A 118056-nucleotide genomic window follows, 5' to 3' on the forward strand; every position below is an offset into this window, starting at 1 on the left:
GAATGGATCCAAGATACAATCAGTATTGAATCTCATGACCATGATGGTGCTTGGATAGCAGAGGTGTTTTCCAGAGGTTTGAAGAAAAATCAAAATGTCAAATGTTTCAATCGCAGTAAAAGATCACCTTAAGAGGGATCATAAACAAGGCATTTCTAGAAACAATGTTTTTTCGAAGCATAATCCATTCAGAACACAACTCCCTTCTGGATTATGCAGAAGGTGTGGCAAAGGCAGGCATTGGACTAATGAATGTAGATCAATAAAGGACAGTCAAGATAACCCTTTGCCATCGGAAAATGCCTTGAGGGACCTCTCACTGGCCTCCATGACAAATCTGGTTTAGTAGTTTCCTGACATCATGGAGGAAACTCTTTTCCAGAGCAATTAAAGAACCTAATACCTGTTGTAAGAAACCATACTGCTTTGGATGATAGAACAACTATAGAAGAAAGAACAAAAAAGTTTAAGGGAAACCATAAACTGAACACGTTGACAAACTTCTATAAATAAACAAAGATCAAAATTAAAAATACAAATAAATCATGTTGTCATTGAAGGTCTTGTAGACACAGATGTGGATGTAACAATAATTGCACCAGTATCTTGGCATACAAATTGACCTCTTGAGGAGGTAAATGTTCAGCTTTTAGGGACTGGAACGTTATTTCAGGTAAAACAGTGTAGGCAGAGATTGCATTTTCTGGCTGCCCAGACCCAAATGATCACACAGAAACTATATTAATTACAATACTATTTAGCCAATGGCTCAGGTATATTCCTAGATAGCTCTTGCATCTTAAATTAACACATTTCTATTAATCTATGTTTCGCCCACAAGGCAATGGCCTACTGGTAATGTTTTGTCATCTTTCTCCTTTGGCAGCTACACGGTATCTCCTTAACTCTGCCTACTCCCCTTCTCTCTATATCTCTGTTTGGATTTCCCACCTGACTTTACTCTGCTAAGCCATTGGTCAAAATAGCTTTATTTGTCAACCAAAAGAAGCAACACATACACAGAAGGACATCCCACAACAAAACAGAGATGGGTCAAATGTATAGGGTCAGAAGGACAGACAGGAAAATTAAAGCCATATGTGGCTAACATAGCAATGAATTTGTGAGAACGTGATTTGCTATGGAATGGAATACTTAAATTAGTATTCCTCCAATCTCAGAAACAAATCAAACACTAACATACATTTCTGGGGAAAATATTAAAAGGTATTATAAAGAACAGTCACTAAGCATTCAGGTTGTATAAGAACAGGGACAACAGTTGCTGATCTTTCAAAGGCACCAACAGCCCTACCTTTAAAATGGTTGATGGTCAAACCTGTATGGGTTGCACAACAGACTTTAATAACAGAGAGACTGCAGGCTTTAGAATAGCTGATACAGGAGCAGCTAAATGATCAGCATATTGAAGATGGTGACAAGGACTTAAATAGTCCAAGAGAATTATCAGCTGAAGCTTAGAGAGAATTGGCTTTGGTAGAAAAGAAATTACAGGATTCACATGTGGATCGTCTGGATCCAAAGCTTGATTGCATTTTTGTTATTTTATACTCTAAGCATTCTCCTACAGAAATATTAAGTCAGAAGGAAGATATTATCTTAGGATGGATCTTTTTTTTACCACATAAACAAATTAAAAAATAAAAATTAACGTGGAAAATTCTGAGTTGATTCTAAAAGGAAAATTGAGACTTTGTCAATGAGCAAGAATAGACCCAGCAGAAATTGTAGTAACTTTTACTAATGATGAAAGTGACAGGCCGGGCAGTGGTGGCACACGTCTTTAATCCCAGCACTCGGGAGACAGAGGCAGGCGGATCTCTGTGAGTTCGAGGCCAGCCTGATCTACAAAGGGAGTTCCAGGACAGGCTCCAAAGCTACAGAGAAACCCTGTCTCGAAAAACAAACAAACAAACAAACCAAAAAAAGTGACAAATTATGGTGGGCAGAAAAGTGAACCCTGGAAAAGATCTTGGAGTTTACTTTCTTTATGGCAAAAGTTAGCCACTGGGCAAGAAAATGCCCTTTCCTTGACTGCTGCCAGTATGCTGTTCAAATTGGACAAATAGTACAGAAAGGAAAATGACTTCAGAATCTTGCCTAGACAAGGTGAGACAGTTTTTAAAATATCCTGCTTCACAGATAAGTCTGTCAGATATGCTAGACCTTTAGGCTGAAGGTTGATGCCCCAGTGCTACATTAGAACCTTGGGTGACTGTCCAGGAAGTCAGATGTTTCTGTCATTTCTTACATTTTTTTGGGAGTCACTTGCTTGCACTTCCTGCTTACTCGGTTAATATTATTTCCTTCTCAGATCTCTGAGGGAATTAAAGACTAGATAGTTATAGTTTTCCTTGTTTACCAGCCTCAGAAAAGAAATTCGCTAAAGAGGTCTAAAGTGTATAAGGTTGAGAGCTATCAAAAGATAGTTTTGGATGGTAATGCAAATTAGGATAGAAAGTGAATTAGGTACAAGACTTTGGACTCACCAACATAGGATAGATAACGGAATATTTTCTCTCAGTTTGTCAAATGCAAGTGGACTCAATATTGTTGATGTTATTATTACCTATATATATTATATAGTCATTGTGTTTATTGTATATAATTTTTCCTATATTAGTTATAAGTTGTTTTTTTTTTTTTTGGATTTTTCGAGACAGGGTTTCTCTGTGGTTTTGGAGCCTGTCCTGGAACTAGCTATTGTAGACCAGGCTGGTCTCGAACTCACAGAGATCTGCCTGCCTCTGCCTCCCAAGTGCTGGGATTAAAGGCATGTGCCACCACCGCCCGGCCTAGTTATAACCTTTTTATTTTAGACAAAATAGGTGAAATGTGATATTTTGTTTGTGATCTAACAAATAAAGTTTGCCTGAAGATCAGAGTGTGAAGCTAGTCACTAGCTAGCCTTAGAGGCCAGGCAGTGATGGCTCACTCCTTTAAACCCAGCACTCAGGAGGCAGAAGCAGACAGATTTCTGTGAGTTCAAGGCCACCCTGGGTAAACAAGGTTGATCTCGGCTAAAAGAGAAACAGATCCAGATGGTGTTGGCTTACATCTTTAACCCCAGTATTTAACACCTTTAATCCTGGGTCTAGGGCACTAGGGAGACAGGAAGGAATGTGATTGGGTGGAGAGAGGAATACAAGGTGGGAGGAGCCTGGAGCTCAGGGCATTCAGTCTGAGAACTTGTAGAGGCAGGATTCCCCATTCAGTCTTAGGGTTTTGTAGATGTGAGAACTAGTGGCTGGGTGCTTTGCTTCTCTGATCTTCTGACTCCAGAGGTTTTCTTATTAAGACCGATTAGAAATCGTGCTACATACAGAAATTACAACATTTATAACACGAAAAGTGAGAGCATACATTAATCCAGCCACCACAGAAATTGGTGTGAATGTTCCTCAAACAATCCATGAAAGGCCTACCATATGATCCAGCTACACTACTCTTCTGTAAGCACACCTAAAAAGAGTGGAAATGTGTTAGTTTAGGACAGAGATGCCCACACACGAGTGTTCATTGGGGTATCATTCTGTAGTATTAGGAGCGGCAGGCTAAGTTCCTAGCACCCGACCGCCCACATGGCTAGCTTATGTCCCCAAATAATTACACGGAAACTGTATTCTTTTAATCACTGCCTGGCCCATTAGTTCCAGCTTCTTATTGGCTAGCTCTTACATATTGATCTAACCCATTTCTAATATTCTGTGTAGTACCACGAGCTGGCTTACCAGGAAAGATCTTAACCTGCGTCTGTCTGGAGTGGGAGAATCATGGCGACTCCTTACTCGGCTTCTTTCTCCCAGCATTCTGTCTATTTACTCCACCCACCTAAGGGATGGCCTATAAATGGGCCAAGGCAGTTTCTTTATTAAATGAAAGTAACTCCTCCATCATCATTCACAGTGGCCAAGCTACATAATCAGCCTCGAATCCCATTCATGGATAAAGAAGTTGTTACACACGGGTAATTAAATATTATAAAAAAAATGAAATCAAGTGGATATAGAAGTGTACTTTTAATTCCAGTACTTGAGAGGCAGAGGCAGCCAGATCTCTGTGAGTTTTGGGGTCAGTAAGTTCTAGGCCAGCCAGGGCTATATAAATGTTCTGATTCAAAAAATAAAGATAAAAATAGGGGATGGAAATATGACACAGTAGTTCAAAGTACTAGCTTCTCTCTCAGAAGTCCTGTGTTCAACCACTCTAAGGAATTTGAAGCCCTCTTCTATACTCTTAGAACAACCACCCACCCCAACACACACACAGGCACAGGCACCCACTCCTTAGACACATTCATGAAAGTTAAAATGAATTAATAAAAATAAAATCATGTCTTTTGGTGGAACATGATTGCAACTAGAGATCATGATGGTAAGCAAAATAGCCAGAATTAGAAAAGACACACATCGTGTGCTTTCTCTCATGTGTGGAATTTAATACATATGTGTGCTTTCTCTTATGTGTGGAATTTAACACATATTGTATGCTTTCTCTCACGTGTGGGGTTTAGATGCTTTAAAAAAAAAGGAAGCAAAAGTAGAAGAGGGACAGTTTGGGAAGAGGAAGGAGGCCAGGGAGAGGAAGGAGGACATACAGGAGAGCATAGCATAGAGTAAATGGGATCCAAGTATAATATACATACATGAATAGGGAAATGTCATAATGAAACCTATTATGTTTTATGGTTAATATATCATAATAAGTTATTTTTAGATTTGGGGAGTGATTGTACATGCTTTTAAATCCCAGCACTCAGGTGGCAGAGGTAGGTGAATCTCTGAATTCAAGGCCAGATAGGATACATAGTGAGACCCTTGTGGCTTGCCCTTGGTTCTCCATCTTTTTAAGGTCTTGAGCCTAGAACATAGAATGGCACATATGATCCACATAAATACTCATCTAATACCTACCCTCTACCAGACACTGTGCTATTGGCAGAGAAACAGCAGCCAAGATCATGAGTCCAGCCTAGTGGCAAAGATTATAAACAATCAGCCGGGCGGTGGTGGCGCACACCTTTAATCCCAGCACTCAGGAGGCAGAGGCATGCGGATCTCTGGGAGTTCGAGGCCAGCCTGGTCTACAAGAGCTAGTTCCGGGATGGGCACCAAAGCTACAGAGAAACCCTGTCTTGAAAAACCAAAAAAAAAAAAAAAAAGATTATAATCAATCAAGTGCAGTCAGTTGATAAATCCATGCTGCTAAGAGAACCTGTGCATGGAGAGATCATATCTGCGAGGAAGCCATGTTTGACCTGGGATGTGAAGTTTCTCTTTGTGGGAGAGAATCTCAGGCAGTGGGATCAGCATGTCCAGGGAACCAGAGGGCAGGAAAGAGGACCCAATATAGGCCTGGTGATGCAATGACCGCACCAGGGAGGAATGACCGCACCAGGGAGGAGGCACATTTGCCCTTCAGCTTAAGAACAGTAATGAGACACTGAATGGGTTTCATTTTTTTTATTACATTAAAAAAATGGTTGCATGGCATTAGAGAGATAATTCGATGGTTTAGTTCCCAGCTCCCACATGGGAGCTTTTACAAACATCTCTAACTGCAGTTCCAAGGGATGTAATGCCCTCTTCTGGAATCCACCAGCAGACTCCAGGTATGCACATGGTACATACACATACATGCAGGCAAAACACTCACATATATAGATAAAATATTATTAAAAATCTAATGTGTGTCTGCATGAACACGTGTGTAGGTATGCACATGCTCAGAGGCCAGAAGACAGCTTGTGGGAGTCATTTCTCTCCTTCCATCATGTTGGTTTTTGAGGGACTCAGTTTGTCAGGCTTGGTAAGCAAGTGCATTTCCCCATTAATCTATCTTGCCTGCCTGGGTTTCTTTTTTCTTTTTTAAATATTTATTTATTATGTATACAATATTCTTTCTGTGTGTATGCCTGAAGGCCAGAAGAGGGCACTAGACCTCATTACAGATGGTTGTGAGCCACCATGTGGTTGCTGGGAATTGAACTCAGAACCTTTGGAAGAGTAGGCAATGCTCTTAACCGCTGAGCCATCTCTCCAGCCCCTGCCTGGGTTTCTTAATAAAAAATTATTTTAGGGACTACAGAGGTGAGTTACAAACACTTACTACTCTCCCAGAGACCCGGGAATTCCCAGAACCCACACAGGGCTCACAACTGCCTGGAACTCCAGTTCCAGGAGATCTGACACCTGTTCTGACCTTCACAGGCACCAGGCACACGTGTGTGGTACACACATATACATATGTGGTGAACATACATATGTGCTAGGTACACATAGGCAAAACATTCACACACAGAAAAATAAAAAAAAATTTAATTATTAATAGGTTTCATTATGAGATTTCCATACATTCATATCACATTTTTGGAGGGTTTTTTTGTTTGTTTGTTTGTTTTTCGAGACAGGGTTTCTAGGTTTCATTATGAGATTTCCATACATTCATATCACATTTTTGGAGGTTTTATTGTTTGTTTGTTTGTTTTTCGAGACAGGGTTTCTCTGTGAAACAGTCTTAGCTGTTCTGGAACTCACTTTGTAGAGAGCATACTGGCCTCGAACTCAGAGATTCGTTTGCCTCTGCCTCCCGAGTGCTTGGATTAAAGGCGTGGGCCACCGCCACCTGGCCGCATATCACGTTTATATTCATCCCACATGACTTTCATTCCCCTATTCCTTTTCTTCCTTCAAATAGTTCTCACCCTGTTGCTTCTCTCTCTCTCTCTCTCTCTCTCTCTCTCTCTCTCTCTCTCTCTGTCACACACACACATCTAGATTCTGTGAATCATTTTTTAGTAAGAATGGCACACTCAGATTTCTGACTGAGAAATATTACTAGCAATAACAATAATCGGGGGGCACGCTGGCGGTGGCTCCCGGACACAGTATGTACTCAATAAATATCTGCGGAAAGAAAGGGTTCCAGACTCCCACTCTTAGATGAGACAATACAACTGAGATGTAAAAAATCCACCTGCCCCAACCGTCCCTTACAGGGGAAGAAGCTAAGATACAGAGAGGTAAAGAAAATCATGAAGCTAAGGGATGAAAGCTGATTTAAGTGTCTGAAGGCTCAGCTCCGCGCTAAGACAGCTTCCCTTCTTTGGGAAGCGAGGAAGCCAGAGGCCCGCCTACACTTGTTCACTCAACAATTCTATTTTGTGAGCACCTACTGAGTTTGCTAGGGCGGCGGGACGAAGTAGAGAAATACTGATAGGCTGATAAAGGTTATCTTTATCGCCACTGTTATTAGACACTATGCTAATAATGGCATTATTAGATGGCTATGTCAAGCGCTTTCCAAGCCTTTCCCTCATTTCCTCTTCGCAAGAAAATGCTGTTATCCCCATAGTTGGGATGAGCAAACTGAGGCGTGGAGCCATCCGCTGGGACAGCGCTGGACAGCTAACCAGACCGAGACCGGAGCCAGCACCGCAGCTCGCGCGCTCCACCTTGCGCGCCAGGGGACGCCTGGTCACGTGGACAGAGCCCCGCCCCTCGGGCCCGCCCCGCCCCCGCCGCGCTCCCTCCCTCTCTCCTTCCCTCCCCCTCCCTCCCCGGCCCGGTCCGGCCCATCCCCCCCCCCCTCCCCACCGGCTCCCTGAGGCCCTGCCGGGTCGGGCTGCGGGCGGCCGGGCGCCGACGGCCGGACGGACGGGCGCACGCGAGGACGGGCGGACGGACGCGCCGAGGGCGCCGGGCACGCACGGCCCGGGCCGGCGCTGCGAGGCCCGCCCGGGAGGGCCGGGGCCGCGCTCAGGTGAGGCGACGGCGACGCTGGCCCCGTAAGGGGTGGGCCTGCTGAGCGTCCCGGGCCCGGCCCGGCTGGCTCCGTGGGGAGGAGGCGCCGCCCGGGCCTGGCGCGCGAAGATGGCGCCGGGCGGTCGTGCAGCTCGGCCCGAGTGCGGCCCGGGCCCGCAGCCGCCCCACCCGCCGCCGCGCTCGTGTCCCCGTCGCCATGTTGGGGAGCGGGCCCGGGGCCTGCGGGCGGGGCGCGGGCGGGAGCGGCGGGGCGGCGGTGGGGAGGGTGCGGGGTCCGGCCTCTGCGGGAGTGCAGGGCGGCAGGGGGTTGCGCGGGGTGGCGCTGCGGCCGGTGAGCCGGCTACCGCGGGGCGTGAGGTCGGGGCTGGGGGCGCGGAGAAAAGACCCCAGAAGCGAACGGGACGGGCGCTGGGGTTGGTGGGTTGAGGGGGTGGCGGGCCGTGGAGTTGGGTTAGGCCGTGCGCAGTGTTCGGAACCCCAGAGTAGCACCCAGGGGTAGGGGAGGCGGCTTGGGGACCAAGTCCTGACTGTCAGGGCTGGAGTAGTTTTTTGCGTGCATGCACAAGAGGTGGTTGCTTAGAAATGGGGGTTGCGAACGCGAGTATCAGAGTGGGGGACTGACGCGGGAATCAATCTGGAAAGGTCCTGGCGCTGAATGGCCAGTCTTTATGACTCCCGAGGGTCTCAGAACCTATGAGCCCCGAGGAGCCTCTTAGCCCCGTTGGAGGCAGCAACAGGAAAAGGGAAGAGCTTGACGAGGAAAGAAAAGGTGGCCGGTGTTGAATGTAGGAGCTGGACGGCAAAAGGTACAGAGAGTGGAACTGGTTAGGAACGGAGAGCACCTCCATCAACTCAAGGAGTTGTCTTTAAAAGGAGGGACCCGGCTGTTTGGGGGCGGTGACCCAAAGTGTGTTTCCTGGAAGGGGACAGCCGCCACTTAAAGAGCAGGGTCACCTGGGGAGGTCATCCGAAAGGTCTTGTTGGAGCTAGTTAAATAGTGAAGAACGAATATGTATTGACTGTGGTGGCTTTAGAGATCATGTCATGGTTTCATATCAAGTAGTGATTTTACCCTGAGACCTAGAAAGGTAGTTGATTTCCCAAGATAGAACGTTGATGAAAGGGGCTCCTGAATATGGCCTACTGCTTCCTCATTCGACACTTTGCCTTACAGGCGCTTGCTAAGTCAAATAGCTCCATATATTAGGGAGCCATTGATTTTTGTTTGAACGAGTTGGTCAGTACAAAGGCTGCATGGGATACAAAAATGTACAGATAATCAGTTATTGGATATTTCCTAGCTCGCCATTGGTACAAAAAAAAAAAGCATCAAGAAAGAACCGTTTTCTAGAGTTTAAAAAGATGATCCCCTTCTTCTAGATGTTTAGTGCACAGCGAAAGTATACAAAACGATGAATAGAGACCTAGGGTCCCTATCCTTTTCACTTTAATTGAAGTTTTGTTATAATAGGGTATTCAGAGTTTAAATGGATACGAGATAAATCAGCCATTGATATATAGTTGATTTATGTCCCGGAGTTTTGCATCTACAATTTCAAGCAATCTCTGATTAGAAACATTCATTTAAAAACATTGGATCTGTGCTAAACATACAGGTTTTTCTTGTTGCTATTATTTTTTCTTGTTATTCCCTAAACTAATCAGCTTAAAAACTGTTTACATGACATTTACATTTTATTGGGTATTATAGGTATAGGGGATATGCAAATACCATATCACTTTATGTAATGATTTTAATATCCTAGGAGGTCCTAGAATCCATTGACAATATAAGACCCCACATAATTAAAAACAAAACAAACCTTAGAAGCTAGGCCTGGTGACTCACATCTATAATCTCCTTGCATAGGAGGCTGAGGCTTTAAGTTTGAAGCTGGACTGGGCTATAGAGTAAAGGCCCAGTCTCAGGAGAAGAAAAAAGACTTTCAGGGGTTGACATTGTACTTCAATGGTAGAGTGTCTGCCTAGCATACAACATAAGGTCCTTAGCTTTATCCCCACCTCAAAAGGGGTAGGGAGGGACTTTTAATCAAAAGAATTTGTAAGGATTTTCAACACCACGTGTATATTCGGTAAGAATTCTTCTGAGTCTTTCTAATGCAGAGAGGTAGGATCTTATGTGTGTCATGGTCCTTGTAGCATGGATCTCTCAAAGTAATATTTTTAATTGTATAAAATAAACTACATTGATTACAAATAAGAACAGTTACATTAAAATGGTATAAAAATTATTTATGGGGGCTGGAGAGATGGCTCAGTGGTTAAGAGCATTGCCTGCTCTTCCAAAGGTCCTGAGTTCCATTCCTGGCAACCACATGGTGGCTCACAACCATATGTAATGAGGTCTGGTGCCCTCTTCTGGCCTGCAGACATACACACAGATAGAATATTGTATACATATTTATTTATTATTTATGCTGTTGTATCTTGTGCACATACCCTTTTGGGAATGTGGTAGGGATCAAACTCAGGGCCTTCTCAATCTAGGTAAGCACTGTAATACTGAACTATCTCCCTTGTACCCTGTGTGTGTGTGGTATGTGTGTATGTAGTGTGTGGTGTGTGTGTGGAGTATGTGTATATGCATGTGGAGACCAGAGGCTGACTTTGGGTGTCTTCCTTGAATGCTTTTCTATCTTATGATTTTTTTACCTTGACGTTTTATTTTCTGTTCTTTAGTTATTTGTATATGTGTGTAGAAATCTGAGGACAACTTGGGATCACTTCTCTTTTTCCACTTATGTGGGTCTACCAGATTGAACTCAGGTCATCAGGCTTGACAGCTAGTACCTTTACCTGCTGAGCCATTTTACAGTCCCAGCCATTTTATTTTTTGAGACAGGGCCTCTTGCTAAACCTGGAACTTAGTGATTCAGCTAGGCTGACTAGCCAAGGGGCTTCAGAGATCTGCTATTCTTTACCCTCCAGCGGTGGAGTTACAGATATGCACTATAGGATTAGGGTTGCAGACTTAGGTCCTTATGCCCTTGTGGGATAAGCACTTTACCAACTGAGCCTTCTTCCAAGCCCTATATATACTCTGATACCAGCACGTTAAAAAATAAGATCTAGTGATGGATCTGATAACTTTAATGTCAAAGACATGTAACTTGAATAAGGTGGTGCATGGTATTTGCAAGTATGGTCAGAGACAAGATGAGAAAGGGTGTTAAAGACTTAATTGAGGAGTTTAGCCTGAATCCTCCTCAGGTAAGGAGGAGACAAGACTTTCGAGAGGAGTAGTATATGATAAGATTTAATTTTTTTTTTTTTTGATTTTTCGAGACAAGGTTTCTCCGTAGTTTTTGGTTCCTGTCCTGGAACTAGCTCTTGTAGACCAGGCTAGCCTCGAACTCACGGAGATCCGCCTGCCTCTGCCTCCCGAGTGCTGGGATTAAAGGCGTGTGCCACCACCGCCCGGCTAAGATTTAATTTTTAAAAGATGAATGGATGTTCTTTGTGTGTATGGGTGTGCGCATGTGTGCTCATACATGTAGAACCCAGAGTTCAATCTCCATTGTCATTTCCTAGGCACTGTTTAACTTGACATTACATTCATGTCTGTCTATTAGTCAATCTATCATCCATCTGTCTGTCCATCTATCCGTCTATTCCTCTATCAGCTGGGCCTCTTGATGGCCTGGAATTTGCCAAGTAGGGTTGGCTAGTTGCCTAGCAAACCCCAGGATTCTGCCTGGCTGCCTTTTCTGCACTGGGATTGCAAGCATGTGCCACTGTACCTGTTATGTTGTTGTTATTGTTTGTTTGTTTTAATTGGTTCCTGGGGTAGAACTTAGGTCCTCATGCCTGGAAGACAAGAACTTTAAGGACTGAGGTAGCTTACCAGCACAATGGGAATGTTCTTTTGAGATATAGGCGATAGACTGAAGAGAAAGGAAAGAAATAATAAGGTCCTAAATTAAGGTCTGGAGAGTGGACATTGAGCAGAGTTAGACATTCCAGGTGTTGATAACTGATACTGTGAATGATAAGGGAGCATTTTAAAACTCTGGCTTAGATGATGATTATCAAAAACTTTTTTTTCAGTGAAATAAAGATAAATGGGAAATTGTCACAGATAATAAGTTAGAGGGTGTTGTTGTTGTTGTTTTTACCATTCCAAAACTGTTAAGTGTAGTATGGTTGTGTACTATGTACTATATACTATGTGTGTGTGTGTGTGTGTAAGTTATATGTGTGTGTGTAGTATAGCTTAGAAAAATTAGAGGTGTCAGCTGACATAAAAAGTAGAATAGATGCAGAAAGTATTCCTAGAGTATAGGAATTACAGCTTTCTACATTAAGATTCACCAAACAAGCTCATAGGTCAACCACTTGTTTTTGTAAAGAATGTTTCATTGGAGTACAACCATACTTGTTTACATAACATCTATGGCTGTAGTGCTTCCAGTGACAGAATTGAGCCGTGGTGACAGAGACTATATCCGTTCACATAGCTGAAAATATCCTTTTACAAATGTTTGCAAACACTTGATCTACTTTTGATGTGTTAGATGTTCAACCTTTACTTTGCTATCCCAAGTTTGTTATATATTTTAAAACTCTGAAAGTTGAGAATTCATAGCTGAATGACAGAATTTGCCTGACATGCTCAGTGCCCTGGGCTTGATCCTTAGCATTGGTTTAAAAAAAAAAAAGTGGGAGGTTTCTCAGTGGTTTAGAGCACTCATCCATTGCCCTCTTCTGGTCTCCATGGGCACTGGATACATGTGGTACATATACATTTATTTATTTACACATAAAATAAAAGTAAATAAATAAAATGAATCCGTTTAAGGTTGCTAAAAGCTTGGAATATTACTATCAACATTATCAATCTTTTCTTCCCCCAAGGTTTTTTAAGATATTGTGTATATTATCTTCTGGAATCTCAACTGTTTTGCCCTTAATGTTTAGATCTCTGATCCACTTTTTGTGTGGGATGAGGCAAGGTACAGTTTCATTATTTTATCTGTATAATCAGTGATCTCAATAGCAAATATTGAATAGCACTTGCTTTCAAATTGTAAACTTTTCAGTGGAATCTGAGGTCCCAATTTCAGCTTTTCTGTTTACTAATTGTATGACCTGGAACAGATTTATGAGTTTTGTGCCTTAGCTTCCTCCTCTTTAAAATAGAGATAATAGTACTTTATTAGTAGAGTTGTTTAAAGGATAAAATAATTCCTGTAACATATAACAGTGCCTCTCATCTACAAAATGTTCAATAAATGTTAGCTGCTATTTATTTTTACTGTTCATTCTATTTATTTTACCTGACACAGAGTAGGGACTCACCATAGTTAAGCAAATTGTCACATATATTTGTCTCTCAGATTAATTCAATATGATTGAGAGCTAGGCAGAGATGATTGAAAGGAATTTCTTGGTAAAGTCTTTAAAATTTTACACAAACTTCTGAATTTCTGACTTGTCTTGAAAACTTGGAAGAGCTCCAAGCTCATATTCTTTCATAGAAAAGCTCAGTAAAACTTGTAGGCAGATGTATTTTCCAGTTCTTCATGCTCTGCAGTACTTTCGCTTATTTTATGTTCTATAAACATTTGATTTTCTGATTAATTTTGGATATTGTCTCTCTTAACCAAGAAAAAGCAAATGGGATGTGGTTGGAATGACTGAAGATAAGCGTGGGTTTATGGGCAGGTTAAATATTAAAATATATTTAAAAGGCTGAGCTATACTTCAACACAGTGTATAAAACGAGATTTTAATTTATAAGATGAGGTGACTGACTTTCATTCAGTTCAGCTCTCTGGATTTTTAGGCATCTACTGTGCTTTGTGTACCGTGCTGCTTTTAGGGGTTACCACATTGGTGCTAGCCAGCTTTACGAAATATCAAAAGAGGTCTTTATACTTGTGATATAGAGCTGCTATCTTTACAGTTCCACAAGAGAGAGGAAGCAGGAATTCATTTTTCGAACATTTTATTAAGAACTACCATGTATGCTGCAAACTACACTGCAGAGTCTATGGGATACCAAGATGAATATAGCAGAATTTGTGTGATGAGTATCTGTAATGTATTGTGGAACTGAGCCTCAAGAATTGTGAGAATCTTAATATGTGGAGATGATACACTGTTTTACAGACTGATGAATTATGAGTATAGTTGTGTATGCTTAAGGGATGGCAAGAATCTAGTTTGGGGCTTGTGAGACAACTCAGCAGATAAAGACACTTACCCAAGTTTGATTGCCAGAACCCACCTTAAAGTAGGGGAGAACTGACTTAACAAAGTTGTCCTCTAACTTACACACAAACCAAATAAAAATAAAGAGTTCAGTTTATCTGAAAAACAGGGTGTTATACTGGGTTTTTGGAGATAAGACCCAAATTGAAGATTGAATGGCAGCAACAGTGATAGGTAAAACTTAGGTAGGGCTCATATTTTGCATGCTTACTATTCGCTAAGTAGGTGATGAGCATTTTGCAAGTTATATTTTATTTATTCTCATAATAACTTAGTAAAGAAGCCTCCTGTTTTTAAAATTCCTTTTTATAGATTAAGCAAGAAATGTGGGTAACGATTGATAATAAATTTGCATTCGGACAGTCTAGTTGCAAAGCCTGTGTTCCTAGTTTGTGCATTTGCTAACAGACCATGGAAGGCTTTTTTGGTTGTGTTTGTTGTTGTTTTGTTCTAAGACAGCTTCTCTCTACGGAGCCCAGGTTAGTGTTGAATTTGAGATACTCCCTTCTTTCCAGAATGCTGGGATTACAGGTTTATGCCACACACCTGGTTTGTGGAAGACTTTGTTCTATTTCTTCTTGTTCCAGGCGGAAGAGTTTGACTTGATTGACTAAACAGTAGGACTCCATCAAAAATTTTAGTGTTGTAATGAAAGCTGTCAGGAAAAAGAAGCCCTTTTGTGAAGTCCTGGATCAATATGGGAAGAAAGGGAAGTGATGGAGCTGGTTTATGTCTTCCCTGCTCATTAGATTGATTGCTTCTTGAGGGCTGGGCCGGGGGTTGCTCCTACATTATCCCCTTCCTTGCCATTGGCTCCAATGTCTACCTACTGTATAATCTAGCATATTTTATCTACTTTTAAATAGTGGATCTTTTCTACTTTAGTTTATTCTAAAAAATACATATGACGGGTGCGTAGGAGTTCAACAAATATTTGCTGAGTTAGTTAATAAACTTCTAGGCCCAGAGCCATGGCTCAGCAAGGAAGAGTGTATATTGTTCTAAGTTTGATTTCCAGCACCCACATCAGGCAGCTCATAACTACTTGTAACTCCATTTCCAGGAGATCTGAACAGCCCTTTGAGCTACAGAAAGGGAGGGAGAGAGGGAGGTAAGGAGGGAGAGAGGGAGGGAGGGAGAAAGAGGGAGAGAGAGAGAAAATAACTAGTAAAATATTTAATAAATGTCTACAGCCATAAATGGATAAGTACATAAAGGGAATAAACTCTATTGGTAGAAGGAGTAATGGCAGCCATATAGTTTGATATGCTATATTTATATATAAACCAGAACACGTAATTGTGAGGGATTTTCTGTTCTGTATCATTAAGAATAATAGTGAACAGCTAATAATATTAACTTGTGTCTGTTAATAATACTAATGATCACCAACTTTGAAGGGCGCTTACACTATAAATAGGTATTTATGTTCTATATACATCAGTGTACAACTTTGGCATTCCCAGTATGCACGCAAAGAGGCAACAAAGTTCTCATTAGCCATCTCTTTTACTAATACTAAACCTGTCGAATATTTATTTTACACTGCCCATTTATTTACATTTTTTAAAGATCAAACAAAGGGGGCTGGAGAGATGGCTCAGAGGTTAAGAGCACTGCCTGCTCTTCCAAAGGTCCTGAGTTCAATTCTCAGCAACCACATGGTGGCTCACAACCATCTGTAATGGGGTCTGGTGCCCTCTTCTGGCCTGCAGGCATACACACAGACAGAATATTGTATACATAAGAAGGAAAGAAAGGAAGGAAGGAAGGAAGGAAGGAAGGAAGGAAGGAAGGAAGGAAGGAAGGAAGATTAAAAAAGTTCAGACAAAGATCTCACAGGAGGACATGGTGAGTTTGTGAATTAGATTACTATTTGGGAAATTGTTCATTAGGTTAAGTCCCTACCTATATTACTAATTTTTAAAATTACATTTATTTATTAATTTTGTTGTGTGTGTGTTTGTGCACATGTGATCATGTTTTCTTGTACCATGTGGGTCTCAGGTATTGGACTTAAGTTGTTGGGCTTGGCAACAGTTGCCCTTGCCTGCTGAGCATCTCACCATCTCCTTTTCCATATTTATTTAATGTTATATGAAAGTAACTCTGGATTTTCTATAAAATATAGACTTAAAGTATTTAAACAGTTGAAGAAATTTAAAAGTATCGTTGTTACCCACCAAATGTCAGCAAAGCTGAGAAGATTTTTTAGGTAGACTGCATTTTATTAAACTAAGAAAAAAATCAAACCTAGATGCCTTGACTCATGCCTGTAATCCTAATACTCAGAAGCCTGAGGCAGGAGGATTTCTATTTCCTACCAAACGTGACCTAGATAGCGAGAAGAGAGTAAGGAAAATCAAGTAGTTTCCAAATAATGTAATTTTAAACATCTTTTTCCATTGTGGACATTATCTAAGAGCAATATGTGTACATATCAATATTCTATGTATTGACATGGTAAGCAGCTGTAAATCTAGAAATGTCCCTAAGAAATGGTGTCTTTGCCTGGAATGTGGCTCAATGGAGAGTGACTGTTGTGAGTGTTCAGGGGTCTGGTTTGGGTACCCAGCACCAAGTAAACAAAAAATAAGACTTTTCACTAGAAAAATTTTGTGTTGTGTTTAACTTGTCAGCATGTGTGGAGATGATGCATTCAGAACCATTCAGATGAAAATAAGTGTGTTGGGGATTGGGAATGTGACTTCTAGTCGGTACATATTAAATGCATGCCAGGTATTGAGAACTGTCCACAGGTATGAGTATATTTGGGCTCCAGTATCCGTGGAGGATTTATTTCAGACTCTCTTGGATACCAAAACTCATAGATTCTCAAATTCCCTATAGAAAATGCTGTCCAGACAAATGGTGGTGGCTCATGCATTAATCCCAGCATGCAGGAGGCAGAGGCAGGCGGGTTTTTGTGAGTTTGAGGCCAGTCTGGTCTACAGAATGAGTTCCAGGACAGGCTCCAAGACTACAGAGAAACCTTGTCTCGAAACAAAACAAAACAAAACACATCAAAAAAAAAAAAAAATGAAGAAAAAAAGAAAATGCTATCCTATTTGCATATAACCTCTGTATCCTGTATTTTTGGAATTACCTTATCTCTAAATTATTTATACTACCTAATACAGTATGAAATTGAAAAGCACGAAATTTATGCTCTGGCAATGCTGAAGCTTACATGGGAAGCCCATATATGGCGGTTCTGTTGAACTTGTTCATATTGGGTTTCATGGTCAAAGTTGATGACGATGACTGACCAAGTTTCTTCCTTTCATACAGTGAGAATACTATATAATTAGTTATATTGTATCGTTTAGAGAGTTAGAAAAAATCATTACAAATGTAATTTTCTATTATTTAATGCAGTATCCTTAGGTACAGAGGGCCATCAATAGTTTCTGCTTTCCAGGAAAAGTTCTCTAGAAAGGTCCTGTGAACATAAAAGGAGAGAAAGAGAGTCACAGCACTTGGTAGACTAAGGAAGTACCACAAGCTTGGAGATATTCTAGGCCATATAGTGAGTTCCAGTTCAGCTGTACTACATCATAAGACTGTCTCTGGATACAAAGCAACACAGTGCTGTGGGAATTTGGAAAACAGATCACTTCTTGGAAAGTTAAGGGAAGGCTCTATGAAAAAGGTGGCATATTGATTTTCCTGGGCTTCAATTACAGAGATGCTAACTCAGTGACTTAAAACAGCTAAAGTTGATTCTGAACTTAGGGTGCCAACAAAGTCGTGATTCCTCAGACTCTGGTAAACTTTTACCTTTCTACTTTAGCCTCAGAATGCCAGGATTAGAGACTTGTGCTATTCTGCACAGCTAACGTCAGTTTTTGATGCTTCTTGTTTGCCACCACATCATGCTAGTCTCTTCCTTTGTAGTCACATGGAGCTATCCCAGTGTCTCTGTATTCAGATGTCCTTCTTAGAAAGACAAGAATCATTGGATTAAGAGCCTCCTCTGATACCACCTCATCTTAACAAGTTTCCTATTTCAGATAAAGTCCCTTTCTGAAAATAAAGACTTAAACAGATCGGAGGACACAATTCATCTCTTAATACGTAGCACTTGAGATAACACAGAGCTAGTAAATTAAATTTTACTAAATAGACCAGCAATACAGCTCAGTAGATAAAGGTACTTTCTGCTTTCCGCAGAGTTGTCCTCTGACCTCCACGTTTACACCATGGTACATATGTCTCACATACATCATGAACACATATACACAATCAAAACCTTTACAAAACAAATAGATACAGATAAGATTGTAACAAGAGGGGAGATGAGTCAAGGGATGCCGGGTATAAAAAGGATATGGGTAATTAAATGGTGAGCTGTCTGCTTGCTGGTGTGTGGAGTTGTGGAGAAAGGAAGCCAGAGCAGCTTGTTGGTGGCATGGGTACCATGTCTAGGACATTTTCATGTTGGTGGCTTTGATGGCTGGACAGTATTTGGGAGCAGGGTGTCACTGCAGAATTTTTTAAATAGTGGGCGGTGATTCAAATTTTGGGTAACTGATTCAAATTTTAGGGACAGTTATAGGAAACACCCTGAATTAAAACAGAGGATCAGTGATTTAACACATCCATCATTTGTTTATGCCATTAATTCTTCATTAGGACAGTCCAGAAGTAGCCTTTCTTATAAAGAATAATAGCCCAGAAAACCTTGAGGATTTTATGAAGCCTCTTCTCTTGGTCAGTCATCTATGGGCACTAGGAAGTAGCTTTTCAGGGTCTCTAATCAAAAGCTTGTCTATGAGTTTAGGCATTGATAACCATATTGGTTTCATTTTTTTTTTAAATTTATTTATTATGTATACAATATCCTGTCTGTGTGTATGCCTGCAGGCCAGAAGAGGGCACCAGACCCCATTACAGATGGTTGTGAGCCACCATGTGGTTGCCAGGAATTGAACTCAGGACCTTTGGAAGAGCAGGCAATGCTCTTAACCTCTGAGCCATCTCTCCAGCCCCTGGTTTCATTTTCTTGCAGATTTTTCTTCAGACTTCTCTTTGCTCTCCTTTACTTCTTGTTTTTTCTCTAAACCTGTTCGGCCTTTCCATATTCTTTAAAAGCTCTGACTGATGTGGGTTAGAGCAATGGCTTGGTGATTTAAGAGTTCTCTTGCTGCTCTTCCAGAGGACATAGATTCAGTTCCCAGCACCCATATAGCAGCTCACAACTGTTCATAACCTAGTTTCAGTTCCTCTTTTGCTTCCGTGGGCATCAGGCACACATGTTCTGCACATAAATAACATTTAACCTAAAACACTCAAACACAAAAATTTAAAGAATATATCTGTCTAATGGAAACATGTAAAAAAAAAAAAACACTGTACTATTCGAAGTAATGATAAGATCCCCCTGTGTTGTGTGTGCCGTGCACATGCATGTATGCATACTTGTGTGTACTATGTGTGTGCTCATGGGTGTGAGTGTACATATAATACATGCAGGTGTATGTGCCCATGTGAAAGCCAGAGGTCAAATTGGGTATCTTCTTTGATTGCTCTCCACTTTACAACCACTACTACTATTTTGAGACAGGGTCTCTAACCTAATGTGAAACTCACAGATTGGTTAGACCAACTGGCCAGTGAACCCCAGGGAATCCTCTTCTTTCTGCCTCCTAGCACTGGGATTATAGGTGTATTACTTTTCTGTTGTTATAATTTCACCATGACCAAGGCAGTTTATAAAAGGAAGCATTTAATTGAGCTTAGGGTTTCAGTGGGTTAGAGTCCATGTTATCAGAGCAAAGGCATCACAGCAGGAAGAGCTGAGAGCTCACATCTTGAACCTGAAATAGGAGGCAAGAAAACAAGCTCTAATTGGTGTCATTTGAAACCTCAAAGCCTGCCCCCAGTGACATACTTCTTTCATCAAAGCCCTACCTCCTAATCCTAAAACAGCTCCCAGCTAAGACTTACAAGAGACGATATTGTTCAAACCACAATAGGTGTGTGCTCATTTTTTCATTTTCTTTTTTTATTTATTGAGCTCTACATTTTTCTCTGCTCCCCTCCCTGCCTCTCCCCTCCTTCCTTCAATCATCCCCAACGTCTCCATGCTCCCAAGTTACTCAGGAGATTTTGTCTTTTTATACTTTCTACTTCCCATGTAGATTATATCTATGTAAGTCTCTCTTAGTGTCCGCATTGTTGTCTAAGTTCTCTGGGATTGTGGTTTGTAGGCTGGCTTTCTTTGCTTTATGTTTAAAAACCACCTATGAGTGAGTACATGTGATAATTGTCTTTCTGTATCTGGGTTACCTCACTCAAAATAATGTTTTCTAGCTCCATCCATTTTCCTGCAAAATTCAAGCTGTCGTTTTTTTTTTTCTGCTATGTAGTACTACATTGTGTAAATGTACCACATTTTTCTTATTCATTCTTTGATCGAGGGGCATTTATGTTGTTTCCAGTTCTGCCTATGACAAACAAAGCTGCTATGAACATAGTTGAGCACATGTCCTTGTGGCACGATTGAACATCCTTTGGATATATACCCCAAAGTGATATTATTGGGTCTTGAGGAAGGTTGTTTCCTAATTTTCTGAGGAATCGCCATACTGACATCCAAAGGGGTTGTACCAGCTTGCATTCCCACCAGTAATGCAGAAGTGTTCCCTTTTCCCCACAACCTCTCCAGCGTAAGTTGTCATCAGTGTTTTTGATCTTGGCCATTCTTACCAGTGTAAGATGGAATCTCAGCATTGTTTTGATTTGCATTTCTCTGATGACTAAGGATGGTGAACATTTCCTTAAGTGTCTTTCAGCCATTTTAGACTCCTCTGTTGAGAGTTCTCTGTTTAGGTCTGTACTCCATTTTTTAATGTGGATTATGTGATCTTTTGGTGTCCAGTTTCTTGAGTTCTTTGTATATTTTGAAGATCAGACCTCTGTCTGATGTGGGATTAGTGAAGATCTTTTCCCATTCTTTAGGCTGTCGTTTTGTCTTGTTGACCATGTCCTTTGCTTTACAGAAGCTTCTCAGTTTCAGGAGGTCCCATTTACTAATTGTTTCTCTCAGTGTCTGTGCTGCTGGGGTTATATTTAGGAAGTGGTTCCCTGTGCCAATGTGTTCAAGTGTACTTTCCACTTTCTCTTCTATAAGGTTCCGTGTGGCTGGCTTTATGTTGAGGTCTTTAATCCATTTAACTTGAGTTTTGTGCATGGTGATAGATATGGGTCTATTTCATTGTTCTACATGTTGATATCCAGTTATGCCAGCATGACTTGTTAATATGCTTTCTTTTTTCCATTTGATATTTTTTTGCTTCTTTATCAAATATCAGATGTTCGAAGATGTGTGGATTGATACGTGGGTCTTCTATTCGGTTCCAGTGGTCCTCCTGTCCTTATGCCAATACCAGGCTGTTTTCAGTACTGTAGCTCTGTTGTAGAGTTTGAAGTCAGGGATTTTGATACCTCCAGATCATTTTTTTTTCTTTTAAGTTCATGATTATTTTGTCTGCCTGGTGCCAGTGCAGGTCGGAAGAAGGCTTTAATTAGATCACCTGGAACTGGAGTTACAGATGGTTGTGAGCCACCATGTGGGTGTTGGAAACTTAATCTGGATCTTCTGCAAGAGCAATAAGTGTTCTTTAACCAATAAGCTATCTCTCCATCCCGCTTGCCTAACTTTTTTTTTGTTTTGTTTTGTTTGGTTTTTGGTTTTTCAAGACAGGGTTTCTCTGTAGCTTTGGTAGCCTGTCCTGGAACTAGCTCTTGTAGACCAGGCTGGCCTCGAACTCCCAGAGATCCGCCTGCCTCTGCCTCCCGAGTGCTGGGATTAAAGGTGTGCGCCATCACTGCCCGGCTCCTCTTGCCTAACTTTTTACAAGGGTCCTAGAGATCCAAATTCAGTCCTTAAACTGGAGCAAAAAGCAGAAAGATGACTGAGTCATCTACCAGTTTTTTTCTCTTTCGTGAAAGCTTGTTGTATTTGTCCACGATAGGATTGTATTCAAATTGTGAATACTCATTCAAATTATGACCAATAATGGTTCTCAAGTGCTTTTCCTTTGTTGTGTCAAGGCAATTCTTGATTTTGTGTTTAAGAACAATTATCCCCATGAAATTTTAAAATTGTGTTTATTGTAAACACAGAATTGTTATCTTATTTGTACAGGCTTTCTAAGCTTAATTCATACAGTTTCTTACAGTCTTTACGTTTTGGGGATCTAACACAGAGCTTTCTGTATCATATTTTTATTATTTGGTAACAGTGTTGATGCACTTTCAGTCATGTCTATGTATCTGCCATTCTTAGTGAATACAAAATAGTAAAACTTGATTATTTGGTGTTTAAATGTTTTTCAGGTTTTTTTAATATCTGTTTTTGCAATTCTCAATTGTACCTTTGTAACTGTTTTTAAGCCTTTTCCTATTTTTCTGCTAGACTATATTTCCTAAAGTGATGTAAAATTAGAACAAAAGATTATTTTTGGCTATATTGTCATATTATTTTTTTAGAATGGCTACTAATTCTGTTGCCACTAGCTACCAGTTAATACTGGATTTTAATATTATTTTGTTGTTTGTTTGTTTGTTGAGACAGGGTTTGTCTGTGTAGCTTTGGTGCCTGTTCTGGAACTAGCTCTTGTAGACCAGGCTGGCCTTAAACTCACAGAGATCTGCTGCCTCTGCCTCCCAAGTGATGGGACTAAAGATGTGTGTCAGCACCACCCAGCTATATATTATTTTCTTGTAGCATTGTTGCAATGTATCACAGTTTAGTTGGGAGCTGGGTGATACTTTAAATACTTTACCATACAAATTTTCATACACATAATCCTCCTTCTGTCATAGTGCCTGTCATCTCTGTTTAACATGTTGCTATATTCTTAATGGGTTAAACTATATAAAAATAGAAACATCTTTCTGAACAGTGGTGGTGTACACCTTTAATCCAGCAGAAGCAAGCAGATCTGTGAGTTTGAGGCCAGCCTTGTCTACAGAATGAGCACCAGGACAGCCAAGGCTACACAGAGAAAACCGTATCTTAACAAACCAAAAATAAATAAAGACATCTTGATACCATACGGCAGCATGCATCTATTACAAATACAGCATAATCAGCGTAGGTGGACTTTTCTGTCCCATCAGCCAGTTCCCAAATAACCACATGGAGACTTAATTATAAATGCTTGACTGTTAGCTCAGGCTTGTTACTAGCTAACTCTTACATTTTAAATTCAGAGTAGACTCAATAATCTACTCTTTTATCCTATTATATCGATAATACCCACAATCCATTGAATGATTAAAAACCACCCACCCACCTCTTGGGAATGTGGGCATTGTGTTTTTAAATTTACTTCCTGCTGTCTGGGGGTGACGGTATCTTTAGGGGATCCTGAAAGAAAAATTTAAGTTAATTGTCAAGTCCTGGTAGAGGTAGCTATACCATTTTTTTTTTCCAGTCTATGTATAGTGGGAAAGTGCAGGACTTGTCTCAAGTACTGGCTAGGATATCTGTGAGGCTGGGTTATCTCAGCTAGCTACCTTGAAATTGTTCTGAGCAGTTTGTAAACCAATGCTGATCTTTAAGTAGTGCTATCACCTGAATGGCATCATATGAATCAGGTGGAGTCGTTGTGGGGCCCCATCTTCTTTCTGGAGACGTCAGAGGTTACTGTAGGAAAATTTATTGTTTATTGTGGAAAACTTAAACATTATTCATATCAAAACAAAAAGTTTGAATTTCAATAGCATATATTCAAAGAAAGGTACCATAGAGACACAAATAGGTATGGGGAGAAGTAGAATTTTTGATAACCTTAGTCCCTAGGTTTTTATTTTCCTTCTGTCCCACACCTGTTGGCTCCTAATATGAGACAGAAACTCTGAATTTTTCTTTGAACACATGCTGGATTTAGGGAAGTATAGCCACCATCCAACTCCAAAGCCAGCTTTTATTTTTAAGTGAGTCGTGACTTTATGCTGAAAGTAGGGAAATATATATGTTTAGGTAGTGAGATTTTACCCTGCAGAGGATATTGGTACCATAAGTCAGATTTCTCTACCCAAGCCTCAGTGTTATAAAAGATTCAATATTGGCTGTGTGTAGGACCCATTCATTGTTGGTGCTGATCTGACTTTTTAAGAGCTCAAGTATCTTTTACATTCTAAGTTAGCATTTTAAAAGCAAGAGACTCAATGAGTACTTACTTGTCTAGCTTCTGGATCTGCTACTTCTATTTAAATTAATCTTTGCAAAAGGTCACTAAAGGGTTCTCTTGGGCCTTATATAACCTTAGTATATGATTCAATTCTTTTTCCTGATTCTTGTCCCAAGCATTCAAGGCTGCTGTATGACATAGCATTCAAAGCTGCTGTATGAATATGTATTCATTGTACGTAGCTTGACTATCTGAATCAGCATAAGGGCCCTCACCAAGAATTTGATCTTGGGAGGCCTCAAAACCTCTGACTCTACCTTGATGTTCAAGGGCCTTAGCCTCTTCTCTAAAACTTCTTCCACTGTAACTGTGGACCATGGTCTAGTACAGCTGAGACTAATTGAAGCCAATCATGTGGAGTAACTTTATTTCTTGAAGCCCATGTCTTTACCAACTCCCTCACATGCGGTGAATGCATGCCATAAGATACAACTGCTTGCTTATATCTTTTAGATCTCTCATATGTATAGGTTCGCATTTACATTCTGTATATCCTTTTGGGTATTGAGTATTTGCTGGCTTTCTAGCCGTAATAACAGGATAAGTAGCTAAAACTCTTGGTAAGTCATCTCTGACTCTGAAATCTTTACTGTTGTCTTTTACCTGTACCTCTTTTCCTTGCTTATCAGTTCTGACAAGTTCCTTGATCGATTCAAATCTTTTTATCACTGTCTTTTATAAAGTCTGAATCTCTTGATCTGTGAATATTTCTAATGATTTCATCAAATAATTTCTGGTTCTTATTCTGCACAAGTTTTTATATTTTTCCATTAATGATATCTTTTCACCCTTAGAGATTATTTGGTTGGAATGTAGATTGCCAGGAAGGATGTTCTATCTGCTAGCTTGTCAAAACTTTATAACAGATTTGTATTGTCAATTTCAACAGTATGAATCCTTTCAGATAATCTCTCAGTGCCATTTTGTAAGGTTTCATAATCCATTGACATGGTTTGAATTTTATCTGGGATATGAAGGTCATCATTTTCAATGGTATGAATCCTTTCGGTCAACTTCTCATTACTAGTCAGTAAAGTTGGTATCATTTCTAAAAGTTTCTCATTCTTGACTCTTATCAAACCATTTCTTTAAAGATAATAATATGAATTATCAAACTGATATCAGCTATGACTAAGGGTGTGTAAGTCCCAGGTAAGACATATACCTCTCCTAGAATTCCATCCACAATAGAAAACAGAAAGATTATTAAATTCTTGGATGGGGATATTACCTGCAATTATCTTAGGAATGGTTTACAAATTGCTAAAAAAAAATCATAGTTAGCAGATGATCTACCTTTGTTAAAATCCTGGGTTAGTTGAGACTTTTTAAAGTGTAATAACAGTGTGGGCCAGAAAAGCCTGTGGATTTTCTAAGCAAAACTCAAAACCAAACTGAATGGAATTTTATTTGAGAGGCAGGTCAGGGCAGCTGTACAGCAATTGCACACAGGTTGCAGGAGTCAGGGGAAACTGTGGTAGCCATGTAGGAGCCACACACACACACAAGGCTAGGGACAAGTAACTGGACTGCTGGAGCCACAGGAAACTGCAGGGAGCTGGAAAAAGCTGTATGTGTGCCCCATGGGGGTGGGAACAAGGATGGGCAAGGCAGGAGAGAAAGCTAAGCTGGGGCAGATGGGAGCTCTGAGCACTACTGCTTTTCCTTAACCTAGGTGGCTAGGTTTGGATTTCAATTCCTAGAAGTGGAATTCCAATCCCAGCTCTGGCCTGGGCTGGTGACTTTAAAAGGCCTCAGGCATACTGCTTTTTCATAAATTCATGCCACAAAAGTTGGGCACCAAAATGAAGCATGATTAGTAAAAACTTAGAGGGAGAAATTGGGGTTCAACCTGAAGGTCAGAAAAGTAAAACAGCCATCCACTGACTCTTCTACCTACTTTTGCCTCCAGGAATCTCAGAATGAGACTGAGACTGAGAGCTGTCTCCTCCTGTTTTACAATCCTCTCTAGGGCTGGGATCAAAGGCATGAACTTCTCGGTTTCTATGGCAACTAGTGTGGTTACTGGGATTAAAGGTGTGTGTTACTACTACCTGGTCTGTAAAGCTGACCATTAGGGCTATTTTAACTCTGATCTTCAGGCAGGCTTTACTTATTAGAAAAATGAAATGTCACTACAGGCTCATAGAAATTGTGTCTTGCCTCAACTCATACAACTTTATGGGAAGACCACAAGGAGAACTCAAGGCAAAGCCACCCTGGCATGATCAGCCTCTCTCTTTCTATATCACATTGTATGTTAGTGTAGCTAGTGCTAGTCAAAGTCAGATGTGGTGGCACACACCTGTAACCCTATTACTTGGAAGGCTGAGGTGGGAAGAGTAAGAGCTTTAAGCTAGCCTGTGCTACACAACTAGGTTCTGTCTAAATAAATAAAGCTATGTTATTCTGAATATGGACACCAGCTGATCTTAGTATTTGAAAAATGCATACTAAGGTTAGGAAATGTTTACATGGAATCTAAGCTTTATTTCATTTCCATGTATGGGTGGCAAAGTAGCTGTACTAGGGCACAGTTGTGGGCTTGGAACATCTATATTTCTATTTATATTTTTCTTTGTTAGTTTTTGCAGTTGTCATAAAATAATTATTTCAGAATCTAAAGTAAAGCTGGGCGGTGGTGGTGCACGCCTTTAATCCCAGCACTCGGGAGGCAGAGGCAGGCGGATCTCTGTGAGTTTGAGGCCAGCCTGCTAGTTCCAGGACAGGCTCAAAGAAACCCTGTCTCGAAAAACCAAAAAAACCAACCAAACAAACAAAAATATATATATAGTAAATGCTAAATTAAGATGTATGATGTTATCAACGTATTTATAATTTAAAACAGAAGAGCACTGATATGGACTGTATGGGCAAGTTGGGACAAATCAGCTAACCAGTGAGACTCCAATGCATGATAGAAATCTTTTAGGATTTCTACATTTTACAAATACATACAGCGCTTTCTCTCTCTCCCTCTTCTTTCCTCTCCCCTTCTCTCCCTTTACCTTCTCCTGTGACCTTTCTCCTTTTCTCTCTTTTGAGATAGTCTCAAAGCAGTTCTCAGGCTAGCCTAAAATACATTGTATAACCCAGGCTGTCCTCAATGTGTCTGTATTTTAAGGATGTTGATTGAAATATAATATTCATTAGGAAAAATGCACAAACCATAAAGAGCATGACTTATAAAATGAACTTACCTCTATAAGTAACTGTTATACAGCTGTTTTGAAAAGACCTTGAGCATTCTTTCTGATAATAAAGTTTATTTGCTAAAAAGATCACTGTACTAAGGGACTATTCACCATTTCTTTTACACCTCTTTCTAGAATAAATTAACAAAAATAGTAATATATGGAATTAGGCTGGTCATCAACATTTACTTAAGATCTGTTTACTGGGTTTATTTAGTCTTTTCTGATGTTTCTCTTCTTCTTCTTTGTTCTTTTCCCCTTTTGTCTAGGTCCTGGGAGGAATGGAGAGGGGTCCTATTGACTACCTTCTCTGAAAGTGGTCAGAGAGTTCTTAAACAGGTCTGTCAAATCTGGAATACAAATAAAAGTTGGATTTTTTTGAAAGACTTAGTTTCAACTAAAAGGATTGAATTAGGAATAAACTTTTAGGGTTTTTTTTTGTTTTGTTTTGTTTTGTTTTGTTTTGTTTTTTTGTCACTACAGTTAGGCAAGCTTTAAACCACTGACCTATCTCTGGGTCCATATACTTTACTCAAAAATTTTAATTTATGATACGTGTATGTATGTGGTAGTGTGTGAATGTCATGGTGTATGCATGGAGGCTGGAGGTAGGAGGTTGCTCTCCTACCATCTGAGTTTCGGGGAGACTGAACTCAGATCATCAGGGTTGGCAGCAAGTGCAGCTGTTTTCTTTACCTGCTATGCCATCTCACTGGCTAAACTTTACCATTTTAAACAAAGTTATTTTGACCTCAGTTTACAACAAAATATTTTACTTTGGTAAGCTGCATTTGGCATGTAGGTTTACTAGTTATCTGTTTGATAGAAAAGCATTTGGCCATGTGGGGGTCAGCCTATAATCCCAGCACTTGGCTGAGGCAGGAGGATTATGAGCCTGGGTACATACTGAGTTCCGGGCCAGTCTGTACTACATAGGAAGACCATGTCTCAAAAAAAGTCACCACCAACAGAGCATGTTGAGTCATGTCTTTATCAATTGTGTCAAGTATATGAAATACAGATGAATTTTTTATTGGTTTTATAGGAGGAATCAATAATAGATAAAGAGGTAAACTTACCAGCTGTGTATGATTTTGGAAGGAAATACAAGCATAGATAAAATCTCCAAAGTCAGTTATTTATTTGCCCCTTTCTGATGTTCTTAGAATTCTCAACAAGCTGCCTTACAGGTCTCAGAAGGTCTAGTGTCTTTGTCATCACCAATCAGCTTTATCATTATGCAGATACAAACTTGTCTTTACATTGGAATCCCCTGGTATTCTTGAATTTTTGATCATCGCCTGTGCCCATTTTTAGACACAGTAATCGGTTCAAATTGTTGATCTTTTTATTTTATTTATAAACACATGCACATATTACTTACATGCCTACACATACCTCCCACCCCCATCATTTGCCTTTTCTTTCGTTGTGGTGCTGGGATTTGAAGGCAAGGCCTTGCTTGTGCTAGGTGAGAGAACTCCCTCAGTCCTGAAATTTGCTTTTCTGTTGGTGATAATGATAGCAGGTGTGTTTTCCCTCTTATATTGTCATTTGTTTTAATTTCCTGCCTTTTTTCTTGCAGAATTTTGTTTTGTTTTGAGACAAGATCTTACTGTGTAGCCTTATCTGGCCTGGAACTTGTTTTGTAGACCAGGCTGGCCTTGAACTCTAGCCTCCTGAGTGCTAGAATTAAAGGTGTCTGCCACCATGACCAGCCATTCATTTGTATTTGTCAGTCTTAGAGGGTTTTAGATTTTGAGTCATTAAATAAACCTTTCCCACTTGAAGTTACAAATATTTGTTCTGTGCTTCTGTACTATTAAAATGTAGAGTTTCATCTATTATATTTGAACTTTTTGGTCTGTTTGGGGTTATCTTATTGTGTAGCAGGAGAAATTCAATTAGTCTCCCGTCCACTTACATAAGTTTTCATAGTAGTTTAACTATTGAGAATATGACATGTGTCAATGTTCATTAATGCACATATATTGCATGTATGTTGTCTATGCATGTGGAAGATAGAGCATAGCAATCTTCTCTCCTAGAAGCCAGAGAGGACTTTGGATGACACTCTCCACCTTATTCCTTTGAAAAAAAAAGCCTCTCAGAACCTGGAGCTAGACTGGTAGCCAGCAAGCCACAGTGATTCCCCCATGTCCACCCCACCGTGCTGTTAGAGTTCCTGTGCACACATGGCCGTGCCCAGCTTTTCATATTGTGCAAGGGATTTGGATTCCAATTCTTGGCCTACACAGCAATGACTCTCTGTACATGGAGGCTGCTTGTTCATTTCCCGGCCACCCAGACCCAAAATAATCACACAGAAACTATATTAATTACAACACTGCTTGGCCAATAGCTTACTCTTTTTATGAACTAACCCTTATTTTTTTTTTTCCTGCTTTTTCGAGACAGGGTTTCTCTGTGGTTTTTGGAGCCTGTCCTGTGTATTCTGTGTATCTCCACTAGGCTGTACCAGTGCCAGCATGTTACTCCTTCAACAGCTACATGGCCTCTCCCATCTCCCTGATTCCACCTTCTTTTCTCCTCTATCTCTGCTTGGAATTCCTGCCTTGCTCTATTCTGCACTGCCATAGGCCCAAAGCAGCTTCTTTATTAACCAATGGCAATAAAACATATTCACAGCATACAGAGGGGAATCCCATATCACCTCTCACTCACTGAGCCTTTCCCCAGCCCATAATAACGTGTTTTAATCTGATAGGACTTAATCCCTTTCTCTATTCTGATTTTTCAGTTTTCCTACAAACCTTAGAATTAGGTTGTTTTATATTATAAATTATTAAATTATAAATTAAATTATAAATTCACACATGTGAATCCTCACCTATGAGGGTACTATTTTATCCATGTCTTTAAAAAATTTTGTCCTTCATGAGTATTTTTAAAAATTTTTTTATGTATACAAATATTTTGCCTTCCTGCTTGTATGTATTTATGTGCACCGTGTATATGTGCCAGGTGCCCAAAGAAGTCAGAAGAGGGCTTCAGATCCCCTGGAACTACAGTTGTGGATGACTGCAAGCCACCATGTGAGTGCTTGGAATCAAACCTGATTCCCCTGCAAGAGCAACAATGAGCTACCTCTTCAACCTCCTTCATAAATATTTTTAGGTTTTCTTTTTATATCTTGACCTTTCTTTTTAGTTATCTTAAAAATTTTAACTTTCTTGTCACTACTAAAAATGAGATCTTACCCCACATGTTGATAATTACATAGGTAATAAATGCTGTTTTTTCTATATATTAATTTTGCACCACACTGCTTTGCTAAATTTTATTATCTTTCCTTTGCTTGACTTTCAAGTATACAAGTCTGTCGTTTTCATTAGTTTTATATTCTTTCCAATTTTTTTTTTTTTTTAGATTTTATTTATTTATTATGTATACAACAGTCTGCCTCCATGTATGACTGCAGGCCAGACGAGGGCACCAGATCTCATTACAGATGGTTGTGAGCCACCATGTGGTTGCTGGGAATTGAACTCAGATCCTCTGGAAGAACAGTCAGTGCTCTTACCGCTGAGCCATCTCTCCAGCCCCTCTTTCCAATTTTTTAACCTTTATTTCTCATTTCATTTTACTGATTTTATACATCTGTGCTCCTGACTTCACTGATATACTCCTCTCCTCCATGAAGCTGCTGCTGACTCATGCTTGTTTTCTGTGTGTGGTGCTTCTTCCTTGAATTACACACTAGCCCTCACTTTTGTGCTGAGAAAATAAATTTTTATCATGTTAAGAAGACTTTTTTTTTTTTTTTTTTTTTTTTTTTTTTTTTTTTGAGACAAGGTTTTTCTGTGTAGCCCTGACTGTCCTGGAACTAGCTCTTGTAAACCAGGCTGGCCTTGAACTCACAGAGAAAAAAGTGGGGATGGGCACTAGGGAAATTAAATTTAGTGGCAAAATAAAATGTGTGTATAAAATCCTAGATTTAGAACCCAGTACTGGGGACATGGGTAAGTTACATCAGTGGAGATGACCACATAACATCTTCCCTCAGTTTCCTGATACCAAGTTTGCTTTGAATTCTAATAACAGACTTCACTTGGCCATGGTGCATTATTATTCTTTTAAAGAACTACCAGATTCTGTTTAGAATTTGACTTAAAGTCTTACACACCAAACAGTGTAATTAAGATTGATCTGTAGCTTTCTGCCTCCGAATCGTGTTGACTTTGAGTGTTTATATTTACTTCATAAAGTGAATTGAGGGGTTGGGAAGATTGCTTATTCAGTAAAGGTGCTTGCTACCAAGCCTGATTAACTGCATTCAGTCACTGGGACCCACAGAGAAGTGGAAGGAGAGAACCGACTCTGAAGTTGTCCTCTGATCTCCATGTGAGCACAGTGACATGAGTATGCCCACATACATGTAAAATAAAATAAATGTAATTTTACAAAGAATTGAAAGTTTTCCTGTATACTGTGTGCTCTGGAACAACTTCAGGTCATTAGATTTCTGTGATCTGTAAAGTATTGTTTTTCATTCCATTTATGTATGGTGCTTAGGGGTCACTGGGATCCTGCAGGTGGTCATGGTGGAAGCTTGAACTATGAAGAGGTGAGAATGAAAAATCTGATTCATATTGACTTGGTTCATCTGGATCAAGACATCAGGGAGTCTGATACCAGGTGGTTTATTCCCAACAAATTGAAACACATTATAATTTGGGGGAAAGTTTCATGGTGTGATACAATCCCTGGAAGGAAAATAATTACATTGAAACTTAACTCAGCTTAAAGGCCTAAGGGTCTGGCCTGGTTTTAGTCATACAAATAGTGTAGAGATCATTTAGGCAGCTCTGGTCCTGGTTGTGGGAACTTGGGGGAGTCCCTGGCTGTACAGAAAATATAAGGGCCATTTAGACTATTGGGTATCTCTGGTCCTGGTTGTAGGATTGGGGGAGCCCCTGGCTGTGAAAGTCATTTAGATTACTAGCCAACTCCAACCCTAGTTGTAGGAGCTTGTTATGACCTGGCCCAGCAGATAATGCAGATTACCAGGTTTAAGCACTTCCAATTCCCAGCTTTCTGGATGGAAAATATAAGTTTTTCTTCTTTCCCATTGGGAAGATAATCCTGTGTACTTAACATTCCTGGTCTCCCTGGAGATCTGTGGGCTCAAGGACCTTTGTGCTGTGCTCTTAGCAAAGGAAGTATTAAAATATTTACCTTGTAGCTGGGCGTGTTGGTGAATGCCTCTACAGGTGGATCTCTGAGTTCAAGACCAGTCTGGTCCACATAGTATGTTCCAGGATAACCAGAGCTATACAGAGAAACCGTGTCTCAAAAAAAAAAAGTAATAATATTATGATGAACAAAACCTTGACCAAAGTAGTCATCAATTCTTTTCAATTTCTTTGTCTTTTTTGTTTCTTTCCTATTTCAGTTTTTCAGGACAGGGTTTCTCTTTGTAGCTCTGGTTGTTCTGGAACTCACTCTGTAGACCAGGCTGGGCTCAAACTCACAGAGATCTTCCTGCCTCAGCCTCCCAAGTACACCACCACCACCAGTTTGTTGTTTTCTTTCTTTTCCTTTTTTAAATATTTATTTATTTATTATGTATACAATATTCTGTCTGTGTGTATGCCTGAAGGCCGGAAGAGGGCGCCAGACCTCTTTACAGATGGTTGTGAGCCACCATGTGGTTGCTGGGAATTGAACTCAGGACCTTTGGAACAGTAGGCAATGCTCTTAACCACTGAGCCATCTCTCCAGCCCCCCTTTCTTTTCTTTCTTAAATCAACTAGTCATATAACTATTTTAAAAAACATTCTTCCAATATGAAAATATTTGAGCTGAGCATGATAGCCCCTACTTGTAATCACAGCACATGAGGAGGTGAGACCAGAGGATTGCCAGGAATTCAGAGTCAGACTTGGCTGTAGAGTACTACGACTTACATTTTTAAAAACATTATCAATTTTCCTATTTATTTTTATTTACTTGAGATAGAGTCTTGTGCAGTGCAGGCCTCAGACTCTTCCTTGTAAGACTGGCCTTGAACTCTTGATACTCCTGCCCTACTCTCCCTCTCCTCCCTAGTGCTGAGATCACTAGCTTGAACAGCTAGACCTGTCCATTTCTGAGGCTGGTTAGTTTGTTTGGTTTTGTTTTTCAAGACAGGGTTTCTTTTGTAGCCTTGGCTGTCCTAGAGCTTGCTTTGTAGACCAGGCTGGCCTAGAACTCATAGAGATCTGCCTGCCTCTGCCTCACAAGCGCTGGGATTAAAGGTGTGCGCCACCACCTCTGCTTGACTTCCTTTTAGAGTTTAGTGAAGAAAGGGTCTTGATATGTAGTTCAGAACAACCTTTAATTTGTGCCACCCTTGTCTCGACCTCCTTCAGGCTGATTGCAGGTGTGTCCTATCAATGTATGTTCTTTCTCTATTTTCTAATTGAATTCTGTTTTATTAATGTCTCATTTTGTTCCCTATTAGCTCATTTTAATGTTTTTTTCTAACTTTGAGTCAGCTATTTAAGTCATTTATTTACTTCCCCTTATCCCTCTTGTAGATATTTTATGACTATGAATTTCTTTTTTTCAAGTTTAATTTTCTACTTTTATTAGCAATCAAAGGAAAAAATACATCAAAGTGTCTCTTTTTCAGCCATTTACTCAAACAAACAGGAAATCTTTTCAGCTTTGTGATACTCTAATTTTCCAATTCAAACAATTATCAACAGGAGCTAGACAGATGATTCAGCAGTTAAGAGTAGGTACTGCTTCTGCAGTAGACAGTCTCAGCATTCATGTCAGGAATCACAATGCTTGTTTCCTAGTTCTAGGGTATATAATGCCTCTTCTGGCCTCCAGAGGTACCGCACTCACATACATTAAAGATAAATACATAAAGTAAGAAATTAGAGGCAGCCGGGCGGTGTTGGCGCACACCTTTAATCCCAGCACTCGGGAGGCAGAGGCAGGCGGATCTATGTGAGTTCGAGACCAGCCTGGTCTACAAGAGCTAGTTCCGGGACAGGCTCCAAAACCACAGAGAAACCCTGTCTCGAAAAACCAAAAAAAAAAAAAAAAAAGAAAAGAAAAAGAAATTAGAGGCAGCAGTATCTCAAAATTGCTAGACGGCAAGACTTTGCTCACTCATAAGTATACATAATTTAATGCAAAATGCCTAAAAGATCATAGTTGATATGAGTAAGTCTAGTTCTTACCTTTCAGTCCTGGAAAGCATAAGGCACACTGATCAGTTAAGAAAGTAATCAGTTTGGGGATGAGAGATGGCTCAGCAGTTAAGAGCTCTTGATTTAACTGCTTTTAGCCAGAGTCCAGTTCCTAGCATCCATGTCAGTTTTAGGGACTGGATACCCTTCTTTGACTTTATGACCACTGGAACACACATGTGCATACAAACAGAAACATAAGAACATAAAGAATAAAATACATCTTTCAAAATTAATCAGATTGGTCAAAGAGGGTATGAGAGATGATTCTAGCAGAAATGTTTGAAAAGCAATATGGGGTATTGCTCAGTTGCTTAGCATACATGAAATCCTAGATTTCATCTCCAGCACTACATAAATCAGACATTGTGGTTCATCCTATAATCCCATTAGGGAAGACCAAAAGTTCAGGGTCAGCCATTTGTGGTGGTAGCACATGCCTTTAATCCCAGCAATCAACAGGAAGGTGGACCTCTGTCAGTTCAAGACCAACCTGGTCTTCAGTGAAACCATGTGACCAAAGAAAGGAAGGAAGGAAAGAAAGAGAGAAAAGTTCAAGGTCACCTTGGCCAATATATCTTATATCTCAGAGACAGAAATATGTTTAAAAAAACAACAAGAAAAATCTTTGGTTTGGGTCAATAATGGGAATCTGTAGCCTGAGAACAGAACCATGCAAGTGAGGCATGATGGTACGAATCTGAAATGGCAGCGTTTCTGAGGTAGACGCAGGAGGGTCAGAAATCCAAGAACAAACTCAGCTACATAGAAGGTTTGATTGAAGTCAACCTTCCAGATTCAAGTGATGGCCATTACTTTAAAAATAAACAAGGCAAGCTGGTGGTGGTGGCATGTGCCTTTAATCCCAGTACTTGGGAAACAGAGGCTGGGGGATCTCGGAGTTCAAGGCCAGCTTGTTCTACAAAGCAAGTTCCAGGATAGCCATGACTACACAGAGAAACCCTTTGTGAGTCTTGACAATCTTTGCCATTTTGTCCACTCGAATACACAGATGAAACTTGCGCACCCGAGGACTTCTGCTCACTGCCACCACCCACAGAGGCATGGCTGTGAATTTCTTCCTCTCAACTTGCCTGTATTCTTTGCTTCCTTTATGAAGTATTGATTTACAGTTTTCTAGAAATTTTGAATTTTTGCTTGACATTTTTTTCTTAACCTGAATCCATAGGTTTTGCTGTTCCTTTAAGATGGAAAGACTTGTTTGTTGATTCTATCTTGAGTCAATCATTTTAGTGCACTGTTTATTAGAGTATTTGAGCACTGTTATTTCTTTAGATGTATTGAGATTTTTCCTTATGTTCTAACTTTAAAAGTACTTTTTTCTTGAATTAAAAAAGCAATTAAAAATAGTTTTTTCTTACTAACTACTACCAGTGCATATCCATATAAAATGTCAAGATTATAAAAATATTGAGCTGGCAAGATAGTTTCTGAGGGTAGGGACACTTGGCCACCAAGCCTGATGACCTAAGTTCAGTCCCCAGGATGGCAGAAGAACTGATTCTCACAGGTTGTCCTCTGGCCTCTGCACACTGTGACACATGTGTACATATGTGCACACATACTACATAGATATTTTAAAGATTTTAATCAGTATGTGGCAATAACAAAGTTATAACACCCCAGTTAAATATGTTAAAGTCTAATACTATCTTGTTAAGATAGGTAATTTTTTTCTGAAGCATGCCAAAATAATAAAATTTCCATGCTTAATTTATATGTTTGCCATAAAGAATGCTTTACAATTTAAATTAAAATTTCTAATTAAAACATGATATTATGAACAAAATAGGAAAAGGCAATTATACTTTATGGAGTTTAAAAATCGAGTTAGATGATGTGAGTCTAATATTCAGTGTGAATAGAAAATAATTCTGTGGGGCTGGGCAGATGCTCAGCAGTTAAGAACTCTGCTGCTCTTCTAGGGCACCTGGGTTGGGTCTAGCACCCATGTGGTGGCTCACAACCATCTGTAACTCTTCTGGCCTCCAGAGGCACTAGACACACATATGTTGTACATATATAAATGCACGTAAAACATCCATACACACAAAATAAACAAATCTTTAAAAACTTATACAGAGGACAATATTTGGCTCCAAATATCTATAGGCGGTTTCCCTGTTTAATTAGGCAGGTTTAGGAATGAAAGTCTGGAGAGTGATGGAAGCCAGAGTTCCCAGTTCTGTGATTCTTATATGAAGCTGGTTTGGGTTCCTGAGTTTTGCTTCTACATTCTATGTGAGTGGTAGGGCATGTTTTAAGATTTCTAATGAGAATTCTGATTTAACAATTTCTAGAATTCCCATATTGACTTTATAACTTACAGTGTTTGTATTTTTTACCCTGATATCTTTATAATACTGTGGTTTTTCTTTTCTCTCTTTTTTATTTCTCTCTCTTTTTTCTCCTTTTTATTTCCTTTCCTAAAGAATTCTAATTTGGCTGCTACTTTGAAATACAAGCCCAAAAGATGCCACCTTGTTTGGACTTAGAGGATGACCTGGATAAGTGATAAACATTAAGACATTTTGGTAAGTGAAACTTTATGTAAGACAATTTGTTAAAAAGTCCATTTTATATGTATTGTGTGTGTTTTCCTTCATGTATGTGCACTACATTCATGCAGTTCCCATGGAGGCAAGAAGAGGTTGACAGATGCCCTGGAACTGAAGTTACAGACAGTTGAGATCCTCCATGAGATTCTAGGAATTGAACCTGGATTCGAGCCAGTGCTCTTAACTGCTGAGCCATCTCTCTGATTTCTTTCACAACATGTTATCAGTATATAGAGAATCTGCTGATTTATTTTTATTTGCATGTGTGTTTATGAGTAGCCATGGAATCCAGAAGAGGATGTTAGGCTCCACTAGAACTGGAGTTATAGGCAAGGTTGTGAGACACCTGACATGGGAAGCAAGCTCCAGTCTTCTGCAAGAACACTAAGCTGCTGAGCCATCTCACTAGTCCTGCTATTGGTTTTTCTGTAAATTTTGTATATCTAATTTCTTATGGAAAGTATTTTCTAGCCCTACAAACTTTCTGGTGAGGTCCTTAGGGTCTTTTAAGTATATAATCATATCTGTATACAGAAGTGATTTGACCTCTTCTTCCTTATTTCTATGCTTTTTATTCACCTCCTGTTAAAGAATTCAAGTACTATCTAGGAGTGATATCATACACTTTTATTTTATATTTTGTTTAAACCTTTAATTTCAGAACTCTAGAGGCAGAGGCAGATGGATCTCTGTGAGTTCCAGTACAGCCAGAGCTACATAGAGAGACCCTGCCCCCCAAAAATGCAAACATACAACAGAGAGTTCAAGCACTATATTCAATAAGAGTATTGGGAGGTATAGTAGGGCTGGAGAGTTAGCCTAGGGGTTAAGAATACTTGCTATCCTTGCAGAGAAACCAGGTTCAGGTCCCAATACCCACATGGCAGCTCAAAATCTTTGGGTCCTCTATAAGAGCAGTATGCCCTCTTTAACTGCTGAGTTATCTCTCCAGCCTCTATGTCTTATTTCTGTTTGTATATGTTTGTGCCACCAAGAGACATAGAAGGCAGCAAACATGCAAGAGGCAGTTCTCTCCTTCCTCCATATAGTTTCTGGGCATTAAACTTAAGCTTGGCTGCAAGCGCTTTTACACCTTGAGCCATCACACTAGCCCTCAATGTGTGTTAACCATTTTTTTGATTAGATCTTCTTGGTTCAATTTGGGTAGTTCATATATTGAGCAAAGTACCCATTCCTTCAAGATTTTGCAACTTACTGTAAGTTTTCAAAATATTCCTAAATGATCTTCTGAATTTCACTGCTTTCATAACTCCTTTTTAGTCTAAGTATGTACATATATATGTATGTATGTATGTATGTATGTATGTATGCATACTTACTTCTATTTATTTTTTTTTTGAGAAGAAGCCTTTTGTATCCCAAGCTGGCCTTGAACTCTTTTCATGGCTGGATCCTCCTGCTTCTACCTTCCATGTGCTGGAATCATAGGTGTGTATCACTGTGCCTTGTTTATGTGATGCTGGGGACAAAATCCAAGGCTTTGTGCATGTTAAGCGAGCACTCGTCAACTGATCTACATCTCCAGCCCCTTAATTTTCTTCATTAATCTCTATTTTGGCTAGTTTGGTTATATTATCAAAGAACTAACTCTTTGTTTCTTTAATGTCATATTTTTGTTTTATTCATTTCATTAACACCTGTCCTAGCATTTATTTTTTCTTTTATGAAAAAAAGTTGAAACATTTTTATTTACTACTTGTTTCTGTAGATGGCTTTGGTGTGTGTGTGTGTGTGTGTGTGTGTGTGTGTGTGTGTGTGTGTGTATAGGTCAGAGGACATTTGTAGTTCGATTCCCTCTATGTGGCTTCCAGAGATCAAACTCATCATCAGGCTTGGCAGCAGTCACAGTTAACCTGCTAAGTCATCTCACTAGCCCACTAATTTTTTTGAGACAGTCTCAGGTTTGCAGGCTTAGAAGCAATGTATTTACTTGTTTAGCTGTCTCACCAGCCTGTGTTATGGCTTTCCATCTACTAATTTTGGTTTGACTTGTTCTTGTTTTATTAAGACCTTGACATACATCATTAGGTTATTTTTCTTGCAATTCTTACTTTGAAATGCCTGCTAAATTAAATAGTTAAAGGTTTTAGGCAGTTTCAAGACTCAGTCTTTTCTCTGGCTAAGCAGCAGCTTTTAAGCCTTAGAAACCTTTATTGGTTTTATTTATTTACTTCTAATATTTATTAGAATTTTTGGTTTTTGTTTGTTTGTTTTGGACAGGGTTTCTCTGTGTAGCCCTGACTGTTCTGGAACTCGCTTTGTAGACCTGGCTGGTCTCCAACTCGGAAATCTGTCTGCCTCTGTCTCCCAAGTGCTGGGATTAAAGACATGCACCTCCGCTGACCAGTTGTTTATTAGAATTTTTAAAATGTAGCTGGAAAGTAAATAAAGTTGTTTTACAATGGATTATAATGCTGTTGTTTTGTTTGTTTGAGACAAGACTCTGCAGCCTAGGGTGGGCTCAGACTCATGTTTTCCCTGCTGAGATTACAGGTGTGCACTGTCATACTCCCCTTCTTTATTTCCCTGTGTCCCTCTGTATGTTCCTCCCAATATCCTAGTCCTACCAAACAGTAGCATATAGTATTATGAAAGGAAATTTTACTTAGTGAATAAATTACATCTTTTAGAGAAGTCTGGATGATATGTTAAATAATAATGATATGTTGAGTATATGATGATATGTTATAATACTCTGCATTCCACCCTTGTTTTTCAAGGTTTTCTTATTCACTTTGCATATACTTCTGGAATAATACACCATGGTTTTGGATGACCTTCCAAACTTCGAAGACATCTATACTTCCCTGTGTTCATCAACAATGGAAGATTCAGAGGTGGATTTTGACTCTGGACTAGAAGATGATGACACAAAAAGTGATAATATTTTGGAGGATTCCACAATTTTTGTAGCCTTCAAAGGAAATATAGATGATAAAGACTTCAAATGGAAACTGGATGCAATATTAAAGAATGTGCCCAACTTGTTACACATGGGTAATTGCTTTAATTTTGCTTCCTTCTGATTACTCTTTTGAATGTTTGCCCTTTCATGGTTACTATTAGTTCTACAGAGTAAATTGGAAGGCTGGTTTTAGGTGCAAAGGTAGAACCTTCCCCTGCTGTTAGCATGTCTTATTACTATCATTTTTTATTTATTTTTTAGTTTGTGTTTTAGAAAAAAGTCAGGTTTTATTACTGAAGACTGAGGTTATAGTCTTGATTACATTATACCTATTTATTTTGTATATGTAAGGTGGATATGTGCCATAGTACATGTGTCCTTTCTCCATGCAGGAAGCCAGGATCAGATTCAGGTCATCAGCTTTACTGGTGGGTAGCTACCCACTGAGCCACCTCACTGGCCCAGATTGTATTTTTGACTCAAAAACATTTTGTCAGATAGTCTCTGGTATGATGGAAATTTTAAAGGCTTTTATTTTCTCCCTAAAACAGGAATGTAGCCTAGGCTACCTTTAGTATAGTGATCTTCCTGAAACTCTGATTCTAGGATTACACATGTAGGTTATCTTGCCTAATTTTAAAAGTTGCTAGTACAGTTTAACTGATTGTAATTAAACATTTTCAACTATATTAACATTAAGACTAGTATAAAGAACATGGATAAGTTTCCAGTAATTATCAGATTGGAAAGAAACTGTCTCTATTCTGTGGAACTGGGATCCACAGTTTTTCGGTGTTTGGAGACATGTCTCCAGATGTCATGGGAAGACAATAGTCAAACTTCAGGGCTGGATTTTAATGCCATGTCTGATTTCCTTAGGTAACTACAGCTTTCTGAATCACTTAGCCTTTCTCTGGGCTCCAATTTCCTTACCTGCAAGAGAACTTTGACTAAACATTGTCTAACCATTTTTAAATTTTGTGAGTATATTAATCCCATTGCCCTTAGCAAGTGATTTGTTTTATTGTTGTTTTACATTAGAGCAAGTGGATTCTGTATTAGTATTTAGTATCTAATGGTTTAAGAGCTGGAAGAGGGGTAAGTGACATGTAGGAACTCTCACAGGTATCTGGATTTTGAGAAAGTATATTCCTGTATGGCTATTTTATTAAATTAAAAAATGTAATTGAAAAAAGCATATAAACCATTTAGTTGATCTGAGTTAATAACAAAAGGGAAATTATTTAGTCTGAAGCTACCAAATAGCTTTTATTTGCTGCCTTGTCTAAAATGTAATTGTAAACAATATTACTCAGTTAATCTCTCAAACTTTGATTGTAAATTACATGTAACCATTTTTATATGTGGTTTAATGGTACTTAAATACAGTTATATTTTATAATAATCACTAGCAGCCATTTTTATAACTCCTGTCTTATAAAATTAAAATCTATACCTCTCATTTAATAACTTCCCCATTCCTTCCCTATTTTAGCCCTTAATAAGCACCATTATACTTTCTATGATTTTTTTATTAAAAAATTAGATGTTTTTATGTGTATGGGTATTTTGCCTACATGTCTGTAAATACCCCACAACCATGCATCATCCATGGAAGACAGAAGAGGGTATCAGATCTGTTGGAACTAGAGAATATATTATAGCTAGTTGTGAGTTGTTATGTATGCTAGGGATTGAACCTCAATTCTCTGGAAGAGCACCCGGTTCTCTAAACCACTGAGCCATTTCTCCCCACACCATGATTTTGACTATTATACAAGCAGTATTGTGTAGTACTTGGCTCTTTATGACTGCTTTATTTCATTTAGCATAGTATTCTCATTGTTTGTCCACGCTGTAGCTTGTGATGGGCTTTCCTTCCCATTTCAGGCTGAATATTCCACAGAATGTATGTCTATACCACATTTTACTTACCAATATTTATCTGTTGCTGGGCACTTGCATTACTTCCATGATTTAGCTGTTGTAAATAATCCTACCATAAACATGGATATAATTTTCCATATCCTGCTGTCAATTCTTTGGCTGGATACGTAGAATTTAAAATGCTGTATTATATAGTTTTTTTAAAAAAAAAAAACTTTGCCGGGCGATGGTGGCGCACGCCTTTAATCCCAGCACTTGGGAGGCAGAGGCAGGCGGATCTCTGTGAGTTCGAGACCAGCCTGGTCTACAGAGCTAGTTCCAGGACAGGCTCCAAAGCCACAGAGAAACCCTGTCTCGAAAAAACCAAAAAAAAAAAAAAAAAAAACTTTGTACCATATAATTCTCTTAGCAGATTGTATGATTTATATATTCCCATCATTAGTACACAGGAGTCCCCAGTTTTTCCATATTATTGCCAATATTTTCTATAGTCTATTTTTATAATAGCCATCCTTATATGATATGGTATCTAGCTACTTGATAGTGGTTTTTAATACACAAAATCCTTAAGAAGTCTCATGTTTCTATTGTTTTCTTTTGTTGCTTGCCCTTTTACTGTTGTATCCAAGAAATCACTGCCAGATCCAAGGTGGTGAAGGTTTGTCACTAAATATTTTCTTCTTAGACTTTTAGGTCTATATAAATGTTCCATTTTCAGTTAAATTTTGTATATATTAGGTTAACTTCACTCCTTAGCATGTGTACACATACTTCCCTCAGAAACTAGTTAGGTTTTTTTGTATTCTTAAAAATCTGTCCAGAAGTGTCAGTTTCAGAATTGTAGAATGTCAGATGTTTTTCTGTCCTAAAGGAAGCTTACCTGTTGTACTGCGAGCTTTTACTGTTTTGGCTTTTTGGGGAGCCTGACACCCAGCTCCCAAATCACACACGGAGGCTTCTTATTTATGAATGCCCGGCCTTAGCTTGCCTTGTTTCCCACCGGTTTTTCGTAACTTAAATTATCCTGACTACCTTTTGCCTCTGGACTTTTTTCTTTTCTTACTTCTGTGTATCTTTCTTTTACTCCTACACTGTGGCTGGCTGGCCCCTGACATCCTCTCTCCTTGTTCTCTTGCTCCTCCTCCTTCCTCATTTCTCCTTTGGCTCATCCCCACCACTTCCTGTCAGCTAGTTGCTGATGCAAACTCCTGACTGCAGATGAATTTTACTTAATCAGACACATCTTTGCATCATTAAACAAATACTCCAGAGCATAAACAAAAGTAACACACCTTGAAATAGTATTCTCCAACAACTTGTTGAATGTATGTTTTCCTTCCTCAGTTTGTTGTGCTTCAGTGGGATCTGTACTCTTATCTAAAGTAGGAATTTTTGTTTTGTTTTTTTAGTTGCACATTCTCTAGTGTCTACAAAATTGATGATGTTATTCTCTTTTCTTTATGACCAAGAATCCAGCAAGCTAAAGGTACAAAAAGTGGAGCCTTGGAACAGCGTACGTGTCACATTCAACATCCCCCGGGAAGCAGCGGAACGGTTACGGATCCTGGCTCAGAGCAACAACCAGCAGCTTCGGGATCTGGGGATTCTCTCCGTTCAGATTGAAGGTCCTTTACTTTGCCATGTGCCCATCTGAATCAAAATACAGTAACAGTGGTTTTCAGCATAGTTTCTGATGCTGCTTTGTCTGTTCTTCTGCTCTTTATTTTTGAGACTATCAAGCAACTGTGTATCCTGTGCTTCATGTTGCAGTACCTTAGAATAAAGAAGCATTAAAGTATTACTGCAGCCTGGAGCATCATTCCTTTGGCTCTTTGGCATTCAGTCTCAGACTTTAGTTTTACTTGTACCCTGCAAGGAACTGACTTGTCTATTTGAAGAATATCTAATTTTAATTGCTTTCTTTTACTGAATAACTTTATTATTTCCTTTGTTTGTCTAGCAGATTAGGGAGTCCTGAACAATTCTTTGTGTTTATCACTAGAATGACCCTCTTGAATATAAAAACATGCCCAGCCTAATACATAATATCCAGCTTAAAGTTCTTTTGTTGCTTGCTGCTTTTCACAGAAATTCAGGCCAATTCTCTACCATGACCTCAGGGCTTGCACAGTCTGACATCAACCTTCCTCATACAGACTTATGCTAGTTAAATTCCACCCCCACCCCCGTCAGCTCTGTTTTCCACTCTCTCCAGTTTTCATTTGGTTCTTTGAACACACAGTTCTCCCTTCTGCCACAGATCTTTTGCACTGTTGTCTTCTGTAAATGGAGTACTCTCTCATACAATTCCTGTTCATCAAGTGAATATTTGGTGTTTAGTTTCTTGAGTTCTTTGTAATATTTTGGAGGTCTCTTGTCTGATGTGGGGTTGGTGAAGATCTTTTCACATTCTGTAGGCTGCCGTTTTGTCTTAGTGACTGTGTCCTTTGCCTTACAGAAGCTTCTCAGTTTTAGAAGGTCCCATTTATTAATCGTTGTTCTCAGTATCTGTGCTACTGATATTATATTTAGGAAGCAGTCTCCTGTGGCCATGTGTTCAAGGCTATTTCCCACTTTCTTTTCAATGAAGTTTAATGTGACTGGATTTATGTTGAGGTCTTTAATCCATTTGGACTTAAGTTTTGTGCATGGTGATAGATTTGGACCTATTTGCATTCTTTTACCTGTTGACATCCAGTTATGCCAGTACCATTTGTTGAAGATGCTTTCTTTATTCCATTGTATAATTTTAGCTTCTTTGTCAAAAATCAGGTGTCCATAGGTGTGTGGATAAATATCAGGGTCCTTAATTCAATTCCACTGGTCAGCCTGTTTGTTTTTATACCAATAGCAAGCTGTTTTCCTTACTGTAACTCTATAGTAGAGCTTGATGTCAGGGATGGTGATGCCTCTGGAAGTTCCTTTATTGTACAGGATTATTTTGGCTTTTCTAGGTTTTTGTTTTTCCATATGAAGTTGAGTGTTGTTCTTTCAGAGTCTGTGAAGATTTCAAGGTCTGAGATTTGATGGGGATTGCATTGAATCTATAGCTTGTTTTTGGTAGGATTGCCATTTTTACTATGTTGATCATACCTATCTAGGAGCATGGGAGATCTTTTCATTTTCTTATATCTTCCATAATTTCTTTCTTCAAAGACTTAAAGTTCTTGTCATATAAGTCTTTCATTTCTTTGGTTAGTGTTACCCCCAAGATATTTTGTGTTATTTGTGGCAATTGTAAATGGTGATGTTTCTCTGATTTCTTTCTCAGCACCTTTATCATTTGTATATAGGAAGGATACTGATTTTTTTGAGTTGATCTTGTATCCTGCCACATTTTATTAGTTGTAGGAGTTCCCTCATCTAATTTTTTGGGGTCACTTATGTAAACTATCATATCATTAGCAAATACTGAGAGTTTGACTTCTTTTCTGATTTGTATGCCCTTGCTCTCCTTTTGTTGTCTTATTGCTCTAGCTAGGACCTCAAGAACTATATTGAATAGATATGGAGAGGGTGGACAACCTTGTCTTGTTCCTCATTTCAGTGGGATCACTGTGAGTTTCTCTCCATTTAGTTTGATGTTGGCTGTTGGCTTGCTGTATATTGCCTTTACTATGTTTAGATATGTTCCTTTTATCCCTGCTCTCTCCAAATCTTTATCATGAAGGGATGTTGTATTTTGTCTAAAGCTTTTTCAGCATCTAATGAGGTGATCATGTGGTTTTTATTTTTCAATTTGTTTATATGGTGGATTACGTTGTATGTTGAACCATCTGCATCTGTGGGATGAAGCCGACTTGATCATGGTGGATGATGGTTCTGATGTGTTCTTGGATTTGATTTGCCAGTATTTTATTGAGTATTTTGCAACTTTGTTCATGAGTGAGATTGGTCTGTAATTCTCTTTCTTAGTAATGTCTTTATGTGGTGGTATCAGGATAATTGTAGCCTTATAAAAAGAGTTTGGTAATGTTCCTTCTATTTCTATTGTGTGGAACAATTTGAAAATCTTGTAGAATTCTGAGCTGAAACCATCTGATCCTGTACTTTTTTTTGATTTGGAGACTTTCGATGACTGTTTTTATTTCTTTAGCAGTTATAGGTCTATTTAATTTGCTCATCTGGTCTTGATTTAATTTTGGTAAGTGATACTTATCCAGAAAGTTGTCCGTTTCCTTTAAGTTTTCCAATTTTGTGGAGTACAGGTTTTCTAAATATGACCTGATGACTCTCTATTTCCTCCGTGTCTATTGTTATGTCCCCCTTTTCATTTCTGATTTTGTTAATTTAGAATTCTCTCTCTGCCTTTTGGTTAGTTTGAATAAAGGTTTGTCTGTTTTGTTGATTTTCTAGACGAACCAACTCTTTGTCTCATTGATTCTTTGTATTGTTTTCTTTGTTTCTATTTTGTTGATTTCAGCTCTCAATTTGATTATTTCCTGCCATCTAGTTCTCTTGGGTGAGTTTGCTTCTTTTTCTTCTCAAGTTTTCAAATGTTCTGTTAATTCACTAGTGTGGAATTTTTTCCAGCTTCTTTATGTAGGCATTTAGTGTTCTGAACTTTTCCTCTTAATACTGCTTTCATTGTTGAATCCCATAAATTTGAGTATGTTGTGTGGTCATTTTCATTGAATTTTAGGAAGTCTTTAATTTTTCCCTATATTTCTTCCTTGACCCGTTGATGATTCAGGTGAGCATTGTTTAATTTCCATGTATTTGTGGGCTTTCTGGAATTAGTGTTGCTGTTGAATTTTACTTTTAAGCCATGGTGATCTGATAAGATACATGGGGTTATTCCAATTTTTCGTATTTGTTGAGGTTTGTTTCATTACCGAGTATGTGGTCAATTTTTGAGAAGGTTCCATGAGGTACTGAAAAGAAGGTATATTCTTTTATGCTTGGATGGAATGTTCTATAGATGTCTGTTAAGTCCATTTGAGTCATAACATTTGTTAGTTCCCTTATTTCTCTGTTAATTTTTTGTCTGGCAGACCTGTCCAGTGGTGAGAGTGGAAGGTTGAAGTCTCCCAATTAGTGTGTGGGGTTTAATGTATGATTTAAGCTTTAGAAGTGTTTCTTTTACATATGAGGGTCCCCTTGTATTCAGGGCATAGATGTTGAGTATTGAGATTTCCTCTTGATGGATTTTTCCTGTGACTAATATGAAATGTCCTTCTTTGTCCCTTTTGATTGATTTTAATTTGAAGTCTATTTTGTTAGGTATTAGGATAGCTACACCAGCTTCTTTCTTAGGTATGCCTGTGTCTTTATGGGTGAGTTGAGTCCATTTATATTAAGGGACATTAATGACCAGTGATTGCTATCTCCTGTTAATTTAGTTTTCATTGTTGGTGATGTTATTCCCTTCTTTGGGATTTGTTGCTATGAGACTAATTGTCTGTGTTTATATTGATGTAGCCAACTTCCTTGGGTTGGAGTTTTCCTTGTAGTACTTTGTGTAGGGTTGGGTTTGTGCCTAGGTATTGATTAAATCTGGTTTTGTCATGGAATATCTTGTTTTGTCCAACTATGGTGATTGAAAGTTTTGCTGGGTATAGTAGTCTGGGCTGACTTCAGTGGTCTGTTAGTGTCTGCATAATGCTTGACCAGGACCTTCTGGCTTTCATTGTCTCCATTGAGAAGTCAGGTGTAATTCTGATAGGTCTGCCTTTATATGTTACTTGGCCTTTTTCCTTTGCAGCTCTTAATATTCTTTCTCTATTCTGTATGTTTAGTGTTTTGATTATTACGTTGTGCCAGACTTTTTAAAATGGGTGCTGGAAACTAAATTCAGGTCCTGAGCAATCACTTTACCATCTGAGCTATTTCCCTGACCTCTTTGCTTTTTGAGATAAGGTTTCTCTGTAGCTTTGGAGCCTATCCTAGAACTAGTTTTTGTAGACCAGGCTGGCATTGAATTCAGAGATCTGCCTCTTTCTCATGAGTGCTGGGATTAAAGATGTGCACCACCATTGCCATGCTGAGAATGTTTAAAGGAGAAATGCTATTACTTGATGTTATTTTAAAACTCTTCTGATTGGGAAGCTGAGTGAAGTAACTCACATCTATAATTTCAGCACTTAGGCTGAGGCAGTAGGATTGCTACAAATATTGAGGCTACAGAATAAGATCCTTCTTTTTTTTAAAGATTTGTTTATTTATCATGTATTAGTGTTCTCCCTGCATGTATGCCTGCAGGCCAGAAGAGGGCACCAGATCTCATAAATGGTTGTGACTCACAATGTGAGTGCTGGGAATTGAACTCAGGACCTCTGGAAGAGCAGCCAGTGCTCTTAACTTCTGAGCCATCTCTCCAGCCCCAAGGTCCTGTTTTTAAATAAAGAAATAAAGACACCTCCCACCCAAAAAAGGAAAAAAAATGCTTCTACTTAAACTATCTTAACAAATTTAGTATATTAATAGTTCCTTTTCAGTGGTGAGACCTCCAAATCCCATGTTTTCTTTGATTTTCACTCCTGATTCCTATAAACAAGTCTGAGTATTTTACAGCCTCTAATGATTGTTCCTTTATTGGTAGGATGTTGTTAGTCCCCTGGTTAAACTTTACACAGAAAGCTCAGTGACAGGACAGAGGAAAGTATCTTCTTATTAGCTTCTTGCTTTATCTTCAGACTGGTATCAAGATCCTAAGCTATAAAAGGAGTTGGGGAATACAATCGTTCAAATCCCCAGTGATAGGCGAGCTTATTTTAACTGTCCACAAGGTGAAAGTGTCTTTTATGGAATATCCTATATTAGTCAAAATTGTGGATTAAGTGCAAGAAGCACTCAGAAACTTGTTTCAGCAGCTCTTTCCCCTTAGGCCTAGTAAGATTTTGGCTTCCTTAGAATCTGTTTAATTGAAACAATCCTATTGATATTATTGCCTACTAGGTGAAACTCAAAGAAAATATTGAGCTGATTTAGCAGATAAGAACACTTGCTGCTCTTGCAGAAGCCCTGGCTTCAGTTCCCAGCACCCACATAGTGGCTCACAACCATCTATATAACTTCAGTTCCGGGGATCCAACAGTCTCTTTTGACTTCTTTTGGTACTTTATAAATATGGTACACATACATGCATGTAGGCAAAAGACTCACAAACTTTTATTTATTTATGTATTTATTTTGTTTTTTTTTTTTTGAAACAGGATTTCTTTTTTTTTTTTTCTTTTTTTTTTTTATTTTCGAGACAGGGTTTCTCCGTAGCTTTTTGGTTCCTATCCTGGAACTAGCTCTTCTAGACCAGGCTGGCCTCGAACTCACAGAGATCCGCCTGCCTCTGCCTCCCGAGGGCTGGGATTAAAGGCATGCGCCACCACCGCCCGGCTTGAAACAGGATTTCTCAGTGTAGCCCTCGCTTTCCTAGAAATCACTCAGTAGACCAGGCTGGCCTTGAACTCATAGAGATCTGCCTAGCCCTGCTTCCCAAGTGCTGGGATCAAAGGCCTGCACCACCACCACCCAGCTCTCTCTCTCTCTCTCACACACACACGCACAGATATACACACACTGACATGCGCGTGCATGCACACCAGTACAAAAGATGTAATGCATAAGTACAACACATGCTTACCATGCAGAAGACCCTGAATTCAATACCCAGCATTGCCCATTGAAAACCTATTCACATGCTGGTCTTACCTTGTGTCACGGAGGTAGAAGAAACTTTGGTCCTTGTCATTAGATGACATCTCTACCACAAGCCTGTAGGGATCATTTTGTTGTTCGATGTTTTGTTTTTGAAATGGGATCTTGTATTACCATAGGCCTCCAACAGTCTTCCTCCCTCCACCTCTGGGGGGCTGGAATAAGAGGCATGTTCTACCACTCTAGGTTTGTGCAGTGCTGGGAACAGAACCCAGGGCTTTATACATGCTAGGCAAGGACTCTGCCAACTGAGTTACAGTCTCAATACCTGGAAACCTTTTTACATTACGGTTATTGAAAGAAAATCTGTGCTGTTTATCACAAGTTCTACTGTCTCTACACCCAAATGTAACAGTGATCCCATACTACCCTGCGTCTTTCCCCATTGAACTTCCTATCTTCATTGAACTCTTTATCTTCTGATTATAAACTCCCAGAAGGAAATGAAGAATTTTAAGTTTCTTACAGTTTCTTCCACTCCCTTTCCTTCCTGTCATCCTTCCCCTGCCTACACACAATTTGTGGTCCAGTTGAAAAATCAATATCCAGTCTTTGAAGTCCTCTGACACTGAGCAACTTCATTAATGATGTGAGAACTGATTATGCTCTCCTTGAGCTTGCTCATATGGAACGATCTGCATAGGCTAGGATTTTAGTTTCCTGTAATTCTAACATTCTGGAGATAGAGGTTGGGAAGTCTTGAATTTAGAGCTGGTATATAATGGACTATATAATGAACAGTTAGGGTCAGGGTTCTAATGCTGAGCTATCCCTTTTTTGTAGTGGTAAACTTAATATCAATTCTTCAAAAACAGAAAAAAGGTAGTTCTTCTGTAACTGTCTTTAAGCAAGATCTGTATTTTACTATGACTACTTACATTTTATAACTTTACTGTCATTTTCAGGGGAAGGTGCTATCAACCTGGCTTTGGGTCAGAACCGAAGCCAGGATGTGAGAATGAATGGACCCATGGCATCCGGAAACTCGGTTAGGATGGAGGCAGGATTTCCCATGGCAAGTGGTCCAGGTGAGGCCTCCTACTCACTTGTGGGACACTTTACCAGTTTCCTTCTTTAGGCTTTGAATTCACAGAGATTCTCCTCGTTCTGCCTCCCAAGTACAGGGATTATAGGTATGTGCATCCACCACCAGGCATCGACTTGATTTCTTTAGGTGTAAGTCTTGCCATCTAAATGGGGTGTATAGCATACCTACTTTTATTTACTCAGTCAGAAAATTAAGACAGGAACTACTCTCAGGAAGGTTACAATAACAAAGCAAGGCTAAGGTCTTTACAGTATTTGGCTTAAAATCTGATGAACACTGAGTCATGGAGTAAACATTTATTAAGTACCTAATGTATGACGGGATCTATGCTAAGTATTCAAAATGGAAACAAGTAAGACATTTTCTACCCTCAAAATGTTTATAGTATAGTAGAGGATGTGACTTTCCACCTTGTATTTTCTCTGAGTCTGAGAATCTGTAAGCAGAGTTCCTTTGTCTCATGTGAAATCTTCATGTCTGTGGGATAATGTGTTTTTATGTATTTAGAATTTGAGGAAGTTGGCTGGAAGTGGTAGACATGCCTGTGCAAGATCACATGTCTCAGAGGGGGAGGGAAGAATTTAAAAAGAGATACAAATGGTTTGTTTCCTTTTCTAGTAATCCTGAAATTTCTCCTTCAGAGATGAAAGTCAACATTCCATGATTCACAAGACATTAGAATTGAGTTGGCTCTTACTTTTAAAAGCTGGGAAATTGTGGGATTTATGGAAAGGAAGCGATTTGTCCCAGGTCAAGTAGCAGTGGGCTAATATTCCAGATATTCTCGCTCTCAGGTCAGTGGTCTTTTTAATGCACTGGTGGCTTTGAAACCTTTGAAGCTTCAGGAGTCTATTCAGATAAAACAAAGTCACAGCTGCGTGGTTGAAGAAACTGTATGCAGTCAGTTGCTCCATCCTTGACGACCATAGTATTGTTTGAAAGAGTTGCAGCAGGACGAGCTGAGGATGGCTCAGTGGTTAAGAGCACTTGTTCTTGCAGAGGTGCTGGGTTTGTTTCTTAGTAACCACACACAGTGCTCACAGTTGTCTGTAACCCCAGTTTCAGGGAATCTGATACCTTCTTCTGACCTCCATAGGCACTAGGCACACACTTGGTGTACAGACATATACACGGACAAAACATTCATACATATAAAGTACATCTTTTTTTAATGCAGGAAGGTAGAGGAACTCCCATTTATATACTGCTGTTCTGAACTATAAGCAAAAATTTGGCATAACCAGGCAAAGTGGTGCCTGCCTTTAATTCTAGCACTTGAGAAGCAAAGATAGGCAGATTTCTGTGAGTTTGAGGCCAGCCTGGTCTACATAGTGGGTTTTAGGACAGCCAGGGCTATCTAGAGAGACTCCACCAAAACTTAAAAAACAAAGAACTTGCATAGAATTAGAATTGGGTTTTTATACTGCCTGTACATTTTATGTTTACCTCAAACTATTTACTGTATTTTACTGAACTATAGTATATGTTTTATTTCCCTGAAATATAGTATGTATATTTCATCTTTATTTTTAAAATAAAATAAGACCTGTAATCATTATGCTTGATGGTGAGCACTCTCATAAAGCGGGTACCTGTTCCTTAACTTCCTCACACATGCATAGACAAGTTCTCTGTTGTTGAACTCCATCACTGTTGTTGAACAGCCCTCACTGTTTTATACGTATGTCAAAGTCTACTGTTGGACTGATGTAAAGTGTCATATCATTCATGTGCATATCTAACCTGGTGACTTATGTAGACCTGGTCCCCCATACAGCTCTGAGCAAGTGTTAAAGCAGCTTGATAATAGGTGACTGGGTGGTGCTGGTGCACACCTTTAATCCCAGTACTCAGGGAAGCAAAGGCAGGCAGACCTCTGTGAGTTTGAGGCCAACCTGGTCTACAGAGTGAGTTCCAGGACAGCTAAGACTACATAGAGAAACCCTATCTCAAAAGACAAAAATTTAAAAAAAAAAAAAAAAAAAAGTCATAAGTGGTACCATTACCAATTCTAAAAGAGCTAAAAGAGTGAAGGTCAAAAGTACAGTAGGAAAAACCTAGCCACTGTACATGTCCTTAGAGTGAAGAAATAAGTAAACTTGACACAAACACCAGGGAATCTGGGTTCTTATCTCAACTTCTGCCTATGGGCACTAATACTTTCAGGTCTTAGGTGACCGTACACATCTTCAGTTATATCCTGGAAACAATGATAGAGACCCCATCAAGTCTTGAATTGTCGAGACACTTGTTAACCTCAGGCCAGCATGATGATTCCAACATCTAGTATCTGGCTAGTGTTACAGTGCTGTGAGTTCATTACCACATAGAAAACCTTGAAGCAAATGGATTTAGGTTAAATTGGTATTTATTTATTTATTTATTTATTTATTTATTTATTTATTTATTTTATTTTTTTTTTTTTTTTGGTTTTTCGAGACAGGGTTTCTCTGTGGTTTTGGAGCCTGTCCTGGAACTAGCTCTTGTAGACCAGGCTGGTCTCGAACTCACAGAGATCCGCCTGCCTCTGCCTCCCAAGTGCTGGGATTAAAGGCGTGCGCCACCACCGCCCGGCTTTAAATTGGTATTTAATGGAAGATACTGGTTGTGATCATTTACAACACAAAGTACCAGGCTTATTAGTTACTGATGATGACCTATAGTTACCATGATATTTTAACCTCCACGTATTTCTTTATTCCAGCTATATTTTAAAATTTCTTTTCTCACCTGTCTATTGGACCTCAATGTTGCAAGTGAAGTTTTATAGTAAGTTAAATTAAGTAGAGAAAATCTGGGCAGTGGTGGCACACACCTTTAATCCCAGCACGTAGGAGGCAAAGGCAGATGGATCTCTGTGAGTTCAAGGCCAGCCTGGTCTACAAGAGCTAGTTCCAGGACAGGCCCCAAAGCTACAGAGAAACCCTGTCTTTTTTTTTTTTTTTTTTTTTTTTTTTTTTTTTTTTTTAAAGGTAGAGAAATCATGCTAGAGAAAGAAACCTTACATTTCCTCTGAAACAATATTAATGTATCTAGAATGTCTTATCAATAAATCTTGGAACTACTTCTCTTAGCAACTAAACCTAAATTTAAAGCCCTTTTTTTTCATGCTCTTAGCGAATCTCAAAATTTTGGGGTATACCATAGTAATCATTTAATCAAAGGTTTCATTCGTGACTGGTAGGTATTTAGGGCCAATGATTGTTTTCTGTGAGTAGCTGTGTAGTACATTGAGGTATATCTATTACCATCCTGGACTTTTACCCAGGATGCTAGTAGCACCACTGTGCATTTCTTTCTTCTAATTGTGTCAACTGAAGACATCTTTGTATATGACTCAATATCCCCTGGATATTACCTCCAATGAATATCACTAGTTCAAATTCCCACCACGTACCAGAAATGCATGTTAACATGTTACTACTGAAAATATAGTCAGTATATACTGGAAGTTTCCAGAAGCTCATTGTGGGCCAAGAAGATCTGTTCTTCATGTCATGAGAGCATTCTCTTTTTTTTGTTGCTGTTTGTTTGTTTGTTTGTTTTGGTTTTGGTCAGATTCTCACTTTGTGGCCCTCACTAACCTGGAACTTGCTGTGCAGACCAGACTAGCCTTGAACTTGTAACTATCCTTCTGCCTTTGTCTTCTGAGTATTGGCCTTTCAAGTGTGCACCACCATACCTGTTTCATGTAAGTTCCAGGACAGCAAGAGATCCATAGTAAGACCCTGTCTCAAAAAGAAGGAAAACAAAAAAGGATGTAATCTGTGCATGATGGTATTTGCCTGTAATTCTGCCTACTTAGTACCTACTTAAGAGGACCTTAAGCTCAAGACCTAGGTGGAGTACATACCAAATTGAAAGCCTGTTGGAGCAATTTATACTATGTCTCAAATGTAAAAAGAGTCTCGCAGTACTGTTGGTACTAGAGTGCTTGTTTAGCATATGCAAAGATTTGAGTTCTGTCCCTAGTACCACACATAACAACAATAAAAGGTGAAAATCATATAAATGAAAAAGACCACTCTATATAACAAAAACTTCATCAAGAAAAAATTTTTACATACCAAATAACCTAGCATCTGAATGGTATAAAAATAACACCAAGATGCCAGGTCTTAGAGATTTTAATATCTGTTAGTAATTGATTAATCAAATTTATAAAAATCAGTAAGAATGAAGAAAGTTTGAATGACATGATGCAAAGTTATGTATAATGAGCCAGGCCTGGTAGTATACATCTTTAATTTCAGTGCTTGGGAACTTGGGAAGTAGGTGGCTCTCTGTTAATTCAAGGCCAGTCAGTCAGAGCTACATAGATTATCTCAAAAAAAAAAAAAAAAAAAGCTTTAATATGAATGAATATATAATGCTAATTTCAAAATTCTTAATCTTTTCAAGCATAAATGGAGTATTTCTATGAGTTAACTATAAATGTTTTAAAAGCAAATTTTAATAAATATAGTGTACTTAAGTGATTGCAAAATAAATAAATAATACATAACAAAATACCCTATAGTTTTGAAAATTTAAAACTATATTCTAGAAGAAAAAAAGAAAAAAAACTATATTCTAAATGCCTTATGTCTTGAAAGGGTAATCAGATGGAAATTGAAAAGTGTTTAGATTTTAGAGTGGGGATATTATATACCTATCAAATTTTGTGAAATATGTCCATTATAAATGTTGGAAGGAAAGCTCTCAGGTATCAGTGGTAAACATCAGTGAAAATTAATGAGCTAATAGTTTGACTTAAGAATTGAGAAAAAGGCCGGACAGTAGTGGTGCACACCTTTAATCCCAGCACTTAACCTGGTCTACAAGAGCTAGTTCCGGGACAGGCACCAAAACTACAGAGAAACCCTGTCTCGAAAAACCAAAAAAAAAAAAAAGAAAGAAAAGAAAAGAAAAAAAAGAAAAAGGACTAGGTGTGGTGCATGCCTTTAATCCTAGTCCTCAGAAGGCAAGCAGGTGGATCTTTATGAGTTTGAAGCCAGCCTGGTCTATATAGCAAGTTCTAAGCTAGCCAAGGCTATATAAGAGACCCTGTCTCACAAACATCTGTAACCCTACTTCCAGGAGATCCAGCAGGTCTTCTGGTTTCCACAAACACCAGGCATGTGTGTGATGCACGTACATGTACATGCAGGCCAAACATTCATAGACAAAATTTTTCTATCTAAAAATAGTTATTAAAAGAAAGTTTTTGTATCTTTTAGAATTTCTAAACTATGTCATTAAAAATTATAAGATGAGTGAGGTGTCTCACCTGTAATCTCAGCCCTTACAGAAGCAATTACCATGAGTTGCAGACCATTCTGGTTATTAGAGTAAGATCTCATCTCAAAAAACAAACACCACACACACACAAATTTGCCAGCTTCAGTATGTTATTCTAGGTCCTTTTTTTTCTTCTAGGATTAATAAGGATGACAAGCCCTGCCACTGTTATGATGCCCCAGGGTGGGAACATGTCATCTTCCATGATGGCACCAGGCCCCAGTCCAGAACTGCAGCCCAGGACTCCTCGCCCTGCTTCTCATTCAGGTAGTGTGACTTCCACTCATTGAGAATTAAAGAGAGGGTGGAACTACTTACAGATACAATTGAGATTTAGTCATTGATGTTTAATTTCTAACTACTTAGTTCCAGTGTTTACCTTCCTTACAAAATCTACTATGAATTTCACAGCTAAACATTTCTTCTCCAATTTTCTTCTTATTTTCTTACCAGCTATGTCCTAATATTCCCAAGAAGTATGCTGTCTTAGGGTTTCTATTACTCTGAAGAGACACCATGACCACAGCAACTCCTATAAAGGAAAACATTTAATTGGGGCTTGCTTACAGGTTCAAAGGTTTAGTCCTCTGTTATCATAAGAGGTAGACTTGGTGCTAGAGAAGTAGCTGAGAGTTTTTCATCTGAATCAGCAGGCAGCAGGAAGAAAGAGTAACACTGGGCCTGGCTTGAATGCGCTCGAAACCTCAAAATCCACCCCCAGTGACACCCTTCCTCCAACAAGGCCACGCCTCCTGATTGTGCCACTCCCTGTGAGAGCCTTGGGGGCCATTTTCATTCAAACCACCACAAATACCTTGACATGCTTAATTCTATAAGAAATATCATGACAAAAAAAATAAATATCATGACAGAATTTTGAAGGCATATGAATTTGGTAAATGTTTCTTTCATAAGTTAGCATGTTGGCAGCACTAAGCTTCCTCCAGTAAAGAAAAAACTTGTCTGAAATCATTAGGTCTAGCATTTCCCAAACCTAGTTAACTATTTTATTTTGTTTTCCTTTAACAGTAATTGGCCAGAATACAATTTTGAAAATCTTGTTGTCTATATTTTATGTTTAGGGTGCCTCACCACCAATGAGCCATCAGCTGTCTTTAAGACAGGATTCATCTTTATATCTGTTGGTATGCTGTTCTTAGAAGATACTCAAGAGCATGGTGATATCAATAGTACCAGCAGATCTAACCCAGTGTGTTTTGATGGGTTGCAATAGACTAATTATTATTCACTATCTTTAAACAGATGCAATGGATCCACTTCTCTCTGGACTCCATATACAACAGCAGAGTCATCCCTCAGGATCTTTACCTCCAGCACATCACCCAATGCAGCCTGTTCCTGTGAACAGACAAATGAACCCAGCTAATTTTCCCCAGCTGCAGCAACAGCAGCAGCAACAACAACAACAGCAACAGCAGCAGCAGCAGCAACAGCAGCAGCAACAGTTGCAGACAAGACCTCCTCAGCAACATCAGCAGCAACAGCCACAGGGGATTCGTCCACAGTTTACTGCTCCAACTCAGGTGCCTGTTCCTCCAGGCTGGAACCAGCTGCCTTCAGGAGCCCTACAGCCTCCGCCAGCCCAGGGCTCTCTGGGCACAATGACTGCAAACCAAGGGTGGAAGAAGGCTCCCTTGCCTAGCCCAATGCAACAACAGCTTCAGGCAAGACCTTCCTTAGCCACGGTACAGACACCTTCTCACCCTCCCCCTCCTTATCCCTTTGGCAGCCAGCAAGCCTCACAAGCCCATACAAACTTTCCTCAAATGAGCAACCCAGGCCAGTTCACAGCTCCTCAGATGAAGAGCTTGCAGGGAGGGCCCTCCAGGGTCCCAACCCCCCTGCAACAACCCCACCTCACCAACAAGTCTCCTGCCTCCTCACCCTCCTCCTTCCAGCAGGGATCCCCTGCATCCTCCCCAACGGTTAACCAAACTCAGCAGCAGATGGGACCAAGGCCACCTCAAAATAACCCACTTCCCCAGGGATTTCAGCAGCCTGTCAGCTCTCCAGGCCGGAATCCTATGGTTCAACAGGGAAATGTGCCACCTAACTTCATGGTGATGCAGCAGCAGCCACCAAACCAGGGGCCACAGAGTTTACACCCAGGCCTAGGAGGTGAGGAACACTAACGCTACTTGTGTTGGTAAATTTACTGGAAATTTGAGTAGAATGTCAGGTTTTAGTGTTAATGGTGGGAGTAAAATGAGGATATAATCGTTTGGTTTTGTGATATGGTGATGACACTTGATATATAACTTAGTTAACTTAATGTATTTTTGTCTTGATTACTATGTAACATCTTACTGGTTAAATATAAGCTAGCTCTCTGGATAAAAATGAAGGTAAAAGTCAAAATAGAGATGTTTGTTTTGTTTCAAATTATTTTTGATTAATCTTGTACTAGTAAATTAAAATGTCCAGACCAAACATGTATTTTATTAATAATTTAAACTTCTCATTTGTTGAAGGATTAAGATTATACAGTTGAACAAAGATGAAAAGTACAGGGTTTTATTGGGGAAAATGCCCTTCTACTTATCAATTTCGATAATCCTAGTTAGTAAAATAGTAAGCATGGTATTTGTTAAGCTTGATTAAAGTATTAAAGGGGACTAAGTTCAAAAACTTTACTTTTATAGTTTTATAATGCCAATGCCTACTCCTTAGAGAGGGAATTCCACTAGTTATACCTAAAGGAGATTTATTTATTTATTTTGTAAGGTGCCTCTTGTATGAAGAAAAAGCAATGGAACTTAATGTGTGAGAGGTAAAACGATTACAGTAAAACTTATCCATCTCCATGTTTATTATTTATTCTTATTAATCATTGATCTAGTGCACATGACTGTGCTTGGAGCTTTTCAGTAAGGCATAGAGAGTGTCAGTAAAACTCATTTAATAAGAATATCCCCCACCAAAAGACACCCATTGCCTACCCAGAAAAAAACCCTTGCATCTTCAATGCAACATAGCAAAGGCATGCTCCCATGATTTCTGATGAAATTAAGTTGCTCATCAGTCCTTTCACTCTTTTAATTGATTTTGATGAAATACAGGCTCTAATATTTTAATTCTAAGACATTTTTAGAAAATGTAAGAATGTTTCTCCTTCAAACTTCACTATTCCGGGCATCTAGCCCTAGGTCAGTGGAATCTGGGTAGTCCCTTCTACAGATATGATTACTGACTTAATTACAATGAAAGCATGTAAATGGGGGCTTGTTGCTGCTAGTGGAAGGACAAATGCATATTTGTCTACAAAGAGTTTTTCAGGGCATTGAAAATTTGGCCCTAATAAACAAATTTTAAGAGAACTTTAGGTATTGTTGCTTTCTTAGAGCAGTTGCTATGCTCACCTAGGTGGTCTGACCACATCAAGACCTGCGGTATGCACATGAGTGTATCTGAGATTCTCTTTATTGCAAACTTGTTTTCTGAAACTAGGCCTTCCAAAAGGATGTAAACTTGAGTAAGATTACATTAGAGCATAATTTTTGGTACCGTAGCTATCAGAATCACAGCAGATCTTACAAGAGAAAGGCATAAGTTTAATACAGCCTCACTTTGAAGCTCCTGTGAACTCGTCTCTTCCAAAGAGATAAGCACAACACTGGTGGGGGAGGGAGATTTTTCTGCAAAGATTATCATCCATTTTCCTCAAAGAGGGGGAAAAATCACCCATCTATCCTTAATCGGGACACAACTCTTTCTTTTATAGTATTTCATATCAGTTTGTTTGAACATGAGAGAATTTAGCATATTCCTTTGGTGCCTGTGTTATATAAATGTTGGGAGTCCATAGTATTACAGAGAAGTGAGCCCTCAAACCTTGCTATGGTATGGCCTTAGATCACATGTAGAGAGCAGATTGCCATCTTTTCCTTGGCATGTTCTAAGTGTAAATTTTTTAGTATTTCTTTTTCATTTTGACAGTGCTCATGTAAGGGATTGTATTGATTTTTTTAACCATCTTTCCCAACCTTATTATTAAAGATCCTACCAGTGTGACAGAAAGAGCTAAGCCAGTGGAAACTTCATGCAGCTCATCCTTCCTTATTCATTCCATATCTCAACAAGAGTATAAATTTGCTAGGTAACTTGCCTTACTCATTGTTTTCTATTAAGGAATGCCTAAACGCCTCCCACCTGGCTTCTCAGCAGGACAGGCCAATCCGAACTTTATGCAAGGTCAGGTGCCTTCCACCACAGCAACCACCCCTGGGAATTCAGGAGCCCTTCAACTGCAAGCAAATCAAAATGTCCAGCATGCAGGTGTGTGTACTTTGATTTAATTAGTTATGTTTATTGCGCATTGATGATGTGCTAAATACCTTGATAGACCATAGAGATATACAAATGAACAAGTTCTTTAATTTCTCACATATAGATAATCTTTAGGAAATATGGAAAATAAGTTATTTTTTTCAAGAACCAGAAAACACCTTAGGAAAGAAAGTAAAACTTCAGTTAGAGCAGGAGTCATACACATGCATGAATACATATTCACACACGCACACTTTTCCGTAGCACGAGTAATAAAAACCCAGAGACAGATATTAGGGTTCAAGCTAAAGATCAGAAAAGCAAAACAGCCAGCCTCTAGAAAAGTCTTACCTCTACCAAGGCTGGACAACTGCTTCACTTTTCTTTCTATAAAGAGCTAAATAATAAATAGCTTAGGTCATTCAGCCTGTATTACAGTTATTCATATTCAACTCTACTTAGTGAGGACAACAGTGTTTCAAATCCTTGCCTGTTTTCAAAACAACCATAGGCCTGATTTGCTGACCCCTGAATTAGAACTTGCTCAGGTAAAAGGTATTTCTGGGAAAGGAAACCATAAATTCACAGTTATATGGGTATTTGGAATGTTTGAATATCTACAACTTTTGGGGGCTTGTTGTTGTTGTTGTTGTTGTTGGTGGTGGTGGTGGTGGTGGTGGTGGTGGTGGTGGTGGTGGTGGTGGTGGTGGTGGTGGTGGTTTTGTTTTGAGACAGGATTTCTCTGTAGCTTTGGAGACTGTCCTGGAACTAGCTCTTGTAGACCATCCACCTGCCTCTGCTTCCCGAGTGCTGGGATTAAAGGCATCCACCACCACCGCCCAGTGAATATCTACAACTTTTAAAATCTCTGGATAGTACATATTATCTTCATTTATGCTGAATATCTGAATTCTGGTATGCATTATGGTACTTTTCCAATTCAGTTAATACTAAAAGTATAGTGTACATAAGAAAGTTTGGAGAGAGCTGGAGAGATGGCTCAAAGGTTAAAAGCAGTGATTGCTCTTCCAGAGGTTCTGAGTTCAATTCCCAGCAACTACATGGTGGCTCACAACCATCTGTAATGAAAGCTGGTGCCCTCTTCTGGCCTGCAGGCATACACACAGACAGAACACTGTAAACAAAATAAAGATGAGAGGGGGGGGGAGAAAAAAAAAAGAAAAAAAAAGTTTGGGAAGAGGTAACATACAGTGGATTAGCTAATAAGTACTCATTGAAGCAGTTTTGTAAGCCCAAATTTCATGTTTCTGAGTTTTTTATGATTGCTTAGGAACTAAGAAATTTTTTGTCCCTTCTCATTGAAGTAGTTTGGACTAAGTTATCGTCCTGTACACATAAAATAAAAATGATTTTTTTTAACTTATAATTTTCCCTACCCTGGCACAACTGTTTATCTTTTTAAATGAAGACTTCCATACGTAGCTACCATTTTGTTTTCTCCATTTAGTCTTTCTAAAGCAACATCCTCTTGTTTGTCATTCTAGTCTGTTTTACCCTGTTTTATTTTTATGTTAACTTTTATTATTTACTGAAAATTATCTTTTTATATTTTTGTCTCTTGCCAACTATGCTCTAAAGGAGTAAAGATCTTACCTATCCTGTTTCCTGATACTAAATCAGCACTGAAAGTACCCATACTTATTGGATACTCAATAATTGTTGCTTGAATTACATATACAATGGTCGTGGAGTTCAAGTTTGAATTTATGAGGCTAGTTCAGAAAGCCTTCCTGAAATTCAGAAATACTTGTGATAGTGTGAATGGACTACCTTTGTAACTTCCTTAGATTGACACTTCATAGTGCCTATTTAAAGTAAAATAAATAAATAAACATAAATAAATAGAATGACAGAGATAGAAAATGATTTGTTTGGTAAAGAGCTTGCTGTAGAAACTTGAGAACCACAGTTTGGGTCCCAAGAACCCACATAAAAGCTGAGTGAGTATGGCAGCTACCTATAGCTGTTGCGCACATATACAAACATACATCAGAATGACAGGGATGAAATAAACTGCATGAGCTCAACTGATGTATAACTCAGTAGTAGAGTTATTGCCCAGCATGTAAGAGGCCTTTAGGTTCATTGTTTTTATTTTTGATGTTTTGAGATAGGATCTCACTATGTAGCCTAGGCTCACCTTGAATTTATGACAGTTCTCTTGCCTCAGCCCCCCAGGTGCTAGGATTCCAAGCATGAGCCACTATACTCAGCTGAGAATATTTTAAGCCAAACATAATAGTGCGTATAAACATAGGTTGAATCACATTGTTTCAGAGCAGCCTGCTGTATAGTGAGGCCCTGTCTCAGCAGAACAAACAGTAAGCTTGAGGGTGACTCAGGTGAGGTAGAGTGGGAAGGTAGCTCTCATAGAATGCATGCTAGGTATATGGACTGCCTGGGTTCAGTCTCCAGCACCACAGTAAGATGTGGGGATAAAGTAGGTAGCTATAGGAAAATACCAAGGGCCCAACTACAAACAATGTAACAGACCAAGACAGTACCTTTGGTTCAAAGAGAACTTAGAACATGTCCCTTGTGGTCCACTAGGGACTGCCACAGAGTAAGGTCACTAAACTCTTAGCATCCTCCTGTCCACAGCTTTCAGATCAGAAATTTTGTCATTTTTAGGTCACTTCAGTTGAAGAACCCTCTTCTTAGGAAATATTATATATTCTTCAAAGTGCAGCATCCAGATTTCATATGCATAGTATTGAAAAGCATAATTATTTTCCCAAGAAGCGTTTTTAAAATTTCTTTACAGTATTCCATCTTTTTCTAGAGGACACTGGTACATCTTTGTTTCCTCATTTACTCACAATCGAGCTCATTTTTCTAGCTCATGATATGATGGTTTGTTCATTTTATTCACAATAGGTAGTTATAAGCCTTGTTATAACAGTGCTAATACTTGATTTAATCCTGAAATGAGCTTTATTTTCTAATGTTATGTTTGAGTTACTGTATAAGAGTAAAGATAATGTTCCCCCTGCTGTATGATCATGGAAAACATAAACAGTTACCCCATCCTGTATCACACCTCCAGAGTCTAAAATACTCACAGAAAGTGTGTCAAGCACAGTACATTTATGTTGGTTATTAGATACATGGATGATGGGTGTCTTACTAAGTAAGGCAATTTGGGTATCTTAATCATGATAATTTTTCTTCTTTGTTTTTATTTAAGGTGGTCAAGGAACTGGTCCTCCTCAAAACCAGATGCAGGTGTCTCATGGGCCACCAAATATGATGCAACCCAGCCTCATGGGAATTCATGGCAACATAAACAACCAGCCTGCTGGTAGCTCTGGGGTTCCTCAGGTGACCCTGGGCAACATGCAAGGCCAGCCTCAGCAGGGCCCACCATCTCAGCTGATGGGCATGCACCAACAGATTGTACCCTCTCAGGGCCAAATGGTCCAACAACAAGGAACTTTGAACCCTCAAAACCCTATGATCCTTTCAAGGGCCCAGCTTATGCCACAGGGCCAGATGATGGTGAACCCTCAGAACCAGAATCTTGGGCCTTCACCCCAAAGGATGACCCCACCCAAGCAGATGCTTCCCCAGCAGGGCCAACAAATGATGGCACCACATAACCAGATGATGGGGCCTCAGGGGCAAGTTTTGCTCCAGCAGAACCCAATGATAGAACAAATAATGACCAATCAGATGCAGGGGAATAAGCAGCAATTTAACACTCAGAACCAATCCAATGTCATGCCGGGACCAGCACAGATAATGAGGGGACCAACTCCGAACATGCAAGGAAACATGGTGCAATTTACAGGACAGATGTCAGGACAGATGCTGCCTCAGCAAGGGCCTGTAAACAATAGTCCACCTCAAGTTATGGGAATTCAGGGGCAGGTTCTGCGGCCACCAGGGCCCAGCCCACACATGGCCCAGCAGCATGGCGATCCTGCTACTACAGCAAATAATGATGTCAACTTGTCTCAGATGATGCCTGATGTTAGCATGCAACAAACCAACATGGTCCCCCAACATGTGCAGACCATGCAGGGAAACAGTGCTTCGGGAAACCACTTCTCAGGCCATGGAATGTCTTTCAATGCACCATTCAGTGGTGCACCCAATGGAAATCAGATGTCTTGTGGTCAAAATCCAGGCTTCCCAGTCAATAAGGATGTAACATTAACAAGCCCATTGTTGGTCAACTTATTGCAAAGTGACATTTCTGCAGGCCATTTTGGTGTAAACAATAAACAAAATAATACCAATGCAAATAAACCGAAGAAGAAGAAACCGCCTCGGAAGAAGAAAACTTGTCAACAAGATCTAAAGTAGGTTATAATCAGTTAACCTCAAATATTGCTCGTTTGTTTTTGTGTAGACATTTATTGATATTTAAAATTATGACTGGCGATGTGGCTCAGTAGAATGCCTGTCTACCGTGCACAAGGTCTGGACATAAACCAGTTGTGGCAGTAGACTACTGTAACCCTAACAGGGTATGGTGGCAATAGAATCAAGAATTCATCCTCTAAAAATTTAAATTTAAGAAAGTACGGTAGGATGGTCTAGCAATTATCAGCTCATAGTCTATCTTGTATTCATCTGTACTCTTTTCCATTTTCTCTTTGTTTTATAAATATGTAAATTTGCTTTGTAAATATGTCAGTGCCACTCTAAATGATATGGTTCTTTTATATAATCACAAAATAACATTAGTGTGCCTAAAATAATTTTTTTGTTGATTTGGGTTTTTTGTTTGTTTGTTTGTTTTGTTTTATTTTGAGACAGGGTTTCTCTGTTGTAGCTCTGGCTGTCCCGGAACTCAATCTGTAGACCAGACTGGGCTCAAACTCAGAGACCCTACTGCTTCTGCCTCCTGAGTGCTGGGATTAAAGATGTGCGCTACCACCCCTGAAAATTGTTTCTTAATAGTTTCCCAATAGTGTTCACATTTTTTCTGTTTCTTTTTTCTCTTATAGTTTATTTGTTTAAGGATTCAAACAAGAGCAATACCTTCCAATTGTTTCATAGATCTCTTAATTCAGCAATCTCAGTGGGAGTAGTGTCCCTCAGCCTGAAAAGTGATCAGTGCTACTCACTGCCGTTCCACAGAGCTCAGACTTCAGGGTTATCCTGGCTCTTGGGGAATTTGAGAGACAAAATGTGTTTGGTGAAGGACAACTGCTCATGGAGATACTCTGCCACCTCTCAATTGAAGGAAACATTTACTTATTTATATGAGTTTCTTATCTCTAAAAGCTTAAACACATGATTGCCCCTTTTAAATCAGTTTTCCATACAGTAAAAGTTCCCCAGAGGAGCTCTTTCATAAGCCACAATAAGAAAGATAATTAATAGTTACATTTCATATCCTAAAGCTACATATTCAGTTATGTTTCTAACTCTTGACTAAATGTTTCCTGAAAGGATATTGTCTAAGGTGGATTTTCAGCCTTTAATCATAAAACTGGAGTTCAGAGACATTATTAACAGGGACTGATGACTAACGAACATGAAGCAGTTTTAGACAAAGTGCTAGGCCACGTATGATGACTTAAACTTATTATCACTGAGGAAGCAAAGACAGGAGGCTTGTATGGGCTACATAGATCTTAGAGAGAAGGGGAAAGATTGATGACATAAAGACCAGAGACAGAGAGAGAGAAAACTCAAACACAGGAGCTTTGTTTAAATAAGCTTAACTGTTCACCTGAAGCTAGCTCCTTTAGCCAAGCCTATAGCATTCTTTGGTTTTAACCTATTGTAGTAACTTGCTACTTCTTGAATCTTAAAAGTCAATCATTGTGATTAGCAACATATGTTTTCATGAGTTCAGACTTAAATGTTCCACCTCGTTTTCTTATACCTGGTCCTCAGTTAAATTCCTGCTATTATCAACCTGTCTGACTAATTTTTTTTATGGTGATAGTTATTATTTTCTCTCTAATAGGCTGAAAAACAATGCAGTTATTTATTTGCCATAAGTACACATTTTTGCTCTTGTCGCCAGCCTCCTAAGAGATTTTTACTGTTCACTGAACATACTTTTTAAAGGACCTTGTACACCATCAGGGTTCCTAGGAAAAAGAGACAATAGACTTAATCGGAAGATAGCCTGCCTCTAGTTCTACTGTTAATTTACTGTGAAACCTGTCTTATACAATTATGGCTTGTTTTCACATCCATAATAAGAGGGGGACTGAAGCAGATAATTGAATTTGGTGGATTTCGTTTCTTTCTTTGTTTTAGCTGTAATTTTTTTTTAAGTGAGGATACCAGGAACTCCTCATTTGTGATTTGAAGTAAGGAATTATTTATGTAGGGAACAAAGTGACAATGATGTGATTATGTTTAGGGTCTGTTACATGCTCACAGTTTTGGGGGTTTTCTCCTCTCTATTTTTTTTTTATGTGTATGGGTATTTTGGATATGTGTATGTCTGTGCACCAATGTATGTGTGTCTGGTTCCACAAGAGGCCAGAAAAGGGTGTATGGTCTCCTGGATCTGGAGTGATAGTTGGTTGTGAGTCACCATGAATGTACTGGAAATTAAACCTGGATCCTCTGGAAAAACAGCCAGTGCTCGTGATCTCTGAGCCACATCTCTAGTGTTTTTTTTTTTTTTAAGGAATTTATGTGATTTATACAACTATTTAGAGTATAATGGAACAAAATACTATCTAAAAGTGAATGGATGACTGTAATCAGATCAAAGGGAAAGTAAGGTAGGAAAGAAAGGTACAACCGGGAATAAGAAACAAACCAAATGAAGAATGTAATTGATATGATTTCTCAAAAATGTGGATGTTAAACCAGGCAGTGGTGGCACACACCTTTAATCCCAGCACTCAGTGTTGACAGAGGTTTCTGTCCCACCCATTCCTGTAGCTATTTAGTTCCAAAGAAACAGAGGTCTACATTAATTATAAACTGGTTGACCTGTTAGCTCAGGCTTCTTATTAACTCTTACATCTTAAATTAAACCATAATTCTTATCTGTGTTAGCCACATGGCTTGGTACCTTGTCTCAGTGAGGCATTCTCATCTTGCTTCCTCTGCATCTGGGTGACAATTGCAGACTGAGCCTTTCCTCTTCCCAGAATTCTTCTAGTCTGGTCGCCCCACCTATACTTCCTGCCTGGCTACTGGCCAGTCAGCATTTTATTAAACCAATACAAGTGACAAATCTTTACAAGATACAAGACCATTGTCCCACAGCATCTCGGGAGGCAGAGGCAGATGGATCTCTGTAAGTTTGAAGCCAGCCTGGTCTCTATAGAGCAAATACACAGGGAAAACCCTGTCTGGAAAAAAAACAAAACAAAGTAGAGAATGTGGATGTTAGTAAGAGAAAAGAAAGTTTTCATTTTTTTTTCCTTTTCCACTGAAATTCTAAGTTACAAAAAGAATCCTAATGCCAATGGTTATGTCTACAAGTGTTTGTTCTGAAGCAAAGGTAAACAACAAAGTTGTGTGTTTTTTCTGAACACCATCTGTACCAGTTACCTTACAGATGTTGAGTCATTGGCACCTGGTTTTAATTTAGTAGCCACACTGAATACTTGTTTTGCAGGAATAGCACTTCAGAATATTGGTAGCTCAAAATCCCAATCAATCATTAAAATACCTAAGGGGTGTACCATTATATGAAACATTGTATCAGAAATTAGAGGGAAACACTAAATTCAGTGCTAAGATTAAGTGAATTTTAAGACTTAATGAAATGGCCAGTTTACTCATGTCAACATTGAGTGTCCAGACTAGAAAGATATAAATCATAAGAATGACATATAAGCACATTGTAGTTGTAGGTAAGTATTCCTTATACAACTTACTTGATTTGTGCTGCTTATCTTTTAGCACCCCAGATAATCGTCCAGTTGGTCTAGAGGAGGCTGATCAACAGTCATTACCTGGAGAACAAGGAATCAGCTTGGACAACACAGGCCCTAAACTGCCAGAATTTTCAAACCGGCCACCAGGTAATAAAATATTAACTAAAATTGCATACTTTGCATTGCGTATGCACCTTCTTTCTCTTCAAGGAAACGATAATGCTCTGCCTACTAACTAGTCTGCTTCAGAAATGTAATGTGTAAGCTCTGCATTGATATTTAAGTAAATACTTAAAGTATAACTTCTGTAAACATGCATGTCAGTTCACTCTTGCATGCCTGTTTAATTGGCTTCATTTTAAGTCCTCAAATCAGACTGAATAGAAAGTGCCTTTTTTTGATCAGCATTGTAGTTCTAGTTGGCATCAGAATAAAATATTATAATATAGAGAACTTTATACTGTATCTTGCTTGCCTGCAATTCTTTTCCTTAGACTTTCTCAAAGCAGAGAACTACTACTAGAATTTAAAACAAGGTGACTTTTTTAATAAAAATTTTATTGTGATTCTTTAAAACATAAGCAGTGTATGAAAAGTAACAAAATACATGTCAATATAACTACTGTCAACTTAATAGCTTATAATGAATAGTGCCAATAGTAATGAAGCCCCTTCTTTGATTATAGAATGTTTTCTTTTAAATGTTAAAGGACGTAGGTTTATAAAAATCTAAAATCAAGCCGGGCGGTGGTGGCGCCTGCCTTTAATCCCAGCACTTGGGAGGAAGAGGCAGGCGGATCTCTGTGAGTTCGAGACCAGCCTGGTCTACAGAGCTAGTGCCAGGACAGGCTCCAAAACCACAGAGAAACCCTGTCTCGAAAAACCAAAAAAAAAAAAAAAAAAAAAAAAAAAATCTAAAATCATTCTTCCCAACCCAGATACCACAATATCTCTGTCTGTTTTTTCTTGGCATAAACAATGACTTACAACTTTATTCTAGAATGACAAAGGTTCACAAGCCCTCTCCTATGGATATAAAGAGTTAATTCAGCCAGCCTGGTCTACAAAAAAAAGTTCCAGGACAGCCAAGGAGACACAGAGATCTTTCATTTTTATATTTCAAAAGTATATTCATTCTGATGTCAAGACTTGATGTTACTTATTACAGACTGCTTAGCATACTAGAGTTGTCACTCATGAGCCTGATAGGTAGTCTCTAGTCCTTGGTGAATATGTTCAGAAGACATTGTGAGCAGGAAGGTAGGTCCCTCTTACCTCAGGCATCTGAACTCTTGTGTGGATTCCAAAATTCCTTTAAACATTTATTGCCTCCTTTCTGCAGTCTGGGAACCTGCAGCCTGAATTTGGCCTTTAATGGATTTGAATTGCTATTGGTGTCTAAACAAATACCTGAGTTTAATTCACTTTAGAAATAGTCAGTTGCTCTGTAGTTGAGCAGTGGTTTATGCAGCCTAATTTCTTTTCGACTGCCTGGCCCGTAAAGTCATAAGGGCTTTGTATTCCTTGACTAAAATGTAGTTATTGATTATGTTATGGGACATTGTGTGTACCTGGCTTTCCCTCTCAATCCCAATCATCTTCCTATCACTAAGCCCCTTCAGGCTGTGTAGTAGGAGCTGCGGGCTGTGTTCCTGCCGCCCCAGCTCCTGGTCGCCTGGCTAGCTTATGCCCCGAAATAACAACACACAAACTGTATTCTTTTAAACACTGCTTGGCCCATTAGCTCTAGCCCTTACTGGCTAATTCTCATATCCCAATCAACCCATCTCTAATAATCTGTGTAGCACCAGTCTTACCGGGAAAGATTCAGCATGTCTGACCTGGCAGCTTGCTTCATCGTGTTTGCCCCAGAGAAGAGCGGCATCGCATCTGGCTCTGAGAGGAGCTGTCCTGCATCTGAGCTCACTTCCTCTTCCTCCCAGCATTCTGTTCTGTTTTCTCCACCCACCTAAAGGCTGGCCTATCAAATGGGCCAAGGCAGTTTCTTTATTAGCCAATGACCTTCCTCCATCAGGGCTGTTTCCTCCAGCTTCTGAATGGTTCCTTTAAGCCTTTAGCTCTGACCTCTGAGAGGCTGTTGTGTATGCATATTACTGTCTTTGGTGTTTATTGTGCTGTCTGATAAACTCACTTTAAAGATGAAAAGCATCTGTATTATAACCTTGACACAAACAAACTTTTTCAGAAATTACAGTTTTCTTAATGTAGAAGCCCCAGACTGACTATATAAGAACCTGTTGTGTTTTACCCCTTGGAATGCCAGATTTACAAATGTCAAGAAGTTACTTGGGCCTAAAACAAAACAAAAACGAAAACAAAGGATTTTAAAGAAAATATTCAAAAATTGAACCAGGTGTGGTGGCACACGCCTATCTATAGTCCCAGCATTTGCAGGGTGGAGGCAGGAGAGTTAGCAGTTCAAGATCATCCTCAGCTATATGAGTTTAAGGCCAACCTGGGATACTTGAGACCCTGTCACCAAAAACCAAAGACAAACAAATAAAAAACAACTTCAGAACTGGAGTCTGCTCGTTGGTACCATGGAAGTCTTTACCTAGAAGACAATAACTCTGTTGAGCACAGAGTTTGACCAAAGTGTTTGGTAGCCGCTCTAAGAAAATCTTGACCCAGAATTTCTTCCAGCTGCCAGAGCCACTTATTCATATTCTTGCACTTTCTGGAAACCTTCCAAATTATTTTTCATGCCACAGTGGAATAAATGCAATTATGGAATCACATCCCCAGCATATGCCCATTTTCCCACTCTGAACCGCCATGATTCTTGTTTTAATTTGAATCTTTCTTCCCTTTATGCTGATTGTATAAAGTTTTTATTCAGAAACTTCAAGTAAATCATTATAAAAGAGGGAATCATAATAGATGTTGCCTTCTGCAAATCTAGAAGGTATTGTTTTTCAAAATTTTTATCCCCAAACTACTTTTTATTCCTGAGGTTTGTGCTTCTGGCTTTATTATTTTACAATTGTGGATTCATAAAAAATACTTTTCCAAATAAAATTTCTATATACGAAAGTAAATAGAGACGAATATACATAAAAATTTAATACTTCATATTATTTCAACGTAACAATCAGTCTTTATACTCTCTGTTTATTAAACTGATGCCACCTAGGGACAGTACAATACATTCAGTTTTCCCCCAAAGGATGGAACCCAAAGGATACAAAATGGTATATGGAGACCACGGACCAGAATGATTAAAATCCCATTTTAAAGAACTCAAAAAAAAAAATATCAATCCTAGAATTATATCTTTTACTTTGATTGAAGGAATAAAAGGGCTGTTTTCATCAAAACCAAGTCTTGAGAAAAATAAGTCCTCTGCTACGAGAAAAAGTGATTTCTAAATATGTTATTTCATATACACAGTGAGTTACTGATTATTTTGATTATTTCTACATGAAACCTAAATGACTGGGCAGCCAGCCATTTGCTGTTGATAGAATTTTCTCTCTTCATGTTCAGCTCATAGATTTATAGCACATAACACAGTCTTAATACAGTAATGCTTCATTCGCAGCCTAAAGGGGCTTCATATTCTTAATGCTTTGCTTTTTGCTTCCCTAAGCAGCATGCCCCCTTGCTTGTATCAGATAATAAGGGGCTGTCCTGGGAGCAGCATGCCTGAGCTGTTTGTGCACAGTCTGCTACCTCTGAGTACTGCTTAGCTATACTCTATAGGTAGCAAAGTTTTCTTGCTGAAAATCTAACTTCCCTGATTTTGGGGGGCTTATTTTAGGTTATCCTACTCAACCAGTTGAACAGAGGCCAATGCAACAGATGCCTCCTCAACTCATGCAACATGTGGCACCCCCACCACAGCCACCACAGCAGCAGCCACAACCACAACTGCCTCAGCAGCAGCAGCAGCAGCCACCACCACCTAGTCAGCCACAGTCTCAGCAGCAGCAGCAGCAGCAACAACAACAAATGATGATGATGCTCATGATGCAGCAAGATCCTAAATCCATTAGGCTTCCAGTCTCCCAAAATGTCCATCCTCCACGGGGTCCTCTGAACCCAGACTCTCAGAGAATGCCCATGCAGCCAAGTGGCAATGTACCTGTCATGGTTAGTTTGCAAGGACCTGCCTCTGTGCCACCATCACCTGATAAACAAAGAATGCCAATGTCTGTGAATACTCCATTGGGAAATAATTCAAGGAAAATGGTATACCAGGAGAACCCACAGAATTCCTCTAGCTCACCACTAGGAGAGATGTCCTCACTTCCTGAAGCTAGTAGCAGTGAAGTACCGTCTGTTTCAGGAGGCCCAAATAACATGCCCTCACATTTAGTAGTTTCTCAGAATCAGTTAATGATGGCAGGGCCCAAATCGGGACCATCTCCCCTTTCAGCAACTCAAGGTGCAACTCCCCAACAACCTCCTGTAAATTCCTTACCTAGCTCCCATGGCCACCACTTTCCAAATGTTGCTGCTCCAACCCAGACATCTAGGCCTAAAACTCCAAACAGAGCCAGCCCCAGACCCTATTATCCTCAAACACCCAACAACCGCCCTCCTAGTACAGAACCTTCAGAAATTAGTCTGTCACCAGAAAGACTGAATGCCTCCATAGCAGGACTCTTTCCTCCACAGATTAATATTCCTTTACCTCCCAGGCCAAATTTAAATAGGGGCTTTGATCAACAGGGCTTGAATCCAACAACTCTGAAGGCCATCGGGCAAGCACCTTCAAATCTTACTATAAATAATCCTCCTAACTTTGCTGCCCCACAAGCTCATAAATTAGATTCTGTAGTGGTGAATTCTGGAAAACAGTCTAATCCTGGAACAACAAAACGGGCAAGTCCAAGCAACAGTCGCAGGTCTAGTCCTGGATCCAGTAGGAAAACTACCCCAAGTCCCGGGAGGCAAAACTCAAAAGCCCCTAAACTTACTCTGGCTTCTCAACCAAGCACAACCCTGATGCAGAACGTGGAGCTGCCTAGGAATGTGTTGGTCAGTCCAAATCCAATTGCCAATCCCCCTTTATCCGGAAACTTTCCTAACAATAGCGGGCTTAATCCCCAGACTCCCACCGTACCTGTGCCTGCAGTGGGGACTGTTCTTGAGGATAACAAAGAGAGTTTGAACGTTCCTCAGGACAGTGATTGCCAGAATTCCCAGGGTAGGAAGGAGCAGGTAAACGTTGAGGTGAAAGCAGTCTCTACTCAAGAAGCTAAAATGGTTGTCCCTGAAGATCAATCCAAAAAGGATGGGCAACCTTTGGATTCTAACAAACTCCCCAGTGTTGAAGAGAACAAAAATTTGATATCTCCTGCCATGAGAGAAGCACCAACATCATTAAGCCAACTTCTTGACAACTCTGGAGCTCCTAATGTGACCATTAAACCCCCTGGGCTTACAGATCTGGAAGTAGCACCTCCAGTTGTTTCAGGAGAGGACCTCAAAAAAGCATCTGTCATTCCCACACTGCAGGATCCGTCTTCTAAAGAACCCTCTAATTCCTTAAACTTACCTCACAGTAATGAGCCGTGTTCAACCCTTGCGCATCCAGAATTGAGTGAGGTGAGCTCTAATGTTGCACCAAGCATCCCTCCAGTAATGTCAAGACCTGTCAGCTCTTCCTCCATTTCTACTCCTTTGCCCCCAAACCAAATAACTGTATTTGTTACCTCCAATCCCATAACCACTTCATCTAACACATCAGCAGCCCTGCCAACAAACTTACATTCTGCATTGATGTCGACAGTTGTCACAATGCCCAATGTGGGTAACAAAGTTATGGTTTCTGAGGGACAGTCCGCTGCTCAATCTAATGCCCGGCCTCAGTTCATTACACCTGTCTTTATCAATTCATCTTCAATAATTCAGGTTATGAAAGGATCACAGCCAAGCACAATTCCTGCAACCCCATTGACAACCAACAGTGGCCTGATGCCTCCCTCTGTCGCAGTTGTTGGACCTTTACACATACCTCAGAACATAAAATTTTCTTCAGCTCCTGTAGCACCTACTGTTCCCTCCAGTAGTCCTGCTCCAAACATACAGACAGGCCGGCCGTTGGTCCTTAGCTCGCGAGCCGCTCCTGTTCAGCTGCCTTCCCCTCCCTGTACATCTTCTCCAGCTGTCGCTCCTAATCCTCCTGTCCAGCAAGTGAAAGAATTCAATCCAGATGAGGCTAGTCCTCAGATGAACACCTCAGCAGATCAGAGCACTCTGCTCTCTCCACAGCCAACCACAGTAGTTTCTCCCCTTGTGACCAATAGTCCAGGTTCCTCTGCCAATCGGCGAAGCCCAGTCTCATCCAGTAAGGGCAAAGGAAAAGTGGACAAAATTGGCCAGATTTTGCTGACCAAGGCTTGTAAGAAAGTTACAGGCTCTCTGGAAAAAGGGGAAGAACAGTGTGGTGCAGATGGAGACACTGAAGGCCCAGGGCTAGAGACCACAACTCCTGGGCTAATGGGAACAGAACAGTGCTCCACAGAGCTGGACAGTAAAACCCCAACACCTTCAGCACCCACGCTACTAAAAATGACCTCTAGCCCCATGGGCCCAACCTCCACTTCAACAGGACCCATCTTACCTGGCGGTGCTCTCCCCACCAGTGTACGCTCAATAGTAACCACACTGGTACCCTCTGAGCTCATCTCCACAACGCCAACCACAAAAGGCAATCATGGTGGCATAGCATCTGAGCCACTTGCAGGTGGCCTAGTGGAGGAGAAGGTGGGATCTCATCCAGAGCTTCTACCCAGCATAGGTATGTACTTGAGCTTGGCATCCAATCCTCATGTCAGTTGTCTTTTTCTCACCCGCCCCACAAGAGAGAAAGCATGAACCCATTTCTACTTAAAGGAAGAAAAATGGCCATAGTTATAGATTTACTTACTGAAAGTACATTAAAAAATATGCTTTTAAATCCCATGTTCAGTTTATATTCACTAACATGATTCCTTCCTGGCTTCTGAACTGATGACATGTTTCAGATAGATAGATAGATAGATAGATAGATAGATAGATAGATAGATAGATAGATAGTTGTATGTGTCTCACTTTAAAACATTTTGTACACACTGTCTCAGATCATCTTTATACCAACCATGTAATGTAATCTTACTCCTTCCTATGGGTGAAAAGATTGAAGTTCAGAAGTGTTCACTGTGTGAGCCTATACTGTAAGTCTCCAGCCTGGCATGGTCCCTGTGAACAGTGACTTCTCTATACCTTTCCCATCATGAAGACTTGTTCTCTTTGCCTTGTTCTCTTAGTATACTAACTCAGGGACCTTTCTGTTTGGATTGCTCCAGACAAGCTTACCAGAAAACCAGGTTGTATGATAAACCAAAGAAGATCGAAATCGGGAAGAGTCAGATAGACTTGAGTTGGTAACTGTCCCAGCATTTGCCAGCTTGATGGACTGGGGCAAGTTCACTTTCCTCCTATGTAGTGTGGAGACAATAATAGTTACCAAGATTTCAGTGAGGTAATGCATGTGATATGCTTAGCACAGGACCTAAAATATGGTAATTGATCAATACATGGTTTAAGTGTTATTGCCCATTTTTTTAGACATGGTCTCTTTATAAATTCCATTTAATGGACATCTAGTTCAGGTTATTTCCTGTGTACTGCAGAGGGAGATAATACTGAAAGCACGTGTGTCCTAACAGTTTTTTTCTCCTTTGAGGCTCAAATAATGCAGAAGCTCCATGTTCTTAAAGACACGTCAGTCTTAATGGTGCCCATAGCTGAGAGGCCTCTGTTATAGCTAAGGCAGCTAATACTACCTCTTTTATTTATGCAGCTAAAATACTTTGAGTGCCTATTAATTAGAAGGAGGAACAGAAATACGAGCTTCAGGTTATGATCAGAGTTCACGTTTTAGCTCCCCTGGTTGCCAGTTACAGTCTAGTGAGTTCCTTATACTTCACCTGTAAAGTGGAGATTGTAATTCTACCTCCCAGGATATGTAGGATTCAGTGAGAGCTTGAATATCAAGTGCCAGCATATTGCTCAGACAGCTCTGGGAAGGTTCCTTCCTTTCTTTCTCCTGCTTACTTCAGTGCTGGAGATACAGGGAGGAGTGAAGGCCTGCAAAGAATTCATTGTTCGTAGGAGAGATGAACTTTGCCAGGCAGGGTTCTGTGTTGCAAGTTTAAATTTTGTTGTTGTAGGTAACTATAAGAATTTAAAACAAAGCTGGGCATGATGCTGCACACATATAATCATAGCACTTGAGAGGAGGCAGTGGGAAGATCCAGCTACATACTGAGTTTGAGGCCAAGCTAAGCTACATGAGACCTTGTCTAAACCAGAAGAAATTGGTGTGGCTTAAGTATATTCTCTGCTGCTAAATATTTCCATTTCTGTTTTCTCTTAGGGAACCTTTCCCTCTTATACTAAGAGAATAATGATGAAGTAATTTAGAAAATATTTTTACTTGGATCACAAATAAAAATAGAGAAACATATAAGCTTTAGGGATATGAACCAGCAATTAGAAAGGGTTCAGTTTTAGTTAAGGCCACCTACTTTGTTTATAATAGTTGGTTCTATTCTTTTCCAAGGAACTTCTGTGCTTTTAGTTTGAAAATGTAAGAACCCCTCTGAAGCTAAGTAGATGTTAAGGTACAGTTTTAAGCTTCATCAGAGAAGCATCCAAAATAAATTATTTGATTACTAAGCAGAGAGAAAAATCTACAAAATTCATTTTCCACCAGAGGGTAAAATATTTTCTTGTAGTTTGCTATGAATTTTAGGCTGAAGTGTTAAGATGGGATGACATACCCTTGACAGCTCTGGCAAACCTGAGCCTTAAATCTTTACTGAATAACTCAGGAAGGTTCCGTTCTAGAGTATGTCATGTATTCTCATTCTCAGGGATCTTAAGTTCTTTTTGTCTTTCAAAGACACTATTTTTGATGTTTCTTTACATTTTTGGCCTAGAATATTCTTTTGCTTTGAATCCCCATGGAACTTTCTATCTCTCTCTCCATGTGACACAGTGGTCAGTCTATACTAGGCTGAGTGATGTGCAAAAAGATGGAATCTCTGAGGATGCCTGGCACAGTGCCTAGCTCCTAGAAAGTTCTTAAACTATTTGTTAAGAATTGGGCAGTGGTGGCACACGCCTTTAATCCCAGCACTCAGGAGAGAGACAGGTGGATCCCTGTGAGTTTGAGTCCAGCCTGGTCTACAACAGCTAGTTCCAGGTCAGCCGGGGCTGTTAAACAGAGAAACCCTGTCTTGAAAAACTGAAAACAACAACAAAACCCTATTTGTTAGAGAAGTAATAATACTATATTGATTTATTCATTAGATAATAAATTTATTGTCTATTTTTATACCCATCACTCTTGCTAGATGCTATAGAAAAGTATAGAATTGTGTGTTTTAGTAATAAAGGAATGTATTTAGTCTCTAAAGGGCTAAGTCAGAAGCTTTTTAAATATTGAGGTGATTGGTATAGTCATTCTAAAAGTAGCTAGATTACTTACTAAGACAGTTTTTAATGAAAACAGCAGTCAAGCCTAGTATGGTAGCACATGTTTGTAAACCCATCATTGTGGAGGCTGAGGCAGAAGGATCGAGAGTTTAAGACCACTCTGAGGAAACTGAGTAAGTCTGAAAACCAAACAAAAAGAAAAAGGAGTCATGACCTGAAATTGGCCCTAAAATTGTGATTACTGTTGTCCCCATGCTGTCCCTTTCCTGGTTCTTTATATCTGCACAAAGGAGGAAGAGCAAAGCCTCAAGTGATCCTTGCTGCTTAGTGTTAGAACAGTTGCTTTGTTGAGGTTGTATTGACGGTCAGCTTCAAGCACTGCTTTCTGAGAATTTGTGGCTCAATAGGGACGTAGTTGCTTGGTTAGTGCTTTCTGGTTTAGTTAGGAAAAGTAAAAGACCTGTTTGTTTGTTTCTTGCCTCAGCCCCCTCACCGACTTTAGTCCCAAAGGAGCCTCCAGCCACAGCACTGCAAGGGCCTATTGCCAGACCAGGTAAGGCTGAAGACCATCTGGAGTATCTTCTTGGCAAGGGATGGGTTACATGTAAAGGAATCAGTGCTTTTCTCGGTGTCCCATGTTCTCATGCCAGTAAGTACGTGGGCCTGTCTTATCTACTTGTTTCCAAGCCAATCTGAGTTGAGTGGAAGAACGTGTGTAGCACTCTTCCCAACCAATGTGTTCATTTTCACATTTGTGGTGTTGTGTTAGCCAGAGAGCTCAAGAAGGGCATGTCTGTGCTCTTGTCTGCCATCCTAGCCTGAGTTGTTTCCCCTGTTCCCTGATCCTGCTACCCATGGCTGGCAGCCAGCTAGTTGGCATGGTTGCTTACTGGGGTGGCAAGCATGAATGCACCAAAATATATATAGTTGGATTACCATGGCAGTTGTTGAGGTGTATTTCGAGCCCCTCCACTTACAGTGAATCATCCCAGCCATCTCTGAATGACTTTAAGTTCCCCCCTGTGACCAAGATATTGTAAATAGCACTAGGGATGGTATTTCTGGAAGGAGGAGTCAGTTGTCATCTAACAGATAGCTGCTGTGGAAGCTGAGTCAGCTCTGAACTCACGTTCCTTTATGGCAGTAAGAACACTTCTGCCTCTGTGACGTACCGCCAGAACAGGTGAATATCATGGATATGTTTAGTTTCACTTGGATCTTGGTCACAGAAGGTTGTTAAAGGGCACAAAAAAGAAAGTATGACTGGTTCCCAAAGGAAGTTAGAATACCATTGACAGTATAGCCTTAGGCTGATGGCTCAGTAGGGGAGAATACTTAATGCTCTTTCAGAAGACCAGAATTCAGTTCCTAGTACCCACATCTGGTAGTTCATAAGTTCCTATAACTAACTCCAGCTCCAAGGAACCTGAGGTCTCCTTGGCCTCCTATTTGGACACCCTTATGACATCGCACATGTCACATGAACATACACACACACTAAAAAAAAAAAAAAAAGTAAAACCTTTTATTGAAAGTATACACATGACCAAATTTTTAAAAAAACGATTTTGTGAATATAAGCCGATAAAAATAAGATATAACTTATATTTTAAAGCTTGCATCAGGGTTCTATATCCAATATGACTTTCGTGCACACTGTGGAAAGAATGGGTATGCAGAGCACACAGCAGCCGCCACATTGCCCCTGCTTCTAACTGCCTGCATGGTAACTAACATTGTACTGCACATTTTAGAACTGAGAAATTGTTTAAGAAAAGGAGTTCTGCCAGGCAGTGGTGGTGCACGCCTTTAATCCCAGCCCTTGGGAGGCAAAGGCAAGCAGAGTTCAAGGCCAAACTGGTCTGCAAAGCAAGTTCCAGAACAACCAGGACTGTTACATTACACAGAGAAACCCTGTCTCAAAAAAAAAAAAAAAAAAAAAGAAAGAAAAGAAAGATAGAAAGAAAAAGGGTTCATTAGTAATACTCTTTTTTCCCCTAACAAAAAGACCAACTAGAAATGGGAAAGGAATTCCATTTCCTGCCCCAAATATTTTTAAATTTTATTCTTTAACAGTTTCATATATGTTTATGCTGTATTTTGATCATACTTAGACCTTCTGTCCCCTTCCGTTCCCTGTTCTCAACAGGTACTCTTCCTGCTCTGTGCCTTTGCCTTAATGACCCACTGAGTTTACTTTGGGAAGCTCGCTGAGAGCATGGGTGTGTGGCTGTTTACTGACACATGAATAGCTTACCAATGGCTACACCATTGAATTAAATTGATCCCCACACCCCACCAGCAGCCATAATCTTCCAATAGCTCCTTAGAGAGAGGTGGAGCCTCATGAGCCCCTCCCCAATCCATGATGCTGCCCTAGCTGTTTACTCTAGAAAATGGGTTGTTACTGTTTTTTCTTTCTTATTAGAGTAATTGACTAGGGAACCCAGGTCCTTTTTAAAGTTTAATTTATATTAATCACTTTAAAATCACCTCAGAAGCCAAATGTAGTAGCATACACTTCTAATCCCAGCACTTAAGAGACAGAGAAAGGAGGATTAGGAATTCAAAAATCATTCTTAACTACAAAATAAGGTTGATGCCACCTGGACTTCATGGGACCCTGCCTTAAAACATAAAAATATAACACCCTCAGAACTTTTCACTTACATAAATTAGTGAAAAAGTTTTCAAAATCAACTTCTTTGTGGTCTTTCGAAAGAGCACACAAGCTGGGCAGGTCACACATGCCTTTATCCTAGCACAAGACTGGGCAGATCTCTGTGAGTTTGAGATGAATCTCCTCAAATATTAAGTTCCAGAACAGCCTGGAACTACATAGAGAGACTTTGTTCCAGAAAACAAACAAACAGAATTAATTAATTAAACACTAAATTAAAAGGGCAGACTAGCCTGATGTCACACATACAGAGAACCCCAGCACTCAGGAAGCTGGGTCAAGAGCTTTACTAAATGAGGCCCAAGTAGGCTACATACAGAGCTCCAGGCAGTTTGTGCTATAGGATAGGATGCCTGGGGGCAGGGTGAGGGTGGCAGCTCTTCAGGTTAGCATGTCTTTTTGTTTGAACCATTTTTTTTTTTTTTTTTTTTGTCGAGACAGGGTTTCTCTGTGGTTTTGGAGCCAGTCCTGGAACTAGCTCTTGTAGACCAGGCTGGTCTCGAACTCACAGAGATCCGCCTGCCTCTGCCTCCCAAGTGCTGGGATTAAAGGCGTGCGCCACCACCGCCCGGCATGTTTGAACCATTATTATTGAGCATATATTAGGTGAATTTGTGTGCTCCAGCTGACCCAGCAAAGAAATAGAGACCCAAGGAATTAGTGTATGCTTCTTGTGGCAGGATTTCAGGTCTTATAGGAGAGATTCTGGGAGCCAAGCAGAAGATGGGAAGCAAGGATTCCCTCTGCCAGAATTTTGCATTAAAGGCAATGAAGTCCAGCCTCCTTGCAGAAAAAGTACAAAGTGACTATCATAGATAGCAACAAATATTAACAATAAATATTGAGTTATTATTAAGTACCAGGTACTATACTAAAACTCATGTGTATTATTTCAATTTAACCTTAACATTAAAGCCATATAATGTGGTCACCTATACGTCTCATATAAGGCATTGAGCCCTGAGAAGACAAATAATTAGCACATAAACACATGGGTAATTAAAAGTGGCATATGGCAGGGATGGTAGCTCATTCCCTGTAATACCAGTACTTAGGCTAAAGTGGGAGGATTGCCTGGAGTTTTAGGCCAGGCTAGGCTGCATAGTGAGTTCCAGAGTAGCATGGGCTGCAAAATGAGAACCTTACCACAAACTCCCATAACACTAAAAAAGGAGGGAAGGAAGCCGGGCAGTGGTGGCTAATATTCCCAGCACTTGGAAGGCAAAGGCTGGCAGATCTCTGTGAGTTCAAGGCCACCATGGTTTACAGAGCTAGTTCCAGGACAGCTAGAGAAACCCTGTCTTGAAAAACCAAAAAAACGGAGGGAAGAAGGAAAAAAGTTGAGATTTAAAAAATTTAACTTAGGTGCTCTGCCTTCAAAGATATTAATAACATGTGCTCCCTTGGGCAGCTTAGATGCTGAGCATCAGGTACTGGATTCTCTATGAGGGAAAACAGGCACAGAGCTAGGGGGAGGCCAGTGGCAGGAGACACGACTGTCTGGTGTATTAGGGAAAGGCCTTTTTAAGAGATGGAGCTAGATGGAGAGGCACGTAATAGAAGTAGAAGATTTGTTTTTTGTTTTTTGTTTTTTTTTTTTGCTGGTACTGAAAAGAAGTGTTTTATTATCCATGTGTTTATGTGCATTCTCTGATAAACCCAGAGAAAGCTCACTGATGCATCCCCGCCAGGCAAACTGTTTTAGTTGTCTCTAGGGCATTGCTTGGTGACTGATGAAGTCTGTGAAGTCTTAGAAACAGATACAGTCTTTGGGTAGTCTTTCAAAGCACAGCTCTCTGCCCTCTGAAATTGAGTGAGAATGTCATTTGGAGGGGGTAAGGGGTGAATCTTTAATAGACACTGTATTATATTTAAAGGTAATTGGGTTTGAAAAGAAAATGGAGGTGGTGATATTTTTGGAATGAAAACAGTCTCTTCAACATGAAAGGAAGAGGCTTCTCTTACTAAACTAGCTCTAACTAGATGAAATATGAACCAGCAGTGTAAATTTCATCCTGTTGATCCAACAGGATATTTCACAGTTGAACTAGAAATAAAAATAGACCAAGTAGTATCTTATATTCCCAACAAATCAAGTTGGACCAGTGCTAACTTTGTCTCCATACCACGTAGGATCGGTTAGCTTCCTGCAGGACATGGAGACTTGTTAGTCCAAATATAACATTCTGGGTTCTATAGACGCCTAGCTTCTCCCTATGGCCATACATAACAACAGCTTCCATATCTCATTCTCTCCTTTTTATTTTTTACAGAACTTGAGGCAAATGCTGCCATAGTCTCTGGACAAAGGTAAGAAAGATGACCATTAGCTAAGACTGAAGCATGACCATTGCATGAGCTTTTTTGAAAATCATCAGCTGCCTCTGTCTTTAAATGTCTCCTCACCTTGTCCATTATACTCTATCGCCAGACTGTCTCTCCTGCTCACATAGAGAGCTTCTATGAACACTCACTCACCCAGGGTAATATTTCACTAAATAAAACTTGATGACTAAGTTTCTGTCTTTTATGATTGTTGAAAACTGATAACATATTCAGCACTCAACATAAATAAATGTTCTGTGTTTTAAGTGCTACCTTCTTTATTGATGGTCCTTAAATATATCTTCTAAGCATAGCTGTTTGATCTTCAAAGGTAAAAAGAGAAAGCCAGGTAGGTAGAGTGTAACCCCAAACCATGCTTTGTCTGTTAACTGTGCTACCCTATGTAACCTAGCAAAACAGATGAAGTACATCTGTGACTTAACCTCACATTTGCCCTAGAAAGGAGTTTTATCTCCTAAGAACCACACCCCCCTCTTTTACTGAAGGAATGCAGTAACATTTTTTTTAAAAGTCTCATATTTGTATAGAAACTTAGCTTATGAAATATCATTTTCTCATTCAAACTTCATATCAACTAACATTATTTGAATATTACTCCTTGTCATACTCTAGACTACAAGCACTAGATGTATTTATCTTCTTTATTTTTTAGAATATCCATTATGATAATAAATTATATCATATAGGTGAGAAATCTAGGTCAAAGAGCTTTAACTAAATTGCCCAAGGTCACAGATATAGCAAATGGTGAAACTTAAGATTCAGACCCATCTCTTTCTAACTCTAGGACCCTTACGTTTGGTTTAGATTTATAGATAAAAGTCTACACTCTAGAGGATAAGGAGTTAATTATTGTAGCTGATAAATTCACAGTTCCTCCCTGACCCATATAATCGTTGGCAGATTCATTGCTATTCCTAGTCACCACTCTGTCCATCTGTTTTTATTTGAATTGAATTAATACTTGAATTTATTTGAGTTTTCCAAATATATGCCAACTGTCTATAAAAAGGGTCTTTCAAATTCAGATATATCTCATAGATATCTGTTTGCAGAGCTGCCTATATATTGACCACAAAAACACAAGGGTAGTGTTGCTATGACTCTTTCGTTTGGTTTTACCAAGAAAGGGGGTTCCATCATTAAGGGATTTTCTTCAGAATATTAGACTATTTTCTGGGCTCAAACAGAAAACCATCCTTAGAACCTCTAGAAGGAGATGGAAACCTCTTTACTTGTAATTCCAGTTCCAGCCTAGTTCCAGTTTGGCCTCTCTCACTTTGCTTGGTTTTTGGTTTGGTATGAGATAGCTGTTTTATATAAAGCAAAGGGAATGAATGAACAGTTATGGCTCAGTTCCCAACCATAGTGTTACTAGCAAAGAATCCTCTGGCAGGAGTGAACAGTGAGTAATGATAGTTGATGGTCAACCCCTGATTTGTACCTTTAAGGAGCTCACATGAAAGGTACAAGACGTTAAAAATAGAACATCCAGAGCTGGAGAGAATGCTCAGCAGCTAAGGGCACTGATTGCCCTTCCAGAGGACCTAGGTTCAATTCCTAGCACCCATATGGTGACTCACAACTGTATGTAACTCCAGTTCTAGAGGATCCAATATCTGTTCTTATCTCCAAAGTCACTGCACACACATGTGCACAGACATATGTACAGGCAAAATACCCATGCACATAAATAAATAAATCTTTTTTTAAAAAAAAAACCCTATTGTAGCACAAATTCTAGCTGGTCTTAATAAAAACTCAGAGTCAGATATAGGGGTTAATGTTGAAGATCAGAGATCAGCCACTAGAGAGTTCTTTTACCTCTACCAATGTTCAGACTGAAGGGGCAATCCTATCCTCACACTTCATTTTCCGACTGCATCTGTCTCCACCAAACCTCAGACTGCACTGAGCTCGTCTCCTTCTGCCTTATTTATATTCCTCTCTCTACCCAACCATATCACTCCTGTCTCCACCTCCCTACTGCTGGGATTAAAGACATTTGATCCCAAGTGCTGGGATCACCTTTGTGTCAACTCTGATACTTTTTTTTTTTTTTTTTTTTTTTTTTTTTTGATTTTCGAGACAAGGTTTCTCCGTAGCTTTTGGTTCCTGTCCTGGAACTAGCTCTTGCAGACCAGGCTGGCCTCGAACTCACAGAGATCTGCCTGCCTCTGCCTCCTGAGTGCCGGTATTAAAGACATGTGCCGCCACCACCGCCCCGCTCTGATACTCTTTTAGACAGATTCAATCTTGTGTAGCCCACCCGCGGTGGCATGGCCTTGAACTCACAAAGATCCCTCTCCCTCTGTGTCCAGAGTCATGGAATTAAAGGTGTGTGCCACCACTCACTGGCCTCTAGTGACTTAGCTCTGCACTCTGATCTTCAGGCAAGCTTTATTTGCTAAAATATAAAATATTACTACACCCCATATAATAGAACACCCAATGGATGCTTTAGAAGGTCATATGTGTATAGACTGTGAACCCGAGAGAAAAGCCAAGTCCATGGGGAAAGGGACATGGAACTCTTCCCAGAAGAAGTAGGTTTTAACTTGTTTTGTTGCATTACATTTCAGTTCTATGCCTTGCAATCAATTTTAATCAAATTTTTTGAATGATCTTAATAAGCACTTTTGAACCATGGATATAATAAAAAGTTTATTAAAGAAATTTCCAGCCATATCAGAATTAAATCCAGGTCTAGTAGCACATTCCTGTAATCCTAGCACTTGGGAGGGACAGGCCGGAGAATCAAGAGTTTAAGGTCATCCTCAGCTATGTAGTAAGTATGAAGCTAGTCTAGACTATAGGGAACCTTGTGTTAAAAAAAAAAAAAAAAAAGAAAGGAAACATCAGAGGATTGCAGAGTGACTCTGTAGTCTGCTTTACAGAGTATACAAGTCCTCTTTCAGATGTGTGTGCCATACCCATTCACTCATGTGACATGAATAGTTTGTCACAGAGTAATCTTTCACAAAATATTTTAAGACTGCATATATGTGCCATAATTAATTATTATTATTAGGCATTTTTGTATCTTCTGTAAATTTGCCCCTGTTTCTTTAAACAGTACCAATCCTAGATCTTTTCCGACTAAAGTTCCAGGGTTAAGAGTTGAGACATTCAGCCAGGCGTTGGTGGCGCACGCCTTTAATCCCAGCACTTGGGAGGCAGAGGCAGGCGAATCTCTGTGAGTTCAAGTCCAGCCAGGTCTACAAGAGCTAGTTCCAGGACAGGCTCCAAAACCACAGAGAAACCCTGTCTTGAAAAACCAAAAAAAAAAAAAAAAAAAAAAAAAGAATTGAGACATTCAGTATATCTGCAGTAGATTGTGAATATATTCCTACTCCTTAGATAATTTTGACATTGTTGGTTATAATTAAAGCTATATAAAAGGATTTCTTTACAGTGAGTTATAGAAATTCATAGGTATAATCGCAACACTTAGGAAACAAAGGAAGAAGGATTACCTTGAGTCTAAAGCCAGATTTGGCTACATATTCCAAGTTCCAAGCCTGTCTGAGCTGCATACAATATGAGTCCAGCCAGCTGTTGCCCCCGCAACCCCCCCCCCCACGTATGTTTTAAGATTGATTTCTTTGGGCACCTAGAAATGGAGTTACTTGAAATAAGGCAGAGGATGACACCACGTTTTCCCACCTCAACATTACTGACTTGTGGGTCAGATAATTATAATAAGGTGCTGCCTTTGTACCATAGAATGTTTACCCAAAGATGCCAGTGGCATACTTCCCATACTGCAACAGTGAAAACACGTGTCTGAAGTTGGGAATGTATTTTACTGATCCCAATACTCCTTATTGAAAATCTTTGGATTACACAATTTATACTCCATCAGAAGTATATGAAAATGTTTTTGTTCCTGTGCCTTTAATAACAGTATTACCAATTTTTAATATTTGCCTGCTAAAATGCCAGGGTTGGAGCTGGGGCATTCAGCCTATCTGCAGTGGATGATGAATGTGTTCCCATTACTTAGATAATGTACTATACTATTATCTAATACAAGCATATGCTCAAATTTGCCTAGTAACCCCCCCAAATAATTAATTTCTTTTGAGACAGGATCTCTTTATAATACCTACTCTGGCTAGACTAGAATTCACTATATAGATCAAGCTGGCTTCAAACTCACAGTGATCAGCCTGCCTCAGCCACTCAGATGTTGGAATTAAAGGCATGTGCCACCATACCTAGATTTTAGATACTATTTGAGGCTAGTAGAAATTTTCAAACATTTATTAAGAATATTTTATTGCTGAAATTTTTTTACACAATAATGTTTGAAGGGAAATAAGTGAGAGTTTATAGAGGGCTGTTGCAGGTCTTTATGTCTCTCACCTGCTTTCCCACAATCGCACCAGCATTGTGCTTTCTTTTTTTTTTTTTTTGAACTTGCTCTGTAGACAAGCTGACCTCCAGCTCACAGAGCTCTGCCTGCTTCTGCCTCCCGACCTATTTTATTTGTCTGATGTAAAAAGTTAGACTTGCTTTTTTAAGTTTTTAATAGCATTGTCTCATTTCTATCTATAATGACTGGTTTGTTTTGTTTTTGTTGTTTACAGTGCTGGGGATCAAACCCAGGACTTGTACATGCTCAATAGATTGAACTGTATCCCTGGCCTGATTAGCTGCTACTATCTCCTACTTTTTGAATGAAACTGTACTTAGAGTCTCTTTTTATGTGTCTTTATGCCCTTAATCTTCTTAAAAACTTGCTACTTCCCTCTGTCAGCAGTGAGCCAAAAGAGGTAGTTGAGAAGTCTAAAACCCCGAGCCGAAGAAACTCTCGAACTGAGGAGCCGACTGTGGCTTCTGAGAGCGTAGAAAATGGACATCGAAAACGATCCTCTCGGCCTGCTTCAGCCTCCAGCTCTACAAAAGGTTAGCAGTGGGGCTTGGACGCTTTGGGAGCGGGGTGGGGGTGGTTAAAAGATCGGGTCCTCATCCCAGCAGGGAGGACTTCACCCTCCGTCCTTGTCTGTCAGGCTAGTTTGTTTTCTCCTCCTGGTCTTGTCCTTTGTTCACTGTCAGTCCATTAGCCTGTGTGTTTTCTTTTGTGTACACAAGAACAATAAAAAGAATAAAGAACTTAGGTTGGTCTCGTTTTAAATTCGTGTTTACACCTAAGCGTGGCAGCACACACCTGTAATTGTGGCACTAGTGAGGTGGAGGGTGAGCTTAAGGGTCCTTAATAGCTACATAGGGAGTTTGAGGTAGTTACATGAGGTCCTGTGTCAAAAACATACATCTACACACTAGAAAGCTCACGATCATTCACTTCCGTTAAATCCTGAATATGGATGGCCTAGCTTCTTTTCTGAAGTCAAGTACCTTTACTACATACTGTCTGTTACTTTATCCCCCTTTGTCTTCTTATGTAGCCGTGTTGCCCTCAACTCTCAGACCTATGCCTCAGCCTCCTGAGTGCTGGGGTTAGAGGCGTTCACCATTTTACTTGACTTCTCCATACTTTTTAAACCTGTATCACAGTATTCTCTGCTCTATCTTGGTAGGGGCTCTCACATCTTCATAGAAAAAAAATAGAATTCTCCATTTACACTACTGAGGTATTAATCTAAGTAGACGGCTGTGACGGAGCAGTGACCCCTCTTCAACTCGGAGCCTAGTGCCTCCATCGGTGCCTCTAATCGCTTCTTTTATGACCTCAGCTTTACATTACCAGTTCTCTCTATTGAAAACTGTCTCTAATCTGGGAAGGGGGAATTGTTTCGAGATAGAATCTTACTCTATAGCCCAGATTACACATGAAATTTTGCCGATCCTTCTACCTTAGCCTCCCAAGTTCTGAGACTATGGATGTGAGCCACCCGTCTAAGATAGTATTCTGTTCTTTTCTATTTTTTTTCTTCTGTTTTGGGGACTAAACCCATGGCCTAGTTGATGCAAGGCAAGTACTCTACCAATTGAGCTAAATCCCCTAACCCTACTGTTTATTTTTTTAATTAATTGTTCTTGACTTCCATGATTCAGAGTGCTTAGTCATTTCCTGCTACCTCTCTGGCAGCTCCTTAGTTTTCATAGATGCTGGCCTTACATTCCAGTCCTGAAATGTAAGCGTAATGGCGCAGTCTATAATTCCAGCACTTAGGAGGCAGAGGCAAGATGACCAGTAGTTTAATTTCATCCTCAGTTACAGAACAAGCTTGAGGCCAGCCTGGGCTACGGGACACTCTTTCTCAAAAAACAAACAAAAACTCTCCCATTGTGAGGGCAGATTCTGAATTGCAGTGGCATCAGATGCTGATACAAGGACTCAGCTGTTACCAACAAGAAATGTCATAATGCTGCACAGAGAGTCCCTAGAAGTGAGTCACAGTCCTACCAGTTATGTGTAGATAGGACAAGAGACCTTAAAAGTAACACACTTGCCATGGAGGCATGTATAATGTTAGGCACCTGAATCATAGAAATATCTTACTGCAGAATCAGTACTTTGAATGGGGAACTGGAGAAATGGAAGACCACTGATTGTTCTGGAAGACCAATGTTCTATTCCCAGCACCCACATGGCAGCTCTATAACCCCAGTCCCAGGGCATCCAGTACTCTCTTCTGGCTTATATGGACACTGCATGAATGTGGTACGCAGATATAAATGTAGTCAAAACATCATTACATATACAATTGTTCTAAAATTAACAAAAGTCTGTGAGTGTGGATCAGTGACAGAGTACTTGCTTCTTCATTCTCATTGTGCTGGGTGGCAGAAACGGTAGTAGCATTTGGAGGGGGTACAAATTGAACCACAAAGGATAAAAATGACCTGATATTTTCAGACATATTTACAGAAGTGGAAAATGACCTTTCTCTGTGGTCCAGAGTACTTCCCCAAATCCTCCAGGGAATATGATAGAGACTTCAAAATCTGGTGAAATAAAAAGGAAATTTTATTTTATATTTGGGGTTTTTTGTTTGTTTGTTGTTTGCAATAGGACCTCACTATGTATCTAGCTGGCCTGATAGTCACGAACTCACAGATTCATCTACCTCCCAAGTGCTAGGGTTAAAGGCCTGTGCCACAGCATTTTGGCATTTTGGTACATGCTTCTAATTCCAACACGTAAGAGACTGAGGGAGAAAGGTTATACATTCGAGGCCTGACTAGGTTATAGGGCAAGTTCTAGGTCAACCTGGACTACATAAGAAGACCCTGTTTCCAAATATAAACTTTTTTTTGAGACAGGGTTTCTCTGTGTAGCTTTGATACAAAAATAAACATCTTATATCTCATGATAGTATAAAGATGTATCATTCATCATTCCCACCAGTCTTCAAAAGATTTTTTTTTTTTCAGTTTCTAACCTAAGTCACTTGTTTGCTTGCATGGTTAATATATTAAAAAGATAACCTCAAAGAACAACAAAATACATTAATATCTTACTAAGAGTGAAAGTGAAGCCACTTCCTCTTGGATTAATTTGATCAAGAGTGAACCCAAATTTGAATTCTCCGCCTCTCTCCCTGTCTTTTGTCTGTAGTGTCTGGCTATCTGTAATCAGTGTATTGTGCGAGTCTGAATCTGTGCCCCAGTGGTTGTCCTTGTCCATAACAAAGGACTTACCTCTGTATTTATTGAACAGCACAGGAAACATGGCATGGGAAAGAAATGAGGGGTTCTTTACATCATCACCCTATAGCCACATGTTTGCAGCACTTATGGTGGGTATTTGTTTTAAGGTTTTCAACCTGTTGGCTGTTTTCAGCAAATGATTACCATACCGTGAACATACACACATATTCTGTGCCAATAGCACAGAAGAGTATTTAAGATTAAAGCTATGCATTTATCTTAGGTTGTAAAAACTGATTGCATGGGAAACCCAAGGCATAGTAAGGTTGGTTAAGTTGTTGTTGGCTTTTTTTTTGTTTGTTTTGGGGGGTTGGGTTTTTTTTTGTTTTGTTTTCTGAGACAGGATTTCTCTCTGTAGCACTGACTGTCCTGGAATTTACTCTGTAGAACAGCTGGCCCAGAACTCAGAAATCCACCTGCCTCTGCTTCTCAAGTGCTGGATTAAAGGTGTGCACTGCCACCACCAACTGGCTCTACTTCGGTTTTTTTTGTTTGTTTGTTTTTTTGTTTTTTGTTTTTTGTTTTTTTTTTGGTTTTTTTTTTTTTGGATTTTTCGAGACAGGGTTTCTCTGTACCTTTTGGTTCCTGTCCTGGAACTAGCTCTTGTAGACCAGGCTGGACTCGAACTCACAGAGATCCGCCTGCCTCTGCCTCCCGAGTGCTGGGATTAAAGGCGTGCGCCACCACCGCCCGGCTCTACTTCGTTTTTTGTTATTGTTGTTTTTCAAGATATGGTTTCTTTTCGAGACAAGGTTTCTCTGTAGTTTTGGAGTCTGTCCTGGAACTGGCTCTTGTAGACCAGTCTGACCTCAAACTCACAGAGATCCGCCTGCCTCTGCCTCTGGAGTGCTGGGATTAAAGGTGTGTGTCACCCACTACCGCCCAGCTGTTCTATTGTTTTCTTAAGGGCCAGTTACATATTCTGAGTACACAGTGTAATAGTAAGTGGCGCACGCCTTTAATCCCAGTACTCAGGAGACAAAGGCAGTGGATTTCTGTGAATTGGAGGCCAGCCTGGTCTGTAGAGCTAGGTCGAGGACAACTAGGGCTGTTATATAGAGAAACCCTGTCTTTAAAACAAAAGAATAAAATAAAATGTAAATAGTCTTAAATTACTTTAAGGGGTATTATTAATTTTGCTGTAAGGTCTGTCAAAAGTTCAGTCTTTGTAGGGGTGAAACTAAAAGACATTTTATAAAAAAAAATCACCACTTTTACTGAGGGCCTCATACATTGATTTGTACTCAAAGGCAGTATTCTAATTCATTGATTTGGGAATAAAAAGGGTGGAGACTGATGTTGCTTATCCTCCTCTCCCTACCCTCTGTCCAAGTCTCAGATACATCATTTGATTTTTTTTTTTTTTTTTTTTTTTTTAAGGCAGGTTCCTGGCTGTTCTGGAACTTGCTACATAGACCATATAGCCCTCAAACTCAGAGAAATCTTCCTCCCTTTAAAGGTGTGCATCACCAGCCGGGCGGTGGTGGCGCACGCCTTTAATCCCAGCACTTGGGAGGCAGAGGCAGGCGGATCTCTGTGAGTTCGAGACCAGCCTGGTCTACAAGAGCTAGTTCCAGGACAGGCTCCAAAACTACAGAGAAACCCTGTCTCGAAAAAAAAAAAAAAAAAGGTGTGCACCACCTTACCCAGGCACCATTTGATTCTTCACACATGAGGGAGATGTTTCTAAAGTTCACCTAATTGATAGATTTTTAATTTTTTCATTTTCATATATGTATATATATTCTTTCCATGTGTGTGCATACATGTGGAAGCCAGATGTCAATGTTGTGTATCAGCTATTTCACTCTCCACCTTATTTTTATCTCTTGCATTTGTGTTTTGCCTGCGTGTATGTCTGTGTGAAGGTGTTGGACCCCTGAAACTGGAGTTACAGACAGTTGTAGGCTGCCATGTGGGTGCTGGGAATTGAACCTGGGTCCTCTGAAAGAGCAGTCGCTCTTAACTGCTGAGCCATTTCTCTAGCCCCTCCACCTTTTTTTTTTTTTTTTTTTTGAGACAGTGCTCTGTCAATGAACTTAGACCATGCTAATTGTTTTAGGCTATCTGGTCAGCAAGCTCTAGGGAGCTGCCTGTGTTTTCCCTCCAAAGCACTGAGATTACAAGCATGCACCGCTATCCTGGTTTTTATGTGGGTGATGGGGATCTAAAGTCAACTTCTCACGCTAGCCAAGCTAGCACTTCACCAACTGAAACATCTTTCCAGCCCAGATATTTTTCTTTTGTTTTGTTTGTTTTTCGAGACAGAGTTTCTCTGTAGCTTTGGAGCCTGTCCTGGAACTCCCTTTGTAGACCAGGCTGGCCAGATATTTTTCTGAGGATAAACAATGTCAAGATAAAACCCTGTATATTTTCACTCCAAATAACCAGTTTGCTGCAGTGGAAAATTGGACATAAAGAGTTGATTATAGGGACAGGTTAGTGACCCATGCCAGTCATCCCAGCACTTGAGGGCCTGAAGATAGAGCCTGCACTAGTGAGTTCTAGGCAGCATGAACTGCAAAGTGACCTTGTATAATAAGTAGTTGATTATGGGAAGTTGTGTGTGCTGTGTGAAACTCAGTTCTTTTATATAAATTAAAATAAAGAACACCATTATTAATGTCTTTCTAGTTTGTAAATATGAGATACTCTCCCACATGGCATGAGCAGTCTGACCACCCAGTGAGAAAACATACTGGAGTTGTCACTAATAGAAGCTTGGAGTTGCTGCCTTAGTCCCTCTTAGAAAAACCACATCAGCCTCCATGACAGTGGCCAGAGTGAACAGCAGTAAAAGCTTTGCTTTTCTCATCTGTTTCTGGTGGCCTGAATTTTCAAAATATTATGATAAAAGGAACGTAATTTTGCTTAGAACACTGAACTTGGTAATGTTGCATGAAAAAATTCATTCCATCCAGAAATGGTTGAATCTGATTCATCTTTTAAATTAATAAATGAGAAGCAATTGTTTACCTCGATGAGAGATATTTAAAACATTATTGGGGTTACCCCAAGACTAAGTAAGACTCTGTATATATCAACAATGACCCTTTGCCTGCACCTTACAGGTGCTGAGGTGGCAGATGTAATTACAAAGTGTATGCCAAAACACCGAGATAAAATATTATTTTGTATTGAAACTAAAATATCTATCATGTAGCAACATGAAAAATAAGTCAGTTAGATTTTGTTGTGTTTTTTTTGTTTGTTTGTTTTTTAAGACAAGTTCTCTCTGTAGCTTTAAAGCCTGTCCTGGAACTCACCAGGTTGGTCTCAAACTCAGAGATCTGCCTGCCTCTGCCTCCCAACTACTGGGATTAAAGGTGTGCGCCACCACCACCCAGCTCAGTTAATTAGATTTTAAAGAAATGTTTACATTTACAGATCTTCAGGGTCCTACTGTACTGTGCCATAGAAGACAGGAAAAGTTTTGAATAAACATGATTTAAAAGCCGGGCGGTGGTGGCGCACGCCTTTAATCCCAGCACTCGGGAGGCAGAGGCAGGTGGATCTCTGTGAGTTCGAGTCCAGCCTGGTCTACAAGAGCTAGTTCCAGGACAGGTTCCAAAACCACAGAGAAACCCTGTCTCGAAAACCCAAAAAAAAAAAAACATGATTTAAATCTGAGATAAGAGTAGCTTGACTCGAGACATTGGTATTTATATAAGGGAAGTTAAAGGAATTAAAGCATAAAGCAGTCTTTCCCTTTTACGTCACTGTTACTGTGTGTAAATCACTCAGGTGCCACCTGTGCAGCAGCCTTCAGAATTGGGGGAGGTGTTACCTGCTCTGAAATGCTTCCATTTGTGTATGTGCTGGTTTTTTGGGAGGGGGCAGTGTAGATGCTGGGGGCCTCAGACATGCTAGGCAGGTGATCTCCTGCTAGAGCTATGTAGCCCCAGTCCTCCAACGCCTTGATGTATGTGGGCCACAGTAGACCTTGACTAAGATCTAGGTTGTGTCGCTTAGACTTTAGCTCTAGCATACCAAGAAGAGTTCCTTACTGCAGAATAATGGCTTGGCTACGAAAGAGAGCCAAAGACTGATTTCTGGCACAATTCACTCACTGGCTGACTTCTCACCAAAAGCACTGTTGTTGTGTCTGTAGCTTCAGTGAATGATGAGAGTTGGTGAGGGAGACTGTGAAGTTGATTGTACAGCTTGTAAGGGATCAGGTTGGTGGAAGCGGGGTAGATATAAAGCAGGTAACAGTGCTTGCCACAGAATCCTTGAACCAGCAGAAGAACCGACTCCCAAGTTGTCCTCTGACCTCCACCCAAGCATACACACACAAACTAATATAATAAAGGCGCGCATGGCAGTTGGTTCTCTTTCCACCATGTGGGGTCCAAGGATTGAACTCGGGTTGCCAGGTTTGGTAGCAAGTGCTTTTACCCACTGAGCCATCTTGTTGGTCTTCATCACATTTCCCTAGTTGGCAGCCCCTGATGTACAGGGACACTCTTACCACAGCAGGCAAAAAGCCTGTGACTGTTTTCAAACCATGTGTCCCTTAAACTGATTTAGAGCCTAGTAAGGGCTCAGTTATATCAAATCAAGACATTGTTGACACCTAGCCGGCACTGCTACCTTCGTTGAACATGTCCTTCCTTTTCCCCACAGATATAACTGGTGCAGTGCAATCCAAGCGAAGAAAATCCAAGTAAGCAAGCTGGAAGATGACTTGATACTTGTAAATGTGTGTGAATTTTACAAAGAGCAATTTTCAGCTGTGACTTTTTAAATCTTTCTGTACAGTTAGTCATTTTAATAACTCGATCCTTTTCCTAGTCCCTGAAACCTGTCTCATAAAGTGTAACGGGGAGCAGCCCTTTTGGTGTTGCGAAATGAAGTTCAAGGCTTCTAAAATGTTGCCATGTATTGAAAGAAGCTAATGCCATTATAAATGTTATTAGTTTCACATTTCTTAAGCAGCCTAGAGTACAGGGTGAACATTTGTAGATCTTCTAATGATGTATTGTGCTGTGGAAGTACTGTGTGTGAATAGCAGTAGTGGGGCAAAAAGCAATCTTGTCATTTGGAAATGTTGTAAATAATTTTATTATATAGTGTTTTGGATGTATTTGTTGTAGAAATGGACCAGTGAATAAAGAGAATCTAAGGGTTTGTACAATGTGAAATATTGAACGTGTTAAATAAATGTCTTTGTCATAAAACTTAAAAGTATGTTATTGGAAAGGGTAAGCAAGCTTTTCTTTTTGGTCATAGATGAGTAGACACAGCCTTCTTTGTAACTCAGACACTTCCCACCTGAGATGCCCACCCAGCAAGATGAGGAAAATGCACTTGCTCACCCAACTTATTTTTGGCTTTGAACAAACCAGAATTGTTTAGCAACATACTGGAGATCTCGTGTGTGTGTGTATGCGTGTGTATGCATATATGTCTAATTTCATTGGTTTGCAAATTATCACCAAGTATGGTGGCACACACTTGTAATCATAATGCTTGGGAAGCAGAGACATAAGAATCACAAGTTAGCCGGACGGTGGTGGTATACGCCTTTAATCCCAGAGGCAAGTGTATCTCTGTGAGTTTGAGACCAGCCTGATCTATAAAATGAGTTTCAGGACAGCCTGGGCTGTTATATAGAGAAACCCTTCCTCAAAAAGCCAAAAAGAATCACGAGTTCAAGGTCATCTTCAGCTACTGATCAAGTTTGAGATCAGTTTGAGTTTTAGAGGCAAGAAGCTGTCAGCAACATAGATAGCCATGTTACCTATGTTAACATAGATAGCTACCTCGTGCCTGTGCCGCTCTGTTCAGGAGTGCTCAGACTGACCAGCAAGACCGTTGTAGTGTGATTCTGAAGGTAAGTAGGAGCTCCTTGTCCTTGCTGTAACCCAGCTCTTAGGACTAAAAGAATGGCCCTGGGTCTGTCGTATTTCCACTCTCATTCCTGGATTTCAGGTATCTTCATATGTGTCTTCAGAGGGTCTTCTAAAAACAGTTTATGAGTCAGACCCTATATTGTCTCTTTCCAGAGAGCTTATTTACCCTCTTCCTCTCTTGTATGACAAACCAGAGCCAAAGCCAGCCTAATAATAATACCCTCTGCCTTGACTATACTTGAGATTATAGTGTTTCTATAATATAGTTTTAGCTCAACTCAGGCAGAAAGCATAATGTGCTTTAAATAGATTTTTATTTGTTTATATTATTTTTTCTCCCATACAGGAATAGCATTACAATCTAACATTCAGAATCCTGTTACACACATACACAGGCATGCCACATGACCAGGTCTAGGTGGTTGTGTCCTTGAGTCTGTCGACACATCACAACATGGTCAGTCAAAGATTTTTCATTTCAGCCAGTCTCAACACAAAACACCCAACAGAGATGCACTCAACTTGTTGGTTCCATTTGGAACTAGGTGGTAGGGTAAGAAGGTATTAGAACAGGCTGTGGTTTGTCTGCATTCAGTCCCCTCACACAAAGCTACATGGATCTTGAAAGCCACCCAGGAGCTCTGGTAGGGTCCTTGTTGCACCTAAGACATTATAGGTCACAGCAAGTTGATCAGAGGGTTCCAGGCTGGGGAGCAGGCATACTCCAAAACAGCACCAAACTGCACTCACACACACACAGTGCCCTGCCGGGGCTAGACTGGCAAAGGGTAGAAAGTGACACCAGCTCAAGAGAACCACTCAGACTTACTGGAGAAAGCTGGAAGTTGCCCTTTGATGTAATCGGGACTCACTCTAGAAACAGGTCCCTCTGACATCCTTAGTTTTGGCAAAGTGCTGGTAGTATTGACATTAATACAAACTGGTACAAATTTCTCTAGGGTCTCTGAAATCATCAGTCAAGACAGACTCTCTAACCTCCTGTCTAGGGTTGCATAGGACTTTGTGAATTCTGGTTCCCTTGTGTATTCAAGTTCTGTGGTTTAAGAAAAAAAAATCCTGAAGCATGCTCAAGGTGAAAGGCACATACACAGTCAATACAGTATGACAAGGTCTGATGCTTCAGGAGGCAGACGAGCAGGAGACTGAGTAGTGTAGGTTCTTAAGAAATCTATACTCAAAATATTGCCACACAAATGCTACAGAATCTATAGGAAAATACAAAAGAAAAATAAGCCTTGCAACCAGTCAAATGAGAGATTGGAGAATTCTAGAACTACAGGAGCATCTAGAAATACAGGGCAAAGGCGAGGCCTTTTGAAAGTTGAGCCAAATGCCCCATCAAACTTCCCACAGCAGCAGGATCATGGGCACTTGCCCAGGACTGAGCCTAGGCCCCATCTGGCAGTGAGGAATAGACAAGAAGGGCTGGAGGGAGTCTCAGCTCTTGGAAGTGCTGACGATCCTAAGCTGGCTGGGAAGTGACCTTCTGATAGCAGGAAGAGTAAGTGTACCTGGTTGTAAAGGACTTGGGACAAGAACAAAGTTATCAACTACTAGGGCCCTAATAAGCTGCTGTGAGGTTTTGATCTGCGTATAGTTTGCGTTTGACTTATCCTTGGGCTAGGAGACCCTAGCAGGGCTTCCTCCGTCCCCATCCTGGGGACACCCTCTCCCATCCCCACATGGAGCCTGGTGAGAAAGCATCAGAGAGGGCAGCTACTTTTACCCTCGTAGGAATGCAGTTTTCTCCAACCCCGGTTTGGGTCTGAGGCCCGGAAACCTGGAGCTGAAGCGAAAGGGAAGACCTGTGTTAATATGTAACAGGAAATCTAAAAGTTTTGAGGAAGGAAGAGCACACACTTAAAAAAGGACAGCTAGAAAGAATTGGAAACAACTTGGGGGCATCCCAAGAGGCTGTTGCTGGTGTCTAAGCCCCACCACAAGAAGGGAGAAGCTGGCTACCCCACCCCTGTGCTCTACCCAAGAATTCCTTAACTCCAGATAGTTAACTAGAAAGGGAAGAGAGACCACAGGGCACCCAGAAAGGAAGAGCCCTGAGGGAGAACATCAAGAAGCCTCTTGAAGGCCCTGAACTTCCGTAAGAAAAATTTGGGAACTGGAACAGTGAGGCTCCTGGCCTCCTACCCAGGAGTGTTTATTAGCCAGCCATATTGAGCAAAGTATGAAATATAAGGTCAGAGGCAAGATGAAGGCAGAGCTGTCAGTCTGGGGATGGCTTTACCCCAAAGTTACTGTCCTTCAGCATCATCCCTCTGCATTCTTGGGATATGTACCCTTTTCCCTGCCTGGAAGCCCTCTGGCCTGTGTCTCTCCTAAGCCAATTCTAGCACCTTGGGCATATGAACAAAGATGGCCAGGATGTCGGGGGCCTTACCCAGCTTCTACTCCTGGGGTGGCATGTCAAGGTAAGGTGACAAGGTACAAGCCCTTCGAACTCCAGACTCACTGGGAGGTGGGGAGGGAAGGGCTCCTGAAGGGAGACAGATTTCAGGATTATAGGAAAAGGAAATGGGGGCAGGCCCCAGGGCTTAGCTCCTCTGACCAAGCACTATGCCCTCCCTGCTCGCTACTGTTTCTCCTCCCATCTGTCCCTGTCGGCACCTCCCAATAGGCTGCCTGTTTCCCTCCACTCCCTTCACCTTATCTAACTTACAACTCGGTCCTCCTCCACATACTTTAACTTTCCAGGCCTAAGCAGCAGCTCCAAGGAGCTCAGCCCCCAGGGCGGGGGGAGGGGGGGACCTAAAATCAAAACCCTGTGTCTGACACCTGCCTACAGGGTAAGAACAATGGCCCAGGTCTGGCAGGTTGTACCTGGTCAGGATTGGGAGGGAATTGGCAGGAAGGAAAAAGGGAACGGGAGTGGGAGCAATTCCTAAGGGAAAAGAGCAAGTCTTGGAAAGGAGGAGCTCAAAGTGGAGAATGCGCCAAGTCACGGTGGGAGAGGCTCTTAGAAAGCGGGTGGGCTAGGAGGACAAAAGTGAGGGGGAGAGACAAGCGCAGGGGTCTGAAAAGGAAGCACGGCAGAGTAGGAGTGGGAGTGAAGAATCCGAAACAGATGAGGAGAGTGACCCGGGATGAAAGAGGCTAGAAGGTGAATTAGTTCAGAAACTGAGAAGTCAGGGAGTAGAAAGGGCCATCATCCCACCTCAAACACTTAGGAAGGAGGGAGCTTCTGGTATCCAGATGGAGGCAGGCGGACCCTGGACACCCCTTGAGCAGCACACTGGCTGCTGCCGAAGAGGCAGATGGGACCGGGAGACTGCGGGGGATTCGAGGTGCAGCAGGGGCGCTCAGTAGTTGAACTGACGCTGGCACGGCTGGTAAATGAAGCTGCCCTGGTGCTTGGGCCGGCGCGAGCGACTCTCCCGAGCGCGGTTCTGCCGCTGTAGCACTTTAGCATTCAAGGCGTGGCGCTCTGCCCGCTGCCGGGCCCTCTGCAGCCTCCGCACCTGGCCGGCCTTTTCTAGCAGCACAGCTCGCCCCGGCATAGCAGCAGCTGCGTGGTGCAGGGCCCTGGGCTCCTGGCGGGCAGGCGCCAACTCTCTGCAGGGACAGAGTACAAACGTTAGAGGTGGACAGCGGGCTGGTATCTCCCACCCTGTCTCTTCTGGGCGGAGTATATGATGCCCTAACTGAGGGGTACCAACTCTTCCCTCAATCCCAGTTAGAGGTGTTTCTTAGCTAAACCGAACTCCTAATCAAAACACTCTGCACTCTGGCCTAGCAGTTCAAGCCGGTCCCAATCCCCTGGAGCTAAGACTCTCCCAACTCCCACCTTAGCCATAAGGCCACGCCTCTCTCCCATCAGTGACCCCTACTAGGCGGGCAGTCTCAACGTCCTTCAACCCACTCACCCATCATCGCTGAGGTCCTGATCAGGCAAGGCAGCGTCAGGGTGAGGGGAAGGTGGCCCAGACTCCAGCACTATGGTGCTGCCGGTGACATAAACGGACATGCTGGGATGCTCAATGAGGAGGTCCTCCAGGGGGTTGCTCTGGAGGCGGGCCGGCCCAAGACCGGGCCCCTCTGCAGTAAAACAGGCGGGAGGGGTAACAAACCAGCTCTCATCCATCAAGGAGGGTGCGGGTGGAGGGCGGCCTGCGGGAGCAGGAGAGGCCCCAGGATTTGGGGGAGCTGTGTAGTTGTCTATAGGGTGTGGGGAAGGGGGTATGCGGAGGAGAGGGAGCAGCGGGAGTGGGACACACACACACAGACCGGACACGGGATGGGGAGAGAAAGGGCATCGTTAGTCAGACCTGCAGCCCTGTCCATCGTGCCCAGAGAGCACCTGAGGGCCAGGGTTCATATCCTGCTGCCCTAGGGGGTCCCAGGTGTAAGCCCCAGCAAATCAGGAGACAGACAAGGCTTTCAGGAGAAGGGTCTGTGTTACTTCACCTCTATGCTCTCTACCTCAATTTCATGACCCACTAAGCTTAGGGGGACTCCAATTTCCAAACAGCTCTTTCCCCTCCATATTGCAAGGCCTCCTTTCCTTAGGGTGCCTACATAGGCTCAGGAATCAGAGTTCTGGTCCCCTGAGTCAGGCCTCACCCTGCAGGTCAATGATGAGCCAGCCATCCACTTCATCCTCCTCTGAGACGAAGGCCCCGGGGCAGTTGGAGTCTTCAGGAGGCGAAGGAGTGCTGAAGAAAAGGCTGGTAAAGCGCTGGAACATGGTCAGCGGGTAAAGCAACCTCAAGGGGGCGCCCTATGGCAGTGCAAAAACCTGGGAAGCAGAGAAAGATATTAGAACCACAGACTAAAGTCTACTCCAGCCCCCAGCACCCAGAGCAGTGATAATGGAGAAGCATTGGGCAGGCTCTTGTGTGTGCTTTTCTGCTCTCAGTAGACTTTCTGATGTGAATTTAGGAAACTGTTGTATCTTTGTTTTCTTGTTTGTCAAACAAGAGCAGTAGCCCCCTAATAAGAATTAAACACTAGGTGCCTGAGGACACACAGTAAGCATCCAATAAGTTAATAAACTTGCCATTACTACAGGTTGCTTTGGGGATATGGAAGAAGTGATATATATGACCAGGCTTTGCCAGGGAAGGTCTCTAGAGGATGGAACAGCCAAGCTGGACTTTGAAAAGTAAATAGGAAATTTCCATCGAGGGAAGAAACTGCCCTTACTGTCACCATCATAAGATTAACACTCATGCACCAGGTACTATACTAAGCGACTTCATCTGTTCTACCTTAAGTAGTCCTCACAACAAAGCATAGAATCGGAGCAAAGTATGAAAGCACAAGCCTGTAACTTAGTACTTGGGAGACAGAGACAAAAGGATCAAAAAGTTCAAAGTCAGACGTGATGAGCCGCATCTGTCATCCTTGCAAGGTGGAGGCAAGAGCATCAGGAGCTCAAGTTCTGCTTTGGCTAAATAGTGAGTTTAAGGCCAGTCTGAGCCTCATGGGACCCTACCTAGAAAAAAATAAACAGTCCTTGGCTATATGAGATCCTGTCAAAGGGAACAGAAAAGGAAAGAGAAAAATAAAACAAAGCTCAGATAGGTAAGGTAAGCCCAAAGTCTCACAGCTAGTAAAAAGATACAGGTAGTATTTGAATCCAGACAGCTGGTGGCATCCGTAATCACTATAGTCCACTCCTGTCTTTTCTGCGTGTCTGTCTAGGCACTTTTAACTTGATAACTATGACTGTGTCTAGGTGTATTTTTCTAGGAAAAAAATCTTAGATTTCAGCAAGATTTCCTAAGCAGCAATCTTTGGCCTCAGGGACCAAGAAGTTATAGGACCCTGTGTGGTTTGAAAAGAAACTGCACAATTCTTGCAACAATCTCACCATGGGACTAGGCAACCCTCAAAAGGGTATTCCAGATGAGGTGTAAGAGCCTATGCCTACAGACCCTCCCCTACTCTAACCCCCTTTCCCCACACTCTTGTCCAAGGATAGCATCTCTGGCCAAGACAGAGAATATTGGGTAGGCGGGCCCTAGTAAGACACGTCAGTGGTAGAGGATGGGAAAAGGAAGTAGTTAGATCCAAGGAGCCTGGAAGGATAAACACAAGGGTTGGACTAAGACCCAAGCCTTCAGATGGCTCTTCCCTGGATCAAGACAAGGAAGTCCCCTGTTCTAGAAATGGAGACCTCAAAGTGATAACCTTAATCTATCCAAAAAGCTACAGCTTAGTGGTGGTGAGGCAGTGCAGAGTATATGTAATCAGAAAAGCCTCAAGAGATAATACCCAAGAACACAAGGGTGCACAAGAGGCAGGGAGATCAAACAAGTGCCTTGCTCCAGCCGTCACCCTCCTGTCTGTCCACAGAAAGATGTGGAGACCCTGGTCTCCAGCTTCAGCATGCATTTCTCAGGGTTCCCACTGTATCTGGCCCTGCACTGAGCCTCGACCGTTGACATGTTGAGTGAGGTAGGAGAGGCTGAGCAGAGCAGCTCACTGGTGGAGATCATACAGGAGTCAGTGACAGCCAGGAGAAATGGCAGCAACCAGCCCACCCCTGACTGCCCACCCCTCTCCCCCTCGATCACTAGGAGAGCCTCCTGGGTTTTCTTTCCTAGCCTGCTGGCTTCCTGGTTCTCAGATTCCTGGCTCTGCTCCAGTTAGAACCTTCCCTCAATGCTACAGCAGCTGTGCCCAGAATAGCACTTGAGCCCTAAGTCACCCCTAGCCCAGGCCATTCTTGACCAAACCCCAACCCGGGAAGAGGCTCCAAATCCAGCCTCCACAGCTACTCACTTGGAAAGTAAGACACATTATCTCTGCTCCTCTGGAAGCAGACTCGGGAGCTGGCAGAAGCTCTACAGTCACTGCACTAGGGAAGGTCTGGGTCCTCCCAGCTGACAGCTTGGGATCTGACAAGGTGATGAGAGGCCAATAGAGGGAACTCCCAAGTCCTTCTCAACAACATCTGCCCCGGAGACAGCTGGAGGCAGGCAACTAGTGACTCACCTTTCTGTGGTCAAAACAGCTGGGAGACAGCAATTTATTGGGCTCTACAGCAATTTATTGGGTTCTAAGTCGAGAGAAGGCAGAGAAGGTCAGGGCCTTGAAAGGGACCCAGTCTTTAGAGACCTCCTGGAAAAAATGTCCAGAATCGAGAAGACAAACACCCTATCAAATCGGGGTGGTGCTGAGCCCAAGATAGGGTAGATATATAGCTTGTTATTTGAACTGAGCTTGTACTATGCATTTGCCCACAGTCAAGGAACCTGTCACTCACTGAGTGTGACTCTAATTGGCTGAGATCTCCAGGAAGCTATGTCTCTCTGGGTATCAGTTTCTCCTTCCATGAAGTGGGCTTTAAGACCCTCACTATTTGTAGGCTGAAAATGACATCACCTAAAGCTCTGCACACATGTCAGGGATTAGAAGGATGTTATTATGTTGGGGGGCGGAGCCTGAAGACTGAGGGCATCCACTGCCATCTGGTGCTGTCTCAGGGACCTGAAGTCTGAAGCCTCCTTCATCCACCTACCACACTCTCAACTTAGATCGAGCTGTGCCGTCCGACCCTTCCTCCTCAGGTCGCAAGGAAAAAGCAGGTGAGAGACCTGACCCCAGTCCCTAGATTAGCCCGGGAAACCGGCGAGTCCCCTCTGGTGCCGCTAGTCTTTCAACGTCTCTCAACCCTCAGCCGGGCTCGACACTGCGCCCACCGGGTCACCAGAGGACAAGCACCCAAGCAAGCCTGGAAGGCGGGGCTGGCCTTGGTGACGTCTCAATGTCATATGCAAATAAGAGACGTCACGGCCCACCGGCTTGGGGCAACCAATAGGGAGCCGAGAACGCAGCTCCAGCGGCCGCCGGCGGAGACAGACAAAGAACCGGAGAGGGGGGCGCAGGGCGTGTCCTGGGGTGCACGGAGCCCCCAGCCCCGCGGTCGGGACTCACCTGGGGCGGCTCCGGCAACCGGTGCGCTGAGGTAGTTGTGCGGCCGGGCGTCCCCGGGGCGCCGGTGCTCACAGCCGGGACCGCATACCCGGGACTGGCCGGGAGACTGCAGGGCTCTCAGTCCGACGCCCGGAGCTGCTGCGGCCGCTGCGCCGGGGCTCCACGGCACAAATCCGAACGCTCCAACAGCTGATTGTGACGTCACAAAGGGGCCCGCCCGCTCGCGTCAGCGGCCGTGGAGCGGCGGCCAATCGCAGGCGTCGAATGTTCTTTCCCCGCCCCTCCGCGGTTCGCCAGCGGGTGGCGAAGCCCGGGATCTGCGCCCTGAACCTCGGGCTGAGTGGAGGTGACAGCCCGAATTCCCTGCCCCCAGTCACCCACAAACCTCGCACTGAAAACGACCCCCCATTCTTCCACAAAGATTTGATCTCGCTGCTCTTTCTGCACATAGCCTTGCTCTTTCCCTTTCCCCAGTGCTCCGCACGTGCCAGCCTGTTCCTGGGGGTACAGGAGGACCCCAACCCCCACTACGCTCCATCTGTAAGTCCCTTTTACCCCGCTCCTTGTCCTTTACTGCTGTTCCCCACTCTGCCCTTGCCTGCTCTCCCTCTTCTGTCTCGTGTCATTCCTACAGGTTTTCTATTTTCCCATCTCTTTTTTTTTTTCCCTCGCTGGGCTAAAGCGGACCTTTCCCCTTCCGCAGTTACAAAGGAGCACCTGCGCGTGTCGGGGAGCTGGTGGGGCTGACGGGAAATTTGACCAGAGGAGGCCTTGGGAAAAAATTGCTCTAAGCTGAATAAACATTGACCTGGAGACAGCTCAGCCCCAGACCGTTTACTTAAACACACCTTATTTCGTCCACGTTGCTACCGGAACAGGACAGAGCAGTGACAGGACAGTGATTGTTGGTCCTGGTTTAGATATGGAAACACAGAGTACAGGCACGAGCAGGTAATTCCAGCACTTGTTAGGTCCAGGAGTTGAAAGGCAGGAGACTGGGAGAGAGGAAACGGGGCGAGAAGGGGGCACCTACTATTGCTTCTGCCAAGTTGCCAGCTGACATTGAACACTTACCATATGCCAAGCATTCTGCTGCTTTTAATCTTCAAAATAACCCCCAAAGTTAGGCAGTATCCTCCTTTTACAGTTAAAGAAACAGACCAGGAGAATCTAAGTAACTTCCCAGGGTAGTTCAGCTGTACTCAGTGGCAGAGTCAGGTGCTGAACCCACAGGGTCACTCTACCTGCACCAGAGGATCTGAACTCCTGGATCCTAAAGTCTCCCTAGAGAGACATGGCTTCCAATCCTGTGTCTCAGCTGTGAGATTCCAAGAAAGTCGTTACCACTCTGGACCTTAGTCTATCAATCCTGCTGACATTATATATATTCAAACTTAGCGCTAACAGAGAGACTTTTCCAGGCTCTTTATCCCCAAGATTCTGCCAAATTAGTGTTCCAGCCCCCAGCTTGTGCAGTGGCCTCTGAGATATTTAGAGAGAAACTTCAAACTCCCATCCTGGGGATTTCCAGGCTAGAGCATCTGAATCTCTAAGTAGAACAGATCTGGCTCGGAGAGCTGCCCATTTGACCAGCAGGAGCTGGTTCAGAGCTCTATGCTCTGATGATTTCAAGAACCCTGGCCCGGCTTGGCCAGGAAGCCCTAAGAGAGGACTGAGCCTTGCCAGGCAGAGGGCAGAGCCAGAAAATGATACCCAGAGGCTTGCGGGGAGGAGGTGGTTGGCACTGTGTTCCTTACACTAGGGTTTCCAATGTACCCTCATTTGTGCAAACTTGAACCTCTGCCTGGCACAGCCACTTCCCACTAATCCCATACCCTCTGTTGACGACCTTGCTGACAAACTAATCCCTAACATGTCCTTCCTGCCACCCCACTTGTTTGCTCTAGAACCTTCTATTCTATTCTCACACAGTCCCAACAACATTCTTTGTTCTTCACAACCCAGACCAGATTCTCTCCAGCACCCTCTTCCTTCTTCTCAGTGCACCATGTGCTGGTAAAACTCCTCTGTCACCTCCATGATTGTGTTGAAGTGCTTCCTCTTCCCGAGTTGCCTTCTTTGTGCCTTTCTAACATTTTTTCCTGTCTTCAAAATTCTTCTGCTCTTTCTCAGAGGAAGCCACTCTTGCCCCACTCACGTGCCAGCGACTGCATTGATGGACAGTCTCATCTGTTTGTTCAATAGATGGTCAGTGGCTGAGTGTGTGGCTTGTACCTGTAGTTCTGGCTGCTGAGTGCCTAGGAACAACCTGGACAACACTGTGAGTCAGTGTGTACAAATGGGCTCCCTGCCCTCGCTCTGTGTGTGTGTGTCTCAGTTTTTTGAGACGGTCTTACCATGTAACTCTGGCTGGCCTGGAACTCACTATATAGGTCAGTCTGGCTTGGCCTCACACATATCCACCTGCCTCTGCCTCTCAAGTATTGGAATTAAAGGCATGTGTCACCATACTCTGAGAGAGACCCAATTAAAAATGAAAACATCAGACTGGCCAGGCTGCAGAGATGGGTGAGAACACCGGCTGTTCTTCCAGATGTCCTGAGTTCAAGTCCCAACACCCGCATGGTGGCTCACAGCTGCCTATAATGGGACCCAGTATTCTCTTCTGGTGTAAAGGCACCGTAAAAAATAGTTTTGTTTTATCTTGCTGGAGATATGGCTCAGCAGTTAAGCGGACTGGATGGTCTTCTGGGGACCTAGGCTTGACTCCCAGAATCCACACAGTACCTCACAACCATCTTAACTCCAGTTCCAGGGAATCTGATGACCTTTCTGACCTCTGTGGGCAGCAGGCATGCATCTGAGCAAAATGTCCATGGACATAAAATGAAGATAACTAAAAAAAAAGGCTGGCTGGTGTGCACCTTTAATCCCAGCACGTGGGAGGCAGAGGCAGGTGGGTCTCTGTGAGTCCGAGGCCAGCCTGGTCTACAGAGTGAGTTCCAGGGCAGCCAGAGCTACACAGAAAAACCCTGTCTCAAAACACAAAACAAATGAAACTAAAAAAAAAATACCTCATTTCAAGTATTTTTATTTTTATTTTTTTTTTATTTTTTTTTTTTATTTTTTGGTTTTTCGAGACAGGGTTTCTCCGTGGCTTTGGAGCCTGTCCTGGAACTAGCTCTTGTAGACCAGGCTGGTCTCGAACTCACAGAGATCCGCCTACCTCTGCCTCCCAAGTGCTGGGATTAAAGGTGTGCGCCACCACCGCCCGGCTCAAGTATTTTTAAAAGATCTTCGAGCCATCTTCACCACTGAGCCATCTCTCCAGCCTGTATTAATTAAATAACAAGTAAATCAGGCTGGAGAGATGGCTCAGTGGTTAAGAGCACTGAGTTTGATTCCCAGTACCTGCATGGCAGCTAGCAAGTGTCTGATATCTTCAGAGGATCCAACACCCTCTTCTAGCCTCCTCAGGCATTGTAAATGTGGTAAATGGATATGCGTGTAGGTAAAATTTCCATACACATAAAAGTAAATCTTAAAATATTTTTAAAAATTGCAAATATTGATGACTGTGTAAATCTTAACAAGCGAATGATTGACATTCCAAGGATAGAGTCTTGTCCACATATTTCTCCAATCAGGTTAGATGTCAGATCTGATATATAGGAGTTCTAATCAAAGACTTAGTGGCTGTAGACTGAAGCTCTCAGAAAGTGTCTGGCATAGGAGTCTCCCCGTGGATCCCCAAGTCTAGAGAACAGGGCTCTTGGCATACACTCTGGTACCCTAATTGACCCGGATCCTGTTCCCAATATTGGCTGTACCCAATGTTCAAACTGCTAGTCCAAATTCCAGGCTACCTGGGACTCTGGCTTGAGCCTGGCAACTATCAAAAGGGGGCTGTGGCTTAGTGATAGAGCAGTTGTCCCTACGTGTGATGTCCTAGCTTCAATCCCAGCACTGCCAAAATAAACATATAAAGAAAAAGGAGCCAGAGAAATGGCTCAGTCGTTTAAAAGCACTGTTGCTCTTTCAGAGGACCCAGGTTTGACTCCCAGCACCCACACGGTGGCTCACAACCATCTGTAACTCCAGTTCCAGGGTATACGATGCCCCCTTATGGCCTCTGTGGGCACCAGGAATGCAGACATGCTTGCAGACAAAACACCTATACTTGTCAAGTCTCTATTTTACAAAAATAGTGACTATGATGCTGGGAGTTTGCCCTGAAGTTTTACATCCAATCAGATAAAAGTACCATTCCTGTGGATATCCATATATGTGCATGATATCTGTGTTCAAATGTACACAAATGTGTATATGAGTTCACACCCATGGGACTGGAAGCTGTCCATGCCCGTCTAACCTATCTGATTCAACTCCCAAGTCTGAGCATCGGCCTAATTTTATGGGCACTAGGCCTGGAGGTCAAGAGGTCACCCTTGTGTCCATGTCGAGGCCTTGGGCTTATACTTACCATGCCCTGAGGACTCTGAACAGGCTTGGGGCCTCAACTTTACAGGATGGAGATGTGTCAGCCTGGGTGTGCCCCTCACGGGATCTTGAGTGTGTACCGCAGGTATGAGCCAGGCTGTGATGAGAGCAGGCTGGTCACTCCCTACCTCTCTTTCCCCTTAACCTTTGCTTTAAGCTAGAGACTGAGTCAGAGAAAGGAAGCCCTCGAGTGCAGATAATAAATTATTATTTTGTTGACAGTATGGAGGGAATAGAACCCAGGGCCTCACGCATGCTAGGCCAGCATTTTATCACTGAACCATGCTCTCTCTTTTCCTTTTCCAAAGCTGCCCGCGTTGGCCAGGCAGGCTTTCTATATTCAATTATGCTGCCTCAGCCTACCAAGCTGCCATTACAGGTCTATGCCATGGATCTGGCAAATAATATATTCATTCTATTTTATTCTATTTTAGTGTTGAAGAAACTAAGACTGAAAGGGAGGAAATGCTTTCCTCAGTTCAGCCACTCGGGCCCATATCTACATTGACTGTGAACAGCAACCTCTTGTCCTTTAGGGAGAGATGCAGAGATGCAGAACATTAGCATTTTTGTATTTACTTTTGGGGGGATTATGTGTGCCACGATACATGTCTGGAGGGCAGAGGACAGAGTTGCAGAGTTGGTTCTGTTCTACTTTTTGTTTTGTTTTGTTTTTAGAAACAGGGTTTCTCTGTGTAGCCCTAGCTGTCCTGGAATTCGCTCTGTAGACCAGGCTGGCCTCGAACTCACAGAGGTCTGCCTGCCTCTGCCTTCTGAGTGCTGGGATTAATCCACCTGACCTGTCCTTCCACTTTTAGCTGGGCGTCAGAGGTTAAACTCAGGGTTGCGAAGCCTGAGTGTGAAAAGCACCTTTTTGTCCTTTGCTGTGATGAAAACCATGAATCAAGACAACTTATAGATGGAAGGGTTTCAGAGAGGGTTGGCTTAGAGTTTCTATTGCTGCAACAAAACACCATGATCAAAAAGCAAGTTGGGGAGGAAAGAGCGTATTCAGCTTACATCCCAGCATTGCTGTTCATCACCAAAGTGAGTCAGGACAGGAACTCAAGCAGGGCAGGAACCTGGAGGCAGGAGCTGACGCCGAGGCCATGGAGGAGTGCTGCTTACTGGGTTCCTTCTCGCCGAGGCCATGGAGGAGTGCCGCTTACTGGGTTCCTTCTCCCAGTTTCCTCAGCCTGCACGGTGGTAGAATGTTTGCATTCTGGGTTACCTGAAAACCTGTCTTCCAACTCCAAAAAGCTAGTGCTTAGGAGGTGGCAGAGACCAAGTGTTAGACAATGGAGTGGGGTAGTGACTGCTACCCTGATGAATCTGTGGGTTGAGCAGAAATGGCTTCTGAGGCTCTCTGTGGTGGCACACACCTGTACTTTGAACAGTTGGGAGATGGATCTGGCAGAAGGCTCTGTAAGGTCATCCTCAGCTGCCTAGTGTGTTTAAGGTCAGTCTGTGCCCTATGAGACACTGCCTCTAAATAAACAAATAGGCTACCACATGGTTCAAAATCTCAAAGAACAAAAGGGATAGACTAATTTCCCTCTGCCACCAGTGCCTTACCATGTACTCCCGCTTGTCAGAGGAGACTGCCCTCATGAGACCTGGCAGATATATCTTCTGCATATGCAGACATGTACATGATTAAATGATGGCCAGGCAGTGGTGGCACTCCCCTTTAATCCCAGCACTCAGGGCCAGAGGCAGGCAGGTCTGTGAGTTTGGGGCAACTCGGTTGACAGAGTGAGTTCCAGGACAGCCAGGCCTACAAAAAGAAACCCTATCTCAAAAAAACAAAAAAGATGATCTCTTCCCTTTAAACACAAATCGTAGTGCACTACATATACATTTTGAAATGTATTTACTTTTTTATGGTTTATTTAACTTTTATTTTATGTGTATTGGTGTGAAGGTGTCAGATCCCCTGGAACTGGATTTTCAGACAGTTGTGAGCTGCCATGTGGGTGCTGGGAGTTGAACTCAGGACCTCGGGAAGAGCAGTCAATGCTCTTAACCGCTGAGCCAACTCTCCAGCCCGAAATGTATTTACTTTTAAGGTTTGTGTGTGTGTGTGTGTGTGTGTGTGTGTGTGTGTAATATATGCCACGTGCATGCCTGATGTGCATGGAGAGAGGCCTGCTGGATCCCTTGGAGCTGGAGTTATAGGCAATTGTAAACTTTGTAAGCCACCTGATATGGGTGGTGAGAACTGAGCTCAGGTCTCCTGGAAGAAGAGACTCTTAGCTGCCAGCCATCTCTCCAGCCCATGAAATTGTTTTAGAAGATAGGGTTTGTAAGTTGCCTAGGCTGGTCTTGAACTTTTGTGCCCCTTGCCTCAGTTTCCTGAGTAGCTAGGATTACAGCCTGTGCCACTATAGACAAGCTTCTTTGTCAGGACCACCAGCTCACAAGTAACAACACAGAGACTAACTATTAATTATGAAAGCTCAGCCTTAGCTTGGGCTTGTTCCTAACCAGCTCCTAGAACTTAAATTAACCCATATTTTTAAATCTACATTCTCTTGTACCTCGTCTCTCCATACTGCTCATGCTGCTTCCTCTGAGTCTGGCTAGCAATCCCATCTTTCTTCTTCCCTGAGTTCTTTCTGTCCCTAGAAGTCCCACCGAACCTCTCTCTGCAATCACAGTGACACATCTTCACACAGCGTAAAGGGATAGTCAGCAACATGCCACCAAGTCTGCCTTGACATTTTTTTTTCTTTTCCTTTTAACATAATAATAAGGGGGCTGGAGAGATGGCTCAGTGGTTAAGAGTGCTAGATGCTCTTCATGAAGACCTGGGTTCAATTATCAGGATCTACATGATGGCTCACAGCTGTAACTCCAGGTTTAAGGAATCCAACACCCTCTTCTGGCCTCTGTGGGCACCACGCACACATGTGGTACACAGACAGGTGTAGGCCAAACACACATACGCATAAAATAAATAAGTTTAATAATATAATTTGGAGGCAGGTCCCTAATTATGCATATAGTTCTGTCTTGTTCTTTAACAGCTTCATGGCGTTTCATTGTGTCGTGGTGAAGATAGATGACCGCTTTTCCCGCTGCCCCTGCAGGTAAACATTTATTTTGTTCTCAGCAATTTGCTCTGTGGACAGCAATTCTTGAATGTGGCATTGAAGGTGCTAGACCTGATCTGTGTGCAGATCTGGGATATTTATTTTTTTCTGTCTAAGACAGGGTCTCTCTCGTATGTAGCTCTGGGTTGTCCTGGAATTTGCTAAGTAGACCAGACTGGCCTTGGACTCACAGAGATCCACCTGCCTTATCCTCGCCTGGGATTAAAGATGTGTGTTACCTCTTCTGTTCTGTTAGTTCTAGTTGGAGGTTGGCCTTGAACTCATGGCAGTCCTCCTGCCTAAGCCTTCTGAGTGCCAGAGCTACAGGTGTGAGTCATAATGCCTGCTGTGGACTTCATTCGGGTTGAAGGTCATATCTTTGTGAGGCTTTCTAAGTCCAAGTCACCCATATCCCCTCCCTTTGTGGTCCCCTTTCCGTTTGAGCCTAGTCTTCACCACAGCTTGCTTCAGAAACTCTCAGAACCCCTCCTTCCCCTATAATCCTCTGGTCTGGTTCCCTTGACTCCAGCTGAGTCTTCCACTAGAACTTCAGGAGAAAAGCCAGGGACAGGTTCTGAATGCTGTGCAAACATTGACTGATCAATCCTGGACCTTGCTTATTGCCTTCCAGCTTCTTTGGGTCTCTGAATTCTGTCATTTCTTCCCACTAGAGGAACTTGATCTGCTCTAAATTCACAGAGGCTGACTTTTACCTGGGAGACTTTAAATTTCTTTCCTTTCTTTCTCTCTTTGTTCTTTCCAAACTTTCTTTTTTTCAAAACAGCGTTTCTCTGTGTAGCCATGGCTGTCCTGGAACTTTCTCTGTAGACCAGACTGGCCTCGAACTTACAGAGATCTGATGTGGGAAGTCGTTCTGTGTATGTGTTGCTTTTATTGGTTAATGAATAAAGTAACTGCTTTCGGCCAATGGCTTAACAGAATATAATCAGGCTGGAAGAGATATATAGAGAGAGTAGGCTCTGCAGGGGACAGACACACCAGAACCTTGCCAGTAAGCCACAGTCACATGGCGATACACAGATTAATGGAGATGGGTTAGTTTAGGATATAAGAACAAGCTAGAAATATGCTTAAGCAATTGGCCAAACAGTATTGCAAATGATATGGCTTCTGTGTGGTTATTTCATGGTCTGGGCAGTCGGGAATGAATAAATGGCCTCCAACAGCAGGGATCCACCAGCCTCTGCTTCCCTAGTGCTGGGATTAAAGGCATGCACCACCACTGCCCAATTAATTTTTTTAAAGATTTATTTATGTCTGAGTGTTTTGCTTGAATGTCCGTGTGCCACGTGTGTGCCTGGTGCCTGTGGCATTCACAAGATTTGCATAAAAGTTGTGAACACTATGTGGATGCTGGGGGCTGAAAGTGGGATTTCTATAAGAGCACAAGGTGCTCCTAACTGCTGAGCCGTCTCTCCAGGCCCACCCTGTGAGCCTTCATTTAGAAGTTTAAAAAACTGAGAATGCATGAAAAAGTGACTTAGGAACGTCTTCTGGTTCCTTATGTTTAAGAATGAGGGCAGATGGTTTCCACCTTCAGTTTGCGCCCCTCTACCACCTCTTCTGAGAGTTCGAGCTCTGTCAACTGTTATGCTCTCAATATCTACCTAACAGAACTGTGATGCCTTTGTGCAATGGACCCATTGGAGGTGGAGCCTGGAAGAACAGACATCAGACCAAATGTCGCCTTTTTCCTGAGCTGGCTCTCCTCCACCTTCTATTGATGGGACCTCTGGAAATACAGCCCTCATAATCAATTGTCTCTGGTCCCCAGCCCAGTGCTGACAGGAAGCCAAGTGAGTGAGAGGTGATGGGAGAAACCATTGGGAATGATGTCCTGTAGCCCAGGTGCCTACTCCTAAGCCCAGTGTCCTTGGGAAGGCAGCAGCAACCAAGTGAAGCCTGAGTCCTTCTTGTGAAGGAGAGTTGGCTTCACTCTGTTGTCAACTGAAGTTTGTATTAATCAAAATAGATCTTAAACAGTGTAACAATTTAAAAACATATACCATATAAAATTTTAAAGTATAAATGTAAAATTCAACCAAGAAGATTAAAGGTCACATTTTTGCCTTTTAAATGTTTTTAACATTTTTTTTTTCTGGAGCCTGTCCTGGAACTAGCTCTTGTAGACCAGGCTGGCCTCGAACTCACAGAGATCCGCCTGCCTCTGCCTCCCAAGTGCTGGAATTAAAGGCATGCGCCACCACCGCCTGGCTCTGTTTTTAACATTTTTTTTAAGATTTATTTATTATGTATACAACATTCTGCTTCCATGTATGCCTGCACGTCAGAAGAGGGCGCCAGATCTCATTACAGATTGTTGTGAGCCACCATGTGGTTGCTGGGAATTGAACTCAGGACCTCTGGAAGAGCAGCCAGTGCTCTTAACCTCTGAGCCATCTCTCCAGCCCTGCACTCTGTCTTGAAGACTGTTCATTATCAGTATGCAGAACAGCTTCATTTTATGTCACACACATGTAATATCCAGTCATATGAATGCACTACAGAGTTCTCAATGGAAAGGAAGGTTGCTTCCAAAAGTTTATTAAAAACACTGTAATTCAGAGATATTTCTTCAAATATATAAGATTGATTGATATACACCTTTCGACTATTTTTAGTTTTTTCATTTTGTTTTGTGTTTCAAGACAGGGTTTCTTTGTGTAGCCCTGGTGGACCTGGAACTTGCTTTGTAGACCAGGCTGGCCTCAAACTCAGAAATCTGCTTGCCTCTGCCTCCCAAGTTTGGGGATTAAAGGCCTGTGCCATCACTGCCCAGCTGCACATTTAAAATGTAACCATGCCATTTTAGACTTCAGCCAATGATGCATGAGTGTCTGTGGTTTACATCCAGACCCAGCTTGTGTACTTCCTTCTGAGTTACTTGACTTCTGTCCCCTCTGCAAAACCAGGGAGGGGAGGACACTTGAGCAGGAAAGGATGCCATGGGTGAGGAGCAGGCTGTCCCTCATTGACCTAAGCTCCCCGGTCACTAGAGGTATCTAAGTGGAAGTTCAGTATCAATGTTTACTCTCTCCCAGGTCTTGGGCTGGTGTCCCCAGAGATGAGTCAGCTCGGCCCTGCCCTCCCAGCTTGATACTCAGAGAGGAAAAGTAAACAGACAGTGACGATGGAGTTCACTCACGATGAGCTGGACTTCCTCTACCGACAATAGCGGGAGCTCCTTGCTGCACAACGCACGGAAACGCTGGAAACAAAAACAAAACATTCTTTTGAACATACAACTGACCCCTTGACAGACAGACAACAGCATACAACTGACCCCTTGACAGACAGACAACAGCATACAACTGACCCCTTGACAGACAGACAACAGCATACAACTGACCCCTTGACAGACAGCTTGGGCTGGTAACAGGCATTTGGACTTAAGAAAAATTAGGAGTAGGAACTAAAACCCCAGATAAATCTGGAAAATTTGAAGGGCCAAGGCTTGACTAGTTCATCCGGCTCTTGGCAGAATGCCTTGTGACCGTCCCAGAACATAGGGAGGCTTGTCAGGCAGGAAAAGCCTTCTCCCCAGGGCCTTTGGTCTCCCCTGGGAGCCCGATAGGAGACCATTCTGTGGCTTCCCAGGATCTGATGAAGCAGAGGGTTTTCTTTTTTTAGATTTTCTTTTTTTTTAAGTGTGGGTGTATGCGTGCATGCGTGTGTGTGTGTGTGTGTGTGTGTGCAAGTGTCTGTCTATCTGTGCACATGAGTTCAGGTGCCTGAGGAAGAATAGAAAAGGGTATTAAATCCCCTGGAGTTGGAGTTGAAGTGAGCTGCCTGACAGGTGCTGGGAACTAAAGTCTCGTCCTCTGGAAGAGTAGAAAGTGCTCTTAACAGCTGAGTCATCTCTCCAGCCCAGGCAACAGCGTTATCTGCCCATCCTCTTTTAGGATGCAACTGAGAATATGTAACTTAGTTGCCCTGTGGAATTGGTTCCTACTCACAGAGTACCCACCCCTAATTCACAATGCAATTGTTTAACTCTGTGCTTCAGAGACATCCTTTTTTTGTGTGTGTAGGTTAGGATTACAGGGAATTGACTTGTTCTCGCTGTCTGTGCAAATCACAAGCTGTACAAATCGCAGACACCTCACTGGAACCTAGGAGAACCATTCAGGCTTTGGCCTTATCTTACATGTATGGGTGAGCTTGACGAGAGAGATTGACAGCTGCCTTCTAAACTCAAACCCAAAGGAAAAGAGCAAATCTATTTTCCAAAATAGCTCATCTAACATCTCAGAATTGAGCTTTGCTGGTTCCAAATAGCCTGATGTGAGTCCCATGCTCACCCCTCAGCCAGTCACGATAATATGATGAGGGCTGAGAAATTCAGGGTCCTGCTAGGAAGACAAAACTGGGGTGGGGAGTTAGGGGAGGGACAAAGGTTCCAGTAGAGGAGACCTGGGGTAGAGGAGCAAAGCCACAGCTTTGGGTTAGCCCTAGTGATGTCTTAGTATTGATTTCCTAACAGGATGACTTTTGTAATTGTGGCATGTGTGGGCAATGTAGGAAGGAAATCGGCAGCGCTGTGGATACCAGGTCTCTGTAATCTGTCTTGAGGAATTACATAAGCCTGCAGGTCCAGGTCCTCCTTTTTTGGTGAGGGTAGCAAAGGGGCTTACAACCTTTGGGTGAAGGGTTGAGGAGGGAACTACTTGTGTGTATTCTAGGAAACAGGAGGCTGATGGTGAGACCCTGGCCCGGGAACAGGAGGCTGATGGTGAGACCCTGGCCCGGGAACAGGAGGCTGATGGTGAGACCCTGACCTGGGAACAGGAGGCTGATAATGAGACCCTGACCTGGGAACAGGAGGCTGATGGTGAGACCCTGGCAGGGAACAGGAGGCTGATGGTGAGACCCTGGCAGGGAACAGGAGGCTGATGATGAGACCCTGGTGTCTGGGCCTAGAAGGACTACTGATTTGCTGTGTGTTCCCGCACCTGGCACTGCCTCTCTCTGGGCTCTAGTTTCCCAATCCATACACAGAACTAGGTGGGGTCCTTTATCTTCATTCAATCTCCAGGATCCCTTTGATTGTCTTCCCACACTGCTACTTCCCACGGGTACCCTCCCCCACTTTTGTTGTTGTTTGTACTGTTTGTTTTCAAGTTACTATAGTTCATTGCTTCCTGGTAAAAAGTCATGGTCACTATAGGTTAAGCCAAGGTTTCCTTCATAGCAACCTTAACTTCTGTCATGGATTTGCTTGACTTCGTGTTATACAACCTGGCCTCTTGTTGCGGAATAATATTTGTGTACACTGTGAAGATGTGTCTTTACCAAGGTGCCTCCTGACTGATTTCATCAAGAGCTGAATAGACGATAGCTAGGTAGGGAGAGGTTAGGCGGGACTTTAGGGCACAGAGAAGAGAGGAGATGAATCTAGGCACAGGAGAGAGATGCCAGAGGACACAGAGGGGAAACAGGAGGTGCAAGACGGAAGAGAGGTAAAGTTACAAGGCAAAATGTAGATTAATATGTAGCATAAATAATAAAAACCCAGAGACATAGCCGGGCGGTGGTGGCGCACGCCTTTAATCCCAGCACTCGGGAGGCAGAGGCAGGTGGGTCTCTGTGAGTTCGAGACCAGCCTGGTCTACAAGAGCTAGTTCCAGGACAGGCTCCAAAAAACCACAGAGAAACCCTGTCTCGAAAAACCAAAAAAATAAAAACCCAGAGACAGATATTGGGGTTCAACATGAAGATCAGAAAAGCAAAGAGGGCAGCTGCTGACCTTCACCTCGATCGAAATGGGTGATCCTACTTCCACAAATCAGAATGAGACTAAGCGTGAGAGGTGTCTTCTCCCATTTTTTGTTCCTCTCTAGTGCTGGAATTAAAGGTGTGCACCACCACTGCCTGGCCTCTATAGCTAACCAGTGTGGCCGCTGGGATTAAAGGTGGGTGCCACCAAGTGGAGCGGTGGTGGTGCACACCTTTAATCCCAGTACTCGGGAGGCAGAGGCAGGTGGGTCTCTGTGAGTTTAAGGCTATTCCTGGTCTACAGAGCTAGTGCCAGGACAGGTTCCAAAGCTACAGAGAGAAACCCTGTCTCAAAAAACAAAACAAAGCCGGGCGGTGGTGGCGCATGCCTTTAATCCCAGCACTTGGGAGGCAGAGGCAGGCTGATCTCTGTGAGTTTGAGGCCAGCCTGGTCTACAAGAGCTAGTTCCAGGACAGGAACCAAAAAGCTATGGAGAAACCCTGTCTCGAAAAATAAAAAAAAAAAAAAAAAAATTTAAAAACAAAACCCAACAACAACAACAACAACAAAAAAGGTGTGTGCCACCACTGCCTGGCCTGTATGGCTGACTAGTGTGGCTGCTTTGCATTCTGATCTTCAGGTAAGCTTTATTTATTAAAACACATTGTAAACCACTATTGTAAAATGACTCGAGAGGCCTCACGGTGGGTGGCGGGTGGGAGACAAACACATCATGCAGGCAGAGCTTGGGTGCGGAGTTTATTGAGAGAAGGGT

General features: G+C 41.4%; 2 protein-coding genes across 9 annotated transcripts; one reads left to right on the top strand and one right to left on the bottom strand.

Moving 5' to 3' along the window:
• The first annotated feature begins 7604 nt into the window (after positions 1 to 7604).
• Positions 7605 to 95390, top strand: Ncoa6 (nuclear receptor coactivator 6). Of its 8 annotated transcripts, none has more exons than XM_057780375.1 (17): positions 25409 to 26260; positions 27687 to 27756; positions 30403 to 30473; positions 37079 to 37180; positions 39946 to 40222; positions 43487 to 43642; positions 50576 to 50698; positions 56137 to 56265; positions 57262 to 58137; positions 60148 to 60294; positions 63494 to 64610; positions 68143 to 68264; positions 71899 to 74886; positions 78055 to 78123; positions 82524 to 82560; positions 87359 to 87507; positions 94843 to 95390. In XM_057780375.1, the coding sequence occupies exons 5-17, from the start codon at positions 39988 to 39990 to the stop codon at positions 94884 to 94886; spliced, it is 6192 nt and encodes a 2063-aa protein (XP_057636358.1). In that variant the 5' UTR covers positions 25409 to 26260; positions 27687 to 27756; positions 30403 to 30473; positions 37079 to 37180; positions 39946 to 39987; the 3' UTR covers positions 94887 to 95390. The 8 variants fall into 8 exon arrangements, with proteins under 8 accessions (XP_057636359.1, XP_057636361.1, XP_057636358.1 ...); XM_057780380.1 differs by having other exon boundaries at positions 87362 to 87507; XM_057780381.1 differs by having other exon boundaries at positions 60181 to 60294.
• Positions 95391 to 96373: 983 nt separating this feature from the next.
• On the bottom strand, positions 96374 to 104171 carry Tp53inp2 (tumor protein p53 inducible nuclear protein 2). The gene is made up of 4 exons (XM_057781779.1): positions 103989 to 104171; positions 100668 to 100842; positions 99971 to 100262; positions 96374 to 99659 (listed from the first exon to the last, which is right to left on the bottom strand). Exons 2-4 carry the CDS (start codon positions 100789 to 100791, stop codon positions 99407 to 99409), a joined length of 669 nt encoding a protein of 222 aa, XP_057637762.1. The 5' UTR covers positions 100792 to 100842; positions 103989 to 104171; the 3' UTR covers positions 96374 to 99406.
• Between the last annotated feature and the right edge of the window lie 13885 nt (positions 104172 to 118056).

The sequence above is a fragment of the Chionomys nivalis genome, chromosome 9, assembly GCF_950005125.1.
Source record: "Chionomys nivalis chromosome 9, mChiNiv1.1, whole genome shotgun sequence".
In the NCBI taxonomy this organism is placed as follows: domain Eukaryota; kingdom Metazoa; phylum Chordata; class Mammalia; order Rodentia; family Cricetidae; genus Chionomys; species Chionomys nivalis.

Excerpts from the sequence above, each read along its gene's own strand:
- Ncoa6 (XM_057780376.1), top strand. The coding sequence starts at position 39,988 with ATGGTTTTGGATGACCTTCCAAACTTCGAAGACATCTATACTTCCCTG. Across the intron at positions 58,138-60,147 it reads TTTACACCCAGGCCTAGGAG|GAATGCCTAAACGCCTCCCA; the intron begins GTGAGGAACACT and ends TTTTCTATTAAG. Across the intron at positions 68,265-71,898 it reads ATTTTCAAACCGGCCACCAG|GTTATCCTACTCAACCAGTT; the intron begins GTAATAAAATAT and ends GGCTTATTTTAG.
- Tp53inp2 (XM_057781779.1), bottom strand. The coding sequence starts at position 100,791 with ATGTTCCAGCGCTTTACCAGCCTTTTCTTCAGCACTCCTTCGCCTCCT. Across the intron at positions 100,263-100,667 it reads GCTCATCATTGACCTGCAGG|ACAACTACACAGCTCCCCCA; the intron begins GTGAGGCCTGAC and ends CACACCCTATAG. Across the intron at positions 99,660-99,970 it reads CAGGACCTCAGCGATGATGG|AGAGTTGGCGCCTGCCCGCC; the intron begins GTGAGTGGGTTG and ends CTGTCCCTGCAG.